Raw genomic sequence first — 142,709 nt, 5'->3', positions numbered from 1 at the left:
AGGAAAGATTTCTAGTTGTTTGTTAGATACTGTAATTGAGAGGCCAAAAATGAAGTGATTATAATAATCTAATATCTGTCCTGTGGTAGCACCTAGGGACCCCAGTCAGGGTTAATGCCCCATTGTGCTGGGCACTACGAACCAGCAATAAAGAGCTCAGACTCTGGAATTAGGAGCTGCAGCAGCTGGATGAAAGTGATGAGGAGGGAGTGAGATGACAGAGCAACCATCATCATCATCTTGGTGCTTTCCCTTCCCTTTGGAAGCACAAAGAGCCACTGGTGAGTTGTGGGAGAACTCAAAAGACGTTGTTTGTAGGCTTGTCATCCGAGTGTCCTTCCTGGTTTGGTTTAGATTTGTTTTGGTTTTTGGTCTCCTTCCTTTGTAAGTGTTTCGGGAGTCAGTTGTGGGATGAGGAGGGGCATATGTAAGTTGTACCCAATAACCAGAACAGATCGGTGCAGCGGTAATGGTCAGAATGGCCAAGTGCTTATCCTTCCTCATGCATCTGTCGGACTCTGTATCGAGTAGTCGGACCAAAAGCTAGGAAGTAAATGCTTCGCCTGCATTAATGTGTCCTGCTAGGTCCTATAGGTCCAGCGATCCACCTGCCTATGATGCAACAGAACCATCCCCATGAGCTAAAAAAATTAACCCCTAACTCTCTAGGCTCAGTCCAGTGTTTGCCAGCAGTGATATCTGCGATTCTGAGGGCGCTCTGGAATGGCAAATGCCTGGACTGAACAGCTTCTTCTGTCTCTGGCCCGAGACCCAAAATCTTCAGTAAGTCCAAATGGCACAAACTAGTCCCCAGTCTCTCTATGGGATGGGCTTCAACCTGCGACCATTTCTGTCCAGGGGTGAGTCAATCTGAGGAAGGAAGTGAAGTGAGTGAGGTGAGGCAGTAAGTCACAACAGCTCCCAGCTTCCATGGAAAGCTCCCCCAGAACGCAGGGCTGCAGGAGAACAGCACACAGCCTGGGCAGGGTGAAGATTTTTGGAGGCCTGCTTGGCAGAGAGAACTCTCCCTGGAGGAGCCAACAGCACTTCAGGAAACAAATTGTTATGCAGAGGAAGTTTCCCCAGAACTCCGGGATTTCAGCAGAGCCCTGGATCATGCTCTTTGGCAGTGCTGCCAGCTGACGGGGTCTGCGGCTTGTCAAGCACAGATCGTGTAAGCAGGAGGAGAGAGAGCACTGCTGTCAATCTAAGGAGGTTTGGATGCCAGGCGGTGACAGGGAGCTGCCCAGGAGCATGGCAGAGGAGCCTGTCAGTCAGGGAACTTGACACCATGACAAACGGGGAGGGGGAACATTTTGGAGTGTACATCTCCAGCATTTTTAAAAATGCTCTGGTCTGTTTGAGCCAAGGGGCATCTAAACGCCTGCCTGCCCTTGGTGCTTGCTAGTCATCCTCCTCCGATGGGAGACAATGACTCGGAACTCTCCCTCCCTGGTCTTTGTCCAGCTCCTTTAATACTACAGGGCAAGAGCCAGCCCCCCTGCTGGCTGGGATGTGGTGGCCAAACAGCACAGAATGTGGCAAGCGAAATCTCAAGGATGATGAAGAGCCACCCACCTGAGAAACTCAGGGGTAAGTTTTGTATAAAGCTGTCTGTTGCTATTCAGCCTCTCACCGCTGGGGCGGACACTCGGATCCCTCCCAATGCAGATTTCCCCAATGGGTGAGAGGCAGTTACAAGTTAGGGTCTCCAAGGGCTATATGCCTGGAAACAAGATTGGTTAAGAGTTCCACTCCCCTTTCCACCCACCCACCTCTGAGAGTAGGGTCCTGTTTGTGGCATTGCAGCTGTGGGTTGAGGATTGTATTGTTCTCACTTGAGCCCGTAGATGGCAGGCGCTCAGGGACAAAGACTGGAAGTGGTTTGGCAAAGATTACGCAGTCGGCAGGGCTCAGCACACACAGCACCCTATGAAAATCCCTTGGGCTCCAATCCGGCACTGTGCAGGATCAAGCACTGAACATCAAGCACATGTGCAATCCCACACTGTCCATGCCCGTGTGCTCTGCTGGGCCAGGGCCCCCCAAAGGGGCAATGAATAGTGACTTGCAAGAAGGTAGACACAGCTCTGGGCTGGAAGGGAATAATCCAGGGGATTGCCGTAGAATGCTAGGCAAATTCTCTTGTATTTTACCCCATTTCTCATTCTGTGTTTCTTTCCCAGTTCTTCCCAGCACTTTTGGGCTAGAGCGCCCTCATGCTGAGTTTATTTTAAGTTGCTGGAAACCTCAGTCCTTCTTTTATCATGTCATTATGAATTCATTACGGAAACAAAAGCCTGCTAGGAAGGTAATGCTTTATTAATACAAAGAGCCATCAACCCCAGCCATAGTTTCCTTGTGCAGGCCCCTCTAAATCAATTCCTTTCTCCCAGAATGCCAATCAATTACAAAACTGCTGAGCCAGGGGAAGGAAGGAACAAGGTTGGGTGACGGATAGAACACATTTTCCTGCATTACCAAAGCTGCACAAACTCCAATGCAGATACTCACAGATATGATTGTTTCTGTTAGCACTCCCTTGCAAAAATCCATGCAGTACCCCAAGGGGAAGAGACTAGGAAGAGAGACCTCTCCATTGCATGGGCTGCTTGGTAAATTGATATCTGTGCAATTCACCCTCCCTGATAGGGCCCAAGCATCTGCCAGGGTGTGTATTCTACCCCATGGTGCTATAAAACATTACGCACCTTGAAAACATACTAGATTTTGCACTGCCAGCAAAGGGCCTGAATCTGACCTCAGCTTGGGCCACACTTTACTCCCAGCAGCCTGAATCGGACTGTTTGTGGACTAAGGTATGATTCAGTAGGAGGGAGGCTCTCACTGGCCAGAATGTGGTATCAGAATATAGGGAGTGGTTATGGAAGGGATAGATAACAAGATGGTAGTGACATTTGTGATATTTATCTAAAGAAATGAATACTGCTGTGAATACTGCATGCATCTCTGTCTGTCCCATCCCAGCAAAGGTGTACAGGTTGCGCTTCCAAATGCTGGCGTTCTCTCGTCCGGCAACCTCTTTTGTCCATGTTCTGGACTAGAAGCCAGGGCAGGAGGGCAACCAGATGCAGCCCTGCAGGGGGACACTGAGGCCGATCTGGTGGCAGTGTCCCCTGGAACATGCCGCCCCCACCCCTGTCCCGTGGGTGACCAGGGCCAGAGTGCAGGAGTCCCCCAGCAGCACCCCCAGGGCTGGAGTACTGGGGATGAGGTCAGAGGGGCAGCTGCAAGGGCAAGCCACAGCCAGAGAGCCTGGGTGCTGCAGCCAGACTGCCAATGGGGGTGGCAAGGGACAGGGCATTAACCTCCCCTGTTATGGCAAAATCCCTCATTTGAGACCACTGACATCCGGAGGGTGCCGGACCAGGTACAATCTGCACTGGAATTGGAAGAAGTGCAGAAGAGGAGGACAAAAATGATTCTGTGTATGGAACAGCTTCCATCTGAGGAGAGATCCAAAAGACTGGGGCTGTTCGGCTGGAGAAAGAGATGGTTGCGGGGAGGATATGACAGAGGATGACCTGTGAGGAGAAAGGTGAAGGGATAAATAACACGTCCCTCTCCATTAACACAAGAACTGGGTTTACACAATGAAATGAACGGGCAGCAGGTTTAAAACTGCCAAAAAGGAAGTACTGCTTTGCACACTGCCCAGCCAGCCTGTGGAACTCCCTGCCAGGAGATTTTGGGAAGGCCAAACGTAGGAAGTGGGTCAAACAGAATGAGATATGTTCACATAGGATAAGTCCGTCAATGGCTATTAGTCAGGCTGGTTGAGATGCCACCCGGGCTCTGGGTGTACCTACCCTCTGAGCAGCGATGCTGGGATGGGGCATCCAGGGATAGATCGCTCAAAATTGTCTTGTTGTGTTCATTCCTTCTGCAGCAGCTGGCCCCAGCCCCTGCCAGAAGAGAGGCTGCTGGGCTGGGCACACTATTGATCTGGCCCAGTCCGGCCATTTGTATGACCTCAGCACGCATCTCCTTTTCAGCCGCCTTGTCATGCAATCTTCAGCCTGGGCTTGTGCATGGAGTGAGCTCGACCAAACTTGTCAGTTGTGCAGCCTGTCTGCTGCTGGTTGCATTGGCAACACCAGCCTCTTGTTCCTTCCCTGTGTCCTGCCTGCTGCTGTCCTGGCTGGGAGTTGGCAGGGTCAGCACAGTGCCAGGTACCCAGGTCTCTCTGGATAGATGCAGTGTACTCCTGGGCCTGTGTGAGTTGAAGCAGCACAAGCTAGAAGCCTGGTACCATACGAATGGATGCCCAGTGCCTGCGCCCTGTGTGCTCCTCTGGCACAGATGTGAGCTTAGGCCCTCCTGGGTCATAGGCAGCATCTCTCAGGTGAGCATTAAGGCGTCTGCGTGAGCAGATCCCAGCTGGCCGATGCTCTAACACAGCCACCTACATCATAATAACTAATGAATGCACTGGGAATTACGATGAAGTCGCCAAGAGACTGAGTTAATCATGTACAACCTTGTAGCAAGAACATCAATAAAATCAATCCCCTCCCCACCCCACCCAGCAGCTGGAACATGTGGGCGAGGCCCATTAACACAGGCAAGCCGTGGCTTCCTAAAGAGCTGCCAAAGCAGGGCTCACACGGCAAAGCAGCCAGCCATAAATATCCCCAGTGCATCGCACTGCCCCTCCAGGAGGGGATGGAGTCTGTTGGCACATGGATGAGGGCTGCCTGGCTAAGGGGTGCGGGATGCAGCTGAGCACGAAAGGGCTGCAGCAGAGACGTTCCTATGTTCGGAGAGGGAGTCGTCTGGCCTTTCTTTGCCCCTGCATGCAGGGAAGGCAGTTGCATGTGGCTAGTGACAACAAGCGGCTCACAGACTTCCGAAGCCACCCACCTCCTGAGGATGATGTTTGAATTCAGCAATGCTGAAGGGCCGAGTTGGCTGCCTGGAGGACAGAGCAGATACGGAACAGATCCAAGGAGCAGTCTCTTGACCACATGCTGCTCCCACAGCGAGGGGCAAGCTCAGGCTCGAAGGCTCGGTCAGGGCAGTGTCATCAGCAGAGCCAGCCAGCCACCACAAAGAGCGAAGGCAGGGGTTAAGACACAGGACTGAGACCCATCTGGCTCATTTCCACCAAGGGGCTGAACAGGCCGCAGATGGTCCCTACCTTGATCAGTGAATGCGTCTGGATTGTAGCCTGTGACCAAGACGGAGAGATCCACTGCCAGCTCCCTGGACCAGTCACTTAGCTGAGGCCCCTCTGCTCCCAGGCCTGGTGCTTCAGTCCCTGCCGCTCATCTGCCTGCCCTCAGCTCAAGCCATAGGCCTTACTGTCCTATGCCAAAATGGAGCAGATTCTGCCTGCCTGCTTCCACTCTGGCTTCTGCCTGACAGCTAATCTAGCTGCCGGGGAGTGTGGGGTGGGGGATAATACAGTGGCTGCAAACATTCTTTTGTCATCACTGTCTCACCACGGTGTAGCCAAGTGGCACTTTTCAGTGCCTCTGGGTGTCAGAGAATGAGGGAGTCTCATGTTCCCAATGGAGGGACTCAGAGTGCTGGGCATTCTTATGTCTCTGATGGGGCTGCGCCTCAAATCATAACCTCAGAAAACTACAACTGTAAGGGACCTCAAGAAGGCATCAAGTCCAGTCCCCTGGACCAAGCACCAGATCATCCCCGACATATGTCTAGCTAACCTTCTCTTAAATATCTCCAATAATGGAGAGTCCACAACCTCCCTGGGCAATTTATTCCAGTGTTTACTTACCCAGACTGGATATTTTTTCCTACTATCCAATCTAAACCTCCCTTGCTGCAGTTTAAGCCCATTGCTTCTTGCTCTGTCCTCAGAGGCCAAGGAGAATATCTTTTCTCCCTCCTGGAAATGCTCTCGCAGATGTTTAAAATCTGCTGTCAAGTCCCCTCTCACTCTTCTCTTTTCCAAACTAAACAAACCCAATTCTTTCAGTCTTCTCTTGTAGGTCATATTTTTCTGGACCTTTAATCATTTTTGTTGCTGTTCTCTAGATCCTCTCCAATTTCCCCACGTCTTTCCTGAAATGTGGTGCCCAGAACTGGACACAGTACTCCAACTGCGGCCTAATCCTAGAACTGGAAGGGACCTCGAGAGGTCCACAAGTCCAGTCCCCGTGTATTGTATCAAGTCGGCATCTGTCTCAATCTCAGCCAGGGTTGGAGGGAGGCTCACCTGCTTTCCTGCCAGCAAGCAGAGCAAGTTAATAGTCTGGCCCAGGCCCTACATCGTGGCAGGGTGACTACCCATCCACACTCTCAGGCCTAACAAGCAGGGAATATTCCCAGGCCCTAGTTCAGAGCAGGGCAACAAGTAGTCACAGTGCCCAGGTCTCTGCTCAGGCCGAGCAAGCAGTCTGTCAGCCCAGGCCCTTGCTCGGGGAGCAGCAAACACTTCAGGTAATCACCAGGTCTCCTGGCACTGGTAGAGAGCCAACAAACACAGGTATTTTGCCCAGAAACAGGGAGACTGCCACCCACAGATTGGGGCTGGCAGGGGGGACACAGGCCTCCACTCCGCTCCATCTCATCCCAGGGCCTTAATGTTGGAGATCCTGACCACAACACGCTGACCCAGCTCACATCCAGCTCCTCAGCTGGATCAGAGGTCCCTAGGTTACTTCCCATTTCCCCTGTGGGCATATCTGGCGTGGGACCAGCTCCTTTGGGCCTTCAGGGAATGGAGTCTCCGGCAGAGCTTCTAGCAGCTTGGGTCCTGCAATCAGAATTGGTCCTGTCCAGTCTTCCTCCTCTCGGTGGGGTGAGTCAGCCTCCCATCTGTCATTCCAATGTCACCCCGTCTCTGGCTCAGCATTGAAATGAGGCCATGTTTGAACAGATAGGGGCCAGCTGCTGGTCTTGTTTGTCCTGATGTAAAGACAGACGCTCTTCTGACTGCTGTACAATCATTCCAGCCTCACCCTGAGGCTTTGTCTTGAAGAGAAATAAGAAGCCGTGGTTAGGCGAGGCTTAGCCAACAGTGCTACTTAAGCCCAGACTAAACTTGTCTCTTTTGCTCAGGTATCTCAAGGATAACACCCCAGCTTGATGTTTAGCTGGTCATGTTTTTGCCTGGGCAGGAGTGGAACTTGACCACTCTACTTATGATACAGCCTGAGATCAGACTGAGGCTATGGCGTTTGGAGATGAAGTCCGGAAGAGGCATCTTTGTGCATACTGATCCTGCAGCATATATAGTCTCTTTCCATCTGTTAGCACAAAGCTACATCAATACTGCTTCAGGAGAATCCTAAATATCTGTTGGGAAGACAGGCACACAAACACTAGCATCCTAGACGAGTCAAACATGACCAGCACTGAAGCCATTATCATTCACCAACAACTTCACTGGACTGATCACGTGGTTCAGATGTCTGATGTCTGTTTTCTGAGTTGAAGGAAGGACAGAGGAGCGTTGGGGACCAGAGGAAGTGCTTTGAGGACGTGCTGAAGGCACACACGAAAAGGTGCAGCATCGCAGTTTACACTTGGGAGAACCTTGCCCAGGACTGTCCCTAGTGGAGAATGGTAATCTGTCAGGGGGTGGCGCAATGTGAGAGGTTCCACTGCAGTGCAGATGAGGAGAGGCGGAGAAGAAGAAAAGAGCATCAAAAACTGCCTGGTACCCCTCCAATAGCTACCACCACCTGCCCCTTCTGTGATAAGACCTGCGGCTTCAGAACTGTGCTGATCAGTCATCAACAGACTCACAAATAGGATGGTGACATGAAGATGTCCTACTCATTATTGAGTGATATCAAGATAATAAGGACCCTCCCAACCCCTACCAAGAACTTAGAAAGCTGAGTAACAACAGACAAAGCGGAGGTCAGTACATTTGTTCATGTTCTTTAGAAGCCAGTCTGGCTTCTCTGCCCGCAGCTTTGGTTCCCAGGACAGACTTGCAGGACCCCACTTGCTGCCAGTTCTGCCCCTCCCTTCATTGAAAAGCGAAGGAGCTGTGATAACATGAGGGATGCCCCTAGAGAAGGATACCCCTGGAAAGCAAGAGAAGGCAAGAAGGTATCTGGAGTAAGACTAACTTTGGAAAAGTTACCATGGAGCCAAAGCACACGCTGGCTTGGCTTTCCAAACAGTTAAAGTGCCATTGCTGCAGAATGCAATCTTATAATTTATAGGGCTCCATTTAGTTTCTCCCTCTCTCTCTCTCTCTCTCTCTCTGCGTCATGTAGCTAAAATGCTGGCATTCTTTTTTTCTTTTCTGTCCAACAGCAAGAGCTCATCAGGCTGCACAAACTCATGTGAGCTGAAGGAGAAAACGTAACCAGGAAGTTCGGGCCCAGCAGTAAACCTCACGATCACATCACGCGCTCCTCAGTATCTCTGCACCTCAGATGCTTAACCTCATGCTGGCTGTTCAGCCTACTTCCTCTACTCTAAGGGCTTAATGCAGAAGTGTTGCTACTAAGTGACTATTAAAATGGATCAGCTGCCTTAGCCCTCATGTTTTCTGTTCACCCTTCCCACTTGGTGTTTAGTCTCTGCCTTTCAGGCCCTCTTCAGATCACTTCTGGTCTGCAGCATCACACCAGCTTCTCTTTCTGATCACCAGGGAGCGGCTGTGGTTGGGTGGCAAACCCAGAGGGGAATTGTTATTTCTTTCTTTAGTTTCCATGGCAACATTTATTTGGGTGTTGGGTTTCTACAAAATCCTAAATCTGGGCATAGAGTGTCAGTATTACTCACTAATGCATTCTTCAGCTACAGCTGCCTGCCATTGTACCGTCTTTCACCCAGGGTCAGACTTTGTTTCTCCCTCTCGGTTCTTTTCTCCTCTGATCTCTCTTCCCACACACACGCACACACTACCCAAAACAATGCTCACCCAAAAGCTCTTGGTCCACACTCACCTTTTGCCTGCAGTGGAGGCTTATGCTTATAGTCGTGATAACGGAAGGGAAAGTTTACATCTATCCACCTCAGTGGGGCTTTAACTTTTGCTGTAAGAAGCCAGGCTTCCAAAGGTACCTCCATTTACCTATATTCAGATATGAGGCACTCTCATAATGTGATCTGCGGCTCTGAGAACCAGGCCCTAGAAGTGCAGTTGTACTCTGAAGAATGATTCTGCCCAAGTGACATTGTGGGAGTCTAGCCCTGCAGGTTCCGAACAAATCTGTGCAATGTAAAAGTAAACCATTTTTTTTCTCTCTGTCACGCCAACCCCACAGGCTCCCCAAGGAATTTGAGAGTCAAGCTAGGTACTTTTCTCAGGGCTCACTCTGGAACTCGAAGCTGCTCAGGCTACGAAAGTGTCAAGGAGGGGAGGGCAGACATAAGCCTACAATTGGGAGCTAGTTAGCAATTCTGCTGTTACACAAGCCAGAATAGAACACAGCTCCCTCTCCCAGAGCTGTGTTGGTTCTGCAAGGCCAACAGGAACAAAGGCTAGTGGTCAAAGCTGTCGATCAGATAGATTCCATCACTGTCCACTGTATCTTCAACTTAGATGCAGCACATTTTAGCACGACAGCAATGAAAAAGGAAATTATTTTGCAGCTGCCTTCAAAGCTGGCACAGTTCTCAGGCTGTTTGGATTCTGCCTCCAGAGCACATTGTCCAATCTGTGCCACACAGCCAGGAACAAGGAAAACATTATTCTGACAGGTTGTAATATTTTAAGACTGTTGATGAGCTCGGAGTTCAGTTTCAGATTGTTGGGTGCTTTTCTAGTTTCACTGCAAGAAGGAGGCAGAAAATTACTCAGATAATAGCCTTAATTTCCTGAAAATGGATTATGTTCCCTTGAAAGCTGTTCTCTCAGATAGTCTTTAAATGTATCTTAAGAGAATATCTTCTACAATCTAATATAGGATAATGAGAGAAGGCAGGTTTTCCAGATTAGTATTCGAGATCTGTGTCTGCTCCAGCTTCTGAACTCAATGCTTTCCTACGTGCACTTAGACGGTAGCTAGGAAAGTTTGAGGTAATTTGACCAGATAATTGCCCTTTCAGCACTCTCTTGGCAAGCTTAGGTTGAGTGAGTAAAACAAGAGGCAGATCTGGCCAGGAAGGCCGAGACGCAGGAGGAGGAACAGCCCAAGACCTGTTTCTCTTAAGGCAAGGTGGTGCCCAAGGAGGAATCTGGTGGAATTTTATTTAAGAAGAATTAAAGGTTTTTACTAATTACAACCATCAGTGTGGCAAAAGGACATATATGCCATGGGTTAGTCAAATGCTGTGTCAGAGTCTGTCTCAGTCTTACAGGTTTTACTCCAGAGCAAAGTTCCCTCTAATTTTTAATCCAGTGTTATGCAGAATAAATTTTGTTATGTGCACTGAAGTATATGCAGCTGTACGCCATCAATAGAAACATAGGCTGCCAGACTTGAGGGGTCCCAAAAGATGCTTTAAGCCAAACCCCAGAAGATTGACCACCAGCACGTCGATCTTCCCATAAGTATAGGTGTGTCCTCATTCTTAGGCGTAAGGTCTTTGAGGCAGAGATCATTTTCTGTTACAGGTTTGTACAGCTCCTAGCGTAATGGAGTGCTGGTCCATGACACTGGTTCTTTGGTGCTACCATAACACAAATAATAATCCTTTCATTTCTGATGCCATGTTGGATTCCATGCAGTCCCATTTGTGGCACAGACTGTCACTCAGTTCTCCTCCCACCTTTATCAACCACTTGCCTTCCCTTTGCCTGGGGCTGCAGGGAAATGCATAAGAGCAAACCTGAACTGAAGAGAGGGAGCCCTTTCCAGTTATAATCTCTGCTGTCTGCGTCTCCGGCTCATTCCAGCAAAACCACCATTTCCAAGTCCCTTCCTGCCCCTTTTACTGAAGTCTGTGCTTTGGATGCTGCAGTTGGGGTTGAGGGGGAGTTGACCATGAAGGAGAAGCTTGCAGGCTACTTCCACAGCATGCTGGAAGAGGGCTGTCCTGGGGTCTCAGTCCTAGGAGTGGGTGCCCTGGGGGAGAAGAGATAAGGTATCTTTGCTTTCTGAGGCATGTGTGAAAATGTTTACAGTGACATGGGCTCTTGTTAATGACCACAGCCAGCTCCAGGCACAATAAACTCAAATCGCTTTAAGGTCTTTCCAGGGAATTGGCTTACGAATAATAAACTGCTGGCTCTTTAAAGGCCACTGTGCACAGGAGGAGAGGGGTGAGAGAGAACTGCCCTCGGAATTCATTCAGCCAGTGGCCACCAGCCTATGGGGAGCACTGGCCTGAGCTACCACTATACTTCTGGAGAGGGGATACAGTCACAGGTATCAGATGAGGCTTTCTGGGGACACTCTGTGTTATTAAGACTGGCCCATGTGAGATGTTCTCTCCCAGCATGCCTTTCTGGCAACTGTCCCTTTAAATTTGGCACAGACAAGCCGCTGGTGCCCTAAAATGGCCCTTTTGCAAAAGGCTACTACTCCTATCATGGGCTCTTACAGCTGGTGAGTGTATCTTTGTGTCTTTACTTATTCTGTGGGAGAGGAGCTGTTCTCCAGTGTTGTGCTCCTGGCCCTAAAGCTTACAGCACCTCCTTTTCCTGGGCTCCCAAATGCCTGCTCTGGAAGTGCTGTGCGTGCCTTAGGAGTGTAACTATTGTGTGCTGCAGTTTTCCCCAGCTGAGGTGTCCGCTGCCATAGATTGTATGGAAATGTTCTGGGCTGACAGCTACCCAGTGCTGCTCACTGCCCCTCTTCTGAATTATTGCCAGCTCAGAGTCTTGTGGTTATGGCAGGTTTGCTTAAAGCCCCTGCTCCTTGAGTCATGCTATTCCACGAGCATCTTCCATTTCGTTTTTTTAAAAAGTCTTTCTAGCTCTGTATGGGCACGACGGAGAGCCTGACAAGACTCTATGCCCAATACAAAGAAGGCACATTTATTATTTCTGTAAACTCTCATGATTTTTAAGACAATCATGTGACATTTTGCAGCCTTGACTGATGTTTCTTAATTCTCTGAAGTTGATAGAGCTGGAAGCGTGATGGTCGCAAGGCCCCCTGGGGTGGTAAGTTAGTAGGGTGAGCTTGTTAACCAAACATAAAATCTAGTCTCCATGAATTGCTCGTTTCCTTTTGTCCCCTGGGGACCTGCATTGACACTGGGCCCACGAATGCAGTGAGCCTGGCCCAGGCATTATGTGCTTGCACTTTCTTTCTCAAGAAAGATATCCAGGGTGGACTGAGCCAAGGAACGAGATTTATTCTCTGCTCCTGAACAGACTGGTCCTTTCTGGCTGTGATAGCCCCTTCCTGACTAGCTATTCTCACCCTGGGCATGGCATCTGGAGGAGAAGCCTGTCAGTTGCATATGGAAAGTGCTGTCTGTTCTCATGGCCCGCTCTGCTTTACCAACCACTGACTGCCAGGGCTGCAGGCAATGCTCTTGGGGCCCAGCAGGCAGGAGGAGTTCTGTTCTGGGCTGGATTTGGACATCTTATAATTCTTTCCTGTCTCTCTAGTCTTCAGCTCTTTTTCTCCTGCAAATCTGAGCAATCTCTGTGCTTGGAGCATTAGCTCAGAGTGCCCCAAGCTCCTCCTGCTGCTTCCCCACTAGCTGCAGTCTCCAAATGGGGACCACCTGGCATCTCCCCCCTGGTGCTGGGAGCCATCTCTTCTCCATTAGCAAGTGGAACTTGTGAAAGGTTTGTAACGTTGACAAGGCTGAGCAGTGCCCCCCCACCTTGCTGGACAGATGGAAGGAGAGGAAAGGCTTGTGACAAAAGCTGCAGTGGGTTTTTGCTTTTCTGTCCCTATGCTCTGACCTAGGACAGCAGTCCCAGTGTGTAGAGGCTGGGCCTGGGGGTTTGCCATGCTTCTACCCACAGTGAAATAGCAAAGAAGCAGGCTGATAATGGGATGCTGCAACTTACAGATGGAACTATGAGGTTTCAGGTTTGCGTGTCATAAGGGAGCAGACAAAGGCAGGACAGATGAGCATGGACTGCGTCAATAAAAGTTTCTTTGGCAATTGGGTAATAGAGGGGATACTCCCTGCTAGAGGTGGCTGCTGTGCTGAGAGGCTCAGTGGGAGGTTGGCCAGGAGGCAAAGAATGCAAAAGGGTCATTTGCAGTGCAGCATAAAGACTGGTGTGATACGAAGCCGCATACATGGCTTGGAGAAACCAGAGCTGTTCCAGGTTAATCTACAAAGGGTCCTCTAGGCACACTGTGTATCGGGCTGTAACTTGGAACTCCTTGGGTTCATTTGCCTTTCCTGGCACATAGGAATGCCCGTTTCTCAGACGGCCTGCTGAGAGGTGGGGTGTGTGGATGGCTTAGCTCAGTGGTTCCCTGCTGGGGTCTGCGGACCCCTGGAGGTCCAAGCAGGTATAGCAGGGTGTTCCGGGGGGAAAAAAAGATGAATAAAAATGATCACAGAAAATAGGCTTTAAGTAAATGGCAGAGTTACCATCAATTATTATTTTAAAATTAAATAGCTTCCAATAATGTTATTAATTGCTGTCTGAAAATCTCTGCTGTGGTTTCCTTTTTCATACCATTAAATGTACATAGATGCTAGAATTGGCTTTGATGGGGAGCCGTGAATGGTTTGGGGGGCGATTGGGGGTCCGCACTAGTGAACAGGTTGGGAACCACTGGCTTAGCTGGTAGTTAGGCAGTGTTTTCTCTGCTAGCTATGCATGGAGCACTACCCTCACCCACCCGCAGCTCAGCTGGACGGCACTCAGGATTGCAAAATCGGGGGGGATGAAAGGAGCCAGCTACAGAGTTCGGAAGTTCAAGTAATTTTGTTGTTCATTTCTACTTGGCTGGAATAGGTCTGGATGCAGCACCAGGGCTTGGGCTTTTAAAGCTTGGGCTGCTGCTGCCGGCACAGAGCAAAGAGAACCCTTTGAAGTCTTGTTGGTTTAGACAGCTCTTCATTACGGCACACACTAATGATCGGCTGATTTTGTGAATATGAATTTCCTAGGGCAGCTTTTTAACCAGAACGGTGGCCTTCAAAAGGGACCTGTCAAGAGAATGTTCATTCCTGGGTAACATTCCCTCTTGCTGGCTTTTAATTACATTGGAAAATGATTTCTCCACCAAACTCTGCCTCTCCCTGGCACACAAACATGGGTTTGTTATTGTAGGGTTGCTGGCAACAGAGTGAGTGAGTGTGCGTGTGTATTTTGTCCTTCAGGGGAGGTGCAGCTGGAACTCTTTAAGTGCTAATACAAATATGGACTCTGTCTGACTTTTCTCCCCTCTGTCTGTCTGGCCTGCTGCAAACTGCTCTTGAGCAGTCTCTCTGCCTTTCAACTCACAACTCCAGTTAGGTGGCTAGGCTTGTGGTGGCGGGGAGGTCTGCACTACCCTCTCCAATGCTTTGTCCACCCCCAGTGCACGCCAGAGTTACAGCAATGGCACAGAAGTTCAGTGGTGTAGATGTGTCTTACGTTAATGGATGGGGTTTTTCTGTGAATTGTGGTGATCCACTCGCTATAGCAGTGGTAGCTAGGTCAACAGAAGAATTCTTCCATGTCTACCCCAGGGTTAGGTCAGCTTAATTAAGGTACTCAGGCTGCATTTTTCACACCCCTGAGCAACAGAATCAGCGTTCCCTCTAAGCTGAGTATTTGGGCAGTCGCCCAGGAGAGATTCAAGTGCTGCCCAGCTGATTAGCAGAGCACCCATAGATGGCAGTGTGTATTTCTACTGGTGGTGCACATCCTTATATGCCTTGGTGCACATAACAATGTTTATTCTGCCCCATATGGAAAAAATTACGGGGAACCCAGACTGTAACTTGGTTGAGCTAAGTTTTCAGTGCAGACCAGGCCTCAGGAAATCCCGTAAGCCAGGAAAGTTCTCGTTTGTGTCTTTTGTAGCCGCCCCCATGTTCACATTACCGGTACTCATTCTTTGTACAATGTGCATGTGCCTCTGCCAGCTGTCATCTCGGAACCACCCACTGCTGGGGACAAAAGGAGCTTCCCAAGGCAGATGCTAATGACCATTGCACAGCTTCCCTGGCACCACAAATAGGCCTTGTACCAGGTCCCTGCCCCGAGGAGCTTCTGTCTCCACTGCTGTCAGTTGGCACCTTGTAATGGCAAGCATCCTGCATGGCTTGACTAGAAACTCCCCTAGAAAGTGATGCTCCCTGGGCTCGGAAGGGGTCCACAAACCAGGCCAGAGAAGTGTTGTCAGGAGCTAATGGGCTGCAGTAGGGGCCTTGCACAGTAAAGAACACGCAGACCTGGCAGTTGTAGGGAACAAGCCCATTCCCACGGGCTGGGAACCTGAGCAAACAGCCAGGGCTGCTCCATTAGCCTCAGCACTTACATGTTCCTGGTGTTCCCTGGGTGCCGCACTAGAGTTGTCGTTTACAGTTACTAGCCATGGGCCAGACCTATCCCGCCTGCTCCTGCATGTAGATGGGCTCAGATGGGAGAGGGCAAATCAAAATCAAACCTGGATCTGGCTCCCCGATTCTCACGTGGGGCAGCAGAGGCGATCATGGGCTGTGCTACACTTGCCCCCACGCCCTCATTCCTGGGGCAGGAGGGAGTGGAACTTGTACCCAAAGTTTGTGGCGTGAGTCCAGGAACACTATTTACATTAGGGATGTAGAATCCTGTTTAATTAGTGAAGCAGTTAAACTTTAGCTGATTAAACGGGTGTGTGTGTGTGTGTGTGTGTGTGTGTGTGTGCGCACGCGCGCCAGGGGCTGGAGTGGCCCTCCCCTGTTGTAAATGGACCCGCTCCAGCCAGACTGGAGCATCCCCACTGTGCTCCTGGGGCTGCCACGCACCAGAGCAGCTCCAGCCAGGTTAGAGCAAGCATGGGAGGGCCTGTTGTGGACAGTGGCTTCTTTGGCTGGACTGCAGCACCCCCTCCCATGGCAGACCCCACAGGGCTGAGTTGCCTCCTGCTCCAGGGCTGCTCCATCCCACACCATTTAAACATAATTGGTAAACCTCCTCTGTTTAAACATCCCTAACTTGCACCCCTTTCTCACTCAACTGGAACCGTACGCATCGTAACATACACACACATACGGCAAACCAGGCCAGATTCCTTTCCTATCTTTCAGGTTCGTCCCAGTCTCTCATCTCTCTAGAGGGGCACAAACACCCTGTGTGAGATGCACCCTGGTGAGAAACGCTCCTTGCCAGAGACGGAACTGTGTCCCCAAATCCAGACGCCTCTTAGGCCAGGAAACGACTCAAATCCAGGCTGGACTGTGCCTTATGTCTACAGAGACGCTGGGGGTGGCATGTCTGCCACTCAGTGGGAGCTGAAGGCATTGCAAGGGCACAAGAATGAATGTTTCATCTTCCTTGACCGCTTCAGGTAGGACATATAGTCCAGTGGTTTGGGCATGGCTGCGATTCCAGCGTGCTGGAGTTTCTAGTCAAGTCCCGCTTCTGCTACAGACCAGCTATGCGACCTTGGTCAAGCTACTTAACCCAGCATCCTCAAAGGTATTTAGGGTCCAACATCCATTGAAACCACCTTTGGCCCTTGGCGTTAGGCTGTCCGCCCAGTGGGGTAACTAGCACTTTCTAAGCTTGACGCGGTGGTGTGAGGTCATCCGCCACAATAGGCCTGGGAAGGCTGTGTAAGTGTCAAGGAGAGATAGGGTGCAGCGTGTGTTTGTGGGAATCTGAGATGAGCCTGCCAAAAGCAGCAGCTAAGAAACCATCTGGGAGAGGGGTTGACAAGTCGGTTGTACAAAAGTTGTGTTTCGCTGCTCCCTGATGGAGAAAAGTGGTACTGGCAGTGAACCAACCATCTGACTGCACAGGTGGCACTTTCATGGAGGCACGGTAGGTAGGGTCTTGCTCATGACAAAGGATCCCCATTATAGTCGCCCCCCCCCCCTAAAAATTTAATGGCACAGACAAGTGTGGTGAGTGTATGCATAATGGTGACCTCATTAGCATGCTTAGGAAACACACTGCCCAAGATTTGTTAGTGCGCTCTGAACCCTTCTTGTCCAACCAAACCTACCAAAGGCCTCTTTGTAGGTGTCCAGGCACCATTACTCAGCCATGTGCAAAGGGCTTTCTCCTTAGTGTGACATAGTGACCTGCTACAACCTGGATCTTTCCTCTTCGCCATTGCCACAACATTGGCTTTAGACTGCATCTGAAGGCTACTTCAGCTGAAGTGCAGGGAAGGGATTGGGGTGTGTGTGTGTGTGTGTGTGTGTGTGTGTGTGTGTGTGTGTGTGTGTGTGTGTGTGTGTGTGTGTGTGTGTGTGTGTGTGCGCGCACGTATGCATTTAAAAGGGGTGTTTAAGCAGTCAGGTGCTGTTCTGACATGGACCTGAGGTTGTCATCACAAGCTTGGGCTGGGTTTTGTTTGCCACCCGAAGGTTCAGGGAATAAATTCATTTGCGTGCAGATTCTCCAGGCAATGGAGATTCCCTAAGGTCACTTGACTCGGGGGGGGGGGGGGGTGTCCAATGTGTGTGTGGAAAGAAGCCATACAGTTCTTGTTCCTCTCACAGGGTGGTGTGGAAGAGAATAGACTGCCCACCCTCCCCCAGGTTTGGGTTCAGGAGTCCCATCCAGGAACCTGATTCATCCATAATCTTTCTCCTCCCCCACAGATTGCTTGTGCCTTGTTAGCCCTGCTATGTCCCTGCAGAGCAGCAAGGCTCCTATGGTTGCCAACTCACCAAGACTGGCTTGGAATCTCCAGGCATTAAAGATTGTAATGTGATGCAATCTCCAGGAAAACATCCAGCCAAACCTGGCAATCCTGTGGAAGCTCTGTGGTAGTAACAAGAGGCCTCCTCTTTCTCCCTCCCAGTCTTCTGTGAGGAATCCTGACTGGCTTTATTTCAAGAACCAGACAAGGACCCACCCCAGCTCTGCTGGTCCCAGGCCAGGCTAACTCTTCGTATGGCAGGCTCAGAGAGGATACTACATATGGTGTGTGTATAGGTTAAGGCCCTTTCCAAACACATGCCCTATCCTCCCCTTTACGGCTCTGCAGGTCTCCTCCCTGCACCCTGATCCTTTGTCCTCTTCCCAAACTCTACTTTGCACTTTTGTTCATTTAGCCCTGCTGCTGGGAAATGAGCCTTCTTCTCACCACACCCCTCCCTTCCCTCTTAGCTGGAACTTCCAGCTTTGCTCTCCTCCCGGAACTGTTTGTTTGGACACATGCAAGCCACTTGTGGTGTGCAGCTGTGCGAGGCACTAGGTATTATACATCCAGTAGATCCTCAGCATTGCGAGCACCTCTGGAACAGTTGTATTACATCATATTCACATTGGGCTCTTTCAAAAGTTTATAACTGAATATTGACTCAATACAGCTTTGAAACATCACGCTGCAGAAGAAAAAGCTGCTTGTACCCCTCTTAGTTGAAATGCAGCAAGCACAGAAATAGTAACCTTGCCTTGTCAATGTATTAGAACTTTCCCTTTTTAGTAGTTTGTATTTAACACAGCACCATACAGCATTGTTTTTTTGTCTCTGTTGTTGCCTGAGTGCATACTTCTGGTTCCAAATGAGGCAGACAGTTGACAGGGTCATTCATAACCAAGGTACCACTGTACACAAATTCTCTCCCTTCCTACTGTTTTGGTTGTGAGACACCTTAATATTTTTTTCCACTCTGCAAACTATTAGTGTTCAAATTAAAAACCCTGAGATCAGTAAATGGCTGGTATGGACTTTTGGGTGGTAAAGCGGGATTCATCAAGTCTGCAAACATAAGCTGAAAATTTACCAAACAGCAGCCTTCCCATTTTTACCAAAACAGTAAAATGTAAGTGGAGACAAATTCCCCCATCCTCCTTTTTCTCCTTTCCATGGAGAAGAGATGAATAATTAACCACCACTCAGTAGTTTACTAAAATACAGCCCCTGAAGTAGCGTTGTCGAGTCACAGGAACCAACCATTTCCCAGACAACCTTCTTTTTTTTTTAAAATGATATTTTCACTTACGTCCAAAGTCTCAGTAGTGAGGAACTGTGCTCTTTGAGTGGCTGTTGGTTCTGAAGGCTAATGATGACCATTTCAATATCAGATGTTAATGGTCACTGCTATTTTAGCTATTATGGGATTGTTGCAGTACATGGTTACTCTGCATTCTGAGCTCTCGGTCATTCTCTGACTTTAGTGGTTTGTACAGTGAGCAATTAACCACAAAACAAGTTTCCAGATGTGATTAACAAAGAAGTGTTTCCTATGCTATACAGCTACCCAGAGATTCCTGCTTTTGGATTGATGAGGGATAGTCTGTTAGATAACACAGACTTCTATGAGAAGGCACTGTCCCATTTAATTAATTAGGAAGCTAACTAGTTTGGTGCCGTTTGATTTGATGTCAGGGATCACTTCCAGCCTTGAAACTTTGCAGGGACACTCATAAAGCTTGTTTTGTGAGACTGCTGGGTGGCCTAATTACTTCATGGCCCCTGCAGCATAATGCTAGAAGGCACATGTCCCTTGGTAATAGGAATTTAAGTTATTGCTTGTGGGTAAGGAGCATTTGAGGTGGCAGAATTAAAAGAAATCAATAGTAGTGGAACAGTTACATCTATTCACTACCACTAGCTAGAGATTAGCTCACTGAAATCCTGAGCATCAAGTAAACTACAACCTCTCACTGAGCTTACTTGTGAACAGCTGCTTGGGTAGAAAACCCTTTGTCAGCAAATGTGATATTTTCAGTAATGCCACCTTGCCCTCACCCTAGGTGATTACACCCTCCCCTTAAGAGGGAGAAAGTGAATTATCTCCAAGTTCTCAGATTGGGAAAAAGCCACTTTTCTAATCAAATTACCTTCCACCAAAACCACCATTGCATGTTAAATTTAGTGTCTGCCATGCTCAATCACATTGCTGTGCACTGCAGACTCAGTATTAACTGGCTACAATAGGACCTCTCACACTTGGCAAACCTGCTCTCAAGAGGGTCTAGCAGGTCATCAGTCCAAGGCCTGGCCCCAGAACAGACAGCACCAAGAACAGTTCAGTCTACTGCTTATTAGAGAACCAGAGGTTGAGTGGCATAGAGCTTTAGTGGATTTCATTGATTCTCCCTCTATAACCATGGCATACCATGCTGGTTTTGTCATGCTAGCTGAAACATCTGAAGCGGAGACTACATCACCACAACTGAAGCAGAGATAGCTGGACAGGGACCTTTAGTTTCCCCCTTTAACATTCTGCCCCTCCTACAGAAATCAGCTGCATTTTTTCCCCTACTTTGTACAGTGTAAGTGACACCCTGAGTAGCATAGTAGCAGAGGGGTAGCCTTGTTAGTCTGGATCTGTAGCAGCAGCAAAGGGTCCTGTAGCACTTTATAGAGTAACAAAAGTTTAGAGCAGGAGCTTTTGTGGGTTAACTCACTTCTTCAGATGCATCTTCAGGAGCACCTGAAGAAGTGAGTTAACTCACGAAAGCTCATGCTCTAAACTTTTCTGTTAGTCTATAAGGTGCCACAGGACCCTTCATTGCTGCTCCTGAATAGCACAGTGACTCAAGCTGCCACCACCACCTGGGCTGCTGGGAGGGAGAAAAGAGAATTAGTTCTGGGAGAAGGAGCTTTCTTGTAGATGTCATGGGGGTGTCTAGCTCAGCAGATCCTTTCTAGCACTTCTCAGTATCAGAGATAAACCAACAGCTACTAGACTATCCAAGGGGGTGGGGGGAGAGGAGTAGAGAGGAGCACTGGGGCACTTATTGATACCAGACTGGTCTTCTATTAAGCACTAACACAACACCACAGCTATTCATGCTGGTATAATGCTTGCCTTGTCACAGCAGAGATTTGTATCACTCAGCTACACTGAGTTTACTAGCCCCAAATACAGTAAAATTGCTAGGTGCTTACAGTTAGAGCCTCACCCCCTCATGAATTTAAACATGCTCCGAATGCCTAACTGAACCAACTGTTTTAACCAGCTCGTGGTTCTCATAACTCAGTCTGACGCAGAGAAGTCACATTCTGCTCAGCATCCATGTCCCTTTTTAGTTCTACAATCAGAAATAGCCAGGTTCGTTATAGCCATTAACTGAGAATGTTTTGAACACTTTAGGCAGAGGAGGCTGAAATTAAAAGGATAACAGCCCCTGCCCACCTTTTCAGGCTCTTCCTATAGCCTTTACCAGGAAGATTGTTACTGAAATATACAAACAATTGTTTTAAAAAGAACACCCCCCCAAGTATTCCAACTCAAGCAGTAAGAAATCAGGTCATTAGCTTTAAAAGGTCAAGTCTAATGTCAAAAGTTCCAGGGTATTGTAGAACAAGAAAGTTGTTGAAGCCTTGCTTATTGCCATTCTGCACTTTCTCTGCAGAAGATGATGTGTTTGCAAGTCTGTGTTAGAATGGTGTTTAGACCCCTGGCAGACTCCATGCTGCCACCACCTGTGAGCAGGTACCTGGCAGAACATGCAATGGAGGATGTTCTTTCAATTAGAAAGACTGCTACATTGTCGTCTTGATCTCTCCACTGAAGATACTACAGGCCCCCTTCTTGTCTCTTGCAGCATAATTATTCACCTGTGTGAAATCTTGACAGCAGGTGCAATTAAACAGCAGTTGCTAGGTGACTCATTCTTATCCAAGATATTAGCTAACAAATGACAAGCAAGAGTATACAAATTGCTTGAGCAGGCAAGGCAAACCCTGACTGCACAGCTCAGTTCTTGTACGGGATTCCAGTCTGGAGGAGGGGAATTTTTGCTGAGCCACCAACCCCAGCCCTCAGCTACTCTTCAGCCAGTCCTAAAAAATAAAGTGCTGCCTTACAGTTCAGGGCAAAAATCTTAACTGCATGACACAACAATGGGATAAAATTACAGCTCAGAGCCTTTTAATGGACATATTTACATATTTACAATATAAATTAATTTAAAGTGGGTCTTTTAAATGGGATGGGTCTTGTGTGGTCTAGCTGCTAATGAAAAACAATCTGGAATTGATTGATGAGGTACCCCCATGGACAGTTGTGAGCCTCAGTGGAGGAGGGAGCCTGCCAACACACTGCTAACCAAGTGGTTGGGTTAAATGAGGTACAGAGAAGTGAAGTCTTCTGCTGTTAGCATCCATGGTCCTTGCTGGTGCAGACTTAGACTCCATTGGCACTGGCCTTGCTGCTCTGAGATGCTTCCATTTTGGTCTGCGGTAAGAGAAAGTAAGAAGAGCCTTAGAAAAACCCAATACCACTTGAGTGTGGAAATTCACTAAGTACTAGGCATTTCAAAGCAGTTTTGGGTGACAAGACATTACAATGACTTAATATCCATTCATGATTATGGATGTGGGAAAGAGGGGTTTGCAGACAGCTTGTGTCTGCACATTCAAATACTGTATGTTTGAAAGAGACCAGCAGATTTTTCTTAAGAAAATGCAGGCAGCTAAACAGAATAAGTGTATGGCCTTCCCATTACAGAGAGAATGGGCAAGCTCTCTGCAGTTCTTCAGCTCTTTGAAAAGGCTCAGTTTAGAACATCTCTAGTTCAGCCAACCATCCTGTAAAACCTGGCCTAGAGCTGGTAGGCGCTCACCTCTCCTGCAGGAGGCTTGACAGATACTTCAGGGACTGGTAACTTTTCTGATGGCTGTGATATGAATTCTTCTCCCTTCAAGAGAAAAATATTAAGGTGTTTTAACTATCACAAAATAGGAAGAGGTCTATGCAGCATCCAGGCAGGCCTCTTCTCTACCAGAGCACAGTAGTTCCCTGTGATGCACTCCTAATTTTAATGGGTGATTCCACTACTTGGGTGGCTATTCCCCAGCCAATGTCTATTAGGAAATCTTCCTAGTTTTTAAAAAAAAAAAAAACAAACACACACTAACAAACTTAGTTTTCCCTTTTCTGGGCTTCAATTATTGCTGGTAATTTGACATGCCTTGATCGCACTATGTCACTCACCCCAGCTTTGTGGTCAGACCTTCCTGCAGCTGCACACAGAATTTCAGATGTTAATTCACCCCCAACCTCCTCCAATTCTTGTGGTTAACACCCCCAGGAAAAGTCAGAGAGATTATGTGATTCAGAATTTAACCACCCTCATGTAGTTGAAATGTGAGAAGGAACAGCACAGAACTTTCTACTTTAGGGAAAGGAGTTTGAACAGTGGCAGATCTCATGAGCACTCTCCTGCTGCTGAAGTTTTGGGGCAAGGTTGTTTTGAATGGTCAGCAAGGTTTTCAGCACTAGTGCGAGAAGTAATGCCACTACAGCTTCCTTGGCCTTTTCAACATCCTGTCCTTTCTTGGTCAAGGAAGCACAACTGTTGCTAGCATGGCAAACAGGAACACTTGCCTATCACAAGAGTCTCTTCCAGCACAGTAGTCAGACACTGCCTCATCAAGCCAGGCCAGCAATACTTTGATAAGGTATGGTCATTTGTAAAGGAGTTATTTTGTACCTTACTTCCTTGCACAGTGGGTGCAGGATCCACTAAGGTTTCTTTAGCTTCAAGCACAGATGTTTCTGCAGGAGATTGACTAAATCGAACCTAAAGAAAAGCATAAGCAGCTCACAGTTGCTATCTTAAGCAGGCTGAGGAGACTCCAGGCCAGTAAGTACCAGGCTGGAAGTTCTGTACTTTGACACCATGTTTCCTGCATTGCTTAGGTTCAGTCTTGAGCCAAGTCTGCTTTTGAGGAGTAATCAACTTTAAGAACACACAAGCAGAAGGACTTGCCAGTGCATTTGACACTGGCCCAAAGAAAGATCATGGGGTGGGGGGACAGACCAGTGAGAAGCAACCAAAAAACCCACAGACACTCAGGGTGCAGGGGTTCCCTTGTGTTACATGCTGTGGGGCTGGATCCAGTCCCCACTTTGCCTTCATCTGGCCTGGGGCAAGGCTCTGGGCTTTCCTTCCCTCCTGCAGTGGGACAAGCAGGTACTAGCACTCCAGCCCCTTGCCGGTGGGCACTGAGGTAAGGAGGCTTGCTGTAGAACTGGAGATCCAGAGCCAGCTCACCTCACTGTGGTGAACTCAAGCCCCTATCCTCAAGCAAGGGGCCCAGATCCAGCCCCCAGACAATAGGTTCTCCACCCCTGCATTTAGCCACTTCAAATACAAGAGACAGGTATTTTCACCACTATGATAAAAACCTCAGGTTTGGCAGCATGCAAGTTATATTAACCCAAAACCATCTGGATGAATGTAATGCCACTGGAGGAAGTGTTAGACCAACCACCACCACCACCAGACTACAGCTCTGAGACCACTGCCTATTGGGGCTCACTACAGTCAACTCTCTCATATCTGGCAGCCCTGGTACTGGGAGTTTGATAAATATCAAACTATTCCAAGAGGTAGAGAGGTATACCTAGCAATACATAACATCTAATCTTGTTTTTCTTTAGTGTTAAATATATGCAGAGTACTTTATTTACCAACAGTTGTATTGCACACTGTAAAGTTATCCTGTTTTTATTTTTAAGTATGGAAAAAACATGCTAGAACTCACTTGTTAAGAGGTTGATTGAGAGTTCTGGATAATAGAATGCTGGATATTAAAGTTTACTGTACTCTCTTGTTCCCTTGTACTAGCCCAATGGTCTGTCTGCATTCATCTATTGTCTTATGCTTAGACTAATCTTTGGGGTCAGGGACTGGTTTTGCTCTGGGTTGGTACAGCACTTAGCACCACTTGAGCTCAAGTGTTCTGGTAACATGTACTATTCAAATTTTTGTAAAGTGACTTTCTAATTACTGCTCTAATATCTAAGCTGATTCCCTAAGTCTTTCATGTGGGATGGGAGCTCTAAAAAATTAGATGTTTTGCTACAGAGTTGTTAGCATCCAGCATGGGGACTAGTTTACTAAGAACTATAAAAATTCACAAACAATACAGCTGGAAAACATCCCACTTGAGTTGAGAACACGAAATTGGCACAGGCCCCTATGCACCAATTAGTCAAGGTGAGCCTGCTGTTTTAGAATGGGAGGATCTAGACTGACAGGACAAGTGTTGCATGAGAGTGAGACTTGGCATGTAAATCCTTCTGCAAGATCTTGTTTTGGTCAATGGGACTAAGTCCACAGGCTAATTGCTTTTCAACCCACTCACCTCATCATGCGATACCAGAATAGGCTTTGGTTTCACATCTGTCAAGTACAGGGCACGAGACAGCAGCAGCAGCGAAGGAGGAACATTCTCCTTTAGATGTAGATCGAGCCACTGCAGAAGATGGGGAAGAAGGAGACTTAGAATTGTGTCAGGAATCAGCTGTGTAAACATCAGTTTGGCTGAGAATACTTCAGCACTGCACTGAACCAAGTCACCTCTTCCTCTGGAAGAGCTTCAGAGCAAGTGACAGATTAAGTTCAAGTCACCTACCTCCAGAAGTGAAAGGCAGCAGCTATTTACCAGCTTGCAGCAGCTATCAACAGTTCAAAGGGCAGTGAAAACTACTGTGTGCAGCTGAGGCTGGAGAAGTCTAGGAAGGCAGACTAGCTACTTGTGACTGCACAAGTGGTATTAACACCCTCATTGCCACACGAAAATAAAATGTAAAGAAGCTTCCAAGTTTAATCTGTGGCAACAGTGGTCTTGCCTCCATACAGAATAGACCTTAGAGTCCTGGTGGTGGTGGGAGGAGAGCAGTGCTAAGTGCAAAACTCAGACCAATATCTGATCTTGCTTTAAAAAACAGTATTGGTGGCAAACATCTACTCTAGGAAATATTTGAGGACATTCTGGCCTGTGTTCTGTAGGAGGTCAGACTAGCTGATCACAAATGGTCCCTTCACCATGGAATCTGTGAATCCCTCTACAGGCCAGTTACAATGTCTTAAGAGCGCAGTGCTGGAGCTGGAATGCTAAATCACTAGAACAAAGGTCTTGCATATTTAAGCAATCCCCTGGGTTACTATATCCTGCTCCTGACAGGTACATGCACTTGGTGCTCATCAGCCACTATTTGTCAACTGGGCAGTAGCATAGCGTTGTGTTGTTTAAAAAGTCCGCTACGCACACAACCATCAATTACAAAAACCATGGTCAATCTTCAGGGCAAGACCATCTATCAAAGCCAGTTTATTTGAAGACTGAACATCTGATGTGGTCCTTTGAAGTAAAGTAAGTTCTGGGTGCCACATTCCAAGACCTTAGCAGCAGGACAGGCTGTACTTGCCTGTTTGAGTTGTTCTTTCAGCTGTTCTTCTGCAAGACCCAGTGATCTCATTCCTCTAGCTCTGCATGCACTCTGCAGTTCAGACACACTTAGCCCATTAACACCTTCCTTAGCAATCATCTGAAAGGAAAAGGATCAGTCACATCCAGGCCTCCAGGAGCCCAACCCCTCATTTATTCATTAAGTCTGGTAGTGAAGATATGCCTGCTTGTACTTGAGGGGAGCCGAGAACAAACAAGTCAATACCTACCAAAACCAAAAAGTAAAACATTCAGAAGACATCCCATTCCTGACTGTCTGCATGACGACTACGGCTAAAGGCAAGGGACAATGTTGGGCCTAATCCTCCACATACTTACACAGGCATAACTGCACTCTTCTGTCTGTGATCTTACTGAACTGTAATGCAACCACTCACATGGTAAACTAACTCACATGCAGAAGGATTTTCAGGATTGGCATTAATTTGTAAAAATGGACCCACTGTCACACATGCTTAAGTCAGAGGTTGCCAGGAGCCACTTATACATTATGCTATGATATGGCTAACAAAAAGCCCTCAGATTTTTCATTTAGGCTTTATGGTAGTGCTAGATTTCCTCATTTACCATGCTGCCAAGCTCAGACAGCAACAGGAATCAGTTTGGCACAACCACACTGAATTCAGACTGCTTGTTACACAATACAAATGTTTATATAGAATTAGGTATGATAAAGTCAGTTGTATAAGATAGGGCTTTGCAAGCTCACACCTACAGATTACTGAGGTCCTAGAAGTCCAGTTTAAGTCTTAACAGTAAGTGTCTCATCCAAGAGATGCTTCTTGGCAGAGCTGCTAGAGACACTGGAAGGCTGAACTGCAGTTAAGAATGGAATTGTCCCATGAAAGGCTGTTATGAATTAAAGACCATCATCTTCCTCCTCTTGCTCTGGTAAGAGAGCCAGCAATACACCTGTATCAGAGAAGGGATAGGACTAGCAGAATCAGATCTAGAACACAGCTCTCCTGTACTAACCACCAGGTCACGCGATCTCTTACTTCATCATCCGCTTTTATAGACCGGAGCTGCATCAAAAGCTGGAAGCGGAGCAGGTTGTTGGTACCAATGGGCTGGAGTTCAAGCAGCTTGCAGAGGGCTACCAGCTGTGGCCGTTCTAAGTGTTCAAGTGTCAGCTCATCCTCAAAGAGCTTGGAGAAGCGCACGATCTCCTGGGTGCTAGGCTGGTGACCTGTATGACGAACCTGCACAAAGCACTGACATCAGATAAGATGTACCTCAAAAGTCAAAACAAACGATCTAGGGGTCCTGAATCCAGTCCTCACACTAACAGTCCCTCCCCTATCATTTCACTTTAGTACTTTTTGCTGGTGGCCACTAATTATTGTTCAATTCCAGGATCTGAAAATAGAAGCACAGGCTCCCAGGAGAGCAGGGGTCACAGGCTCTCCTGAGGCAGTGACCACAAAGGTGGTCAGTTTACCAACAGCCCCCAGTGTTTCCATGCCTGGTAGTAAGGCACTGCCAGCTCAAGTTTCAGTGGGCACAACAGCTGCAGCTCTCACCAATCGATGGACAGGAATAACTTTCTTCCTCTGTTTGGCTTTAACTAAAAAGATCATAGCCATCCACTGTAACTTGCAATCAGGGAATTGCAGCCCCTCTAATCCTGGGCTTGTCAGATAAATTTGCCAGTGCAGTTTGTTTCTGCACATGTTGCAGACCACCACTTCATACATGCAGGAAGCTGGGTGAGAATTTAAACTCAATTTTGCAAAGCTACTTTGCAGATTGTCTGTAGACTTGTCACACTGTTTTTTACTACAATGTTGTACCTGTTGCACATAGGAAGAGAACTGTTTGGTGGCCTCTCCTGTATCTGCTTTGTTTCTTCTTGCCATCTCAGCAATAGTCTCCTGCAGGAATTTTGCAAGCTCTAACTTCGCACTTAGTTTCTTTTTCTGTTTTTCTTCCTTAATTGGGTGAGGGAAAAAGACAGGATCAGTGAACTCCAGGAGAAAGAAGTTTGGGGAATATTTCTCTTTGTTACCAAAAGCCTTTGGTAAATTACTCCAACACCTCTCAAAACCTTCCTTACACCAGTGCTGATGACTATATTCTTAATATTTTGGCTTGGGCACTAAAGTGCATGTCACTTTCAATCCTACTTACTGACAGTGTAAAGGCAAGTTTACTGAATATTCTTAGAAATAAGTTTTATTATCCCATGTGAAAAGAGTAAGACTAGATGTTGAGCTAGAATTATCTGATAATGACCCCCCAATATTGCTATTAACATGATCAGCTGTAACAGAGGCTGCATCACTGGTAATAAAACTTCCTTCTGCATCCAAAGAGCACTTTAATCCATGTGGTTAGAGGTCAGAAGAGTATCTCTATTAGCTTGATCATAGTTGTAAGCAGCCCACTGCACTGGGCCACATGGACAAGAGACAATTTATGCGTAAACCAGCAGTACTGAAATTTCAGCAAAACCTGAAAATGTGAACCCTATAATTTTGCTAAAAAGGTATCAAACATGTTATCAGTGAAGGGAGAAAGATGATATTCAGAAGGTAAGCCTCTCATTTAAGGTTTGCCTTATTCTGCTTGGGGATACTAAATATCAAGAATGAACTAAGTTCCTCTGCATACCATGAGGCATCCCTCACTCCATGTTTTATGTAAATTTGGTCATGAATATGCATAATTCAGAACCTTTATGCAAAATGCATCATGTAACAAATGTTAAGGTATAATTTGTTCAATGCGTATCTCCTTTTTGTGCATTTAGGATTCTTGTGAGGTGAGAAGTACAAGGCATGGATCTGTTTATAATTCTAAACCAATGCTAGTGAGGGCCATTATTTATGCCCCAGAATGCAAATGGCTCAGTGATAGTTAGCCTGTGAACAGCCTTGTTTGTCCTGTAAGCCTAAACTGTGGCTGGTCTGAGACATGTGGCTGGACAGCTGAGGCTGAAAGACATTGATCTTTTCTGCTCATGATACAAGTTTGAGCCAAGCACAAGATTCCCACCTATGCCAAAAGCAAAGAAACCAAGCAATAGGGGTAGTTGCCAGATGCCAGGAGACCACACACTTACCACTTATGTTGCTTGCTGGAAACATTAAGCTTGAACAAGGGGGAAGGACTGCACTCAAGCTAGAAAGCTAGCTGGCTTGTGAAAGATGTTTACAACTACTTAGGGTACAAATTCATACATGTGTGGATTAGGGTTAGCTGGCATATTTTGTTTATTCTAACTTCCTTTGATACAACTTACATAATAAAGTGGTTACAGGTTAACAAAAGTAGGATTAAAGACTCATGTATTATCAAGCCCCATATAAATAATGGATACCTGGGGGCAGAGGGGATCAGTCACTATGCACATCACTCTTACATCATAAAAAGAGTGAACTTAAGTTCTGTGTAAAGCTTTTACCAAAGACAGACTCATTTGGGGTTTTGGTCCCTTGTGGGATTTAGTTTGCTGGGTGCTGAACCCTTACACTGTATTCAATGTCCATGTTGCTCAGCGGGGGCAGTAATCCCAACTCTGACTTACCTGTGGAGACCAGACCTTCTGACTCAGGACAGGGTATTACAGAGCTCCAGAGGGCAGGAAGGAAGATGTTGGTAGGACACAGGGTGGGGAGGGGAAGTGAAAGGGGTCTCAGCTCAGGGGGACTTGTCTTACATAGTGTGATGGGATGAATTGCACAAATAGGAGTGCAGTCTTCAGATTCTGCTGTAGCTCTGCATACATCAATATACTTTAAGAATGCTTAACCCAGTTGCAGAGGCAAGGCAGAACAGATTTACAGGAAGCAAGCAGTTCTGTACCACCTTAAAGAGTTAAATTAGCTTTTGTCACTAAGACCTACTTTCTCAGATTTTATAAGTGTGGTGCTAATCAGTTGCTCACATGGTAGCAAAAATATTGATTAATGTCAAGCACAGCAGTAAGAAAGTTATTCTGATTTCAGCTATCATCCAAGATTGGATTAGGAGCTGGCAGAGAATACCCCAGCTGTATGATATTGACAAGGGCAAGGAAGTTGATAGAGCTAGTGCACCACTCAGAGAACTTTATGCTTTTAGGTTGTTTTGGATCAAGCGTAAAGGACAAGTTTTGCCCTTGGAAATAAGAAATCCCAGTGAAAGTTGTCCACACATGACACTAGCATTTAGGCCTACATTAATCTCATCTTATCAAGGATTTAAGAAAATTTGTTAAATGAAAACTTAACAGTATTTAACTCATGCCTTCACTCAACTTGCTATGTCTGCTCTACCAGCTCTGCCTCCCAGTGACAAGGAGCACCTGATTAAAGTGAGTCAAGCATATTTTGCATTTGCAGTGGCTATTTACCAATCACAGGAAGAGGTCTATTTCAGGGCAGATCCTTTAGTTTGAAGTGTTACTATAAACAGGAAAAACAAACCTAAACATCCTCCTCAAACTAGTAAGGAGGAAAGAAAGAAAGAGGAGGGAGAGCACACTGACCATGATACTTTTAAAACCCTTTAGTTCTCTTGCAAATTCTGTTTTCAATCTGTTACTAAGTAACCTTGCTGTAGACCCTTTCTAGCTATCACTATAATAGCTGAATCCCTCACAATCAGTCACAGATTTTAGCCACCCAGTATTAGCCTCTTAAAGAAAAAACTTGTCAGAGGGTAGATTAGTGATGGCCAAAGTCAAAAGAAAAGTGAGCAAGGGCTGACCATGCCTTCCCCTGAACTAGGCCAATCTTCCTATATATGCTTAGCCTCACTATTCCCCGATGAGTACTGAAGGACAACTCATTGTGGCATGATATTAAGTCAGCTTCTAGCAGTATGGCTCAGGTTATTTGCTACTGTAATGTACTATCCAAGTTAATGGAGTCTGCTTTCTCAATAGCCTGGCACACAAACCTTTTTTGATTCTGTTTCAAAAGTTGAGGGCAGCATTTCAGGAAAGAGTTTTAGAAATACAGGTAACAGGAACTCCATGAAGGGCACAATGATGAACACCAAGAAGGGAACCAGCCGGAAAAGATCAGCACAGGTCCTCAGTAGCTACAGAAACATACAGCAAGGGTTATTTTTTATTTGGACAGACAAAAGAAAATCATTTATGGGCCCAATTAAGGTTTTTTGTTTACAGCCAAGCTTAGTTTAAGACAACTTGTTTTAGGTAGCCAAGGTGCTTACTGGAATGTTATCCAAACTTATCACACAGCCTATGCATCAAAGGAACAGTTTTATGACTGCATCTGTGTCCTTAGAACAATCATTCCATCCACCTCTAAAGCATCACTGCACTTGTCCAGAATCTTGCAAAAACAAATGGACCAGAGACTGAATGCTCCTCTCATTTCAGGGGGGTCTCTCCCCAGGATGGGGATGAGGTCCCTTGGCAGAACCCATGGGACCTGTGTTGCCACTGGTTGTGCTATACTAGTTAATGAAGTGAGCACCAAAGATTTCAGTCTCCAGGGCTGTTGAACTGTTACCCTTTCATACACATTAAATTTGCATGAAGGGTTTAAAGAGATGTCCACATGTCTGAAAACTGACCAGACTGCTTTCTTTGATTGATTACCTTAATATTCAACACATCAGCTAAGCAAATTAGCATGTGTCCATATAAGAATTCACACTCACCCTTCGCCTCTCCCTCCTAGTGAGAATCTGACCATGTAGCAACCTCCATACCATCCTGGCAGCAACCTTTGTGTCAATCCAAAGCAAGTGGAATCCATTGTAATAGTGTTTCAGTTCATCCACAATTCTTTGGCGTAAAGACTTTTTCCCCACACCAGTCTCTGTGCCTTGGGCTGATAGAGTTTTAGCAGGCTCAGTGACCTGGTTTGTTGTACTTTGGTGCAACTGAGATTCATCTTGGAGCTCTTGATGCCAGTGAGCAGATGTGTGCAGGGCTCGCACTGCTTTAGTTTGAAGGTGAGGTAGTCCAAGGGCCAGTGGTGTGCAGTACAGCAGCTTTTGGTTTTCAGAGTCTTTCATGTAAGTTTTGTTTAAATGAGAATCTGCTAGTTGGACAAATGAGACTGATGGGGAATATGGAGAGCAGCTGGAGTGCACAAGAAGGTGAGGGCCTCTGAAACTGAACAGAAGCTAATTAGGCATGTAATTCTGATGTAGACCATTAAAGAGTTAATTTAATTTGCATTAACATTCTTGGCACCAAATTCACCACACACTTTCTTAAAGGCTTACCCAGTATGTGGGAGCAGATTTTGGCTGGCAGGTGAAACTCAGGCTAGCACAGTATTTCATTCCTGCTACCCCTTGTAATTAAAAGGGTTATGGGAAGTTCAAAATAGGCACTTATTTTGAACTTTGTTATGTGGCTGGCTGAGTTAGAAATATGTTACATCGAAGTAACATGCTATTTGCATTGTGCAAATTGCTTAAGTTATTTCAAGATAGGGACACAGTGCAGCACTAACCCCAGTTTTTGCATTATTCTAGCTCATGAGTAGCCCTCTTGAAATCACAGTTCAGTCCTTCCAAGGAGCCCCTAGTCTAATGATTAGAGAAGAATGTTACCTAATCACAGCCCAAACAAAATAAACTGTCTGCATCACATCACCACAGCCAGGCAACTCCTTGGAATGTAGCTGGTACTCTTATTTTAGTTATGCTCCTAATGTAATACCAGAAGGATTACAAAGAGGTGGGCCATGTTTGACACCAGGGAAGGTGCGCTTACATTATATTTCATCTCATCTTGTATAACAGGAATAAGTTTACATTATTATATACTACCACTACCAGAGCCTTTCTAAATCAGATACCTCCATTTCATTCTGACATTTAACCACCCACAAAGATCAATTTAGTAGCTGGAGTATAAAGAGGCAGAACTCCCTCAAAATAAAATTAAACATTTTGTTTCAGCTCTCATAGCCTCATTTACAACAGCAAGCCTCTTTTGAATGAAAAATTAATTGCTGCACACACTTTTTACAGTACCCCAGCACTGAAAGCATTGGTCACCTGAAGACATTAGCCAGCACTCTGGCAACAGCTGTATCACACCATTACCAGACAAAGCTTTATAGAGATGTTTTACACATGAGAAGCTGCCATTTAAAATCATACTTCAAAGAATTAAAAATGCAAGAGTATCAAGACAAAACAAGAACCTTTAATAAAATAAAATTAAAAACCACCTTTTGTTTTCTTACCTTGATCTGGCTATTGCAAGGAGTATGTTATAGCTGTAGACTGCCATGTTGCCCTGGAATTATCTGCTGTCTGTTCCAATATAAAAGGATAGATTAACAACATTTACAAGGAAAGAGAGATTCACTCAGTTAGTGTAGGATTAAGATTGATGACAATTGCCATCTAATTCATACCACTTATACCCCACACCTCCTTACTATTTCAAAAGGTGTGCAAAAGATACTAGTCCTCACAAATCTTCAGCTTGCCCTAGAGAAGGCATAGCAGATTTTTCACTGAATTAGACAGCTTGCATGTCTGTCACCATAAGAAGCTGCAGAGTGTGGAAAAGTAACCCAATAGCACCTAACATGCACACCACTGGACAGCTTACTCACTACTTTCCCCAGCAATACAGGAGTGAGGGAGTTTCCTCTGGCAAAGACATAGCTCAGACGGCAGTCAGCATAGCCAACTTCACCATTCTTCAGCCCTGGATTGTACCTTGCACGGGAGGATCCCAAAGCACTTTGGGCCTGTTGACCAAGTATTAGACCCATCTTATACTCCAAGCAAGAACTTCTGTAGACTGCCTCACGGACGGAGCTAGAGTAAAGAACCCAGGAGTCCTGTTTTTGTCCTCCCACCCCACCCCACATCCCTTTGCTCTAACCCACGCCTCCCACCCGGGCCCAGCAACTTTCACTGGGCTGAGCCCAGAAATCCTGGTCCTTGCCCCTTCCTAGAATGGCCTCAGCCGGACGGGCCCGGCTTCACCCCCACCACCCAGGCGGGGAACTGAACCCAGGTACCCCGGGCCTGCCTGACTCCTCTACAGCGCGGCGAGGGCCACCGGACCCACTCACCTCTTTCTCCGTCGGGACTCCACTTTGCTCCTCCCTTAGTCCGCCCAGGCCCCATCGCCCCTCGCGGCCGGAAGGCAGGAGAACGCTCCACTCTTTAAGTCGATGGCCCCATTCCGCTCATCCAATGGCAGCAGGACACCGCCCCTTGGGAGGTAGCCAATGGGAGCTCCGGACTCAGAAAGAAGGGACCTGTGGCGAACCAGCCAATGGGAGAGTACAGTTCGGAGTAGAAGGCGGTGCCTGACTTGACGTTCCTTCCCTGTTCCATTGAACATGGGCCTGCTGCTGCTGCTGCTGCTGCTGCTGGGGGCCAGATTCTGCCTGTCCCACGGAGAAGGGGGAGCTGTGTGAGGTCAGCATGACGCCATTGTTTGTTGACATGGCTACAGGGGTGACGCCACTCACAGGGCTGTGACTGAGAGGCATGGTTAGGGAGCCTCTCCCACCCCACATTCTCCCAAGTGGGAGCTATTGACCTTTTTGGGGGGTGGGAAGCAATTTTCCCCCCAGGTTGAAAGGGGGAGGGTTAGCTCAGTGGTTAGCGCATTGGCCTTGTGAGTTGAGCCCTTGAGGGGGTCTGGGGCAGGATAGGTTTAAAAAAAAATCTGTCAGGGATGGTGATAGGTCCTACTGTGAGTGCAGGGGACTGGACTCAATAACCTCTCAAGATCCCTTCCAAGTCTATGATATGGTGATGGGCCAATTTCCTTCATCTCCGTGGGCTGCAAGATTGCCCTAAACAAGCAGTATCCCAGGAGAGGGTAGTTTTGCTAACTGCACTTGTGGGGTGTGCTGATTGAACCATAAAAGCACTTTGATTGGCTGCAGAGGGAGCACACAGTTGTTACAGTCAGCGTTGTGTGCCAACAGCATGCACGTCACTTCACATGCCCTTGTTTTACGTGTGTTACTTTAGTAATACCGGTAGGGGAAAAATGACACAGAAAGCAGCAGTATCTGCTAGGCCTGTGCCTGAACAATGGTAAACAAAATGTCTCACAGGTTACACCAGTGGTACCTGATGTGGCATGTGGCCCTGGGGTTGCAGGTTGCTCACTTCTGGGTTAGGATCAAATACAGGAGTGGGTGAAGTCTATGAGTCTATGCCAATCTTGAACTCTAGTGGACCTGTTCACTGCAGCCTCCTCGCTGCTGCATCTCTCTTTGTTGCCTGCCCTACAAGGCCTTTTGCTATACCACTCTGTTTCCCTGAAGCTGTTCTCCATTTATAAGAATGATATGGTAACTATTAGAAAATAATCTGAAATGCAAACTGCTATTAAGCCACTAGGCAGATTTACCAGCTAGTGTTCAAAGCAGATAAATTGTTTAAAAAATAGAGGTTAAGAAGAACGTACCTTAGTTTAGCCACTAGAGGTCTCTTTGTGTCTGTATTTATTCTCTCAAATGATAAAGGCATGCTTGTTGAAGGCTAGTTCTCCAGACATCTTAGATTAAAAAATGTTGATCCATGTATTACTCCTCTAGCTCCCAAATTTTTTGAAGCATCATGTAGTATAGGCCTTTTAATACTAAAGATTTACAGTAAAAACCATCTTTAATAGAGCAAATCTTGATGCAATCAAGAAGTGACTAAGCATTCTTCTTGTTTCACATAGAGAATGGTGCTTTTATGGGGAGAGATTCTCAACTTAATTAATGTACAATAATTTTTGTGCTATATACAACAATATGAAGCAGACACTGATTGAGCAGCCAAACAGAAAGAATCCTGCACTCTAAAGTGATCAAGTAGGAGTCCCTTGTTTGCTACGCCTCTGGAATAGAAAGAATCCTGCACTAGCTCTGAAGATTCAGAGAAGTGAAAACACCCATGGTGCCTTTCATTGTGCAAGGTTTTTAATATGGAGTTGTGGGTGGATATGTGGATTAACTCCTTCCTAATTTCACTACTCCTATATAGGGACAAATTCGGTCCTTGGACTTGTGTATGTATGGCTGAAATCAGTGGAAACTGCACATAAAAATTTGAGAGCCTGAACTGTAGCCCATTTAAATCAATATGATTTTCCATTTACTTAATGAGATTTCAGCTCAAGCCCTGAAGGCAGAAATTCATTTTACTCTGTATGTTGAGATGCAGATGTCATTAGTTACAATTATCAAGTCATTTTAAAAATCCAAATACAGCCTTTGATTGCAGGAGCTCTTCTGTTTCAACAAACCAAGCAGTATGACTTTGTGTGCTCGGTAGCCCAGAAGGTGAGCACTAATGTGTAAGTCCCTGCAGTACAGTATTGACGTGAAAGAAAAGCCCCTAAGGCTGTTAGTTCAATATGTTGAGCCACAACAAGAACAGAGAAGAATGCACAAGTCTAGAAGACTTACATTCGGGTTGATTGTGTCCATTTAAGGACTGATTAGTCCATAAACGTTTAGAGTTTCCAGACTGTGGTTCACAGTCTCTGGAGCACTGAAATATTCACAGCACTCCTTCCTGGAAGCACTAAAAGGTAACAAGAATAGGACTGTCGCTTGCTGTAAATCTGGACGAAGTGACTAGCACTACTTTATACAGTACACATTAAATAATCCTTACAAGTCACTGTACTTGTATGAAGACTAAAAGTGAGATGCTATTGCACCTTCATCAGTGGAGTTCAAGTATGTTATGCTATTAAGTCCCACAGTTTCCCTGTGAGTTAGACCTATAAAATATCTATGCTGATAGAGAGGCAAAGTGACTTGCCTAAGGAACAATACAAAATCATTTTCAGAGATATTTACAGACACTGGGAATTCTACCTGTTAGTCCTCTAGTCTAACCTTGAGACGATATTCCCTCACAATACAAAATACTCGGTAACCAGTGTTCAAGTACTCGTGCTTCCCTCATCTGAATTCATAGTGCCCGCTGTCCCTTGCTCTGTAAGCATTTTTGTGACCAACAAACGATGTTAAAGGCCTATGTGGGATTAATGCAAGCATATCAACAACAGTGCAAGATGAATGGGGAAAGAAAACACTGTAGAGAAGATATACAGAGGAAAACAGGATTTCCTGTAAGCGTGATGGTTAGTTATCTAAAAAGCAATTAGTAATAAATTAAAAAAAAATTCTCCTCTCTTTCACTGATTCATTCAGCAGTGAGTCCAACAACCTACTGCTGCAGAATTTACAGAAGGGAAAGGGAAGGAGGAAGCCTTTTCTAGGTCAATGCCATTTTTGATGGCTTATCAGGTAGGGGGAGACTCATTTGTAAACGTGCCTTATTACAGTGTATTTTTTTCCCAAAGCCTCAAGATGGTAAATGTCTCACTCTTGTGGGCTGCCACCTTTGGGGCAATAGGAAATGCAGTAAATTTTGAGACCATTAGTCAGCCTTTGTTCAGTGACTGGTAAAACCCACATCTCTTCAGTTTCCTTTTTCATGTTAGATCATGTGTCTTTTTTTCCAGCTAGTTCATCTTCACTATCTGATTTTTCTGGTAACAGCCATTGCATTATCTTTCCATCTTGAATCTTTCTCATTCTAGCATATGTTTTTTCCCACTTTCCAATCCCCTGCCCACCTTTTTAGGCTTTGGGAGGCGAAATTTAATTTTTTTTTTTAGTTGCAGAAGAGAGATTTATTATGAGTAGTGCAGTTTTTGATTTTCTTTGAACTGGAATCTCTTTGGATTGTGGAGGAGGGGAATTAATTGCAAACATTTTAATGCTTATATTTTCAGCCTAACTCAGATTAGAAGCAACTGAGTATGACAGCATTCTTGTGCTCTATTACCCAGATGCTAAACCTCAGCAACTGCAACTAGAATTTGAGAGAGAGACCCTATAATCTCCCCAGCAGAATTTTCTTTTTTTCCCAGCCTTTATACAATACATCAGTAATTAAATGCAACCAGCATATCTCAGCCAATGCTACGCTGCTTGCATAACAAGTATGCAAATGAATGGCACAGCTCAGCCAATCTGAGCACTTATCAGTTTCCCTCCCCTCACAGGGTTGCACGTTCAAGATTGGCAACAGAAAGCATCAATACAGCCTATCAGTGTTAGCATGTATGTATGCCTTTTGGATTGCATTGAAATCTTTTTGCACTGAAAAATGGCATTTTCTTCAGTATCTAGCAGTGGATCATATCCTAAATACATAACCACCAGCATACATTTCTGCTGCTTGGTAAATATGAGACTAATCTGGACCATTAGTACACACCATCTCTCTTCATGGTATTTGTGTAGTTTAAAGCCTGATACATTGTATTTTGATTTTTTTTTTATTAAAAATGCACCTAAGACATCTCACTTGATATCAGTCTGATTAGGTCTTTATACTACGCTGAAAACAATAGTTTCAGAGCATACCACATTCCTAGACCTATGAATTAAATGTGAATTCTTCCTATATGCAAAGCATTTAATTCCAGTTGGGTTAAATGTGTTAGCATGTCTCATTATTTGCATGCCATGAGATCGTGTGCATTTAATTTAAACCCATGATCTTTGTTTTTGAGGCATTTCTATAATGCACATTACTGTAGTATCAAAACAAAAAGCAGTCAAATAGCACTTTAAAGACTAGCAAAATAGTATGGAACTGCTCTCTTTGGAATCATGGTTTGATGCACAGATAAACCATGAATTCATCAGCTAAGTGGCAGTGATGTCGGACCTTGAGTAGCACATCTACATTTTGTTACAAGTATGTATTCTACACCTTGCAGCGTTTGCATGTTCTAAGATTTTGTGAATGCCACTTAAAACCCCGTCTGTAACATGTACCTCATTGAAAACCCTATTAACAGGTCTTCAGTGAAGAGCTTGGGCATCAAATATATCTCAGGTTTTGTATGTTCCCAAGACACAGAAAGATTTAAATGCAATGCCTAGTTAGGTATTTTTATAGCACCCATCACTACTGTATGCAAACATCATGCTATTAAAATGCTGGTTAAACATGTCCTGCATCCTCTGTGCATGTTACCCGGCCCTGTACAGTGGATATAAAACCTAGTGCATTAAAATTCTATCCTGGCTTTTCTGGGAACGTGCCTGGTCCTAGCCTTGTGCAATGCATCTAAATCCCTGCCTCCGGCACGCCTGGCTCTTTGCATTAAACGTGCCCCAGTATCAGCTCCCTCGAAGTCTGGGCGGGTTTGGGACTACATTCCCCAGCAAACCTCGCGCCTGGCGCAGAGCCGGCAGCCAATGGAAGCGCGTCTCTTTTGGCGGTGGCTGCCGAGGCCTGGGGAGCTTTGTGTGCGTGGGGAGGAGGGGGAGGGAGCGCAAGCGGGGCCGGCCCGAGAGCGGGACACAGTGAGACCCAGCGACCCCCTCCCCCGCCGCCAGTGGCTGTCCTCACCGCCCCCCAGCGCCTCTTCCTGGCCTCCCTGCGGCGCTGCGGCTCCCCCACCGCCCGGGGTACGGGCGGCTCCTGGGGCGGGGCCCGTGGAACTGGGGCCCGGTGGCGCGGAAATCGAGGCCGGGGATCCAGTGCGGCCTGCTGCGGGGGTCCTGTTCCCCTCCCCCCGCCCCCGGCCCGGCTCCTGCTCTTGCTCTTTGTGTCTCTGCTGGGATCGGTCGGAGGCGGCGGGGGGAGTTAGAATGGAACAGACTGACGGTGAGCGGGGCGGGGGCGATGGGAGAGGGGGCATGGGCTGGGGAGCTGAGGGGGGGGGTATGAGATGGGGAGAGGGTGGGGTGGGGGGGAGGGGAGAGGGGGTATGAGATGGGAAGGGGAAAGGCTGAGGAGATGAGAGGGTGGGGGCGAAGGGGGGAGGGGCATGGGAAGAGATGGAGGGGGAGGGTATAGGGTGGGTGGATGAGAGTGGGGGAGGAGGAGGGCTGTGGGTATAAGAGGGTGGGGGGATGAAAGTGGGAGAGGGATGGGGTGGGGGTGTAAGAAGGTGGGGGAGGGAGAGGGAGATGGGCTGGGGGGGATGAGAGTGTAGGGGTTAGGCATGGGATTGGAGGTGTGAGAGGTTAAGCGGGGGCTAGGGATTAGTGAAAGGTAATGGGCTTTTCCTAGGAAGGTGGCCCCGGGTGGCATTTCTGCATGGTGAGTAATGGACTGGGGGCATTGCATTGGGATGTGTGTGAGAAGCGGGAGGTTTGGGTTGTGGATGTTGCTTGGGGATTTGTGTGGTTCTTGAATATGGGAAATGGAGATGATAAACAAGCCTTCAGAGACATATTTGCAGTGGGGAAGGGGCTGGTGTTGGATTGAGGCGTGGGAGGGAGAATGGTGAGAGGAAATCTATTGTTTTATGTATGTATTCTATGCATTAGGACTGAATGCTCCCTATTGCAGCAATACTCTGTTCTTGTTGGAGGGGGAGGCTGTCCTTGTTTTGTGTATGTGGGAAATGGAGGCCATAAAGATAGATGAGGGTATAATTTGTTGTTTTGGTGGTGGTAGAAATTGAGGAGGTCTGCTTGGATTTAAAGGGGCAGAGGCAGCCATGTTTGCAGCTAGATACTGCAGTGTAAATAAATTCCCCCTTCAAAACCTGCTTCGGATTCTATTCCTTGTGGCGAATCCCCCTTCCTGGCTTTATACTCCTTTTCGTATGCTCTCTGTTTATCTTTTTGAAATCTACCACAGCCTACAAAGTGGGGAAAGCAACATTTTTCTCCCCCCTGCCCCCAGTTGCAAACAGGACATGCTGGGGGACTGCGGTGCAGAAATTAACCCTTTTCAATTCAAATCTGCATCAAGATTACACTGACATTTCTTCTAATGTTCTAGAAGAATTAAAAAGCAGAAATATATGGAAAGTTGCATTTATCTTATAAATGGCAGATGTAACTGGAATATCTTTTGCAATTTCTTCACATAAACAAGAAAATTGCATTGCCATTTTATTTGATCTAGGGCAACTGGCAGAAGGCATTGGTGAAAACGTTGGAAGGTATTTCATACAGCATCCATTGCATTTTAAAACTAGCAAATAGGGTGTAGTTTTTGCTATTTTTCTGAAAAATGTGGCTTTCAGGAACATGTTCTTAGACAAATAAGTAGGCCTCCCTCTTTTATCCACTGAAAATGCTTTTAGGTATAGCAGACTACTCAGGTCATCCAGCTGTGAGCCCGGCAATCAAATGAGTGAGAAGCAGGCAGGTTTTGTGTTTCTAATCTTATCAAAGCACCAAATATTTTTTCAATGTGAAGAGACTTTAGGTCATTGTTGCTGTTAGTGGCTCCATCACACTAATCTCAAATTAAGTAATCCTTTTTTATTCTTAAAAAAAATTGTAGGTTGAGCTCCATACTTGCCAATTTATTTTAGACAGCAAGAGATGTTTACGAGGAGTTTCTAGGTACTGCACATTAGTAAACAGCCATTTTATTTAGACTTTTACCTTCTAAATTAAGAAATAACAGCATACACCTTTTCTCATTCTGTAACTAGATGTGAATTCATTGTAACATCAGTCTCTTTCATGGCGTTTTTGTCCATTTGAGTGGTGCACATGTTTAGGATCTTAAATTGTGTGTTAGAGTTGTATTATTGTTGTGTTTTTAGAATTGGATCATTCCAGTGGAATTACAATCTGGATCTTGGACCGAACAATGACATAGCTAGTGATACCACTTTCTAGTTATTGTTTACATCTTCAAAGGCTCATAGTATAGATGTGCAAAAAATGTTTCAACAATTAAACTTGGGTGTCCTTTGGACCACTTCAAAAGATGATGCTGGCTCCAAAGGAGAGCAGCTGCCAAATGCAAATATGGAGTGAGAGGAAGGATTGTGATCAAAATGAAAAAGTGCTTTTCGTTAATATAGTATGGAGTAATTTTGCACTTTTTAATATGTGGTATTACTTTTGGGCTCAGGTGCAGTGTATGCTTGTAAAGTTCAAAGCAGTACTCTGTATACTTTGTATACATTAATGTTATCCAAGCATTGCCAACTCTGGCAGCTTTATTGTGAATCTTATGCTCTTTGGTGTTTTCTTAAAGCCCTTGTCCTTGGATTCACACGATTATGTAAAAAGCTTACTTTAAAAAAAAAAATCAAAGCCTGGATTTTTACTCTTGTGGTTTCAGAGGGAAAGCTTGAAAATATGATTCAGTTAAACCCAGGGCTCCAAAACTAAATAGCACTCCTCTTTAGACTGATCTCTTGATTTTGCAAAAAATCACTATTTTGATTTGTGGGGTCTTGCTCATGAATTTTGAATGCTTGGGATTTTCAGTAGTGTTATTCTCGAGATGAGTTGTGTAACATTGGGAAATGTCTTTCCCTGTGAGAAAATCGGAGAACCCTCAACTGCCCTTGAAAGGTGCGTGGGGAGGATAATCAAACTCACTAGGTACTTTAATGGATGACAAAGATGAAAAGGAATCAAGTCATTAAGGCCCCATCCTACATCAGTTTCGTGCTACCACAGACCCTTGTATTTGTGCATAGTCCCACAGAAGTCTTTGAGGGAGTCCTCATGGAGCTGAGGTCTTCTCGTGTATCAAGGGCAGGGTTGAAGACTTTTATCATTTTATTTACAAAGTGTGCACCTTTGTTTGGTTTTGATTACTTTGTTTACTTGCTTTATAGTCTTTTAAAACATGTTTTGTTATGGACATTGGCTTTATTCTTTCTTACAAAATGTTCAAATGGCATTGAACATTTGTTGAAGTTAAATGAATTATTCATAGATAAAACTGAGTAGATGCATATGATATTTACACTTCAGTGAAAACTCAGTGTTTTTCTGAAAAAAAAGAAAACTGTAGTCCATGGAGGTATGTTAGGAACCAATTTATAAAAGTAATCTTACAGAATTTAGTGTTGTCTTATGGGGTTAACTTGATCTGCAGTTCAGATAGAGACACCACCATTAATTTTTGTTCTTGGATTCAGTATTCATAGTTAAAACACTCAACTTTACGTTGTCCTATTCTGCACACCCTGGCAATTTTTTTATACATGTTAATTATTATTTTATGTAAGTTATTAAACATTGACCAGTTACTGTTGAATTGCTTTACATTGATCCTGACACAGTTCACCTAGAAGTCTCTTCATAGCTATAAAAAATTCCTCTTGCACAAAAACAGTATCTGTTTTGCTATGGTAAGGTTTTTTTTTTGTTGTTTTTTTTTTTGAGCTTCAAGGATAACTGCATCAGTTTCCTATTCACAGTACCCAAGTTGTGCATTTTAAAACAGCAGTCTCATAGTTAGACTGTTTGGATGCCTTAATGTTTCTCTATGTTGCAACAGATATGCAAAGTAGCCTGCTACAGCAACACATTTTGTGTTCATGAAACACACATAACAGGCAGGAATTGAGATTGGTTGTTTAATGGGTTAATTTTTTTATATGACTAGGACTGTCTAGATAACGTGAATAAGTATGCTAGGAAAACCCAGATCTTTCCATTTTGTAGAAATATTTTGGAGTGGGTGATGGGATCAATCACTTGATGATTCCCTCTTATCCCCTCTGGGACAGCTTGTATTGCCCACTGTTTGGAAGACAGGATGCTGGACTCAAGGGACCTTTGGTCTGCCCCTTATGGCTGTTCTTATAGGAACAAATATTCACAAAAGATAAAAGTACATAATGAAGTCTTTGTTTATAATTTTGGCAGCCTTTTCAAGGTTTAGAAAATAAACAGAACCTTGAATCTCTATGGGTTAGCTCTGCAACTCCTGCTTATGTTAATAGGACCTGCCTAGTTAATGTGTCACCATTATGTTGAGGCTATATCACAGAATTTAGGTTTTCCAGGCAATTGCTATAATTAGTAAGTCCAGCTCAGCCTTACCAAGCAGTGGCACTGTTTACTGAACTGATGTTTAACTTCAGTTAATGTCAAAAATTGGTCCCGGTTTGTTGCTCTCTTTATATGTACCGATGAGCCAGTATCTGTTCTTAAAGTAAATCCTTTATATTTTTGTGGAATTCCCTACATCCAACAATGTGTGAACCTCCACAAACTGTATTATGTGCAATTTTAGATGGTTCTACAGTATGTGGCAACAATGCACAATAAAAATAGAGTCAAATGTATTATGGAAATTAATTTTAAACTTTCTGCCCCTAACATTACCAATAAAAGGATGTCAGAGGATGTTGTGGAGACCAGGACTTCAACAGGGTTTAGAAAAGAATGAGATGAATTCGTGGAGCATAGGTTCATCAAAACTTATTAGCCAGTATGGGTAGGAATGACGTCCTTAGCCTCTGTTTGTCATAATCTGGAAATGTGTGATCACTTATACTATACTAGAGAGTTTTGCCTGCAAAACCTGCAGAGTGTCTACATACAAAATGCTTTTTGTCAACAAAAAAGCTTTGTAAGGTGGTTCATTTGTCGACAGCAGATCCATAGATCAATCCACTTTTGTGTGTAGATGCAATCTGTCAACAGAAGTTTTGTCAGAACATCTCTTCTGACAGACAGTTCTGTTGACATGCTTTTAATGTGGACACAGCCTTAACAATTACCTTTTCTGTTCACTCCCTCTGGGGAACCTGGCATTGGCCACTGTCAGAAGACAGGGTAGTGGGTTAGATGGATCTTTGGTCTGACCCAGTATGATGGTTCTTATCTTCTAAAAGTGCTGGTATTGTCAAATCAGACTGTGCCTGTTTATAAAATGTCAGATACAAATGAATGGGCTTCTGCTTCATTCTCGGTCTGGAGCGCATCTGTTCATTATTGCGGTGGAAATGCATTCAGTGTGTCTGTCATATTTTTAATCTTCTGAATTTGTATTTGAATGAATATTAGATGTAACCGTTTTGTTTTGAATGCTGTGTTGGCTTTTGCAGTTTGCGTGTGGTTCAGTAAATTCAATTTTCTCATAATACCTGTAGCTATATAATGGTGGTTTCATCATATTATGTTGATTGGCCCTTTCTGCTCAGATTTTGGGGCCTTTGTCCTGTACTCCTGTGACACGGTAAATATGTGATTGTGAGGGAGAGAGGAGGGCACTGTTGATGTTTGGAGCTCTTGTCTAGAAAATGACATCTTGTTTTCTGTAATGGTGCTGAGCCTTTCCTGACTGCTTTGTAACTATAATCTTCCAAGGTCATTCTTGGAGAGCTGTAAATGTTTGTATTTGTGAATATATGGATATATATTTGTAAATATTCTATTGGCATATTTTTCTGTTCTGCTCCAATTTAGAGAAGATCATCAAGTTGTATTGCAGATTCCTGACTTGGTTGTGGTTGCACTATACTCTATTTTTGTATAGCTTAATATTGTCAGACAGCATTTATGATTATATGGATCATAATTGTACACAATCAGATTAAAAGTTTGTTAACATGTTTTCTTGTTACTAGCAGGTAATGTACTAAAAGTAATATTTAAAAAAATCTGATTTACCTTTAATCAGTAAAGCATATATTTATCTTGTGCATTTCACTTTGTAGTTCAGTTTCTAAAAAATTTCGTTTTTGGCTGACTTTTCTCAGCAGATGCTGGAGTTGTATTTTGTCACAGGGGAATGTTGTTGCTTTTCCCCTCTCCGTAAGTTAGTGTCAATAGAAAAATTGAACATTTAAACCTACAGATTGAACCTTTCTAGTGAGGCACCTGCGGGACCTGACTGGTGCTGAACAAGAGAATTTGCCGGACCACGAGAGGTCAGTATTGTCTAGCAGCATTACCAACACTTCCACTGCTTACTGGGCTCTTAGAAGACATTTAGGGGTAAATTAGAGCTAAATAACACAGAACGCTGAGAGCCAGAACTAGTGGCTGTAAACAAACTTTATAGGACCATGGGAAACCTGGCCATACCCGTGATAAGTGGTCGTCTGCCTGACTACACTGATGCCAGATTATGGATGTTGCTGGAGGACAGAGTGCCAGATTAGAGAGGTTCAACCAGTACATGTTAGTTTATATTGTTAATATTCAGCCCTTTGATAACTAGGCCACTTACTCTAATGCAGCCTGTATTTGTAGTGTTCAAAAGTGAAACTGGAATATAACAAAAAGTCTCAAGGCTTCAAGGAAACCATATTTTACAATCATCTAACAAAGATAGGGTTAATGATTTGTGGTGTAGTGGAAGTAAAAAGAGAATTGAACTTGGCGGGGGGCAGGGGTGGCAAGATGTGTCCCACTGGCTGGATCTGGCCTGCCAAGCCTTTTAATTTGGTCCACCCCAGTGCATTGAACAGTGCCACTCCAAGCCACTAGCTGGTCTCTGTGGCTTTCTGCACTGTGGAGGAGGGAGGAAGAGAGACTTTGTGTGCTGTCCCTACCCCCAGCACAATCTCTCGGCTTCCACTGGCCAGGTGGTAGGGGCAGCATGCGAAGACTTCCCGACAGCACAAAGAGCCGCATGTAGTGGTCTAGGGCTACTAGCAAGCCTGAAACCTTGCCTGAGAGTGCTGCTGGCTAGAAGATGTTTAAGTAAGGCTCTCCTGGCCAGAGCCTGGCTCTTGTCCTCTCCCCCCCCTGCCCAAATTCCCTCCCGGACTTGGAATCTCCTTCCGTGCCCCTCTCTCAGAAATACTTTAAAAGAGTTTGGAGAGCAAGTTAAGCGTATTTGCCCTTAAATTAGGATAACATTTGTCTTGAGATCTACACCTAATCCACTTTAGATTACATTATTTTCCTAATACACAGTTTTCATTTTCCAAGGGGTGGGGGGAATTTATTTAATTTATTTAAATACTGTTTCTGTTTGAACATTTTTGTCGATTGAAAATTTTGTCTCTAGTTCATGTCTGAAAAGTAGTGCAGGGGAAAGAAAGGTGTAGAAAATGTACATAATTCTGGAGAAACATCTTTTATTTTCTTCTCCTACGTGTTCAAAAACTATTCCTCTTACCGTTTTACAGGTGTCACACTGTTTGTTCAAACTATTTTTCAGTAGTGCTACAAAGTCTTTCCTATAAAGAAGCCTTAAATAATTTAGATACATTCTTCTTGATGCCTTGGGTGAGATCCATGAGTCTATGAACTTTGCCAGAGACAACCTCCTTTTTTTTGCTATTTGGGTGGTGCCCTGAAGGATGCTTATAGACGGAGTATTAAAAACCCACCCATCTTCATACAGGGCAAGGAGTTTTACACTTACTGCTTTTAATGTGTCATGATTTCCTGTTTACTCTTAATCCACGCTTGATCCCCAGATTAACTTTTCCTTTGTTGTTAACTTGCACATGCAGTAACTTTCTTTGAAACATTCACTTAATAAAACTTCAGTTTATTATTTGTTACATTCTCTATCTGGATATTGAATACTGTACTTGCAGGAGGTGGACTCTGAGTTCATATAACAGCAGCAGTAAGAGAAGCACAAGGCCTATTTTGCATAAAATAAATATTTCTAAGCTTTACGCAAACTGGTGAACACATCCTCACTTCCAGCTCTTTTAGAGATTGTTCTTTTACTTGAGTGAGTTACATCCAAACCCCTTTTTACCCATTAATGCTACTTCTGTGGCAACTGAAGGGCTGCTGCGAAGAAAGAAATAAGGCACTCTTTGCATCGGAGTGGAACATAATCTTTCAAGAGTAATCCTATTTTAGGGTTAAGTTTTGAGATGGAGTTCTCAATTTATGGTATCACATTATTTTAGAATTTGACTAACCCCAGGGGGATTCTTTCAGTGTAATATAGTCCAGAGGCTACTTTATATTACTGCATTCGTTTTGAAAGCACTCACTAAAGTTTTGCAAAGGAGGGGATGGGAAAGTGTGTGGGTAGTAACTAATGTGATGATGAATTCAGAGACTCTGGAGGAGGGAGCTACTGATGTATAAGCTCTGTAGGAGGATAACAGTTGTTGGGCATAGAAGACCGTTATGTGTCCTCTTTCTGTTAAGCAAAAGTCCCTGCTGCTGCACTATATACTGATGAACAGGTTGTCTTAAATAGCTACAGTGCATAATAAAATCAAGGTCCATCGTGTGTAGGTGAACCCACAAAAAGGGATTATTTCAAAGCTTTTGAAAAACTAAAGACTTATAAGAGTAACTTCTAAATCTGTAGATGTAATTGTAGGTTAGTGTAGCCAACCAAAAAACCCGACAACATTCCACATCCTTATGTTGTCTTTAAAAACACTTTTGTGGAAAGTTGATTGTGAAATCTGCTTTGTTGGCTGTTCTGGAGACTGAATCTGTGTCTACATTAGCAATTGGACAAAACTTGTCGTTCAGAGTTGCTAGCTCCCCTTCCCCCCGACAAAAGAACGAAAAAGTTTTTCCATTGCAAGTGTATGTGGTGTTGGCAAGAGCACTCATTCTCTTGCCCACAACATGAAAACCAGTTGTTGGGGTACAACTAGTTGGTTGGGTAAGGAGCCAAGAAACAGAGGCTACACTGTCCACCTTTGAGTGACACAGTTGTTTTGCTAGAAACAGTGTACTGTAGGCAAAGCCTGAATCCTGTTTAACCATGGAATTGTTACAGTAAACAAGTGCCAATGTAAGGTTTCCACTGCCAGTGTTTAGAATCTCTCATCTGAAGGGGACGTGTAGGATTTAGTATCTGTTGTCCATGCTGTTCTTGGATTCTGCTGAGAGTGGAAACAGGATTCTAACTAAAGCTAGCTGTTTTCTAAATGATTTCATTTGAATCACTTAACAGTCATCAATTTGTAATTTTCAAAAGACGCTAATACTTGTATAGACCTGATAAGAATTGGTGACCTCATGGTCAAAGGGTCTGTTGTGCAATCTCATTGCTTAATGAAATGTGTATGTTTAATTAGACATGATTTGATTGGCATAATCTTAGAGTGTTTCCATTAGTTTCTCTTATTTCTGGTAAAAATACTATTAAAATACTACGTAGAACACAGAAGTTTTTAAATCCCAATTTCTGAATGTCAAATATCCTTGTTAGAGAGAGGTGAAAAATTAACTGCCTTAGATTCTTAACTCATAAAGGTATGTTGCAGTCTGTAATGTAACCCTCTGTCCAGTGTTTTATGTGCCTGTTTCTGTTCCGATTTCCTAGTTTTAAAGGTAGTATAATGCTTTTTAAAGCAGAATGAACAAAAGGTTTTATGCAGTATTTAGTGACTCCTGATCCAAGTGAGTTGGCTGGTTGTGAATTATGTGTAGTTGTTTAGTGATATGTCGTATACACAGGTCAAGATGGTGCTGTAGCTTAATTTTACAGGGAGATTCAAAATTCCTGTTAGATACTCCACATAAAGTAGATTCTTAGATCACTGCCTAGGGAATACTATGACTAACCAGTCCCATATTTTATAAGATGTTGTGGTATCTCTGTGATGAGTCTCCCTGATTGAACTTTGTCCAGAAATCCTTGGTTTTTATTACTAACAAGGGTGATTGAAGAAAAATCTTTAAGAAGTCCTTTGCTTCACCAGAGGAAAACAAGAAATGAACAGAAGCAAGATAGTCTTCTAAATATCAAACCTTTTAATAAGGTTATTGTGGATTTAAAGAGCAGAATTAATAGTCTTTGAGGGCTATAAATCAAAATCTGGTGGCATTAGCTGGATATATTTTCACTGTTTTGGTAGAAGTTTTATGTATTTCGCCTTTTTCCCCGTTCAGTATGAGGCACTTACTTGTTACAGAAATTTAGTATGGTGAAAAAAATGGGTAGCTGGCCTCATTGCTTGGCAGTGTGAAACATAATGATGTTTAGCTGTTGGGATTGAGCCAGCATTGCACAGCTGAACTTTTTTCTTTGGCATAGAAACTTAAAAGAATATTTTGCACCTTTATGCATTCAAGCTAAAGATCTCAAAACACCTTATAAACATCAGTAAATTACTGCAAGTCTTGCATTTGTTTCCCCTCCCCCCCACCCCGCACCAGCTGGTGCTAAAGGGTATCAGAGCTTGTCAGGTGTGTGATGTCTGGTGATAGGTAGCCACATCCACCACCCCTGCTGGCCACTGCTGCCTTGATGTGCTGTGCAGCTGCACAGTGCCAGCAGTGGGAGTCATCAGCACACTTATTCTGTGTCAAAGACAGCAGAGTGAAGTGGCAATGGCTGACGGGAGAGGGAGTTGTAGTTGCTGTGCTGACCCCATGGGCAGGAGGTGGGAGCTGACCTGACCCTGAGGGGATAGAATTGCGTTCAGACCTGAGCCAAACAAGACACTTGTAGCTGGATCCCGCTGGGTTTGGTTTTGGTTTCCAGGTTCCATATCAGGCCCCTGTGTGACTCGTTAACAGAGATGAGCTCAGTGTGGGTTACAGCATGCAGTTTGGGAACCACTGAGCTAGAGTGTCTTTTAGAAAGACTGCCAAATTTACAGTATGGATATATTTTCCTGTTGCCAGTACTGTCCTGGGAAAATACTCAGTGTTCAGTCTTGTGCCGGGTGTGCAGTTTGTGTGTCTCAAGGAAGATCTGTTATAACTGTTTTAGGGTCTTAATTAAAAATAGTGACTCTTGCTGCATAGCATTCTGGCATTAAGTTGTTCCTCTGTGTTGTATAATTACAGTAATAACATTAAACATGACTGATAACACTGGGAAGTGAAACTGAGCATAGGAAAATTCAATATAATCTCTGAATATGGAGTTGACTAGTACACTTTTGCTATGTAATCAGATAAGTTAATTTTTCTTTGAGTTGCTTTGCTGGTACATCTCTCTAATAGTTCCTGAAGAGGAAGGGTTCTTTATTTCTTTGTCATGCAAAATATTTAATCAGATATTTGGATATGGGCTTTGGGACGATGAGAATGAAAGTTGGGCAAGAAAATGTGGAATGTGTGTCATGGAATGTCTAATATAATTGTAGACCAGAAAAAAATCTTGTCTGAAAGGCCATCGTCACAACACACTTGTGCATATTGTGGTACACCATTTATTTACCTTGAAAAGACTAAAATGACATTATTGGGTAGTAAGCCAGCATTTCAAACCATTCCTTCCAACTATGCATTTTAAAATGGTTTAAATTTAAACCTGTTTTTTTAGAAAAGAAGGTTAATTTGTAAGCATGTAAAGTTTCATTCATTTTTCCCCTCTGTTTGAAGTAGCTGCAAACCTGTCTCATGTCTTACGAGATTTTTTTTCCTACACTTAAAGGTTGCCAGTAAAAATAATTTTTCAGGACTTCAGATACTATGGAGGTAAAGGTAGTATTATTACAACCATATGACAGATGTTGGAAGCTGATGATTCACTTTTTCTATATGAATTTGGCTGACATGATGGGTGAATTTCCTTCCTGTATCTTTGGAGAGGAACTTCTCTTAAACTGTGTGATTCAGAGGACTTGGAGGGCAGCAGTCATCTGGGAGACGAATATGACCAATACTGGGTGGTGCTAGGTAACTTATTTTCTGTTATGCCCTTAAAATGTTTATCTTGGTTTAACCACCTCAGCCTTGGAATCAGTGTTACCATGTCGTGTTTAATGGCTGATGGCACAGAAAAGTACTTCTTCTATTGGCTATAGCTCTTTAGGTTTCTTACCAGCTAGAGTGAAATTACTAGCATCTGTTTCTGTGTTTGTACCCTTTTTTAAAAAAAATAAAAAAGAAAAACCAGCAGCCCGGGTGTGGTAACTTCTAGGGCATGTACTGGTGTTCATCTGTTCTCCCAGGCTTTTCTGGGGTGGGGGAAAATTTGAATAAGATTTTTAATGAGAAGGAAGATAAGAAACTTACGTTGGTAGATGGTGGAGGTCTTTGTGTGATCGTTCTAGCCCCATGGTGTCCAACCAGCAAACTAGCCACATTCCGAAAATACATTTATTGTTCAAACCAACCAGCCAGAAGGCCACATATGGCTAGTGGCTATCCCGTTGGATACCATCGTTCTAGCCTATTTAATTTGTAATGGTTGTATCATACTTTGAGATCTAGATATGCACTTCTGCCAGGTTGAATGAGCATCACAGTTTCAGCCAGCTACTTATTTGTTAGTTCTTTTCTGACATGATGTTTAGAACCATTATTCTAACACTGAAATAGTTTGACTTGTGTTTAAAACTCCTGCAGCTGACAATTTCCTCTGTTTCAAATATCTTGAGACATAACCATTACTGAGAAATAAATGCAACTCTTGAAAAAAATTAGTTATTCCCCTCTGCTCACTGAAGGGAAGCAGTTAAGTCAAAAAGCCTGTGCACAGAAATGTGTGGATAGTGTCTTCAAGCTGAAATACAAAGGGCTGATCTTATTTTAGTTCTACTACAAATGCGTGGTGAGAGAGAATTTCCATTTTCAAAGTGCTTGGTGGACATTACTAATAATGGGATTAAATTGTTTAGCTATTGTGTTAGTGAAAATAGGTGTCTGAGGCTTGTTTGCAAAGTCACTTCTGATTTTTGGAACCCTATCAGGGTATTTATACATTATTGATCACCCTCATCTGTGTATGTGAGTTTTGAACTTGATTACGGTTTGGATGTAAATACATGGGACAACCCCATACAAATCCCAGTTACATTATTAACAACTTCCAAAAACTACAGATAATTGGCACACTTTATTTTTGGTTTTCTCATTCAGAACAGAACTGTCAGGATATTTGTACATGTGGTGAAAGCTTGGGTGTATTGGGAGTACTCTGTGTGCAGGGTAATCTTAATTGCATAAGAAAGTGATGAATGAAACTGGAGGTACAGAAGTTGTTCATATTCTTATCAGCTCTATATCTTAACTGTTCCAATTGCTTGTTTGTTCCCTATGATTTGCACTGATTACTTATATGTTTTCTCCCTTTCCTTTTAGGCCCTATGAGAGAAAGGGAAAGCTAAGGATGCTGGAGCAGAACAATGGATTTCTCTTTCTCTTTCATGCAAGGGATCATGGGAAACACAATTCAGCAACCACCTCAGCTCATTGACTCAGCTAACATCCGCCAGGAGGATGCTTTTGATGCCAGCAGTGACATCGCTGAAGATGGTAGTCAGACACCATATGAAACTGCCCTGCAGCAAGGCTTTCAGTATACTACTCCAACAACGGAGGATCTTCCACCCATCACTAATGGCTATCCACCAACAATCAATATGTATGAACCTCAAGCCAAATACCAGACATACAGCCAGTATCCCAATGGTTCAGCCAATGGCTTTGGAGCAGTTAGAAACTTTAGTCCCACAGAGTATTATCAATTGGAAAACTCTAATGTGAGGTCACATGAAGTTCTAGAAAAACCTTCTCCTCCACAACCACCACCGCCACCACCTCCTTCAGTACCACAAACGGTGATTCCAAAGAAGACTGGCTCACCAGAAATTAAATTAAAAATAACCAAAACTATCCAGAATGGCAGGGAATTGTTTGAGTCTTCTCTGTGTGGGGACCTTTTGAATGAAGTACAGGCAAGTGAGTATGCTAAGATGAAACATGAAGGGAGAAAGGAGAAAAGGAAAAAAAGTAGCAAGCATGATTCTTCCCGATCAGAAGAGCGCAAGTCACACAAAATTCCAAAATTAGAACCAGAGGAACAAAATGTAAGTGGAATAACAATTTCATCTTTGTGATTCTCTATAGGGAATTCCTCTTTTGCAGATTTATATTTCTTGTTAATTGTATATACCCAAAAAGGGGTTGTGAGGCTGCAGTTTGCTATTGAACACTGTACAGTGATCAGATCAGAAATGTTTAGCAGTTGTCCACCACCGCTCAGTTGAAAAGCTTCTCTATCGGAGGAATAGTGGCAAAAATTGAGTATTAGATTGCAGTAGTGCCCACCACTGGGTGCTTTCCAGACAGGAGGATACGCTCCCTGCCCAGAAAACTGTACTATCAAAATACTCTTGAATTCTCATTTCTCAAAATGTGATTTACTGGGGTTCTGTGATATATGAAATATTAATCATTCATACTCATAGAAACTTAGTGAAAATGTTACTTATCTCTAAGAGGCAACTGAAAACGTCATAATTACCTAAGTACAGTAAATCCTCAGGTTATGTGGGGATTATGTTTCTGCAACCCCTGCATAACTCAAATTTTCGTGCTAGTCAAGTGGAGATGAGCACCAGTCTGCTGCCTGGTTCCAGGCTCTCCTGGACTTGCAAGAGCTGGGAAACTGACCAGCCCTGGGTCTGTTTCCTGGCTCCCAGAGTGGAAGGGAGCCAAAAACCAGGGGGCAGCCTGGTTCCCATCTCCTTGTTGCTTGCAGGAACCAGGAAACTGACTAGCTGGTCAGTTTCCTGGGTGCTGCAAGCAGCAGGGAGCTGGGAACCAGGCAGCTGGCTCCTGGTTCCCCTCCACTCCTTGAAGCCAGAACTAACCAGGGCTGCAAGCAGAGGGGAGCCACTTGTGGGACTGGGAAATCACTCCGGTCAGGGGTGGCAAGAGTCAGGCTGCTGCCCCGACAGGAGCAGTTTCTTGCTCCTGTCGGGGGGGCACGTGCATTAACCCAGGACACACTCAACTTGAGTGCACGTATCTCGAGGGTTTGCTGTATACTGCTTTCTATACAACATCTAAATGTTCTTAAAACATGTTAGCTAATAATTGCCATTGAAATAAATTTTAATAAGTATGGTGGATTGTATGTTATTAGACAAGTGAAGAGGTGGCAGTATCTTGTGCATATGCCTGCAAAAATTCATGTACTATTGTGGCATGCAAATTAGAAATGTCAGTTGACTCATTCAGCCTACACTGATTGAGAATTCTGTATTACTGTCCACATTCATTTTTGCTAAGTGCAAGAGATGCCCAGATTTAATTTTTCAATATATACATACACACTGTACAAAAATACTATTGTAAGCTAACCCTTGGTATTCTGAGGACAAGTGTGCTTGTTTTCAGTACCTGCAGCCTTTGTCTGCCCCACAGTCAATAAATGAGCCTACTTGTGCACACTTGGAGCACACAGCATGCATGACAGCATGATCCTTTCCAGCTAATTGCTTCTGCCAGCCACTTGCTGCTTTTCTTGTCTCTTAGTTTAAGAGGGACTGTTAGAAGACAAGAGTAAGATGTGAGGAATATGGGAATTGTCAAACTGCAGGGTTTTTGCACCTTCCTATGAAGTTACTGGCAGCTGTTGAGGACTTGGAAACTACCATACCAGACCAAAGCACTGACCATACAGCATAGTATTCTGTCTTCAACATGTCCCCACCTCTCTTTGCTTCATCGTAAACAGGCTGGTTTTATAATAGTGTTTATAGCTGCAGGTTGCCTAGGATGGAAACTTCGGAAGAAGTGGAGTCAGAGGCAGTAAGGCCCCAAGCAGGAGTCTGGCAGAATTGTGCCTTTCCACAAGTAGAAAGCATTCTTTTTCAATGCAGTCCCCTTAATAAAACTCCAGTCCTTGACTAACTCCTGTATCTAATCTAAAGAGCATTGTTCAACACTTGGTTGTTACCGTAGTGCATTTGGCAATGACTTTCCTTTCTGCTGCAGAAAAGGTGGCTCCAAACACTGAAACGTGGGCTTTGCTCAAATACAGATCTCCTGTGCAGTCGTTCATAGGGTTAACCATCACTCTGCAGCTTTCTGAGTGTTACCTTTGTTTGCACTTCTGAATAAATGAGAACTGCAGCAGGTCCATTTTCACTAAATTTAAAGACAGCGTGTTGTCCAATAAAATGTTGTTGTTTTGAAATTGTGTAGCTACCATATAAATTATATTTCAAAGCTTATATTTATTGTTTCTTGACTTTGTTGTTTATCACATCATCTGGACGTGACTTATCAATTAAGATCTTGAACTTCTGCGAGATTTGATCAAAGTGGTGTCCTTAACGAAGCTCAATATGACTGTAGTAAATGACCAGTGCTAGTACAAATTAGGGACAAATTGTCTAACCAAATACTTACTTTTAGTGTGTGTTTCTCTTGCTTTTGGAGATCTGTTATTTTTAAGTCAGTTTTGGTACAGGTGGAAAATGTCTGTCTGACAAACAATTACCCAGGTATATGACATGGGCAGCATAAATGCAAGTTCTCCCTACATAGCATCCCTTGCCATTGTGCCTCGCACCTTCCCTTGTGGGTGTGCCTGCATGGGTGAAAAGGAAAGGTAGTGTCATGTCATGATGGCGGTTTATTTGCTATTTGGTGCCTTTGTGGAGACTTCAAGTCTAGGTGTTTTCACACAATCGCTCTGCCTCTGCATTGTGCTGTGCCTCAGTTTCCCTTCTTAGATCAAATGCTGCATGATTGTGTTTCAAATGGAATCAAACCTTTGAGTTTGCTTCGTTAATATAAATCAGCCAGGTATTCACCCTTGTGTCTGGGCTCACTGGCACTTTCCCTAGTCGTGACAATCACCCACATTAGGCCTTAATCAGTGTTGTATCATAGCTTTATTGTGCTTCCAAAACACGACCTCTCTCTTGAATCTTGCTTCTGCTCTAGTTCTCTCTCTGTTGGGAGATTTGTTGATCCAGGCTTGCTGTCTAGCAACCATGATAGGTATCCCAGTCATAGTTCCCAGTCACTTGATCCTCTTTCAGTCATGTGCTTTGGCAGCTAACATTCCCCAAATGTTTACAATATGGTTTTAAAGGGACTGTGTCCCTATATTAGGTATTAGGGGTTGCACCTGCTCTCAAAACATTATTGCCCTGGAAGAGACAATACTGGTGGTGCAGTATAGAACTTTGTTAGGAACTAGACTTATTTTATGTTTGCTCCTTTTTTATTTTACGCTTCTCTTTAAATGGATGCTGTCAAGCTGAAGTTTTAAAAAACTTAATACCCATATTACAAATAACACCTCCAAATGATGAAAACTAAATTAACTTTTAAAACTTACATTTTGCTTTTTATTTAATACGTGCAGTGAAACAAAAATAATTCATAGTCATTTATTTCTTGCTTCCCATGTAGAAATCCAGTGCCAACAAAACTTTTCGGGGGAATACAGTAAACCCTTTCATATTCAGCATTCTATCATCTTTAACTCTCAAATAACTGGCATTTTAACCATGTGTAAATTTTAGTTACATTTTCTGTATGTACAGTATAGTGAAAGTAAATACAAATACAGTATAAGTTTGCAGTGTACATTACTACTGTCGTTGGTAAATAAAGTACTCTGCATACATTTTTGTCTTCCTTCATATCTAATCTGTTTTTCTGGAGTGTTATACTTTGCTAAGTATACCTATTATCCAGAATATGACTATCTGGCTGTTTCCCAGTCCCGGGGCTGCCAGATATGAAAGAGTTTATTGTATTTACATTTTATTAAAAAGTTTAAATTCCACATTCATTTTGTCAGAATTAAAACATTGAACTTTATAGTTTGATCTTTTGTTTAAAAACAAAAATACTGAGTGTAAAATCAAACAGGTTTGCTTCTAGGAAACTGAGAAGTATTCAGTTTTTTGTTCAGACTTCTTTTTGTGTGATTAACTCAGCTGTTTTGGCAGAAATAAAGTCTGCCAGCTCCTTGTAATATAAACACAGTCAGAGGATGTTGGTATATCTACCATTATCAAGTAGGTTTGTAAACAGTTGGTTGAAGTTAGGCTAACTGTAGAGATTAAATCCTGTGTGCCACTTTGAAACTAAGTGCAGGAAGTCTCAACTTACTGACAGGTTGTGTTCCAAAAGTTTTGTAGGTTGGTTGTCTGGAACCTGAACACATTTCTTCTTGGAAACAATGTTATTAAATGGTAGTTATCTTACCAGGATAGCCCACAAAAGCCTATTTAATCCATAATGTAACTGAAATACTATATATTTGCAATGAAAAAGTAGTGTTAAATAGTTTTGGTTTTTTGCTCGAGGACAGGCGGGTTTAATTAGAGGAGGATGAGGAGGTAGGTGGAAATTGAGACAGAGACTTTTGGGCATCCCCTTGTCAGCAAACCCTCTGCCCCACTTCCTGTGGCCAGACCCAATCCCTGACCACACCCCCTCAAACCACACCAACTGCATCCAATCTTTGCTCACCAGGAGGGGGTGAGTGTGGACCAAAGGACTTCAGAGGAGCAGGGGGTGGCTGTGCAGCGGGCAGCTGGAGAGAAGCAGCGGTTATCCCTTCAAAGCACCACTTGTCTTCAGCTGTTGCTTGTGCAGCTGCCCACCTCTTCTTGCATTGCTTTCCATCACCTGTGCCTCTTGCCCGCTTCCTGGGGCTGCAGGTGAGCTTTTGTTTTACGTGCAGATTCATAAGCCAGACGTTGGTAGCTCGGGGAGTGCCTGTACGGACATTTCTGTATATCTAAAGCATCATATGTTGGTTGCTCTAATTGGCATGTACCAGAGTGTGTTTAAAGTTAACATTGTTTAGATGTTTCAGCATGAAGCATGCATTTACAGTTATCATGTAATTTCATGGGAAAAGAGCTTCACTTTAAGTGGACTAATTATAACCTTGCTGAATGGTATAGTAGAGTTTCTGATCAAATGCTTTGTCCCCAGCACCTGTCCCATGTACATCCACTGCCTTCCCCTTTGAATGTCTCCGTTGACCACCCTTTTTCCATCGTATTAAATACAAGCTCCTGGTCATTTTATCTTTTCACAGCCTAGCTCCTATTTACTTACCTGTTTATATAGTGTCATCTGTCTGATTATAGCTACTCTTCCAGCCATGCTAGTTCCTGCTGAACTTTACATCCTCCCACAAGCGCATAATGCCTTTCTCCATTGCTATCCCTGAAGCATGGAATGCTTGCCCCTGTCCTATTTACCTTGAAAAGCACTACCCTGTTCTATTTCAGATCCTTCCTTTAAACCTGCCTGAAGGGCTCACTCATGTAACTGGTTTCTTGGTTTTATAGCTATAATCAGGCATGTGACACAATGTAACCAATAAAAAACTCCAATACTGCTGTTGCATGTTGAATAGTAACAGAGAGTAAGCCGTGCTAGTCTATACACTGTCAAAACAAAAAGCAGTCAAGTAGCACTTTAAAGACTAGCAAAATAGTTTATTAGGTGAGCTTTCGTGGGACAGACCCACTATGGTCTGAAGAAGTGGGTCTTGACTGCTTTTTGTTCCAGTACTGCTGTCTATTCATATAATCAACCTACAGCATGTAACTGTATGTTTGTTTCCTTTCCTCCCTCCCTCCCCTATTTCCTGTCAATTGTATTCATTTAGATTATAGGTTCTGTTGGACAATGGCCTCTTTATTCTATATTGTACAGCACCTACTAGAATGAGACCCTTATCTGATTGGGTGCTACGATAATGAAAGTATATTAATCAATGTGGGAGAAATGAGTATTTCAAAACTGATTAGCATTGTGAACAGAAATGTCCTACGGAGCTTGTTTCCTTATTTTATGCTTGTCTTTTTCTCTCTGTTAATTATTTTCTCCTGTCCCTATTCTCTTTGGTGTGATCTTGTGTTTTACCATCCCCTTATCCTGTTTATTTTTATTTTCTTGTTCTCTCATTACCCTTTTCTTAGAGACCAAATGAGCGGCTTAGTGTGCTATCAGAAAGACCAAAAGAAGATACGCTGTTGGAGGAAACTCCGGTTAGTGCTTATATAAATTAACACGTCTTGGACTCAGTGTTCCTACTAATTTTTTATGTTGATGTGTGGAATGACTTTTGTTATGACACATCACCTCCCTATTAGTGCACATAACAAAATTCTTCTGCATGTGGACAATCTGTGGGAGGGGTGGAACTGAAAGATTTCAGAGTGAAGGTGGGGGCTCAAGGCTGGGAGTGGGAGCATGACAGACATTTGGGATGCAGGAAGGGGTGGCAGGGTGGAACCAAGCTATTTAGAGTGCAGGGGTATGCTCAGGGCAGGAGGCTGGAGTGGGAATGTGGGATCTGGGCAGGGAGCTAGGGTGGTGGAGTGAGCTCAGGACTGAGGCTCTGGGTTGGGGTTCAGGCTCTGGGAGGGTCTGAGGGTGCAGGAGGAGGGTCAGGGCTGGGATGTGAGGTCTGGGACTGAGTGCGAGACTTGGTACAGGAGGGGGCTCAGACCTAGGGCTGGGGGCTGGGGCACAGGGCACTTACCCGGGGCAGCTGGTGATGTTGGGGGAACAAGCCTGTGCTGCCCTGTGCTCACCTGCAAGACTTGCCCCCCACAGCTCCCGTTGGATGTGATTCCTGGCCAGTGGGAGCTGTGGGGATGGAGCCTCTAGGTGAGAGCAGCACAGGAACAGATCTTCTTGGTGCTTGTGGGGGCTCCAGCCAGTGGACAAACGAATGGCAGTACATGGAGCCACTTCTGGTTCCCCTCCCCACCCCTGCCTCTCATCCAGGGAGGTTTGACCCAGATCGTAAGGGCTTTACAGTCTGCAGACCCTAAAGTCTCTTTCTTAATCCATTCCTGCTGCTGGGGGGAAAGGAGCGCACCTATCCCTCAGCCAAGGCAACTCCCTGTTGCGGCTGGAAGAGTGCGCCATTCCTCTGATCCCAGCTGCGAATAGTTGTTGACAGAAGTGATTTGTGCTCTTCTGCAGCAGCCCTGAGCTGAGCCTATTAGGCAGCTGTGTGTGCACACAGCTTAGAGGGATTCTTAGAAATTGTCTTGCTGGCTCTTTATAGTAAAAGCTTACTATCAGCTAAATCAGTCACTATTCTTGGAAACACCTATGTCTTTGTTATTGTGGCCAGTGGTCAGCTTATTTGTATTTAATGACAGAAGAAAGCAACGCCAAAATGACACTTCTAATTGGCTCATCAAGGCAATTTTTTTCTATGGTGATACCTCCTTTCTAGAATGTCTCAATTGTTAACCATCACTTAGGCTACGTCTACACTTGCACAAATCTTTGAAATGGCCATTTTGAAGATTACTAATGAGGCGCTAATAGGATTACTAATGAGGCTGCTGATAGGAATAAGGGTATTTCAAATTTCCCAGGGTCCTTTTGAAAAGGACCCCTGTCTGGACAAGATGTGCGGCAGCGAAAAGCGGCAGTTTCAAAGAGCTGCGGCCGGCAGCATGCTAATGAGGCATTGAATATGCATTTCAGTGCCTCATTAGTAGTCTTTGAAATGGCCATTTGCATGGCCATTTCGAAGAATTGTGCAAGTGTAGACACGGCCTTAGTGAACCATGCATTTGGAGTCTGAGTGTTGTACTTGTTGTACTTGACCATCAGTTCCAGCTGAAAAAAAAAAAGGGGAAAACTAAATTGTTGAAGAAATTAAAGAACAATCCAGACCCAAACACTTCATGAATTAGTAACAGAGAGAAAGCCGTGCTAGTCTATATACTATCAAAACAAAAAAGCAGACAAGTAGCACTTTAAAGACTAACAAAATAACTTATTAGGTGATGAGCTTTCATGGGACAGACCCACTTCTTCAGACCATAGCCCTACCAGAACAGACACAATATTTAAGGCATAGAGAACCAAAAATAGTAATCGAGGTTGACAAATCAGAAAACAAATTATCAAGGTGAGCAAATCAGAGAGTGTGGGGGGAGGGAGTCAAGAATTAGATTAAGCCAAGTATGCAAATGAGCCCCTATAATGACCCAGAAAATTCACATCCTGGTTCAAACCGTGTGTTAATGGTCGAATTTGAATATAAAAGAGAGTTCAGCAGCCTCTCTTTCCAAAGTAGTGTGAAAATTCCTCTTTAGTAAGTTGCAGACTCTTAAGTTGTTAACAGAATTACTGTGCGTTAGTGACTATTATTAAATTGTTTTCTTCTGCGGCTGATATATCCGTTATTTTCTTTATAGGTCCAGCAGTTGTCGCCGTCTCTTCCAACACAAGTTACAACCGACATCAAGTTTCAGGTTGGCGATCTAGTCTGGTCCAAGGTGGGAACTTACCCTTGGTGGCCTTGCATGGTTTCAAGTGATCCACAGCTAGAGGTTCATACCAAAATTAACACAAGAGGTAAAGAAGAACTGTTGAGTGCACACGTTAGATGCTGTATCAGTAATTGCTCCTTAATTAAAAACCTTGCTCTAAGATATAACTGAAAACTTATGACAATTGGGAGAGGGCTTCCAGAGTGAAATTGGCAAGGATGAGCCAAAATCTAACTTTGTTTGGCTCTCTGACACAAACAAATTCTCTTCTATTGTTTTTGAACAGGGAAATTAAGAAATACAGAACGGTATCTTTTTGGTTATAAATATATTCAACTGTTCATTTAAAACAGGGGAAAGTAAATGGCTGAGTAATTTTTGTCTTCCCAACAAGAGTAATTTTTCTAATATTGAGAATAAATATACATGTGCCCATATAAAAAGAATAACTGAAGTTATTTTGGAGTGAATTTAAAGAAGAATTGTCCACTGAGTTTCATTTTTGGGGTAACTGATATCTGAATATATTGAAAAAATTAAATTTTTAATGTTTTAAAAAAACCCTAAGATTGCCATAGCTACTGCTGGCTTATCTTTCCCTGGCCCCATCTGGAAGGTATGGCCTTTATGGACTCCAAAGTGGGGATAAGTGTTCATCTCTTAAATAGGAAATTTTCACTTGCACAAGTAGTCCTACTGATTTCATTGATACTGCTCAGGTGAGGTCCAGGTGCTACCACTCTGAGATTGTAATGTGGAAGTATGCACAATGCCTCTTTACTTTTTAAAGTACTGTGCAATGTTGTGACAATACGTAATTTGCTATTTCAGTTTCTCATTGGAAGTTGTGTTGAACTTTTCTATTTAATACAGATAACACGAGTTTCCAGCAAACTAAAAAATAGATGATTGGTATGTCATAGCCAGTCCTCTCCTCTAAATTAACTTAGTAGCTATTGTTTGTTTCCTAGTCTGACTGCATAATCTTGGTATTTTGGCACTTTTATAAAACAATATCAGGTGCGTAAGAAATAGAACTGTCTCTTCTGTAGAGCTAAGGAGAACTTCTTTCTGCGAGAATTGAATGAGTGAAGAAAGAATGTTGTGGCTAATATAGCCAAGTAAACCCACGAACTGACTTCTTTTGATAGCGCTACTTAGTACAGTGTTTCTCATTTCAGGTGCCCGTGAATACCATGTTCAGTTTTTTAGCAACCAACCTGAGAGGGCATGGGTGCATGAGAAGAGGGTTCGAGAATACAAAGGACATAAACAGTATGAACAGTTATTGGCTGAGGCTACTAAGCAAGCCAGCAACCACTCTGAAAAACAGAAGGTACATGCAGCACTTAATTCTGTGTATGTTATCCACAATGTACAACCTAAACTTATAAAGGAGAGACCCATTCTGAAACCTTATTGTCAACTGGTCCATATTTGAATGTTGGAAAAGTAAAGTATTATGTCCACTGCACCTGTGACTTGATCAGTCATTCTTTACAGGGGTAGTAAACATTTCCATATACCCTTACATCCTTATGGAGAGGCTTTATCTGAGCTTGTTTTATCTCCATTGCAAAACTGAGATGCAAATATTTGTGATTATCTCTCCCCTTTCCTCCTCCCATTAAACTTTGGTGCCTGTAGGACTTTCCTGTACACTTTGTTGGTGTGTGTAACTTTAGTATAAATATTAGATCTCTAGTTTTCTGTGTTTCCAATATTAATGTAGTCTGTAGAAAGCAGTGCACATTTTAAGTAGAAATGTTTATCTGTCTCCAGCATCCCATACATTTCTGATATTATAGCTTCTGTTTGCTAGCAGTCTTCCCCTGCAGACGGTGCTCAACTCAGCCCAACACTGTGAGAGAGAGAGAGAGAGAGAGAGGGAGCTGTTGCTAATATCCAAATCCTGTCAATATTGATGTTAATGAGATGGGGTTGGTTCCCTGCAATATGTTGGAATTAACTGTAAATTGATAATATCAGAGTTGCTCTTAAGTGAAATCTGTTGTATTTGTTTAATTGAGAAAGGTGTTAGCAAGACCTCCAGGCTTACTATATTTTGGTAGGCTTCTTAAGTATTTAAATTAATTAAATGTCATAATGAGTGGGGATTGGGAGATTTAGAGGAAGAAGCAGGACTAAATCAAATGGATGAATTGGATTATTTTCTGATTCATGTATCTATGAAATTGTAGATTAGATTAGATTAAATTTTGCTCAATATTGTCTTCAGTTGGGTTACTCAGAGCAGAATCTGATTCAGCTTGTATTGATGATAGTGATGTAAGGGCCAGTGAGAATCTAGTTCGACTGTTGGTTCCAATCTGAGTTTACAGGTATTTTTGGTGGTAGCCAAAAATATTTTGTAAACTGAACAAACATTGATCAACTTTGGGATGACTTCTGTAGGGTCACTGGGCAGAACAGATGCACATTTTAAGCTAGTTTATTTTAATGTAGCCAGGAACCTAAATGAATATATGTAACAGAGTTCATTTTTTTGTCTTTGTTTTAAAGATTCGTAAGCCAAGGCCACAGAGAGAGCGTGCTCAGTGGGATATTGGTATTGCCCATGCTGAGAAAGCATTGAAAATGACTCGGGAAGAAAGGATAGAACAGTACACCTTCATTTATGTAGACAAGGAGCCAGAGGAGGCTTTGTCCAAAACCAAAAAGACTCCTCCCCCTAAAACAGACCCTAAAAAGAATCGTCGGCCCAAACCAGCATTGAACACTCAGTCAGAACCGACCAGTGTGATATCGGCATCACCCTCGTCAAATATTGAGGTGCGAAGGCACAGTCAACGGAGGCAGTCAAGCATAGAAGAAGAGGAGCCCCCACCAGTGAAAATAGCATGGAAAACAGCTGCAGCCAGAAAATCCTTACCAGCTTCAATAACCATGCATAAGGGGAGTTTGGATCTTCAGAAATGTAACATGTCTCCAGTTGTTAAAATTGAACAAGTTTTTGCCCTACAGAATGCCACTGGTGATGGAAAATTCATCGATCAGTTTGTTTATTCTACCAAGGTACACACTTATTTGTTATTAACTCCTGTCTGTAAGTTACAGTAACCCACAGTATTTAGGATGGGGATCAAATTTGAGCATCCTCCCACTCTTCAGATGTGGTGGTCTGTGCAAGCTGCTGTTATTGAATACTACATTAACTCTCTCAGGCCCTGCTTTTTATCCGTAGCGCCTATAAATGGAAACCTCTTTAAACTGTTCACTACAAAGGCTAGTACAGCAATCAGTGTCTGTTTTTTGTTTTGTTTTTTAAGAAGGGGAGGGGATGGAGAATTGCTCTTTGAAGTTTCTATAAAAGCCATCAAGCTATCACTGAGAACTTGGGTAATCAATAGCTACGCTTGTTTAATTCTAGTTTCCCTCTTAAAATCAGATTTGAGCTGCTCAGCTCTTCAGGGTTGAGTTGGATCTACCATTTGGTGCCCATTTGCAACAGATGAGGTTACAAGAGGGTGCCTAAATAGTGAGTTAAAAGCAAAATATTAATAATCCTGGGTGGTAAAGACATTTTACAGACAGCTTTTACCTCTTAGTGTCATGCAGATTATCAGCAATCCCTCAGTCAGGGTAAGGAGCAGCAATTGGCGCTAATTGATGGCTTTAGTGTTCTGCCCTGTGTTCCTTGAGGACATTTATGTACTTATAAATTTCTGTAATTAGCCCTTATGTGGATGAGCACATGCAGAATACTTATAACTAACAAAACATTAGTGCTTTTCAGTGAGAGACTGGTGCAGGTAGTATGTTTAATTGAGGGGGAGACTGTCTTCAAGGGGTTTGCTTCACTGTTTCCAGATTGTTCTCCCTCACAGTAATGATCAGCCTTGTGGGGTTCAGTCTTGAATTCCCATTTATATTTTCCTTGTAGATTTCATGGTTATTGAATGGATTTGCGTGATAGTCTGATCAAATAATCACTAACTTCGTTTGTGTTCTTTAAAAGGGAGTTGGTAACAAAACTGAAATAAGTGTCAAGGGACAAGACAAGCTTACTTCTGCATCAAACCAGAAAAACGAGAGAGCCACTGCGCAAAATACATCCTCACCTGAAACAGCTTCTGGGTCAACAGGTAGGCAAAGGTTGGGACTCCTTGACTAAATCTTAACAAATAAGCATGTAAAAGGGGACTGAGGGCAGGGTATCTTCAGGAATTAGAAAATCTTTGAATGTGTTTCTCCTTACCGCAAGTGTGTCACTTGCAATCCACAAAGGATTGTAGTTGCTAAGAGGTGTGATCTTTGCCTGCAAGAGTTTAAGTGAGGGGTGAGCTGCCCTTAGATAAACTGGATAGAATCTTGGACTTGATGCTTAGCCAGTCTGAAACAACTCAGTATATCCGTTGGGTGATTATGCTGTTGGAGGCAAAATAGGGAGCAGTGGGTAGTGAAATAATTCACTGATTTGGGAGTCAGTAAAATGGTTGTGTTAGCGAAGCAATAGCTTTTGGCATTCAATTTCAAAAGTTGCAATTAGTACCAAAGCAAACAAGGTCAGAATCAGCTTAGTCCTGTAGTTAGAGAGAGGAGTAAATTCTATTCGCAACTTTACATTTGTTTTCTAGTGTAACCGTGTACAAGATAATTAATGTATCTTGCTTACCTTTCTGGAGCACTTTGAGCACTCTGCTTTTAGGCACTTTGATGATTAGAGTATGGTATAGTTAAGAGATAAGAGTGTGAAGTACTCAACAGTATATAGGGGCTTAAAAAAAAAAGGCCTAAGGCAAATTCTCCTAAGAAACTGAACTTAGTAACATGCTGGGAGAGAAGAAAGAGAATTTAAATTAAATGAGTACCCTTGCCTGGGAGCAGAAATGTGAGGATTATTGGTGCTCTAAGTTAGGAAATGGCTACAGGCTTGGCTATTTTTTCCATGGGGATAGGTTAACCCCAGCACAGAGTCTCTGGCAATAAACTGATAAAGACATAGTGTAGAAAGAGATGGGATTGAATGCGATGTGCGTGAGAAACATAACTTAAGTCATTCTAAACTGAACTTTCAAAACAAAAAAGCAGTTAAGTAGCACTTTAAAGACTAACAAAATAGTTTATTAGGTGATGAGCTTTCATGGGACAGACCCACTTCTTCAGACCAGAGCCAGACCAGAACAGACTCAATATTTAAGGCACAGAGAACCAAAACCAGTAATCAAGGTGGGCACATCAGGAAAAAAAATTATCAAGGTGAGCAAATTGGAGAGTAGAGGCACAGAAGGAGGTGGGGGGAGTCAAATATTCAAATGAGCCCCATAATGACCCAGAAAATTAAATGTTTCAAGTCTGTCCTCCTAGTGTAGTGGTTTTAGTATTTCAGCCAAATATCCTTGAAGTGTAACACACATCAGAGACATTATGTGTTGAGCCATATGTTTGGAATCATGTTCTAGGGAGTAGAGAACAGTTAGTTTAATAAGGAATGTGTAAAGTAAGCGTGGGGTCGTATCGGCACATTAATTTAATACTGAGCAGCAGGATAAATAGCCATGTTCAATCAGGGCCCAGAAAAGAGGGTATTTGAGGCAACTAAGGTGTTATAAAACTAACTACTTTTTCCAAGCTTTTTTTTTTTTTTAAATCTTTATTATATTATTCAGAGTTACCCTTGCTTGAGTTTTATAGCTATGCAAAGGACCTGGTCCTAGTGTAGTTAGTTCTTTTTTTGAAACAAAAAATAAAACCAAACAAAAGACACCAAAACAAAAACCTTCACAGCATTCTGCATATATTGGAGTACTCTTCCCAGGCCACACAGGTCAGCTCCTCGGCATATCTAATTCTTGTTATGTAGTATTACTTTAAATTTGCTATCCCCTGGATTTTCGCCGCAGGCTGTGCCTGAGGACTTTCCAGTGCAAGGTGAGCACTCTGGATTTTTTTGACCCTGGTGCGAGCAAGATGGGGTTTCATCTGCTGTTGACTGCACAGTCATTGTGTCTCCAGCTGCTTTTTGCAAATGATTGCTACTTTAATAGCCCAGCAGAGGAGGTGCCCTCTGTTTTGTTTTCCTCCCTTGGAAACCAAAGGCATCACCTCCACAATTCGCAGTGGCTCGTAGGGCAAAGGAAGGGTAAGAATTCTGAGCCTCTTTTTTTTCATTTTCTCAGGTTTTTTGGATACGTAAAACATCACCTGATAACACCCCATACAGTGCATGAGCATTACTTCAGTATACACTCCAAACAGTCACTTTCAGAGCCATTTCCAAAGTCCAGACAGTTATTGGTCCCCTCTCATGGAACATAACTGGAAGTCCTTTTTTCAAATTTAAGGTCACCGGAACTTCAGAATACCTTTACGGTAAAGTATTTTACAGAATGACTCTGGGATCCCTGATGCATAAGCCACAGTGAGATGTACAGAATTCCATAATATTGGGGAAAATCTGTTTCTGAAAATGGCAGTCTTCTCAGAGAACTATCTTGAGAATTTAAAGGGGAGACTTGGAGTATAAATGAAAACTGAATTGACCCAGTGACTTGGTAGCTAGTGAGATGCACTGCTGGTTATAAACCAGCCTGAACCTAGCTCATAAATTTTGCAGAAATGGGATAGGAGTATTGTGGAGGTGATGCATTGAACCTTTGGGGACTGGGGAAAAAGGAGTGTGTACTGTACCACTTGAGCATACCAGTCGCATCGAATACAAAGTGGCAGTGGTCTCCAAGGGTATGATCTTCTCTAATACAGGTCTTGCATCACAGCATAGAGAAGATATAGGTTCACTGATTAGTTGAATTTCCTAGTCAGCTTTGTCCAATATTAGTAAACTACTTCCATGCATCGTACACCTTATGCCTGCTGCACACAGAGCTGACCCAGGAGGGGCTGCAGCTCAGGTACCTTGGGCCACTCACAGCAACTTTTAAAACACAGTAAAACTTTTGCCTTCTGAGTCACAATATGGAAACAGCCGTTTAGGACCTTAAAGTTAAATTAATCCAGATCTGAAGAGCACTAAGATTCTTCCCCAAAAAGAGTAACATTTTAAAATTGTTCCTTTAAAAATAAAATGTTTAAAACCACTTGTATTTGCCACAAATACAGTTCTTGTCAGTTTCATTGGCAATCCATAATTTTCTAAATAAAGAGAAAGCAAGATAATGCTGAGTAATTGCACACCACCTGAAACCTCACTAAATAAATATTAATCTATGCTTCTAGAGTCCTCAAACAATTTCCAGCCTTAGTTACAGCTTACTACTTTTTCTAGATATATACCATAGTATCACTGGAAGCTACACAGACACTCATGGCCTCCAATAACAAATCCTCCTAACAGAATGTAAAAATTCTAGATCCGTATTTTCATTCTTATAAATAATTAAAAAATAAAAAGAAATCCTGTCCTGTTAGGTCAAAGAAGTCTGATGCTGAAGAACCAGACCAAGTCATTGTCAACCTTGGGGCTGTTCTGTCAGTCTTACACCTGTTTGTGTTTTATTTCAAGAGCTGCACATTGCATACTTGGTGTGTAGATGTTCCTCAACAGGAGCAGTATTTTAGTACAGAATATTGCTTTGGCCTTTCCAGTTTTTTTTTTAAGTTGCCTGTGTTGTGGTATCTTCAAGTATCCTAATAAGCCTTATTAATTTGAGCCAGCTTGCCAGGGCATAAGTTTAAGAAAGCTACTCTTTAGTTTTTCTCTGCTGGAATAGCATCCTGTCCACTAACCACTGTCTGTCTAAAGCTATCGTGCTGATTTTGTTTGTTTGTTTTTTAATTCATGCCAACTATCATAGCCTGTCTTTTGACTAAACTTATATTAATATCTGGAATTCTGATATTTGATGCATCAGTTTGTCTATCTCACCATAAAGTCAAAGGCCCAGGGAACCATGTTTTGGAGAGTGAAAGTTTGGAATCTAAGTTTTAAATCTTCAGAATACCAAGACATTGCAGGTAATACAGGGATAGTTTTTTTTCCCTAAATTATGGATACCTTCCAGAAAACAGTCAAGCTAGTTAATTAGGCAATTATCAGGGTGAAGGCTCTGAAAGTGACATGCCATATCAGACTGTCACCCTATTCCAAATGCGGATTCCAGCCTTTCCCTTCACCCTTTTATTGGTGTATTTTCTGAATGCAGGCTCCTATCTTTTAGACATACAGTTCACAATGAGGGCTCCAGCTGTCAAAATAACCTTTTGAATGGACTGCTTTTTAAAAGTCTGAAATAAATACCATAAGAGCACAAAAAAAATTGCTGTAATTTCTACACTATTAACTTGGTACTGAACATACCGCACTCAGCTGAAGTAGAAGGAATCATCTTAATAGAGTCTTCCTTCCTCAGGTTCTGTGGAAAAGAAGCAACAGAGAAGATCGATTCGAACCCGCTCAGAGTCTGAGAAATCCACTGAAGTTGTGCCAAAGAAGAAGATCAAAAAGGAGCAGGTTGGCTTCCTCCATGTAGAGAGTTAAAATATATTTTGTATTCATAAATGTTGTGGCTTATATTGGTGCCTTTTTATTTTTTCTCCATTTTGCCCATCAAGTTTCCTTTTTGGACTATCCTTCATGAAATCCCCCTGTCAGTACCATTATTGCTGTGACTCTGCTACTGGCATCTTCACAGTATCAGTTCAGGCTTTGGATAATGGGAACTCAATGATGCAAGACTTCTAATGAACCTGAGATGTTATCTTTGAGATTTCTGTTGTGAGAAAAATGATTTTATGTTTCAATAATACCTATTTGATGGAATTGCTGCCAGGTTCCTTCCTCTTCTTACTCTTGGTTTAGCTGCTGGTTTGTATTGAGGTTTTGTTTTGCAAAGATTCTCATTTATTTGATCACTTTTGAAAATGGACTCTAAGAATTATCTATTTTAAAGATGAAAAATCTGACTTTTATGTTGGCAGACATCAAAAATACAGATCTTACAATTTCTTTACCCTCTCCCTTAAGTAGAACTAACATGTACAGAGCACTCTTATAATATGAATGCCAGATAGACAAATGTTGTTGCTTTATTTTTTAAAAACAAAACAAAAAATTCTGAGTGGAGAGGAGTAGACAAGTTGAGCGGGTGACCTACTTATATATTTAACTCAATACATTTATTTAACAAGTTTGTCAGAGTTGTTGGTTCTTTTCCTTACTATCAGTTTTTCCCTGTTTAAACCTTAAGGGTATCTGCCTTTGAAACCTGACACTTTATATAACAAATGTTTCTTGATAACGGTTTTTTCCCCCGGAAGATTTTTAAATTGAAGGGAGAAAAGTTAATTTAAAAAAAAAAAATCATTAAAGTGGATATTTAGAAAAAAAAACCCAATAATTTATTCTTTGCCCATTACACTTTTTTATTGCAATTCAGTTATCTTAATGGCTGAAAATGGTTTAATATTTTGGTTCCAATGAACTAGTATACCACGTTTGTGTTCTGGGTTACCAAGGCAACAGACGAAATTTTAACTCTTTAAAAAAAGCTTGTCACTGAAACTTTTTTTTGTAAAGGCAATTTAAATGTTGGGTGTAAAATAGCTGACCTATAGACCCTTTAACTTCTTTGTGGGAAAAAGAAATTGTGATTTCCCTATTTTTAAATAAATCTTTTTGCTTTTACAAGTTCTCCATATTTAATGAAGGTGTAAGAACCAACAATAGGAACGTTGTGGTTCCAGGTTCGCTTTGCTTGCTTACACTATGTAGCTAACAAAGGCAACATAGTACATAAAATTGCTTTTGTCAGGCAAAGTATGTGACTAAAATATAATAAAATAATCAACGATGCACTGTAATGCACATAACTTTGAATGTATTAAATTATATTCAAAATAAGTCTTACTAACTTACAATTATGCAACAATATTTGTTACCCAAAGTCCAGTTTTCTTGCAACCGATTCCCAAAATTCAGTCTGCGACCACTTGGTTTAAATTTATGACTGGAATGAATACAAATAATGGGAAAAACAAAATGTTAATGCTACTGTTACAGTGAGAAATAGAGAAATACAAGTGATTGTTTAGATTTTATATTTGTATTACAAACTGTATCCTACACAAATCCTTTTATTGTATGTTTCTACCTATTGTACAACAAAATAAAATATTTTTTAAAAAATTATAGAATAATCCTTAAATATTTACTAAATGTGTTTCTATATGCTTTGTTAACTACATTGCAAGGAAAATAAAAGCCTGCAATTCTTAGCCCAAAGCCAGGACCTTAGGAAACCATTTTCTTCCTTTAATTATGCTTTTTATCACCAAATTCTCATATTACTTGTATATTGGCAGAGAAATTTCTAATTTCATCTTTCTGATGTAGCATCAAGAACATGAAGTACTTTTGGAAGATCACAAACTTATCTACTTAAGTTTTGTATTGACATGAGTTTCCAGCTGTATAGACCTCTGCAATGCTCTATATGGAGTCCTCATCCCCAGCTTGATGGGCCTTGCAGCACTCTATACAGAGAGAAGGTCCATATCCCCAAAAGCTTGAGTGCCTGCTTGATGGAAGTGCCTTAAACCGGCAATACATTAAGTGTTTCACTAACCTGAGTGTCATACCTGTATAAGTACAAGTGTACCTTGGCAGGTGTGGGGTTTTACAACAGCATCAGGGTTGGCTGCAGAAATGAACCCCTCTCCTGCCTGCTGGACATGGATAAAGTTTTCCTGTTGTCTTCAAGCACAAAGGGAGTGATTGGAAAGGACCTTGCTATTGAACATATGGCTGCCTTGTCACCTGGTATTCAGCCTAGGCACCTAGGATTAAATCCCAACAGGACAGAAGGCTTACACTGAGAAGGGGACTGCCAGACTCACCTGAGTTCAGATATGCTAATCACTTAAAATTGATTGTTCTTTCTTTTTTATACTAGGGGGAAAAAATTCCTCTGTTAACTATAGATTTTCCTGTCCAAACAGGTAGAAATGATTCCACAGACAGCAGTGAAGACTGGATTACAAAAAGGTGAGTTTGGCTGAATAAAAACAACAATTATTAGTACCCCATTTACATGCCATTAATTACATTTCATTGATGTTTTGGGTCTGTGGGTATGACTATAGAGCAACCTTATTTTGAAATAAGCTATTTCTGAAGAGCTGGTCTGAAATAGCTTATTTCAAAATAACACAAACGATTTTGAAATAGCACTCAGTGATTTCAAAATGCAGCATCTACACATGGTGGCCGTGTCTACACTAGCCCCAAACTTCGAAATGGCCACGCAAATGGCCTTTTCGAAGTTTACTAATGAAGCACTGAAATGCCTATTCGGCGCTTCATTAGCATGCGGGCGGCCGCGGCACTTCAAAATTGGCGCAGCTCGTCCCGACGGGGCTCCTTTTCGAAAGGACCCCGGCTACTTCGAAGTCCCCTTATTCCCATGAGCTCATGGGAATAAGGGGACTTCGAAGCAGCTGGGGTCCTTTCGAAAAGGAGCCCCGTCGGGACGAGCCACGCGGTGGCGAGGCGTGTCAATTTCGAAGTGCCGCAGCCGCCCGCACGCTAATGAAGCGCTGAATAGGCATTTCAGCGCTTCATTAGTAAACTTCGAAATGGCCATTTGCGTGGCCATTTTGAAGTTTGGGGCTAGTGTAGACATAGCCACAGGCTATTTTGGAATAGAGCTATTGGCTGCACAATGGCTTCTTTTGAAATAAACTCTATTCCCTGTCTTAACAGGAGCTGTTCCTCATAGACTGGCTTTTACCTGTTTCAAAACAGCAGTTGCATTGTGTAGATGCTAGGATAGTTATTTTGAGATAACAGCTATTATTTCAAAATGCCTTTGTTTTGTAGATCTTCCCTGTGCGAACCAAAAGTAATTCCCAGATATTTCTTAGTGACTCCATTGTATTGATTTACTGTCGTCCCTGTGAATTATAGCCCTCTTTTGGTAATGATGGGAGAATAAAGGGTATGCTTGGTCTTCTTTAAAGTTTTCACTGAGGGTATCAGAACATAGGCATATTAATGAGATAAATGATGTGATGTTATTTGTTGGGGTTTTTTTCCCTATCTGAAATGGCATTGCCTCTGATAAAGTGGGTCTTTGCCCATGAAAGCTTATGCTCCAAAATATCTGTTAGTCTAGAAGGTGCCACAGGACTTCTCATTTTTGTGGATGCAGACTAACACGGCTACCCCTCAGATACCTAAAATGGTGAGAGTTCAGTAGGTTGTGCCTCCTGCTATCCTGCAGTTTGACTAAAACTAACATGTTTAGTGGCAAAGTTGTGAGCTTAAGTCTTAGAGTAGGATGCTTGTAAAATCCCTGCCTAGTGGCTTCATCTTTCATTTTCCCCACGTGATTTAAAAAGACAAATGAAAAATAGTATTTTAGGATTAATTTCAGTATGTTGTGTTAAGGTGCCAGCGAGATTTCAGATTCTTGTAAACCTCTAAAGAAAAGGAGTCGTGCCTCAACTGATGTAGAACTGACTAGTTCAGCATACAGAGACACATCTGACTCTGATTCAAGAGGACTTAATGATCTGCAGGTAAATGTGTGGTATTTGCACACAGATACATTTCAGTATGTGTGACACGAAAATGGCATTATTGATGGCTTCAGTTTTGAATGAGCAAGTAACTCACTAGTCAAACTCAACTAACTGAATTGTTTTGGTCTTTAAAAAGTTTGACAAAGTTATGGAAATGATAAGGGTAAAAATATTTTAACGGAAGCGTGTAGCATGAGGGGGACATAAGCTTTTCAGTGTGTATTTTCCTGTGCTGAAAAAGGGTGTTTATTAAATGGGCAGTATGTTGTCACTATATATTGAGATCCATAATTTTTCAGATGGTCTTTTCATGTATGTTGACTGCATTTTTCTTTTAATCGGTGCCTGCTTCTTATTTTTCTATGCCATAGTTAACCTTTTAAAGTGGCATATATAAAATGGTTGTGGATTGATTTCTTTATAGGGTAGCTTTGGAAAGCATTCAGACAGCCCATCAGCGACTGCAGATGCAGATGCTTCTGATGTACAGTCAGTGGACTCTAGCTTATCAAGAAGGGGCACTGGAACAAACAAGAAGGATACTGTTTGTCAGGTAGGTGGAAAGTGTGTAAACAAATATGTTAAAATTGCGCTGTCTGCTTCTATATTTTAATTTAGTCTAGTAGAAGACTCTTGCACTATTATAGTTTGACCAAATCTTATACTTTGACACTGAGCACCCTGTAACATGATGGAATGACCAGGTCTTGTAGGTTTAATGCTTTGGAGATGATTTGCATTTTGCAGGTTAATAAGACCGAGTCCTTTGAAAATACAGTACAGCCTCTACTGGCTAATATCACCAAGCAAGCAAGTTGCTGTATTCTGCTCTGTTTGAGGATTCCAGATAGTCTTCCAGAGTGAAACAAAATGAGAGCAAAACAATATGCTAGTCTTTTTATGACTTAGGCCTGGCTAACTGGCAGGGTCTGCATCTGAGGGAAAATGTTGTGATTGTCTCGACAATTACTTGAGACTGTATATATGGCTAGGAGGGGAAGCACAAGTGGTAGCCACTATTTTGGCCATGTGCAGGAAAAGAAGCCTGAAAGCAAAAAGTTAGGGTTCACCTTGTTATAAGGGGCACATTCCATGAGTGCTGGAGGCTTCCAGTGGCCATGACTATTGCTGGTTCTGTCAGTGGCTTCAGTCAACTGTTGCCTGGGTTAAAAGCCAGGAGGCAGTAGTGTGATGCTATAAAGAGGTTTCAACTAGTTCATTTCTATTGCATCATTTGTTTGTCACTTGAATGTAAACATCTCCCAGCTGTCTTGTTCTCTGATTAGCTGTTTGCTTGCTTAAGATTTGTGAAAGCTCTGGTGAGTCTCTGGTGTCATGTGAAGGAGAGTGCTGTAGAGTCTTCCACACAGAATGCCTTGGACTGAGATCAATACCCGATGGGAAGTTCATCTGCGTGGAATGTAAAAATGGTAAGTGTGTTACTGTGTTTGAGCGATGGGGAAAGGTCTTGGGTCAGATCTTCCCATGCTGGTCCAGTGCTGAAAAAAAGATCTTTGTTAAATGGTATGTTGGTGGTGGATTACAGTGATTGGAAGATACTTCACTAATTATCTTCAGGGCTGAGCAGAGATGTTATACAGTAAATAAAGTCACTGCTAACTTTTTCCCCCTCCAACTTAGCAAGTACTGTTTAAAGGTATATTGGTAAGCTGTTTAGTGTGGGGCTATGTCTTCCTATTTGTACTGTACCTAGTGCAGTGGGGCCCTCTGCGGTAGTAATAGTGAGGGGGGATATTTTTCTTACACTGGTGCAACTGCATTAACTTCAGAGATTTTCTGCTTCTGCCAAATTTGCAAACTTGCCTCACAGAAGATAACTGATAGCTTTCATGCTGAGATTGGTTTTATTCCTTTTCTTAAAAGGACAGCACACGTGCTTTTCCTGCAAGCTTCCTGGTAAAGATGTGAAGCGCTGTTCAGTCAATGCTTGTGGTAAATTTTATCATGAAGCCTGTGTTCGTAAGTTTGCCACTGCTGTCTTTGAGTCACGAGGATTTCGTTGCCCCCAGCATTGCTGTACGGCCTGTTCAGTGGATAAGGATATCCACAAAGCAAGTAAAGGTGAGAGCACAACTGCATGTGGATAATAGGATGCTGTAAAAGAGCTAACAGTGAATCAAGTAGCAGAAAATGAAGATAATTGTGGTACCTTACACTCATAATGTGATACAGTATGAAAGGATGACTGTACAGGGATTCATTATCAGTTTAGTTATCAATAGGGCCCTACCAAATTCACAGCCATGAAAAATGCATTGTGAACCATGAAATCTGCTGTCCTCCTTGTTCTGTCTTTTGTGTGCCATGCTTGTGTCCTGAACTACACAGATTTCACTGGGGAAGACAAGTGTTTCTCAAATTGGGGGTCCTGGCTCAATAAACAGTTGAAGGGGAGTTGCAAGGTTATTATAGGAGGATTGCGGTATTGTCACCCTTCTGCGCTGTCTGCTGAATTGTTTGAGCATTGAGCAGCAGCTGCTGGCTCGGTGCCCAGCTCTGAAGGCAATGCCATACCACAGAAGTAAAGGTTTCAATGCTATATCATACCATGCTTACTTCTGCACTGCTGCCTGCAGAGCTGTGTGGCCAGAGAGTGGCAGCTGATGACTGAGGGCTGAATTCTACAGGCAGCAGCACAGAAGTAAGTGTGGCTGTATCCTACTATGATGTCTTTCTGAGCTGCTGCTGACAGTGGCTGTGCCTTCAGAGCTGGGCTCCCCGGCAGCATCCACTGTTCTTCATCTGCCCTGCTCTAAAGGCAGTACCGCTGCCCCTGCAACATTGCAGAAGTAAGGGTAGTGTTACTGTACCCCTCTTCCCCCCACAATATCCTTGGGACCCTCCCCACTATTCCTTTTTTGGGCCAGGACTCCTACAGTTACATCACTAGGAAATTTGTGATTTAAACAGCTGAAATCATAAAACTTACATTTTTAAAACCTAATGACCATGAAACTGACCAAAGTGGACAGTGAATTTGATAGGGTCTTGTCATTAATACAGTGTGTTCACTGTGAAACAGGTCAGACATGGGAAGCAGGGGGGTACTGTGAAACAGCCAGCATAATGAAAGTAGCGCAAAGGAGAGCTGGAGCATCTTCTGTGCCCTACTTCTGGAGACGATTGTAAGTTAAAGGTCAGATGTACAAAGATGAAGTATAGCAATGGACTGTAGAACAGTGGTTCTGTTCAGAAGAGGTCCTTTCCTTTAGAAGTGAACTCGTATTGTCAAGCAAGCCAAGTATTTTGAGCCAAATGGGTCTTGGAAATTATGCATCAGACATTAAAGTAAACAGTGTGAAACTTGTTGCTTTTTTGAAGACGTTAGTGTCTAATACCCTGGCTAAGACACTGTCTAATGACTAAGACACATTTGTATAGCAGTCTATGATGTCTTGTACCTGGTCCTAATTCCACTGTGACATGGTGCATTCTTCTGCATTTCTGTTAAACAGGACGCATGGTGAGATGTTTGAGGTGCCCAGTTGCCTATCACTCAGGAGATGGCTGTATTGCTGCAGGAAGCTTGTTTGTGTCATCCTACATTCTCATCTGTAGCAACCATTCCAAAAGGAATCATGCTTCATCAGCTGTAAATGTAGGCTTTTGTTTCGTTTGTGCAAGAGGTGAGAACTACTTTTTTCCCCCCTTCAGTTTATAACAGTGGTCATTACTACAGTTATGTGATAACACTGGGATAGTTTACAAAACTCTTTTTTTTCTTTTGGGGCTTTCTCTTGGCTTCTGAGCTTCTTCTCTGAGTGCTGGGATAGCACACATGATACTCATTTCTCATGCTAGAGTTTTTGTATACATTGTTGCTTGGTGTGTTTGTTGTTCAAACTCAGTTTTGAAACATGGAGATGTATCTATGCTGTCATTTGGGAAGAAAGTAGAGGTTGAGCCCACAGTTCCAGGAGTTGCAAGTCTAATCAGCGAACACTGATTCTCCATCTCTTCAGCAAGAGGGGTTTCTTTGATCCTGTGTACATTGAAAATAATGAAGTATCTTTTAGGTGGGTGGTGGGGGTTTGCTCATAAGCGAGAGAATTCCCATTATGACAGCCAGATCCCCTTAGAGAAATATTTTTTTTTTTTAGAAAAATATAACAGGAATTACCACCTAAATCAGATGAAATCTAATTAAAAATACTGTTTTCCTTATGCTGCCACTGTTACGTTTTTCCCCCCCTTTTTTTTTTTTTGAAACCCCAGCTGCTTGTCTGTCACTTTTTATTTTATATTCTGCCAGAAGGTGTAGGACTAAATATTCCAGTACTTTATTTTATGTTGGTCCAAAAGCCCAGTAGCAAAGAGATTTCTACCATGTTCTCTTTGGGGTGTGAAATTTAAATACATGGAGCTTATATGTAATTTTTATATATAAAAACCTCCATGACACACAACACTTGAGGAAGTTCACACTGAATGCATTGTGTTTTTCAGCTGTTTTGCAGTCAGTAGTAAAGGAGTGGAAATACATGATGAATCCTAACTCCGCTTGCTTGTATTCACTTTATGCAGTTAGAAGACTACTTTGTATGGCAAAGATGGTTTTGTATATACAGATCGAACCTCTCTAGTCTGGCACCTCAGGACCTGACCGGTGCTAGACGAGAGAATTTGCCAGAACACAGGAGGTCGATATGGTCTACCACGTTATCAACACTTCCACTGCTTACTGCTCTGTTAGAAGACATTTAGGGGTAAAATTACAGGTAAATAACAGCCCAGAACACTGAGAGCCAGGACTGGTGGCTGTAAACAAACTTTATGGGACCATAGGAAACTTGGCCACATCCAAGTTGGTCATTGAGCTAACTAAAATCATGCTAGATTGTGGATGTTGTCGGGTGAGAGTGTTACGGATTAGAGAGGTTCCACCTGTGTGAGCAAGAGCTGATTACTAGATACAGGATCTAGAGAAGAGGAGAGAAAAGGGAGTTCCAGAGTTGGGTTCCCCCCCAGTTCTGATTTGAGTGCAGCAGCTGTTAGAGGTTCCAAGGTGTAACAAAGTTCTTTCCTTTTTAAATAAATCTAATTTTTTCCAGAGAAATGGCGTCCGGAGGTTCAGAGGTAAACAGTAAGTCTTAGAATGCAGAGCCTGGGTGGGGCTCTCGAGGCGTGTGAAACAGCGTTTGCAACATGGTTCAGTGCTTTTCCTTTCATGAGCCTATTTCAGTGCTTTGGGGTACTTCTAAACAGGAAGTTTGCCAAGTGAATCATGCTTGTGTTGTGTAAGCATACACACATGCCGACAAACTTATGGGTGTTGCATGCATCAGTGTTCTTTTTATTGCTCAGTTGTAGATTTCTGTACAGGTGTTTAGCCTACTTTGTTTCATTTTGATTCTGAATTCATTAGCATGTGTACAAGTACGTAGTTTACAAACAAAAATCCTGTTTTCAACTCTCTCCGAATTGCAGCTAGCAATACCCTTTGGTATTTGTAAGCATAACTTCTCATATAGGTACTCAGGTTTCAAACTAAAGTTAAAACTATGCCAAACAAATCTCACTCATTTCATATTAATATTTTAGCTAACAATGTATGTCCAGGTGTCCAAGAAAAAAAATGGGGAGGAGATTGTTTGTTTGTTTTCTCTCTATCTTTTCAGTATAGAGTTAGTAAAGCTCTTCTACTGTAAACAGAGAAGAAATACGTAGAACTAAAGTATCCAGAGCTTCAGGGTTGTATGCTAGTTATGTGGAAACACTCTGACTTTGGTCTCAAATGCAGGAGCATATGTCCTACTCATGAAGAATCAGCTGAGAATTGGTGACTGAATCCTTGTTGGCTGATGAGAGATCAGATTAGAAATCCCTATTTAAAAGGGCCAGCAGTAGCCCCAGCCTGACACCATAAAGACTTACACGAGGGATCTCTTACTCTGGAACACTGCCTCTTCACCTACTGTTGTTGTTGCTTTTTCCATGATGGGGTAGGTCCTAGCGGGGGCGACATCCGTTGCTTAGAATAAGTTTACTTACATGAGTGAGTTTTTAGACATTGACAGAGTCTGTTCATGAAAGGCTGTGCCTGGTAATGAGATCTGAATGTATTTAACTCCATGATAGATTTGCAGAGTGGAGGAACTCTAGTCATTTCTAGAGCAGCTGTAAATGTGTTGTAATATTATAATGTACCATACAGCCTTTTTACACTACAATGTCAGGATAAGTAATTGTCCAATAGCACGCAGTATTTGTTTCTGTGAAGAACAATTGTGTTAGTTCCTCTAACCAGCCAAACCATCTGTGGAACTGGCTCCCGAAAGCTGTTTCTCTCTGCTCTTGTGTTCAGCAAACAAGCACCCACTCACTAAAAACGTTTATAGACCTGTAAAACTTGTCGGAAGTGTATTCCTCTTTGTTTATGAGAATGAAGCTCTTAGGGATTGTTCTTTAAGGTGCTTGGTATATGCTTGACTAGTCAACTGCAAAATAAAGGCAGTGACTGGATCTGTTAGGCAAGTCCTGTTTCCCTACAGGTGGGAAGTTTCTTCCATGAACTTGGCATCCATCCCGAGTCAGTCTGAGACATGAACAACTGAAAGCAGAATTTGATGCTAGGCTTCCAAATCTGACTGTTGATTGCCTAGTACCATGAAAAGGGCTTTCTTATTGTGATGACACCAGAGAACAGAGTTGCAGATTTGGCATTTCTGCCACTTTTTAAAGTAGAAATGTAAGATACAGGACAAAATGGGGTTTTCTGTCACCAGCTTGTTTAGACAGTAACAATTTTTATATGTTTCATATCTAGCTTATGTATCTGAATTGGACTGCTTACAAGCCCTGTGGCTGACACTTCCTGTACTATAGAAGGAATCTTTTGGCACCATGCATATGGAAATTAAAATACATTGTCACTCCTGTGTACTCAACTACATCTATTCAAAGTTTAAAAATAATTGGCCACTAACTGAAACTGCTTTGTGCTATGGTAGGAATATAGCCACTCCCAGAGAACATTTGATTATAGATTTGTTTGTGTCTGGGATAGCTCACATTGGAAGGCATTGTGCTCCACCAGCGGAAAGATTGATGTGCAAGGTGCATCTTCATTAACCTGTTCAGCAGTATTGGTAGGCTCAAAATGAAGTTCTCTCTAATCACTTTTCCTCTGGATGGTGGCATGGAGTGAGGAAGTGGTAAAATTATCTGAGAGGTGGCAAGAGTACTGAGAGTCCCTTGAAAGGAAGAAAAAAGGAATTAAATGTCCTACAATTACTGTTTGCATATGCAATAAGTAATAACTATCACTTACCATTCTCAGTAGTATTAGGAGGAGAAGTGCATGTTCAGACAAAATGCAGTCTTGGAAAGCAAGAAAATGTAGGTATCAAAACACTAGCAGTACAGTTTGAAAACTTACCTAGTAGCTGGAGGTAGCCAGGGCCTGGTTTACTCCTTAACAGTAAGACACCAAATTACATAGTGGGTTTGTTCACACTACTACCTCCCTTCAAAGGAAGGATGGTAATTAGGGTGTAAATTTTGAGGAGTTAAGGGGACTTTGAAGTTGCCTCGGCACTTCGAAGTACCAGCGGGTGAGCCGCAGCTAGACACGTGCAGGTACTTCGAAGTTTAAAACTTCGAAGTTGCTGCGGGGGGGAATTTGCTTAACGAAGTGCTGCCTATGCACGGCAGCACTTCATTAGTAAACTCCCAACACCCTAATTACCATCCTTCCTTCGAAGGAAGGTAGTAGTGTAAACAAGCTCAGTGGTATTACTTACCTTGTTTTATCACATGGGAAGTACCTTTTGTTCCCAGTCCTTTCTGCTCCACACAAGCACTTGAATGGCTGATAGCAGAAATATTCATTTATCTTGATATTTGTTGATGGTATTTGAGGGTTTTTCCCACGGCTGTCCTGATGGCTCCTATCCCCTTTTATCAACTCCTGCAGTGTTGTCTGTGAAGCCCATTTCATAATCTTCTTCACATGTGTAGATGTGCATATACAATCTTTAATTCTTCAGTTTAAAGCCCTACTGCCACTACTGCTTCTGATACAGTCATGCTATATAATTTGGCTGGCTGTTTTCTTTTGGGGGCAGGATGATTCATGGGGAATTAGCAGCAGGTACTTTTTTGGTGCTTTTTTCCTAAGTGTGCAAGTTAAAATTATTGCACAAATAAAATTTCATTTAGAAACTGTTTTTATTTACTCTTCAGTTTTCCTCCACTTTCACTTAGATTCGGTCTGTCTGACACATAACCTCATCCTTCAGTAGTTGTAGAAACCTTTTCTGTCAGACGTTTCTTTTTCTTCATATTATCTTATTTTCAAACTTATAACATATATATATATATACACACACACACACATAGTAGGTATGGTTTTGATTTATTTTATTTTCACCTTTATGGAATCATGGGTAGTTTCATTGCAACTCATCTCTTTCTGTTTGTTTCATATAGGGCTGGTAGTGCAGGATCATTCAGACCCCCTGTTCAGTTCATATGCCTATAAGTCCCACTACCTACTGAATGAATCAAATCGTGCTGAGTTGATGAAATTACCTATGATTCCTCCTCCTCCGTCAGCTTCCAAAAAGAAATGTGAGAAAGGTAACCAAATAGTTTCTTTCTCTTCAGTTTACTTTCGCTTTTCCTGTTTTCTTTCTCTTTTTTTAAACCAAATAAAAAAGTTTGCTTGCCAAGCACCACCTGTTGCTTTTAGTAAATTTCACTCATTGATTATTGTGAGTGCGTGTTCATGTTGTTAGCAAATAATTTACTATAATAAAAGGGCTTAAAATAATTAACATCACTAAATTTTCCCTCTCCACAAAAGGCCAAATAGTGTATCTGTCACTGGGTAGTCTTCATCAAATTGGAATAATCCACATAATTAAAACACTAAGAGATGGTGAATAGAGTTTAATATTGCTGTAGTTCAGTGCCAGCTCATTGATTGATTATTAAAACTTCTTAAATTGCCTTTTTCGGAGGAAGTCTGTTACAGGGACTGCTTAGCACCTGCAACAGTCAGAGTAGGAAATTTGTTTGAATGTTTATTGTTATATTGGCATTCCAGATGACCTAAGGTTTAGGAAGACAGATGGCTTTTTGCCTGTGTGTTTGTAACAATCCAGGGGCATTGTATTTCATTTCTGTTAGTGCAGGCTGAGTGATGCTCCTTTCCCTCTTCATGTGATTGACTGCTCACTTCCTAGAACAAAGCTTTTTACTGGAGTGGCAGAAGGTGCTGCATTTTGAGCAAACAGGGATTCTGTCCTGCCAAGAAAGGCAGGTGGGCAGTTCACAATAGTCTTAGGACAGAAGCTTTTTCAGGAATAAAACTAGATTGCTTTATGCTGGTAATGCTATTGCTGTCAAAGGAGTTATGGAAAGAGATCCAACTGTGTGTGTCTGTAAGATTCAGAGGTGATACTCTAACCCCACAAAAAATTGATTTCCCAAAGGGTGCTCAGAAATCGTGCCCCATCAGTCATTTTAAAATTTGATCATTTCAAATGTTGCTAGATGTAGACAGCTTTTATTTTTTTGTAACTTCTGACCACAAAAATTATTTTGAGCCCTCTGGTTGCTTAGCTTGAGCAATATCTTACTAATGCATCCTAAGAGTGAAGTTCTCTTGCTTAGCTCTGAGTTTTATTTTGATTTTTGTTTGGTTTTGACATCTCTTGGCATTTTACCATGTTGGATATTGTTTCAGTAATTTATGCTGGGTCTGTATTTCCTCTGAAATAACACTTACAAAAATTCTTTAAAAAACACTTGATCATGGGGTGGGGACACTCAGAAAAGTCCAAATGCTTGGATTGTATAATGTTTTTAGCAGAGGAAATATAGTAAGTGATTTTGTCACTGTTTAAGGAATGCTTTTTACAATATATTATAATCAAATCAATGACAGTTTTGAAAGTCTATAGGTGGACAAGATTTTCTGATAAACATTTGAAAGTAAAAAATTCAAACTGATATTGTAATTGCTAAAATACTGGTTTTAAATCTCTCCCAGTCTTTTTACTTTGGGACTAAAAAGTGAATTAAATTTCTATCTAGATTGTAGCAAATGTGTTTATTGTAATGAGCTTTTTTGTGTATTGACAATGGTATTTATAGATGTGCTGTGAGTGCCTACGATAAACATATCTGCTAGAAAGCAAGCCAACCAAAACATTTTTTGTCTAATTTTTTTGCAAGTAATGTTTACTATATTGTTAGATCAGATTCCCATTGTGTTCAAAGGGAACTCTGGGCCCAGGTGAATATTTCTGTAATATCTCATTCTGCATTATACAAGTAAATTCAGAGTGCACACACTGGTAAATCTTCATTTTGAAGAGTATGCACTGACTTTCGTTTCAATTTTCACATTTTTTTCTCTCCTGACTTTGTGAAAGCAGAAAAACATTGATCAACCTATAGGCTGGTTTTTGTGCACACTAACTGATTGCTAAGGGATTTAGTCATGACAATGTTGGTTTAATAAGCATTCCTAAAAAGCTCTTCATTTGTCTGATAGTCCAGAAGAGGTGTTGGCCATTGCCAGACTGCCTGGCTTTAATAAAAAGCCATACAGTTCTCAAGATTGTTTCTCTTAGGTAGATCTGATGTAATGCCAGCTTGCCTGATTGAACCTAAATTTTTGAAATTCATTGGCTTTCTTTTCCCAATTTGTGATGCAGTGAGGAATTGAGATTTTGCTTATTAGAGTGGAGAAATGTATAATACAAAAGAGACTTATTTTTAATCCAGCATTGTAGCTTTGACTTGATCCCTTCCTTTTCCCATATGTTTGGTGTGAGGCAAATGCAAATCTAATGCATTTAATTAAATATTTACAAAAAACACACACAAAAGCCCCAAACTGCTATTTCTGTACAATGAGTGAGTTTGTTTGTTTAAAGGTGGGAAGTTGTTGTGCTGCGAGTCTTGTCCAGCTTCCTTCCACCCCGAATGTCTCAACATAGATATGCCAGAAGGATGTTGGAATTGCAATGACTGTAAAGCTGGCAAGAAACTACATTACAAGCAGATTGTTTGGGTCAAGCTTGGAAATTACAGGCAAGTTTGCTAAATACAACTGGAAACTATTGTATGTGCCCTGAGCGCCTAAGTTTAAATTTAAAGGTGTGAGTGAGGTTTAAGTTTTTAGTATGTCCTGCAGCTATACAACCAATGTTAGTAAACAAGAAATACACTTTGTCTCTAACATGGTGTCGGATGTTGTATGGCTTCATAATTAAATTCTGCTCCTGTATTTTTATGGATTAAGGTGAGTACTCTATGGATTCCCTAAGAGTGCCCTGCTGATGCAGAGGATCAGGAAGTACCTAGGGCATCTAAACTTCCTTTTTTGCATTTATTTTTAGAGATCATAAAAGGCTTCTGCAGGAATGCAGAAGGCAGTTGATCCTCTTGCAAGTCCCTACCTGTGCCTTCAAATAAATGCAGTCAGTAAATTGGTGCATGTCTAACAGACATTGGTGAAGGTGGTAAATAGTCCTCTGTTTCCCAAGACGAGGAAGGCAAGTGGGTTTTCAGGGATTTTCATCTCAAACATACTTCTTGCTGTCTCTTTGGCTTTCTGCCTTTTGTGTAGAGCCTGGCTGTAGAACACATCCAAAGAACGGGTATGTCAGACAGCCTTTGGCACTTCAGTTTTAAGTTGTCCATGGAAGATGCTTTTATCATCCCCATTTTTTATTGTAAGAAGTAATCTTGCTTTTAATTTTGATTTCCAGACTTCCACAAGTACAACAAAACTGCCAGGAAATTGTTACAAATCAGTGAAATATGACCAAGACTGACTGCTGTACACTCAATTAAAGGCCTGCCTCTTGCGACAGTTGCTCAGAGCATGAGCCCTTCTTCCCAATAGTAGTTGAATTTAAAAAAACCTCTCCCCTGTCTGTGATCACATAGACGTATTGTATTCTGACAATTGTCAGCTCTGACTTTCCCTAGAATTAAATCAAGAGGTGTCAGAGTTCCTCGAGAGCTGAAAATGTTGGAATATCTGTTTCAGGTTGCCGAAGCACATAACTTAATATGTTTTATTAACAATGTGGAGTTTTATCCCTCTTAGTTACTGACGTGTTAAACTTAAAGGTATTTTTATCTAGGCTCACTACACATGTTCAGCCATAACTTAAACCTAGAAATGCATCCATGTCATTGGTTATTTAATTATGGTCTTGTGATTAAATCTTAGCTTTGGTGGGCAAATGGCACATAAGAAAATGAAACTAAAAGTAGTTTTTTGAGGGTTTTTTATCGTGTATAAATTCTTTCAGGTTGAATTGCTGTGTGAAAATATTCAGAATTTGTCCCATTATTCGCTTTATCTTTGGCTTCTAAATCCATTTACTTGAAATTGTCAAATCACACTACTTGTAGTTTTTTGATTCAATGTGTATGTACAAAATGTTGCAGTCTAAATTAGCTTTTACCATTCCAAAGAAAGATCTTGGAGTTAACTGTGGATAGTTCTCTGAAAACATCCACACACTGTGCAGCAGCAGTCAAAAAAGCAAACAATGTTAGGAACCATTAGGACAGGAGTAGATAGAGAAAATATTGTAATGTCACTGTATCAGTCCATCATGGTATGTCTACATGTTGAATAATTTGTGGAGCTTTGGTCACTCCATCTTTAAAAATATTTATTAGAAGTGGAAAAAAGGGATCTAGAAGGACAGTAAAAATCATAAGGCATATGGAACAGCTTCTGTATGAAGACAGTAAAAGACTGGGACTGTTCAGTTTAGAAAAGAGATTGAGGTTGATAAATTCACGAATGGTGTGCAGAATATGAATAAGGAAATATTTACCCCTTTCTTTTACACCTACTCCCTTATTTTTTTCATGTAAAATGAGAGCAAAGGTTAACCCAACAGTATTAATAGACAGTGAGTTAAAAAACAGATATTAAAGCAGTACTTCTTCGTTTAACGCACTGTCAGCCTGTGGAGCTCATTGCGGGGGGTTGATGTGAAGTAGTATAACTGGGTTCAGAAAGAATTAGGTAAGTTCATGAAGGTCAATTAAGGCTATTAGCCAGGGTGGTCAGGGATGCAGCCCCCTGCTCTGGGTGTTCCTAAACCTCTGAACTGCCAGAAGCTCGGAGTGGATGATGGAATGGATCAATAAATTGTCCTCTTCTCTATGGTCCTTCCGAAGCAGATGTAGAAAACAGTGGGCAGTGAAATGATGGGCTGGCCAGTTTATTTTCTGGTTATTTCGCATTAGCAGAATGCTGCTATTTGGATTTCTAGTGCTGTAAGGGGATCAACTCTTCCCACACACCAGATAACCTGCCCCTTTAAAAACAATAAAATAAAATTCATGGGAAGAAGTAAGTGACCCTCAGGAGTTGTAAAACCACATTTTTTTAAAAAGTGAAATTCTATAAAATCATTAAACAGTAGATCTAAACAAATTTTGGTTTGATTGTAACTGTCCAAATTACATCTATAAATAAAATAGCCTTTAATTTAAGTCACTGGTTTGTTTTTAGTAAAAATACTGTAAAGTATAACTGGGCAGGTCTGTTAAATATTTTCTTTTTTTGTTAATTAGTCCCAAAATTCATACACTGCACAAGGCCCAGTGCCACAGCCTGGGTTGAAATATGAGAGCTTTCAAGATGTATGTCTTTTTGTGAAGCTCCCCAAGTAATTTCAAGGATAATGTTGCTTGTGTAAGGAGAATGGGATACATGGCAGTCATATTTCTTAGGAATTAAATGTAGCTTCTACTATTGCAGGTGAAATTCCCCAAGTGAGAAGCCAGGTAATTGGCCTTTCTTTTAAAGGGTTTGAGCTTTTGCTGTTTTCTAATTTGCAGGTGGTGGCCAGCTGAGATCTGCAATCCCAGGTCTGTGCCTCTCAACATACAGGGCCTCAAACATGATATCGGGGACTTCCCAGTATTTTTCTTTGGTTCACATGACTACTATTGGGTACACCAGGGCAGAGTTTTCCCTTATGTTGAAGGAGATAAAAGCTTTGCAGAGGGGCAGACTAGTATTAACAAGACCTTCAAGAAAGGTAAAATTAAACAAAGTTTATAGTGGTTTATAACAAAACTTCCACTTGTTTGTTTCTCCATCGTCACTTAACTTGCATGGGAATTGTGCGACTAGTGTTCTATGTCTGTCTTAAACTCTGTATAGTGCCGTTGAATAGAGGTAAAAGTTTGTTAGCATCTAACTTCATCCCTCTCTGTGCTGTTTATAAACAGCCCTAATTCTTTCCCACTTACATTAGAAGTTATAAGGCGGAACCTGGGCTCTGATGCAGAGGACCACCTTGTAGTGTTTAAATATCTACTGTAAACTATGTGATTTAGAAGTCGTTCATACCATAGTGTAACACTTCATTGTTAGCTTGTTCTTTGTAGATTTCTAATTCCTAGCTTTTCACAAATGTCTCTCAGCAGCAGCAGCCAATACTAATACCTCCCCATTTTGGACTCCCTTGCACAGCACTTGAAGAAGCTGCAAAACGTTTCCAGGAATTGAAAGCACAAAGAGAAAGCAAAGAAGCACTAGAGATCGAAAGAAATTCAAGAAAACCCCCACCTTACAAACATATTAAAGTGAGTCCTCTTGTTTGTGTGACTTCCCTTATTGTTAGAGGGGAGGTAGGAAGCATCAGTAAAAGGAACTTTGAGTTTAAGGTCAGTCTTACTGAACACAAAGGACTTTGAGATCTCCAAGTGGGTCCCATCCATTCAAATGAATCTTGGGCCTTACTTACCAGTAGGAAATTATATGAACATTGAGTAGTAACAGACTGTTAGTGTGAGAAATTAATCTCCAAATGTGGACTCTGAAAAGACAGTCTAGGGTTTTGTTTTTTTTTGTTTTTTGTTTTTTTTTGCAACCATGGGGAGCACAGTATCTCAGGCCATGTACTTCTCTATTTTGTTGTCCTTTTATAATAATTTACATTCTTGGGACTTTTTTGTCCCATTTTTTTGTATGCCTCAAAAGAGTTGTGATACTAATACATATACTTTACGGTTTGAAACAGACTTGTCCCACTTTCTATCCTACATATCTCATTGCTGGTTTCTCTGAATACCTGAGGTGCTTGATTGTTAGTGGTGAAGCAGTGTCACGTGCAACCTCTGAAAGTCCTAGATTGCAGAGAAGTATTTTGCCTTGTTTCCTTTTCTTAGTTGACATACTTCCTTTTAGAAAGGAATAGAAAAAAAAAATTACAGCTGCTTCTGATGTTAGTAGCTGTGTGTGTAATAGGTTGTTATTTTTGTCTGTCTTTTGAAATAGTTTGCCTGTTGTGGGCCTTAATTTAAATGGTTCTGATCTGAATTCTGTGTGTATGGTCAGAAATCCAAATGCTTTGCTTACATCTTTTTTTTTCCCCCCACAGTCCAACAAGGTAATAGGGAAAGTTCAAATTCAAGTTGCTGATTTGTCAGAAATCCCTCGCTGTAACTGCAAACCATCTGACGAGAACCCCTGTGGCCTAGAGTCAGAGTGTCTGAACAGGATGCTACAATATGAGTGTCATCCCCAAGTCTGCCCAGCAGGAGAGCGCTGTCAGAACCAGTGCTTCACCAAAAGACTTTATCCAGATGCTGAAATCATAAAAACCGATCGACGTGGTTGGGGTCTCAGGACAAAAAGGAACATTAAAAAGGTAGAATTTAGGACAAATGCTGAGCTTAGCCATTAAACAGAGTATTTGAGGAGAGTACTGCTACTCTTTTACTGTTTGTACCTTGAAAGAAAATGTATAAAAAAGTTAGTACTTTCAAGTGAATTCATCCTACACAGAGTTGTTCCTTTAAATTTAAATGGCATGAAACTTCCTCAAATGGAGGGAGAGGGGGAAAAATAGTTTCTTAATGGTTTCAGATGCTCTCTTGACCAAGCTTGGCTATTGAAGATGCTAGAGTTTTAGAGGGATGGGAATAAAAAATTTAAATGCACCGCCACTATTTTCTCTTTCCCTCAACCCCAGAGTTAACACAGCAAATGAAATTAATCACACTTCATGATATGAAGTAACTCAAAGGATGGGAGATGGGGCAACCTCAGGTGGTGAGCCTCTTTCCAAGGGGTTCCTTCAAGGTAGCTTTCTGGACTTTCTTTTGCCTTTCTTTTGAGCTCTGACGTGGTAACATGATCATTCTGCAGTTCCCAGTAGCACGTTGTCTGGATTGGGAGAGGGAGGGAATTCAGCATTGCTCTTACAAACCACTGATCACCAGGGAGCTGACATAGCCTCCTTGACACTCAACTCTTCAGACTGGATTTATTTCAGAAGAACTCAGAGGGGATTAATAAAAGGCTTTTGGTGATCAGGCTACATTGGACAACACACTTAAGTTCTTGTTTAAAGTTCAAGAAGGCAGAGAAGAATAATGAAGACACAGAGATTTCTGTTGATGGACGTGGTGCACTTGTTATAGCAGAAAGCACCAAGAACTGATTAGCTTCAGGAAATATTGAGGACTTAACATAAATGTTAGAGTGATTGGAGTCTTTAGGAGGGTGTAAGCAGATGGGATAGCTGTGCTTTTGGGGGTGGGGAATGAAAGTACTTTCCCAACTATGTAATAAAGATCCTGGAAATGGATCATTTTGGTTTTCCTTTACACTGTATCGCTGCACACTGTGTTCCGGGGGACACCAGCCTGGGATTAGCCACTGGGATTCAGGTGGGATGTGCAACAGTTGATATGGAAAAACAAAATCTTGCACTGGATTGCAGTCTTGCTCTACTTCGAGGCAAGCATGAGGATGATGGGCCTGGATTTCACGGCTGCTTTAACTTGCCAGGCAGAGGATTGGATTTGATGGACAGATGTATGTTTTGCTCTTACTCATGCAGGCTTCGTTGTTTCTGAACAAGGAGGAGGCTGAGCGCACCTGAAGAACAGAAGATCCAGCAATGGCTGCAGATGGAATGGACAATTAAGACTTCAGGACAAGTTGTTTTTATCATTTGACCTGCATCTTCAGAGTTCACTCCAGGGCACCCTTTTGCTCTCAATTGGCTTCATATTTTCTTCACTTTGAATTTGCACACATCTTGCTAAAGAAGGTATTCTGGAACTTCTCATGGTGAAGGCACATTCTGCAGTTCTGGTGGACTTAAAACGCTGTGTAAGGTCTTCACTGCAATTCTCTGTTAAATGACACTGACTGCTGCCCAGACTGGGAATCCCGATGTGACATTTTTGGATTGTAGCTGGACGTGATTTGTGCGCTGTTGGATGATGATGTGTTTAGCTCCAAAGTGTGACTTCAGCAGTTAGACAAAAGCAAAGAGATTCTGAATGGTCTCTCATCCTTGTTACATACCGCTTAAATGTTACACCTAGATAGTATAGGATAATATACTAGTCTGAAGTGACCCAGCAATACCCAGGCAAATGGCCTTGAGCAAAGGCATAGTATCAACTCTTTAACTGTGAATTCTTTGCTTTTGTCAGTTCTAGTTAGGCTATCCATTTTGTTTTGTTTGGTAACTTAGTTTACTGTATATAGTAATTTGGCATAGAGAAATGTTGTGTGGAGCCTAAGTGGATGTGTCAGGTGTTCATTTGCCAGTGGCAGTATCACAGGTGTTTGTACAGACCAATTTTAAGTAAGTTTCTGTGTTGGTAATCACTTCAACTGAAACTATAAACCTTTGATTAGACTTGGGACAGTACTACTTGTAGGTACTTAAATCACATACTAGCAAGTAACTAGAGGAAACCATAGTAAATTGACAAAGAACACATTTTAACTCTTCAGTTGCTTTGTGCACCAAGTATGTGGTAAATGTTCATAACATTTCTATGGTGGATTTTCTGTGAACTTCTGCACATACTAAGTATATAAAACAATGTATTTGTCCCATGGGAGTTCCACTAAAAATTCTTTATCAATGGCACCTTTAATAGGGGAAAAGAAGAGAGGTACTTCTGAAAACTTCACCCTAGAGATGACCAATTTACCCAAGTAACTTAGGAGCCAGTGTCCATTGGAACCTGAATCCCATTTCCATTGGGACTTAAATGTTTTTGAAAAAGTCATCCGCATAATCTTCTCCTTCAGTACAGTCTTTTGCCTTTCAAAGCTCCAAAATGTGATAGCCATGTTTCTGGATGGATCTTTCTGGAGCCATTCCCAGAACCAGCTGAAAGAGCTCTTGGCTTTCATAAACTTTGTCAGACGGTTGACACCACGTAGTCTGTAATGTGTTGGTACTATTATTTTATTTAAACAAACACTTGAAACTACTCAAGACACTTGCTTGACGCTTAAATTTGAGCATCTCAAAGAACTACTTCTAGAAATTTTTGAGCATTAGAATTGTTGACTTGCAATAAAATTACCCTCAATGTGCTGAGTGTTAACTCCCTTGTATCAAGGTATCTTCATTTCCTGGCCATTTCCAAGTCCATCACATGAAAGCTGGGAATACACAGTCAGCCTGAAGGCTCATTTTTAACTTTTGTTTTTAGTGGTTTAATTATTTAAGCCAGTTTTGTAATATCTGTTCTACATTAAAACTTCATTATCACAAACTTTCCTTGTTCATTATTGGCTGTTAAAACTCCCATTAAAGGTGAACAGTTCAAATATTATGCGGTGAAATTGTTTAGCAGAACAGTAGGCTGTGTTGTCTTATGAGGTTGAAATTCTGTGAGCATCTGTGTGTTATCCTGGAATTTATTTTAAAAAAAAAGCATGTGATTTAAAATATTGCCAGTGAAACTCCAAATAATGTAGAATATTTGTAGATGTGCTGCTGTTTCTTGGACAAATGCATGGAGAAGCAGTCTTAACTCTGGTTTTCTTTGTCTTTATATTTAATATTACGTAATGCCTAGGTGGTATTTTCTCATTGGTGTTTGAATATATTGTTATAAAAAATGTGCTAATTTTCTATAGTTTGGCCATACACACCTTAATAGGACAGAAATACAAGTGGAGCCTTGGATAGGCTGTATGCAATTGACCAAGGAAGCTACAACTCATCAAATATGTCCTTGAGAACAGAATAACCATTTTTAAATTGCCACTTCATTAAAAGTTCTACTTAGGATCCTTCCATTTTGAAGCATGATTCTGTAACTTTTATACTTGAGCCCATATATATATTTCTATACAGGTCACTGTTATACAGTAATTTGTTTTAACCAGTTCTCACTACATTGATTATCCTTAGAAGCCACTCTACTCAGGCCTTGCAGTAGACAAAACTGATCTCTGAGGGCCTTCCCATCCCATTTGCGATGTTTCCTCCATTGTTTAAGTGTACAGAGACCAAGCAATAAGCATGGGTTTCTTTGGTTGATTTTGCAGGGTGAATTTGTAAATGAGTATGTTGGTGAGCTAATTGATGAAGAAGAATGCAGATTGCGGATCAAACGTGCCCATGAGAACAGCATAACCAATTTTTATATGTTAACTGTCACAAAGGTAAAGCATCAGATCTCTACAATATAAAATGTACTGCTGCTTAAGGGACTAGGCCTCAAGACCTGGGAGAATCAGAGTTCTTGTTTAAAGCACATGAATTACATTTTCTTTCACTTCTAACTGAAATATAATGAATTTAGTGCAGGTGATAATTCACAGAGTGAAGTCTTCCTTTCAGGCAGGAGGTAGGGAGGTTAATTCCCATGATGCATTCAGTGTGTAGTATTCCTGCTGATATTACCAACAGGACTATCATAGTGGAATGTGGATAGCTCTCTGATAGAGCCAACGTACTTCTGATCAGTCACCAGACATTTGTTTTTAGAGGGTAACCATTTAGGTCTGTATTGCCCAGGACTGGTGTTGAATCTGAGATGGAAGGATCCAGAGCTCATTAGCAATGCTGGGAGCCATTTATTTCTCCCTGCGTAAGCATTGAAGAGCTTTAGGAAAAAGTGTGTCCTGTGTCCGTCGTCTCCCCACGACCACCCAGGAAAAGTCACTGTCCGTTAACTCATTTATCAAGTGCCTGTCTAAATATAATAATAACTCCTATGGCACCTTATAGACTAACAGATATATTGGAGCATAAGCTTTTGTGGGGAAAGACCCACTTCGTTTGTCTATAAGGTGCCGTAGTACTTCTCGTTGTTTTTGTGGATACAGACTAACACTGCTACCCCTCTGATACTTGTCTAAATATATTATCTACCGTTGTAGTTTCTTAACGTGTCAAAAGAAGACTTTTGTTTAATCTGATCCTCAACTGGTGTTTTTGTCTCTCTCTTTATAAGGACCGGATAATAGACGCTGGTCCAAAAGGAAATTATTCTCGTTTTATGAACCACAGTTGTAATCCGAACTGTGAAACACAGAAATGGACAGTGAACGGGGATGTGAGAGTTGGACTCTTTGCCCTTTGTGATATTCCTGCAGGTAAACAGTCTCCTGCCTGCACGTGTCCTCTTCTTCTTAAGTGGGAATCTGTTGCCACTTCCATTTTTTTCCCGTCTGGAAGTTGTTTGGTTGCATTGGTATTTACAATGACTTTAAATTATCCTTTGAGACAAAGAAAATGCACAATCAAGAAGTTCTTGTCTTTTAATATGTACTGCCTCATTAGGAGCAGCTTGATGGCTGTGTCTAGACTAGCCCCCAACTTCGAAGGGGGCATGGTAATTAGGGTGTTAGGAGATTACTAATGATGTGCCGCGGTGCATATGCAGTACTGTGTTAGGCTAAATCTCCCCGTGGCAACTTCGAAGTGTGAAAAAAAAATTGAGGGGTAAAGGGACTTCGAAGGAACGCAGGCACCTCAAAGTACCCATGGCTACATGCAAGTTGGCACTTCAAAGTTGCCAAAGGGGAGGTTTAGCCTAATGAAGAGCTGCTTATGCACCACAGCACTTCATTACTAATCTCCCAACACCCTAATAACCACTCTCCCTTCGAAGCTGGGGGCTAGTCTAGACACAGCTGATATAAAATGCAGAATATTAAATATGGAACTTTTTACCACAAACAAAAACAAGCAGAGGTTTCCTCTACTACTTGGAAACCCAGGAAATTCAATGTTAACTTTTATTGCCATGTCTGCATAGACCTTGTCAACTAGCACAGACATTCAGTTTCAGATCTTTTCCTTAACATCAGATCTAGAACAGCTTCCTGATACTAAACACTTGGCAATTAATCTGCCACTTTAAACCAAGATTAAAGTGATAAAATAAGTCAGGTTTCTCTGTGATCGGTAGGAAAAGCTATATGTAGTGCTCCAGTCTTGTCCAAAGCCATCTTGACACTGTACGATAGATTCCCCCCACCCCCACCCCCGGCATAAGTCAAATTTCCTGTGCATCTCAGAAGCGCCAGGAACTGATGAGGGCACAAGCCCTGGTCAGTTTCATGGCTCCAGCAAGTGTAGGGGATCTGGGGACTAGGCGGCAGCCTGGCTTTTGGCTTCCAGCTCCCCTGGGCTTGCCGGGCCTGGGAAACTGACGAGTGCACCAGCTCTGGTCAGTTTCTTGGCTCCCAGAGCAGCATGTTAAGCGCAAGTTGAAATTGCGCATATAGGGGGTTTACTGTATACACAAAGTTGAAGGAGGATGTTTTGTCCCTGTTCACAAAAACTATGAAGGAGGATATTCAGTGTTTATCCAAATGGGAAAATGTCCCCTAGCAGTATTGGAAAAATATTTTGTGGCTTCTCTGAGAGAAAAATAAATTATTTCCATGCTAGGGCTGCAACCAGGCTCAGAAGCTTGTAGTTCTACAACCACAGAGTTCTTGGTTCTTAAATCATCATTTGATTTTAGAATAAAACTGATTTGTCATCCTCAGAAGGTGGGTTCTGAGCTTTTTCCTCTGCCTTGTTGTTCACAACTTTTCTAGCTGTTGCTTCATCAGTACATTTCACCTCAATATTTTTTATGCAGTTATAAATATTGTGATCTTATAACTGCCCTTTGAAAAACAGTGATTTTAATACAATAAGAGAAAATGCTGACGTTGAATTGACATGTGTATATCTCCCCGCACATCTTGTATGTTAATAGTTTCTCTTTAAATTTCAGGGATGGAATTAACATTTAATTATAATTTGGACTGTTTGGGCAATGGGAGGACTGAATGCCATTGTGGAGCAGAAAACTGCAGTGGCTTCCTAGGAGTACGGCCAAAGGTTAGTTGTACAGGAATAAAAATTGAGCTCAAGGCATTTTTACTGAAAGCTTTTTGAGGGAGGAGAGTGAATAGAGGTGTGTTTCATTTAATGGAATGTCTTATACCTCTTTGGTACTTTGAAGGTTCCCTAAAAACTTTACAAGTTTGTACTATTGTGCATGTATCCACCTTTAAGATGAAGGGAAGTACCAGCCAGCAAGCTACCCAGACATGGCATGGAATAGTCCTGTCATATTTAGGTGCTTGACTTAAAACAACCACCAGCCTTTTTGTCATGCTGTTCTCCTGATTTTAATCTTATATGAAAAGCATTTTGGAATTCCTCTGCATGTTTGAGGATCTGGAAACTTGTCTTGCCATTGTGCTTCATTCTTGTCCTAGCCCAGAGTGCTGTCCTCAGTCAGCTTGTGAAATACCATCTCTGTAGAGGCAGAGATGTCTCTGCTTGCATACCAATTATGTATAAGGTCTCTGAGGAAGAGATTGTATCTGTGTGAATATAGATCCTATTTCAATAGGGACCAATCCTCCTTGGGCCTTTGAATATTAGCGTAATACTACAGCTCACTAAAGTAATCTGGCAGCATTCTAACTGTTTCAGACCTGTGCATGGTGTGGGAGGTGGCAGTGGGAGTTATGAGGTAGACTTGATTTCGTTGATCATGATTTGCAGAAATAATAACCCACAGCTGACTATTTGGGAGCCATGTGGCTATTTAAAATGACTGTTGCTTCTTAACTAAAACTATTATTGTTGTGACCTTTCCCTCTAACTGCCAGACGGCATTTGCAACAGCGAATGAAGAGAAGGCCAAGAATGCTAAGCTGAAGCAGAAGAAACGGAAAATAAAAACAGAGCAGAAGCAGATGCATGAGGACAACTGTTTCCAGTGTGGAGATGGAGGAGAGCTAGTTATGTGTGACAAAAAGGACTGCCCCAAAGCATACCACCTCCTATGCCTTAACCTGACTCAACCACCATTTGGTAAGTGTTTTGCCATGGCCACTAGAGTATTTGCCTGCTTCAGGGATTCATGCTTGATAAAGTTTTAGCTTAATCCAAGCTGTGATGTCCACATGTGGCACAGTTGGTTTGACAATGCTCTTCTGCGGTGAGAAATCTCCTTAGGCAACAATATTTCTAAAGAAGAATCACAGCAGAGATACAAATGGCCAGCAAACAGTTAATCAGGCTCTGTAATGAAGTCATAGCTTGCTTGCTTCTCTTTTGATCTCATTTGCTCATTTTATTTTCATTGACATAGTCAGTCAGTCAGTCTTGGTCTCATATGGCTTCCAAGTTCATATCACATGGCAGTGCTTATGACATCAGCTGTGCACAGCACGTGGCAGAGCTTAAATTTGTAATGGTCTCTCTCTATCTCTTACATTTTAATCATGTGGGTTTTCTGGGTCTCTTTCATAGTTTCTCTCTTTTGCCTTATTTATTAAAAGGGCAGCTCTTTGTAGTTCAGTTGCAAATTATCCAGTAATAAATGATATTTAAAAACAAAACAGGAATACTTTATCCCTCTTTTTAAACTGTGTTTCTAGAGACCTTGACCAAATTGAACTGAAGGCTCACATTAATCCATGAGTGAACTAAATGGAAGATTTTGTGCTATGAATGGAGCTCAGTCTGAGACGTGCCTGTTCAGGACAGCAATATATGGAAGTACAGAAAGCTTCCTTCCAAATTGTCTTTACTAGGGACACAACTAATTAAATATGGTCAGCAAGAAAACACTGGTGAATGATTTCAAGAAGTAAATTTTGGTTTTTACCTGTCCTGGTGGTGGCAAGCACAACCACACTAAAGATCTGGAGTCTTGTCTTGGTGCTGTTTTTACTCTCTCGGCATGCTACAGATGCAGTGCAGAAGAAGAGGGTGCTTCCTGTTTTCTCCACAGCAAACCGTTTTAAAGGACTATAACATGGTTTCTGTGTGAGGGAAATGAGAAACTGTAACCTTCCTTTTTGACATGCTCAGTCTGATTTTACAGCCTGACTGTTGGACATATGGTTATGCTAATGCCTGCCTGCATACTTTTTGTCGTTATCCCTGCTTGCTTGCTTGTGCTTAAATATGTCGTTTCCCCAGCCCATTCTTGTCTGAGCCACCTTCTCATTTATTTTTCAGGATTCAGGCATTCAGTGTTTTTGACAATGTAGTATGTTGTGATTCTGTTATAAAGATTGATTTAGGCCATCTGTTTCAGTCAGTGTATTCTCCAAATGATTACTGTATTCTCATGCATAAGACAGTGAATTTCATGAATCAGATGTGCATAGAAGCCAGCTCTCCATCTTGCAAGGACACAATGTATTCTGATGCCAAGGCAGGTCGTTCCGCTTATATTTGGCACTACAGTACAGTAGTGTTTTGCTTACAGACAACCTGAGGCTCAAAAATGTAAATTTATCAATAAATGCTTCCAGTTCAGTCCTTGTGAAAGACAGAGGCAGGAACTTTAGTAAAATCTGGCTTTTGGGAAGCATTTTTTCTGCATAGAGTTGAATGGCTCTATACTGCACAGAGTGACAAAGATGAATTCCAGTGTCTATCCCAGGTGTAAACTAACTTCAACTTCCTGTCTCCCTCCTTTCTCTCCCTCTCTTCTTCCGTATTCAGGAAAGTGGGAATGTCCATGGCACCAGTGTGACATCTGTAACAATCCTGCGGTTTCATTCTGTGAGTTTTGCCCTCACTCATTCTGTAAAGGTCATGAGAAGGGAGCTCTAGTGGCATCAGCATTGGATGGTCGTCTCTGCTGCTCTGAACACAACCCTAAATCTCCCATGGCACCAGAATATTGGAGCAAGATAAAATGCAAATTGCAACCACAGAATCCTGGAGAGGAAACAAAGGAATAAAATTTGTTACAAAACAAACAACAAATGGCAAATAGGTGAAGAGTTTGAAGAGACTGCTACGACATACTCAGTCTTCATCATCAGCGCCGCCTTGCTGGAACTGGGAAAGGGACCAGATTAAATAATCTTGGCAGGCAGAAGCAGTCAATGGTGTCTTGTCTCCCCCACAACTCCCACTCCTGGTCTTTTTCTTACCTAACCCTTGAATGTGCTTCAGCACTTCTTACTGTTGGAAAACAGAAATGTCTTGGCTTTCTTAAGAAACAAACAAACAAACAAAAAAACCAAACCTTTTGATGTTGAAAAGAATATTGTGTTAAAATATATTCTTTGAGAGTGTAGAAAGGAAAACATAGCATATTTATTTATTTAATTTTACAGGATGTTGAGGATTCTGGTCTTGATCAGTCAGTGCATCTTTAAAAAAAAAAAAAAGAAGAAAGAAAATTGAGTAGCAAGAGCAATCTGGTGTGTTGCATATGTCTCGTTATTAAGCAAAAAGAAAAGGTACCAGTTGTGCCCCCCTGCATCTACAAATACCTATCATTTAACCCCATCAGGAATGACATGAGTTTCAGACCAGTGGACAATGAATGCAACTGGGATAGAAGCATTTCATCTTCAAAAGTCTTTTGAGATGATGGATTTCATGTCATTATGCTTAACTTCCCGATAAATAATGTAAAGATTTTCACATAAGAAATCGGGTACGATATCCAGTTTTGTTCTCTTGAAGTGCTTTTTATTTCATGAGGTATTTTTAACAAGAAAGGAAGGGGAAAGAATTATGGGCCCTCATTGCTAAAATGCATTGTGTTAGCTGACGAAGCATAGAAAGAGCTTAATTGCACAGTGGTCACTTGTCTGCCTCGCTTAATTTGGAGACCAGTGGAGAGGATTCATGGGCAATTTAGTCATCTGAACATTGCACTACATTCATTGTAGCTAAAGCATTGATTTTGCTTTTGTTGGAGTTATTGCAGGCTTTGTCATTGACTTTGGTAGGTGCAAGATTGAATCCTTTTCTCGGTGTTATCATCAGATGTCGAATCTGCACTTGTTTCAGGATCAGTCTCTTAGAGCCTGATGCTTGTTACCTCCCTCCCCAACTTATACTGGTTTCAAAGGGAGTTTCTGCATGTTAAAGGTATGCGTGATCAGCTTAGTGTTTTGAAGAGCAGGGCTGTGTGGGTTTGCAGGGGGGAAGGGAATAAATTGTCCAATTAAATATATCTTGGTTGGTTTTTATGCAGTAGCAAAAACTCGGTTCTTAAAAGCACTTCCTGAATTAGCAGGGTATATTGAGTTTATACTAAGGCACTCAATCTTTTAAAGTATGGGTATATTCCTATAGTTCATGTGGTCAACTGTAATCCTTTACTTTTGTAGGCAATGGGTGATGTATTTATGTTACTTGCTATCTTTACACTAACCTTCTGTGACTCGGTGTCCCAGAGCACCCGTTACATGAAAGGAATTAATACCCAGGAACGGTTGGCACATGGCTGAGATATAGAACTTTTCATTCAGTCTGAAAAACACTCAGCATTTTCTCTGGGAAAAATAGCTGCAGGTACATGGTAACATCTCAGTTCCAGAAAGTAGTAATAAAAGGGTAGCAAAAACACCATGGAATTTGTGAATATGGCTTGCCTTCAGCCCAGATTTCCTTCTGCATTTTTAAATTATTTCTATTCCAAGAGGGGTGGAGTGTCAGATTTTATACTTTTTTTCTTTTTTGTGCAATTGCAAAATTAACATGGTACACTACAGTCTTTGAAGCACCAGAAATGCCATTTTAACTGACCTGGTGGCAATTCCTCTTGGAACAATTTGCAGATTCCTTTTGAGTAAACTCGGTTTGTTTGGAGTTTTTTGTTTGTTTTGTTATGTAGTATAGATTTCACATGTGATCTTTCCCTTTAGAGTGCTGATGGAAAATACAGATCACTTACCCTGTTATGGCAAGTACTAAAGTGAATGTCTAAAACACTAATTTTGCTTGTAAGCAGTGCTATATTTTGGTATTTTTGCAAAAAAACAAATATTTAAACAAAATAGTATTTTATTTTTCTTAGCCTTTTTGTTTTTCTTTTTATTAAAAAAAAAAATAAAGCTCTTAATGGAAAGGGTTTCCACCCTTTTCTAAAATTCCCAACAAGGTCTTTCGTTGCTAGTGTCCAAAAGACCTGATCAGTTTACATTGTATAATAAAATATTAGGTTTTCTATTTTTCATATGAGTTTTGGATATGGGTAAGCCAGAAAGTACTGAACTTTGCAAATACTGTATGGTGACCCATCTGCTTTCTTTCATAATATGTTGACGCTGTCTTTTCATTGAATGGGGGGAATGCCTTTCTTAAGCATTCGAGATGTCAGTGAGCTGACAGCAGTTTCAAAATATTGTCATGTGAAATGTTCGGAAGTTGTTCTATGCCATATCAGCATGTTAGGTGTAACTAAGTATATGAAGGTATTCTGAAAATTTAGCAAATCATATGCTGCAAGGATCATGGAGTCAGTTGTCACTCCTCTGCCATGTCACTTTGTCTTTTGTTTCAAAATTCTTCCTGGTTATCCTTGTGTAATCCTTTAGATAAGAAAACTATCTGAAAACAACCAACAGCTGGGCTGAAAAATTAGTTATCTGAGGACAAGGATAGCTTTTCAATGTGTATAATTATGAGTATAAAATGAATTGCTTTTCTAATTGCTGGACAGAGGGGGAATTTCCAGTGCACCAGAAAGGTTTTTAGTAACATAAGAGAGGAACATGTGGTTGAAGTCGGTTGATAACTGGGGATTCTCTTTATTTTGGTGATGGTTTGTATGTAGAACACAGAATGCTGAAAACAAATTTTAATCATGTTCTGTAACATTATTTAAAATTAATGGAAGGATAAAATAACTGTGTAATAAAGAGAATTGTTACTGTAAATACTAACATTTTAATTTATCAATTTTTCCTGCATATTTTGTGCTCTTGATTTCAACTTTCTGTGTCTCTGAACTGAATTCTAGGAAGAATGCTAGCCTTTTTGGTTTGGAAGTTTTAGCCCAAAGTTATAAAATTTTCTGCAAAGCAAAGAATGCTGCTGTTTTACTTACATTCTGGCTGGAAAATGAAGCACTCTAATCTATTGCATATAATAACCTGGTAGCCCATTCTTAGGTAAAGGAGGTGCCAATTGCATTTTTCTTCATTTGGATTTTTGTCTATAAACTTTAAAATAGGGTCAAATTTTCAACAGACAACTGACTCTAGAGCTGCTTATTGTGCTGTCTACATCGTAATGCAATGAATAGGTGGGCTTCCCTGTACAGACATTGCTGGTTTATTGGAGTGCTTTTGTTACAGAATATGCATCTTTGTTCAGGTCACAGGTTCTTCAGCCCATGCCCTAATGGTATAAGAATTAATTGCTACTGTTTTTGAGTAATCTTGGCTTGTTATCCTGTCAGTAGGACGTAAGGGTGGAACGTATTTGCGGTTCAGGACATCTAACAGTAAGAGCAGCTTTTTCTGGCTGAATTTACCTGCATTACTTTTACCACCAGAGATTTTGAGAATCTGACATGGAGTGAGAGGGTTAAGAATGCTTTGTTTGGCCTTTCCACTAAAAACTTGTTATATCTTTGTGTCTTTCTGATTCCACCAGGAAACTATGACTAGACATAATTGAAAGTGAACCTCTAGACGTAAACTATGTATATACTGAACTTTACGAAGAAAAAAAATCTGGGTGGGGGTAGGGGAGGGGAATGAGAATGTCTGCCTCTGGTACGAAGTTGTCACTTTAACATTGAAACCTCTGCCTCATCGAATTCAGGGTTTAATGTACTTGAAGCTCTCTGCAGTTCATTATTTTTACAGCTATTTTATTTATACATAGATAACACTTTTTTGTATATGACATCAAAAGTCTCTTTACTTTCCCCTTGAGTTAAAAATTACTTTCCACTCCCAGTGTATAGTGTATTCAAAGCAAAATGGAGAGATTTATCGAAGCAGATATGTCACACTTATGTATGCACTTAATGAGAAGTGTATGTCATGAGAAAACATAAAAAAATTTTGATGTCCTTTATTTTATAATATTGTATGAACTCCCTCACCCCACGCCACTTATTTTTGTATAGCAAAAGACATTTGCACTTATTATACACTCCTGAAATTCTGGGTGTATTGAAGATGTTTTTCAGAAAAAGGAAAAAAAAAAACCCAACCAAAAACGCTTGTTTCCTATTATAATCCCCTCCTGAGACACAAACTCAGGTTCTTTTTACCCTAGTGAAGGGATATCTCTCTGCCTTTTTTTTTTTTGGGGGGGTGGTGTCATAAAACCTAAACTCTGTATTTCATCTAGGATGATACAAAAAGGGATAATGGATGTGAATTTGCCAAAGCCATTCATTCATTCATTGTTTATCATGTGGTACTGATTGCATTTGTGCACAAGAGAGAGAGAGCTGCCATTTTTAATGGTGTCTCTTCTAGCTTGAAAAGCAGCTATGTTTGACCCTCTCCCAAACATATGTCCCATAGCCTAGCACTGGATGTTTTAAGGAATTCTTCAGTTTTGGTTTACAGAGAGACTGGATGAAATACATTTACTTCCTATTCATTAATGTTGATCAGTATCTCATTTCTAGTGTTTTTTTTTTTTTTTCATTTATAAGCAAACTAATCATGTTGCCACTGAAAACCAAGATGATAAATAACTATTACAGCTGGCTAGTAATAACATTGTCTTTTTTTTGTATAAGGGTATGCATATTTTGGGTTGCTATTAAAAATTTTAATCCATTTGTACCTACACAAGTGATATTGCACAACACACACAGATACCTACAGATTCTGTTTTCATTTCCATGTAATCTTTATCTGTAACAATGACCTTTGTAGAGTTGTTATTTCTGTAGATTTTGTTTATCTGTAACTATCTTTGTAGATTCTGTGAATTGTTCTTTTAACTAAATCACTTGAGTCTTTAATAATGAAGCATCAATATTCACTGAAGTCAATATCTTAGGAGTTTCTAAAACTTGTCTGGAAGCTCTTGACACTAACAAAGTAGTGTTAATTTTCCCTGGGGATGTTCCACTGGGACATTACTGTATTATGACTTGATGTTGCCGCATAGATTTTGAGATATACAATTTGGGGGTGGGGGTGGGGTTGTTGTTTGGCCTATGTTCTCTTGCATAGTGTGAAACCTGTAAAGCTTGGTTAACCTGTATATAGATGGCTTAATGTCAACAAGTAGAGTATATTTAGAATTGCCTGTAATATTTTAGCTTCTTACTGAATGTTGTGATGGTAGGATCATATAATTTTTGTACATTATATTTACTGAGATGTTGCCTTTTTTATTTTACAAATACTTTGGAATTCAGATGTGTTTTGCTTCTGTGAGGATTAATTTGGAAAGGTTTTTAATGACATTCCACTGATTTAAAATTTTGCTTGAGGTTGACTTCAATAAATTGTTCTGAATGTTCCAATTAATGTGAATTTTTTCATATTGTAACTGAATTTTTGGACAGAGGGCCACTGAATTATCGAGCTGCAACAAAAACACATAACAAGCAGATATAATGTAAAATATTTATTGACGCCAGTGTATGAAATTCAACAGAATAAAAACCTTACAAATGTGAAGTGGTCTTTTTGAAACTCTCCTCTAGAGAGAGCCCCTGTATATTTATTATAAAACCTCTTTTTTACTTGGATGATCACATAGCGAAGGCCTGGACTCTATGGAAAACATTGTACGGTTCTGTTTTATAAAGCACGCCTGAAGGAACAGTTCTTACATTTATATTTCAAAGTCTTTAGAGTCAACAGAGCAAGTTGCTTTGAAAAATAGGTCAAGGCATGATTCTTTCATTTTTGTTCTCTGCTGCTGTCATCCTGGAGAACTGGGACATTAGTCTTAGCATCTGTTTCTTAGATCTTCACTGTATATAGAACATTTGTGTTTTAAATTTGTGTGGTTGGGTTGTGATCTTACCTATTGACTTTTTCTTACAAAATATTGCCAGTTGCAACTTATGCTGATAACTGTGCATTATTGTGGGATAGTGACAGAGAGGTAGGTGTGTTAGTCTGTATTCTAACAAAACACAGTTGTGTAGCACTTTTTATATGAGATTATAGTAGTGGTGAACCAAGATTCTAATGCAATACCCTGGTGAATTCTACTGTAGTTCCTATTTATAGCAGGTACTTTTCTGTATGTCTAAGGGAAGGGTTGGTTCGGTAGCAAAGAGCTTCTCTTTAGTAATCTTGACAATTTCAAATTTTAACTGATTTATGGATATTCTGGCAAGCGGCTTAGAACGTTTCCTGCTGGTCTTACTGATACGGTCCCCAAAGTCTCCTGAGCATTATGCAGACACCTAAAAGGAGGCAGCATCAGCTCAGCAATGGCAGCAAAGAAGGCAACCAACAGCCCGGAGGCTGAAATGCAGAATCGGCTTGTTCAGCCTTTTATTGTTAAGCTCTCGGCTTAGCGCTTGCGCTGTGATCTATTCTTCGCTGCAGTTGCGAAGGGGATTGTTGGCTAAATCCCCTCTCCTTCCCCCTGTTTGAAATACACGTTCTCCCCGCCCCCTTGTGATTTTATTTTTAAAGCCCTTCCAACTAAATCTCTGGGAAAACGCCAGCTCCGACGGGAGCTGCAGTTCCCTGCGTTGCATCAGGGGCTGGGTTTCCGGATGGGGCGGAGCAGGCTGCCCCGGTAGCCACGTCTGTTCTACCGGCGCGGCAGGAGCGAGCGGGGCTCGGGGGCCTCCGGCTGCAGGGGAGCGCCCGGCCCGGATCATGGGGGCGCCGCGGTTGGCAGCGGAAGTGTGCGTGCGGGGCCTGCTCGTCGGGGCCTTCCTGTGAGTGGGGGAAGGCCCCCCGGAAGCCGTCCTACGTAGTGGAGACGGGGGGTGTCCCCCGGGAGCAGCCCCCAAGTAGCAGGGCAGGGATCCCCCGGGGCAGGCTTCCCATGGAACTCAGGCGGGGACCTTAGAGGCACAGCCCCTCCCAGCCGCAGCGCCGGTGGGAGATGCCAGGGCAGGCCCTTCCTCACATATGGTACAGGTAGGGATCCCCCTGGGAAATACCCCTGCCCTGCTAGGTGCAGGGACATGACTGGGAAACCCCCCCAGCTGTAGTCCAGATAAGTATCCCCAGGTGCAGACCCATCCCACCTGTAGTGGAGGTGGGGATCCACCCAGGATAGCTCACACCCTTTCGGGTTTTGTTGATGTGCTCTTTTTGTGCTCGCTCGTTGCATTTGGGCAACCCATGGCTAGATGGTACCTACTGTCACCAGTGGCCTGGGCTACCCCTGAGTTAATGATTTTCATGATGGCTCCAGAGTCAGACAGCCTTAGTGATATTTATGACATCCTAGAACCAGGCAACTGGCTGGCAGGCTGTAAGGCTACAGAGAACCCGCCTTTGTTGGAAGTTAGATTAAACCTCTTCTGATACAGAACACCCCGTTTTGTCCCCTTCGTGTAGTGAGAGATTTAGCACAGAGGTACGTGGCTGGCTAGATTTTGATTTTTCCCTTTACAGGTTACTTTCAAAACAAAGGAGTTTCCCTCCTTAAAGTAGGGGCCTTGAATCTGTAGGAAAGTTGCCCATTTAATTTACATTGGTTCTTAAACTGTAACAGAGGAAGCCGTGCTAGTCTATACACTATCAAAACAAAAAGCAGTCAAGTAGCACTTTAAAGACTAGCAAAATAGTTTTAGGTGAGCTTTCGTGGGAGAGACCCACTGTCTGTCCCATGAAAGCTCACCTAATAAACTATTTTGCTAGTCTTTAAAGTGCTACTTGACTGCTTTTTGTTTTGGTTCTTAAACTGATACAGTTAAACTGGTGCATGACGTTTTAGTTCAAACCTGTTGCCGAAAAACTTGTCAAAACAAAAAAGCAGTCATGTAGCACTTTAAAGTGTAACAAAGTAATTTATTAGGTGCTGAACTTTGGTGGCACAGACCCACTTCTTCAAGCTCGTCATCTAATAAATTATTTTGTTCGTCTTTAAAGTGCTACTTGACTGCTTTTTTGTTTTGATAGAATACAGACTAACACAGCTACCACTCTGTCACTATTTAACTTCAGTCAAGTAGATTTTGGAAGGTAACCACTTGTGGCTTTATTTAAGAAAGGCTTTGGGTCCAGGGGATGGCACACAAGTATGCCTTACATCTATGCCTGACTGAAATTATAATTGAACTGTGGGGACTCACTGCTACAGAATGTCACTGAGATTAAAAACTTCACAAGAGTCAAAAAGGGGCTGGATAGTTATACAAATTAAAAGAATATCAGAGTGATAATTTAATGCTAAACCTCACGCCTCTGGGTTTAGGCCAGTCTCTGACTATGAGAAATCTAAAGGAGCCTTAATGGTGATAGTGAACTATCCCATGTTGACCTCCTTCAGAGTTCTTGGACCTTCCTCTGAGGCGTAGACGTGATACAGCACTAGAGGGCCCTTGCACTTGTGTCTAAGCTATTCTGGCAATTCCTGTATGATAAACCACCATTAAACCAGAATCAGTGTCCACACAGCTTTTTGCACTGGTTTAAATTTGCACCTTAAACCAGTGCAGCTGTCTCACGTGGACAAGCCCAGGGTGCAACCTTACTACTCAGTGTGCTGTTGGGAAGGCTACAGATATGTCCAGTCCTATGACCCATCTATTTCAGTACCTCACCTACTACTGTATCCTGTAATTGATATTTCATGGCAATAATGCTATAATCTGCTCATCAGGAAAATTTTCTCATTGCCCCAAGCAGTCAGTTGTGTCCTGAGCTTATGGTTTTATTTCATATATATTTTTGTCCTAGATATGGTATATAAAAATGGAGTTCACATTAGTTGTGTGAATGGCTTATCCCTTTTTGAATCTGACCAACTTCTTGGAGCCTCTCATATTGGAACAGAATCACTGTGCTTGGTGTGAAGTATTTTATTAGTTTCTGTTGCCTTTTAGTTTCATGGTGTTTCCTTTTTTTCATCTAACACGAGAGAGTAAGGAGGACTCATTCAACTGACCCCTTACCCAAATTCAACTGGTGTGCATCTTTCCAAACTCCATTTTTCTTTCTCTAGGATCATGGAACTTGTGCCTCCATTTCAACGTGTCATTCAGCCCGAAGAAATGTGGCTTTATAAAAACCCTTACATAGAGGCCGACCATGTCCCTACCAAGCTCATGTTTGTAAGTATTCATCAATTCCCTATACGCCCTAGGTATTTTTGTTAATAGCTATTATTTTTAAGGGAAACTATCAGCCTAAAAATCATGGAAACAAACATACCTACCTTAGTGATGATACTATAGATTATTAGAAGTGAAAGAATTTTTACAATCTGATGTACCTGGGCATGTAAAGAGGAATATGATAGAGGCCTATCAAATCATGACTGGTGGGGAGAAAGTAAAACTTACTTACTTAGACTTAGGTCCGCCTGTGCATCTGGGTACATTGGGCAACAAGTGCTCTCCAGAGATTTTGGTCTGATGCCACTGTTTCCGTTCCTTCCCACGTTATACCAATGTTCTTGAAGGAACTGTTATTTACTCTTCATAACAAGAACTAGGAGGGCACCAAATGAAATGAATAGGTAACAGGTTTCTAACAAACAGAAGGAAGTATTTCTTCACGTAACACAGTGTCAACCTGTGAAAGTCCTTTCTGTTATGTTGTTTTGATGTTGTGGAGGCAAAGAACAACAAAAAAAACCTAGATAAATTCTTGGAGGATAGGTCCATCAATAGGTGCTAGCCAGGATGAGCAGGGATGGGGTCCCTCGCCTCTGTTTGTCAGAAGACAGGAATGGGGAGCAGGGGAGGGATCACTTGATAATTGCCTGTTCTGCTCATTTCTGCCCCGCCCCCAGCACACCTGGCATTGGCCACTGTCCAAAGACAGGACATTGCGCAGGATGAACCTCTCGTCTGACTGAGGATGGCCATTCGCCATTCCTAAATAACTGAACAAGCAAGCCAAAGAAAAAGGAATGTAGCTCGCTAGAGAAAGAGGAGGACTGGGGGAAAGATGATGAGAAGTGAGGATTGATTGGCTGAGTGGTTTCTTGGTATCAGTGAGGTGAGGTGCTGGTCTAGCTTTTGATTAAAGTTAAGCACAGCTGGACCTCAATAAAACTCAAGAAGAAGGGAAGTGTGACACAGGATTGTGTACTGTGTATCTAGTACACCCACAGGAACGCTTCAGATCATTACAACTGGAAGAGTGCGTTTTAATTCTGTGTTAGTGCCTATAGTGAAGCTGACTGCACACACACTGCTGCCTGGATGCAGCTTCCCCCACTGTTTGTGTGGGGCTTCACATACCAGCAGTGGAGAAGAAACATGTAAAACAGGAAAATGATTGTTAAAACCACAAAAACTGGACTCCAGCCTGGTCTAGGACATGAGATTTAAAATATGTTAGATGTAAACTGACCAGCTTTCAGGTGGATGGTGTCTCAGTGACGGGCTGCTTCCCTTGATTAGTTCGCGAGATGCTGCAGTTCTTGGACTGGTCAGGGCTTTGTGGGAATAGGAGGACAATTTCCTTTTGTTTAAGAGGCAGGTGTAGCATGCAGGAAAAGCCAAAGGAGAATACTCCTGCATCCATTCGGATTTGGTGACTTGCCCTTCAAGTACCCTGTTAAATTCCCAAAAGGACAGCAAAGGTCATCTGGGCATGTCCCATAGCAAGAAGCGTTCCATGGAGCACTGGGTATTGTGATGCAACCCCCAAGGGTACGTGGTACCGAGATCTCTGTAAGAACAGCTGCTGTCTCTCGACAGCTGCTCTTGCTTTTTGACTTAGCAACCAGTTTGGATGCTCCAGCTGATGGGATTAATTTGTTGGTATTTGCTAAGTGCCTAGAAAATGAAACAGGCTCCACTGGAGCATTCCGGTTCTAGGGAAGCAGTGTCCGAACGAACATCAGTGAGGGCGTGTCACAGCACGGGGGGCCCCTATGTCAGTGTGATTATTCATACAGCTCCTAAGATGTGCTTGGCCTTTTATAGCTCTGTCTGAACATAAGCCACCTTAGGAGCTCACTTGGACAGAGGTAAAAGCAGGGCAAGGCTGTTACACAGACTGGACGTTTTTACCAGTCAGAATGTTTGGCTACCGTTCTTTACCTTTGCTGTCCTGGGATGTGGAAAGCTCCCTATAGAAGGATCTTGCCATCTGCAGGTGGGCTGAATGGTGAGGAGGAAACCATGCTGCTGGTACCTGCACTCAGCATTAGCTACATCTGCAAATGGTTAGGATCAGTGCTCAGCTTGTAAAGAGCCAAGGTGGGGGACCGGGCTGTGTGGGTCGGGGGTGATGGTTTGTAGCCTCCTTTAACAACTCAAGTGTTGATTTTTGGTCGGGAAGCTGAGGCAGCTTCAGTAACAACCGTGCAGTGGAGTGACTGTACCGTCCTGTGTCATTGCAGCTAATTTCGGTTCTGTTTCCTGTGACGTTCATCCTTCTGGCAAAATGCTTCATGAAAGTCAACCACAGAGACACGCAGGAGGCCTGTTTGGGTGAGTGCCACCTGATCCTGACAGTGACACTGAGAGCACTACACTGAGCTGAGGGCATCCTTGGGGCACACGAGCGCCTCCTCCTAGCTACAGTAATGCCCAACAGATCAGCACCCAGCATGTGGGATCCTACCAAAAGCATCATTGTGTCTGCACCAGGGTTCTTTATTGCTGTAGCTAGCATTGCAGCCTAGCGCCCGTGCATCTCCTTGTTATGGCTCAGGACCTCGCTCTGTGTGATGGAGACTGGATCAGAGAAAAGGAGGGGCCTTGAATTCATTCCTGGTCATGCACAGCATGTTGGCCAGGGACTTCCTGCTTGGGTCCCATTCACTGAATTGTTTCCCACTGCCTTTCATGTACTGGGCAACACCCTTGCTCCACTGATGTCAGCCGCAAAATGTTAGTTTCTGTGGGACCAAAATTTCACTCATTGTTCTTAAAAAAGTCTCTGTGGGCTGGAACCTGTGGGCTTAACTCCTCCCAGACCATCTTCCCTCTTGTCTGACCCAGAGTCCAGCTCTGTTACCCACTTTTTTCTGGCAGCGCCATTCCCTTCACGCCCAGGATAAATGCCAGCAAGGACCACTCAGTGCGATGGGCTGAGGCATGATCTTTACGAGTGCCTGTGTACCAACTGTCACATAAGGGGAAAGTGCCACCTCTCAGGTCAGCTCAGAGACACAGACCAATGCAGCACCAGCATTAGCATCCCTGTAATACAGGGTACTGACCAGGCACATGGTCGGCTCCAGCTGCTGCCTGCCAAGAGTGGAATAGGCTGACTATTGGCATGTGTTTATTGAGGGGGCTGATGTGAGCTCTTGGCTCTCTTCCAGCTGCCAGCCTTGCTCTTGCCTTGAACGGGGTCTTCACAAACGCAGTGAAAATAGTCGTGGGCAGGTAAGAAAGTCCACTGATCAAGACCCTGGGAAGTTAGGAGGCAGTGAGTGGTGCATTCTCTGGGATGGCTGTGTTTTCCCAGACCCAGCTGGGGGGAAGTGCTGGGACGGACTGGAGACAGCAGAATATCGGTTAGCGTGTACCTGCACACAGCCACCCACCAGGGTTAAATGTGTCAAATTTGTAAATGAATTCCAATTCCGATGTCTCTGCTGTAATCTTGTGGTAGAATTCTTTTGTAGCAGAATGGCTACTTTTAAATGCAAGATTGAATGTCCAGGGACGTTAAAGGGTTCCCCTGGGTTTATGTGCATGACAGTTCCTGATGTCGGATTTATGTCCATTCATCCTTTGGCCAATGTATACAGCAGAAAGGCATTGCTGGCACATGATGGCATATTTCACATTAGTGGATGTGCAGGTGTATGAGCCCCTGATGGTGTGGCTGATGTGGTTAGGTCCTGTGATGGTGTTGCTTGTCTAGATATGTGGACAGAGTTGGCAGTGGGGGTTTGTTGCTGGGACAGGTTCCTGGGTTAGTGTTTCTGTCGTATGATGTGTGGCTGCTGGCGGGCATTTTCTTGAGGCTGGGCAGCTGTCTGTAGGAGAGGGCTGGCCTGTCACCCACTGTTCTTGTATTTGTAAGGAAATCTGACACTCATACACAGCCAGTGAATTTAATGTGGGGACAGGCCCAGCCCTATGGCCTTGTGGCAGGATGAGCTTTCCTTGCATGCATGCGCTTAGCAGTGCACTAGGCCAGTGGTTCCCAACCTGGGGTCCACGAGGGTATTGCAGAGGGGCCATGAAAGGGGAAAAAAAAAAAAAAAAAAAACCTCACGGAAAACAAGTTTTCAATAAATAGCAAAGTTGCAATCAGTTATTTTTAAATTAAATCTTCCAACCCTGTTGTTCATGGCTGTCTGAAAATTTATGCTATGGTTTTCTTTTTCATTTAATGAAGTGTACCTAACAGCTAGAATTGGCTTTGATGGGGGACTGCAAATGGTTTGCAGAGAGGGGGCAATTAGGGGTCCATGAATGGTTTCTGGGTTTGACTGAGGATCTCCACTAATGAAAAGGTTGGGAACCACTGCATTAGGCCATGCTCGGAGGGGAATTTAGTCATCGTAGTGCATTCATGCTCTGCCAGTTGGTATTTAACCACTGGGCAATCACAGGGCCTAAGCCTAGAACCTCCCATAGACTGATGAGTAGCTGTTGTATGGCAGTGGCTGTTCTAGTCGGGCTCTCTCCCTCCAGAGGTGCCCGCCACTTGAGGGTGAAGGTCTCAAGCACCCCTGGTGGGACTGTGCTGGGAGGGTTCCAGAGCAGGTGAGCTTCTGATCAAACCGTGTCAGCGGCTACCATCTCCTCTGCAAGTCACACATTTTGCTTCTCTGCCCTTTAGGCCACGGCCAGATTTCTTCTACCGCTGCTTCCCAGATGGAGAGGCGAACTCCAAGCTGGTGTGCACTGGTGAGCCGGCTGTGGTGACTGAAGGACGCAAGAGCTTCCCAAGTGGGCATTCCTCCTGTGAGTGTTTGCTCCTATCCATAGTGGTGCACTGCAGAACCAGACAAGGGAGAGCAGATGCCTCGGAGGAGGGACCAGCTTTGCCACTCGCTTGCCATATAGCCTGGGCATGTTCTTTGACTTCCCGCCAGGCCTCACTTTTTCCTGTGGAGCATGGCACTTCCCCAAGCTCACTGCTGTTTGCAGGCTTGCTATCCAGGCCTTTTGCCTGCTGTCCTTTCAGGACAAGCTCCTAGAGGCCCATTATGTTTTTTAAATCCCTCTTGGTTATATATAGCCCCTGGCTGGGGTTTGTGCATCTGCTGGGGCTCTTGGAATGGGTCCCTCAATGATGTGAATTTCCCCCTTTTGTCCAGTTGCTTTTGCTGGCCTGGCCTTCTCCGCCTTCTACCTGGCAGGAAAGCTGCACTGCTTCGCCCCTGGCGGGCACGGAAGCTCCTGGCGCCTCTGTGCAGCCTTATCCCCCCTGCTCTGCGCACTCCTGATTGCTCTGTCCCGCACCTGTGACTACAAGCACCACTGGCAAGGTGAGCATGCTGGCCTGGTGGGGCAGGAGAGCAGGGGCAGGGGGGTCATGTCCTGCAGGAGCAGGAGCAGTATTTTGGGCATGCTCCAACCCCATGGTGATGGGCACTGATGTTCAGGACTCTAAGTGGGACCAGGGAATGCTTATGAAAGGAAAAAAGTCATTTCCAGGCTCATGGTCTCCTGTGCTTGCTGGGCCGTAAGGACCGGAGCAGAAGGTGTACTGCTCAGCGCTAGGGCCCAGGCTTAAGTGGCAGCCCCAAGCACCATGAGCAGGATTGAAGCAGGTGGGGGGGATACTCACGGGGGTATTCAGTTCTTCTGCATGTAGGATCTGGAGCCGTACCATGGGACAGGTACTTCGAATGGAAGAGTGCCTGGGGTCACCGCCTGCAAGTGACCTTGGCTGGTGCAGGTTTTGCATGGCCAATTTAGAGCTCTGAACAGTGATGGCTTTGCCAGGGCCTCCCGTTGCCTCTCTCTGTGTATCTGAGCACAGGCCCTTGGGGTTCGGTGAGACAGTGCTGCAGCCTGGGGGTGAATAACCCATCTGTTTCTGCCCCACAGATGTGCTGGTTGGCTCGGCGCTTGGTTTCACATTGGCGTACCTGTGCTACAGGCAGCACTACCCACCCCTGAGTGACCCAGAGTGCCACACACCATTGCAGTGTAAATCCAAACCAGTGCCAGCTCAGGAGCAAAAGTGGGCCAGCTCCAGCTTCCGCCTGGAAGTATAATGATGGGAGCCATTTTGCTGGGGGTGGCCCCCGGGGGTAACTCCTTCCACTCCTCGGCCCATAGCCCAGGGAAGGGATAAAGGCTCTGCCTGCCAGGCAGCGAGCCTTGGTCTCAGTGTGGATGAGTAAACCCAAGAGCATGCAGCCAATAGCTGGACAAGACTTGCTGCCCCTGCAAATGTAGTAAGGGGGCCTGCTCAGCAAGGCTGCATTGCACACCCTCTGCAGGAACTGCACAGTGACTAGACTCCTGCCTGTAGGAGAGAGGGGAGCAAGCTGGCAATAACAACTTCCTGTGAGTGGGGGTGTGGTGGAAACCCTGTAGTTATGCCCAGGGAAGTCCCTTCACTCCTCCAGGAAAGGACAGCGTGCACACAGCAAGAGCTGCTGGCTTGCGACAGTCCCTGCCTCTCCATGCTGTGTTGCAGGCACACAGCATTTACCCTAGGCCTTTACCACTACCACCTGCTTGGCTCATGCTGCAGCGTGGGCCCAGTAAACATGGCTTTGCTGAAGCAGCTGTCCTCCAGTGGGGTCCAGCTGAGTGGGAGCTGGGCTGGGTTTGGAATCTCCCCCGTTTGTAAATACATTCCCTTCCAGAACCCTGTCCTCAGTCACTCAGAGGAAGCTGGGCTGGACCCTCATCACTCTGGTCAGTCTTAACCAGCTCCTGTGTTCCCACATCCTCCTCGGAAAGGCCAACGTCAGCACTGTTGTGCCAGGGAGTTGGTGCTCATAGTCCCAATGTTGTTGATTTTGAATTGGGTTCGGGGGGAGGGAGGTGCTGTGGTGTTTTGCATGCAGTTCCTGGAAGCAGCAGGGAAGAGATGATGTCTGTCTGTATAGCACCATCCAGGAGCTCCCTGCTTTGTAGGGGGGATGTGTTGCTCCATCTGTAACTGTAAAAGGACACTACATCTTTCTATGAAGGATGTTTCCTTGTGGACCAATGGAGTGATTTGCATTCCTGTTTCCTAGGAAAAACTGTAAGGATTGGAACTGTTGATTGTGCCCAGCTGAGGCCTGTGAAGAACAGAGCACTCAGAGGCCAGGGCTCAGTCTTAGTGAGGTTGTCATAGGAGCAGGGGGGAAGGAAAAGCAGCATTTGTACCTGGGTCATGTTGTCAGTTACTGAGGTTTTTAATGTCCAATAAAAAGCTGGTTTTAATTTGCTGAAATGAGTTGTATTACTACTGGCACTAAAGAACATCATCAGTCTTTCTGCATGTCATATAAAGTAGGTCAGTTTTGTCAGTCCATTATTGGCAATTCTAGGCATGGGTGTTTTTTCATCCCTCCGCAGTGGCAGTGTACACAAGTAACAAGGAGAGACAACAGTCAGTAGCAAATGCCGTTTGTGTCTTCAGAACTGTTGAAAGAGTGAGTGGTAAAGCGAGCGTATTCTGACACAGGGCATGTTCTACCACTTAGGGCTCCAGTGGTCTGCAATTTAGCCATAAAAGAGAAGCAGCAGTAATTTCTTTAAGGTAGCCTTCAAAAGCCCCAGCTTTGGCCTGAGTGGAGGTGAGCAGGCAGCATGGAGGCTATTAGTGACTGTTTCATACATAGCTGTTGGACATAAGGTGAGCTAGAACACTTTTAGACCTGGGCCTCTTTGTTTCATGTTCTCTGCTCTCAATGACTGAGGCAATATGAGAACAGGAGGCTGAATCATAGGTGGTGTTGAAACTCTTCTCCAAGCAGTAAATGTCCTTATTTTAGCAGCAGCTCTCCCTGCACAAGGAGGTGCTACTGCTTACCTCTGTACTCTTCTGTAATGCCTGTCTACTAGAGTAGCCTCAAGGGCAGCTGCTGGGAATTATGACAACTGCTTCTCTCTGGCAGGAGGGTAGATCCCAAAACAACAGGTTCTCTCACTCCTATGCCCCTCAAAAACACAACCACTGCAGCCATAGATTTACTTTTGTATTGACTGGAAAGACATTAAACAATAATCTTAAACTTATTTAAATATTTTACACAAAGTGCATAACTTGAAGATCTGCTCATGACTGTGCATCTTGTTAAATGCAGTTCCTTCTTACATACCTCCAGGAGCTTCTATAGTAATCCAGGAATCTAGCTGCGCAGAACATCCCTGCCCAGAGTCAGGTGTGAGTACAGCTTCTCTTAGTTATTTTGGAGGGGGGGGAGGGAATACAAAATGCATTTAAATAGTGCAAATAATACACAGAAGGAAGGAAACAAGCCGATTGCACTGTACAGAGCAACATCAACAGGAGGAGGAACATGGTTGTGATCACTCCCAGATCCCAGCCCAGTGACACTACTCCCTCACTGCTGTCCCTTGCTCATGGGAACACACCTACACTGACAGGTTGATCAAGTCAGTTGTTTACCCTGTACATCTTTGGCTGAAGGGATTTATCACTTTAGTGCCTGCCCCACAGGTTAATGCAGCATAAGCCAAGGCTCTTTGCAAAAGGGTGCTAGTTTCCCCAGTTGGGTCAGCGACCTTTTGTGAACTTGGGTCTCATGTCATAGCACCTGTTTGGTTGATAGTGCCCTTAGTGGTAAGAAATGGGAGTGGGGAACGAGTGTTTTGTTCGCTATTGCACAGAAAGCATACACCACCGGAGCTATGCATCCATGCTTGAGTGCAGGTCTTTGGTCTCCTAATGAGGTCTCAACTGAATCCAGATTTAGTGCTCGCTAAGGAACTGGACTTGTAGTTGGTCTGGCCTCAGCCCCTTGCTGCAGTTCCTGCACAGCTTTTCATGCTGCAATTAGAGGAGTAAGCCCATCTTCCTTGGACAGATCCCACTCCTAGTGCAGAGGGGGTTTGCCTGTGAAAGGAGAATGGAATTAGAGCCAGAATCCAGGGTTCACCCCCGCCCCCCTTGATGTGCCAGTCTCACATAGCACAGGGCTCTGGGTTTGTTAGAAATATACTGCAGTGGGCTAGGCAGCTTGAAGTCAGCCAAAGCCATACTCAGGTTTACTCCTATGCATTGGGCTGGTTCTCTTAATAAGCAGCAAACAGACATCTCCATGATCCAATGGAAACACCCATCATGACTTCAGCTGGGGAAAAGCGAGGAGACCAATTCACACCAGCTTCCGTCACACCTTCCCCACTCCCACGCTGAGAGCACAGCAATGTGAGGGGACACCAACAGGAAATACGAGTCTTAATGACTGCCCTTGGCAACATAATTCTGCACATGTGGTTGAGCTGGTGAATCTTAGGGGAGCTTTAGCATATAGGACCGTGCAGGTGGGGCTGTGACACTATTACTAACATGCCCTCTTTGTAAAGCAGCAGACAGGCAGTTAGGTATATAATGCCTTCAGGCTGAGGGTAGGATGCTGTCTAGCAGCACTGAGCATGCAGCATAGAGACAGTCGTTTAAGAAAATCAAAATGGCTTGGCTTAGTAGGCCTCCTCCCCCTCTTTGCTCACTCAGGGTCCTGGAGGCATTGTTCACAAGCAACACCTTTGCTCACTGACCAGCAGGCAGGAGGAGGCTCTAAAATCTCCAGTAGCAGATCACAACCCCCTCTCTTCTGTCGTTATATGTGGGAGAGCTAGTATTGGAACTTACGAGACAGTCGGACTTGTCTGATGAATGGTGTTGGAGTGAACAATCCCCTGGGCATCACAATGGGCATGGGCAAATCCATAGTGGGTACTTTAACAGAAGTGTGTTTTGCCTTGATTCCCACCTTCCCCCCACCCCACCAAATAAGAAAAGTCTCCCAGTGCTCCAGGCAGCAGCAGGTACGTGGGAAGCAACATGCAGGATACAGTAGCGCAGAGGACAGGAAGGCAAAGAGAAAATTCCAGGTTTTCCAGGTGAGCAGTCAATAGGTGTGCATCTAGGAAAGCAACAGGAAAGAGCACACAGCTTACAAGGCAGCAGGGCTTATGCAGCATTACACCCTGGAAGCACAAGGGGTTTACTATAAGACAAGGGATTTCTCATCAAGGTGAGACCAATCCCACATAAGCTATTAGCATCTGGCAGATTTTGGGTCATTTCTTAATGTGCAGGAGTCCACATCACAAAGCTGCCAGCACCCCAAGTGCCATTAGACTGCCAAGGAGCAGCACATTTAGTCAGGGGACAGTTGTTTCATAGCAAACAAGGAATTTCAGTCTGCGGTAGTGGTCATCCAGTACTAAGTTTGTCCTGTGTAAATTATGGAATTAGAGGAAGGAAAGCAAGCCCAGGGACATTCTCTAACTCTTTGGTATCTGTTCCTAGGGAGGTAGTTCTCTCTCTGCAGCATGGATGAGACCCATACTGGATATTCGTGCTAGCTGTGGTGTGCACACTTTAAAAAGGAGGCTGAAAAACTGGGAGTGTTCAGAGAAGCATCTTAAGAGTGACTTAAGGGGAAAGCATCTTATACTGAGTGCAGTCCATGTAGCTTAATCACAGACACGGTGAAGAGGCAGACTGATCAAGTCACAAGCACCTGCCTCGGGAGATGACAGTTTTCACTAGTGGGTAGTGTAAAATAGATTATAGCATAACAAGATCTGCTAGCTGAGACTAGGCCCATTCAAAACAGAAGGTCCATTTAAAAAATCAACGCAGCAAGAGTTCATTGATGGGAACAGCTTCTCCAAGAAGGTGATGCAGCCTCTTTCCTTGGGTGTCTTTAAACCAAGGTTGTATCTTTCGAATGACATCCTTTAGCTCAACCACATGTTGTGGGCTGGCCTTGAGGCAACACTCACTTCACAGGAGAGGCTGATGGAATGAAATGCTCTGAGCTGTGGCTTGGAGGAGTCAGAGCTTTAACCTATAAGACTGAATTTGACTAGACACAGTGAAATTGGCCATGTGGGAGAGTAAAGCGCAAGCTGATCACTGTCAGAGCAGAGTGATGAGCATGAAGGCTAAGGGGTCAGATTATAAAAGTTCCTTCAGTTTCAGTTACATCCCTTGGGAACATTCATAACCTGGCAGTAGCTTTGCATCTTGTCTAAGGCCCAGTGCTGTAAAACGGGATGGTCCTAGCAAAGATAGCTATATCCTTAATATCCCATTCCCAAATGAAGCAAGAAGTTGTTTTATAGTAATCAGGTCAGTGGCTCTCAGTTTCACCATGAGGGGTCCCACAGAGACAAGGTAACTTACATCAAGTCATCAGAACAGGAAAGCTGCTCCACCTGACTTCATTGGAGAGGCTGATCTAGCGTAATGCCCTCTGTTTGGTAGATCTCTTTCAGAATCAAGAGAACAGTATCTTCCGACTCCCTAGAAGAGAGGCATGTTAGAATTCTGGGCACCCACACCCCAGTTAACATTCTTAGAGAGAGTGCATGGTAACCCCTTCCTTGCTGAGACATGGGCTACTCCAGGCTTTGTAAGTGCCTGGGATTTACTCGCTTACGCACCATGCCAACTTCAAAAGGTGCAAATTACAAGAGTAAGACAGCACCTAATGGAGAGTTAGGAAACAGTAGGTTTAGGAGATCCTCACCAGTAGCAGAGGTGGCCTTGTAGTGCAAATAAATATTCATTAAAACTCTCTATAGGCTTCTCTTGCAAGACATAGTCAATCCGATGGCCTCCATTCAGCATTCCCACATTAATTGGGGAAGTGTCTTCCTTCCCCATAGCAGAAGGTTCTTCGGGCTTCTCATCTGAATGGACTTAAGCAAAACAGGATTCAGCAGCAGCACGAACAGCACTCAAATCCAGGGCGTCAGTTCTACTTTAAGAGCAGTGAACAGGACTTAGGGGTAAGGCAGTTGTGTGAGAAGCAGACCTCACAGTGCTGCACACTTTTAATACACAATCTCTGTTCCTCGGGAAGCGTAACCCAAGCTGCACATTGCAAAAGGACACTCCAGGGAGGAGATTGCTGGCATAAAAAGGCAGCCTCCTCACACAGTGGGATTCTGTGCCCCAGGCACCAGACCTTCCCCCTCCTGCAGGTAGTATTCTCCATCCCTAGAGGTTTTTAAGTCCCATCTTGACACAGTCCTTCCAGGGATGATTTAGTTGGGGTTGATCCTGCTTTGGGCAGGGGGCTGGATTCAATGACCTCCTGAGGTCCCTTCCAGCCCTAGGATTCTATGAAAAAAAGGGAGTGCATGCTCCTTGCATAAAGGGCGTCTATCATTAGGCACAATGGGTGGCTAAGATTTGAGAATGGCAAGACCAAGGCAACAAGGAGAACCCAGGAGTAGGTATCCAGGTTGCTCTGGACCAATTCATTCATATCCTGGTTTCCTTCCCCCACTAGGAGAACTATCAGTGTTGAACTAGGGCTCGTTCCCTGCCTGGAGTCAGAAAACAGTTCTTCCCTTCTCATTTCTGCACCCACCTATCTGTTTCTCCACACTGGTTTCAGCTTCACTTTGAGTATCTGCTGTGGCTGCTGCCTCCACAGCCAGCGGTGGCGCTCTGGTGAAAGACTGCCAGGCTATCCTCAGGGAGCCCAGGAGATTGTTCTTGAGATCCATCCCCATGCGCGTCAGGCCCTCCTTCAGTTCTGAAACACACAGGTGCCTGAGATGAGGCTGCAGAGCAGAAACATCTTGCATGAAGCAACAGTGTCACGGAATGGCCTGGAGACAGGGAAGGTGACCCTGGCAGAAAGCCTGCTCTGTGCTTTACCTAAGTGCATCCTCTTTCTGCCCTTGTGATGAGGGAGCAGCATGGGCTCGAACTCCAGGTCTGGAACAATCATGGGTTCAATCCTGTATGCCACCGGGTCAAACTGCACAAAAGGAGACCAGCAGCAGTGATTGGCTGTACACGCACATGAGCCCTGTCCCAGCCTGGGTGCCACCCACCATGAGGCAGAAATTGCGGACACGCTATTAAAGCGGCTTGTTCTAACGCAGAATGGAGACGCTCATCTCTTAGCCCCTGTGCATTGAACTGACATCTCAAGTCCTCATTAGTTGCTCTTCCGCAGTACAGGAGAGCAGAGAGGACACGGGTATGTCATTTGAGCTGGTCAGAGTTTGACAGCCCGCTATAAGCTCTTGCCTGTGAGCATTAGAGAATTACATGTCTTGATCATACATACAGGATGGAAGATATTGAAGAAGCCTTTGCAGGTCGGAAGGCTGTAGTTTGGATCAATCCTTTTCACACCTCGCACAGTGAGAAACATCCCAATGGGAGACCCGAAAGCAAAGAAGATACGGGGTTTATAGATCAGCTGAGGGTAATTTGCTGAGACCTACCAGAGATAAGACAACAAAAGCATTTAGAAGTGACTCCATGCTGATGTTCCTGGCATGGTCAGGCAAAACGATAGATATCCATGTGGTAAGGACATTGCATGCAGCAAAGTAGCACCTAGGGGTTCCACCAGAGATTGGGGCCCCACTGTGCTGTCCACACCCTGAAGTGTCAGGGCACCAGGAAGGACTTGGCCAAGGTCATCCAACAGCCCCACGGCAGAGCCAGAAACAGCCCAGCTCTCCTGCGTCCTGGTCAGTGTGTTAGCCCACCCTTCCTCAGCCAGTCAGTTGAGGAGATCACACATGAGCCTGGAGTGAGTGCAAAGTCTCAGCTGTATCCATCCTTAAAGCAAACGTGTGCACAGAGGTGTGAATAGGGCAGAGTTCTAAACAAGGGCCAGGAGAGGGCTGCACTCTAGTCAGTGCCAAGCCTAGACACCACTCAAGAGGCACCAGGCTAATGACACCCTGCACGGGGTGCATCTCAACCGGGACCCAGTATTGAGCTACTTACTAGAGTCTCCAGATGAGATCGTCTACAGGCAGCTGAGGCCAATACGCTGCCTGTGAGGCTCAGGAAGAGAAGGGGACAGTGGTCTGGGATGTGGTAATCACCCTGGCACTAGCTCAGCTCTCAGAATCACACACCTGGGCTAGAGCCACACTGCAGTGCAAGATCGAGCTGCTAAGGTTTGAGCTTCAGGGTTTCATTTTGCACGTGCAAAATGATGTTCCCAGGGGTCAATGTTGACCCCGTACTCCTCCCGAGAGGCGAGGAATAAGGAAGGTTGACAGGAAAAATGCTCCCATCGACCTTCTGCCCTGTGGGCAGACGTGGAAACTGACCACAGATAAATGGATTTTTAGCTACGCAATTGGCACAGCTAAAATTGTGTATCAGCAGTCAACTTCTATGTCTAGCACAGTAAAGTGATCCCCAGTTGACAACCCTGCTCCCTGCCCACCCTGAGCTCTGCTGGTCTGGAGTCCATTAGTCTGAGTAACACATTTCTTGACTACCAGGCCCCGAGTTGTTACCTGTCCGAGCCCGACATCCAAATACTGGTATTTGCTCCCACTGTTTGCGTTGCTGCTGGAGCCTGGCTCTGGGGTTGATCTTAATGCAGCTTGGGGAGCAACTCTGGTCTCGTCTTCCTTCCCAGCAGGGACTGGGGCCTGCAGCAGAGCATCCTGCACCAACACAAATGGGAGAGACTGCACTGGTTGCCCCACAGCAGCCGGGGCACTAACCCAGCCACGCAGCAGTATATTCATGTGGCCCCCTGTGCACTGGGGAGCCAAGGAGGTCTCATTTTGCAAGCCAGCCAGCCCCTGATCTCATTCCCTGGCTGACCCCCAATTCCCAGCATTGACATGCTGAGGGTGTTGGGAATGGCTCTGTTCATACAACACAGGAGGGCTGGGAGGTTCTAGGCTCAGACAGGACATGTCCACTCCACCCAGCTCACGGCCATAAAATAAATGGCAAAGCCTGGAACAGCCACCACCCTGGCATAAACACTCCAGAGAGAGACCAGCCTGGTTGCAGCTGGGGGTGCACCCAGCTCCTGCCCGGGCAGAAACAACTGCAGAGCACTTCACACCTAAACCTCACGCCCTAGCCCCTGCAGTGGTTAGACTGGGCTTGGAGACATGCTGCTGCAGGTTTCTGCTTGCCATGCCAGGTGCACCTCGGAGGCCACAATACAACCGATGCTGCAATGACATTCAGTGAACACGAGCATTCTCCAAGCTGTGACCTCAGATCGGCTGGAGCAACAATGCATGCAGCTGCATCCACCATGCCCTATGCACTGCAACATACGTAGGAAGCTGCTCTGGCAGCAATGGGTAGACAACAGCTTCACAGTGACACCAACAAGCAGTCATGGGGGACTGGAACACAAAAAAACATACCTGTGATTCCTCTTTGGGTCTTACGTAATGAAGGATCTTCATTCTTGGGCCCAAGGGAATTCCCATGTCTTTAAGCTCCTTCTCTGAACACAGAGTCTGGACAGTAAGTTACAGCACATTATTACTACAGTACAAGAAACTGAACAGTCATAGAGATGTGTCGCTCTCAGCATTATCCCATGGATCTAACTGCTCCTGTTTCAGTGAGCCCCTCTGAGCAGGAGGGAACAAGGATTGCATGGGAATCTTTCTGCTCTTGAGAGAGAGGCAGCAATTTCTGAAGTGCAAAAACACCTCCTGCAAATGCGCACATGCTTCTCGCTCCCAATCTCCAGTGTAAGTTCAACATTCACCAGCCTATCAGCCACACATGGGCAGCCAGGGCTGCTGCTAGCACAGGCATGGTCAAAAACTTGCAGCGTTATTAGCCAGCCAGCCTTACTACAAAACCCAGGGTGCATTAGGCCAAGTGGACTTTACTCTAGCCAGAGGGCATGACATATGCAAGAAATACCTCTGTGAATGTGCCCCCGTACCATGGTGATGGGCACAGAGAAGAAAAATGAGGCTCTAGTAAATCTGAAGGCAAGTGGTGAAACATACAAGAATAACGACCATTACCAATGCTTGCATGTCCACCTTCTCCTTCTTAAAGACACTGTAGTACTCTGACAGCTCAAGCTTCTTCAGGATTTCTTTCACGCCCCCGCTGTCTCCCTGTTCATAGGCACCCATCTGGCACCCCTGAAAGTATAGTCACATGGGTCATGTTTACAGAGCTGGTTTGCTTCTTCCTTTATGTGCTGGCTACAATATTGATAGTTGGTGGGAAGGGGGCGTTGATTTGTTTGAAAGGGCTACACCTGGCAGAACAGCACAAAGAATTCAAAGTGATTCTGCTACAGAAACGTGAGACAGCAGCAGTGTTCGGCATTGCAGTTGTCACAGATGAACTCATCTATGGAAATATTGGAATGCGGATGAAGCCCACAGATTTGATCCTGAATCAAAGACACACACACAAGCTGTGGGAAATTTACCTCTTTCTGGCAGTCTTCATCCGCAGTGGGATCTTTCTGATTTGTTAGCAGGTCAAACAATATGAGTGACCCTAAAAAACAGCCACACAGCAGAGAATCACATTTTAGGCTGGAATAGCTATAGTTATAGACCATGGCACATCCTTCTGTTTGCTAAAGCTCCCTCCTCCTTTCCCATATGCCGGCATCCCATGGTATGAAAAAAGGACTTCAGCACCCAACTGCAGTTCAGAGCTCCATATCCCATACAGCCTAAGTTGTTACACACCAGAGTGACCCTTTACCTAAGCTATGGCCTGCGATGGAAACACCCCCTTTGAAGTCAGGGTTCCTCTGCACGAAGAGCCGGTACAGACGGTTCATTTCCGAAGCAACGGTATCCACAATGGTCTGGCAGTAAGTGGCGCTGTTGTAGAAGAACACATCCAGTATGGTGTCGTTTATGAAGTGACGCAGGCGGTTGATGCTTGGCAGGGTAATTCGCTCCAGATCGCTAACAGCAGAACAGAAAAGGGTCATTAAGAGGGACAGAGATTCTACCCATGGCTCCTCTAGCTATCTCCTATTAGGCTTCCATAGCGAAATCCTGCCTCTCTTGACGTCCATGGCAGTTACGCTGTTGAGGATCTCACCCGAGTCCCTGTAACAGAACCTCGTAACGGTGGAGCTATAAAAGCACCTTTACTCAGAAACAGACCAGGGTTCTGCAAGACGTGGATGCAAAGAGCCAAATTTCCTTGCTCCACGAATATTTAATACAGGTTGAACCTCTCGTCTGGCACCCTCAGGACCTGACCAGTGCTAGATGAGAGAATTTGTCAGACAATGGGAGATCAATATTGTCTAGCTTATTACCAGCACTTCCCCTGCTTTCTGGATTCTTAGAAGGCATTTAGGCTAAATAAATTACAGCTAAATAAGAGCCCAGAACACTGAGAGCCAGGACTGGTGGCTGGAAACAAACTTCATGGGATAGTGGGAAACTTGGCCACACCCATGATAAGGGGTCATCCAAGCGAACTAAAATCATGCTGGATTATGGAGTTTGTTGGAGGAGAGTGTTCCAGATTAGAGAGGTTCAACCTGTATAGCTCCCCACTTGTGCAGCTGACACAGTGTTCCCCTATCCATCATGGCTTTTCAGAAGGGGGTCTCTCTCACTAAAGACTCTTGGGAACATTAAAAAAAACTCTGTCTCAGGTAGGAATTAGGCATCAACACTCACTGACTTCCAGTGCGGGTTGGCTATCTAAGCCTCCTGCTCTGAGTTCTTACATGGACTGGAAACACCAGTTTAGCCTTCTGATTTTACACGCCAATAGCTCACTTAGGGTGTAGTTTAAACTGGCCAGTAGGGCTGAGATCCTCATTGCAGAGGCTACAAATAATTCCTGGTTCCCTTTTTTATGTTTGCCTGTTTCACTTCTGATCTAACGCTTCTTCTTTCACCTTTCACCCACTGCAGTAAAGGTGAGGCATTTTAAAAAGAGCAGTATAAGCCTGGATTTCACCAACTTAGTCACTGTAGTTCACTCACTTCCACAGTGGCATCATGTACTTACACATCGACTCCTGTGGAATGCAAAGGGCTGTGCCAGTTCACAGGCAAGAACTCTACCCGGCCAATTTGCTGCTGCTCCTGGGCTTTCTTGAAGTGTGCTTGCAGCATGCTCAAGGAAACATTACGGAAGTCGTTCACTGGAAAGAGAGTGTCAGCTCTGCATCAAGGCCTAGAAAAACCAGTCTTCTAGGGAGAAGCCTATATTACACTGAACAAGCGGAGATAAGGGGGCACTGTCAGCTTAAGACTGGACAGCCCATCTCATTCTGAAGTTTTTTAACCTGCAAATAACCCCTCAGATCATTCATTGAGGGGTCAGCCAAAACACACTCTACTGAAGCGTAAACTGGATTTCACCATTTTCTCTGTAGCAAGTCAATTTCCACTGTTTGTGTGAAGCCTTCAGATTACAACACTTTTCTCTCAGTTCCTAAGACCTCTGAAACCTACCATAAAAGTCTCGTGCATCAGTGGGAAGACGCAGCAGCAGAAACTGGATTTGAAACTACTACTCACTGGCTTTTGTTCACTGACAGTAACTTTTATAAAAGGTGGCCTCATTAGACATGTATTAGAAGACAGACTGCAGTATCACAAGGCTTGACTGCAAGAAAACAAATGGGATGCCTGACTAGAATTAAAGACATCTGGCACAATAAATTATTGAAATATACAAGAGCTTTGGGTTTATAAATATACACAAATTTACCTCATTTTAGCTTTCCAGTTTGTAAACAGATCTCCTCTCCAAGACTCAGGTATTTACTATGACAACAGAAGCGCTCCTTAGATTTGTCATAACATTTCTAAAGACTCTGGCATGGGACTTCAAATTTGTTAGACTTTACTGGACAAGAATAATTGGCTTTCATTGCTCTTGGCTACAAAGTCAATATTCAGACCACTCTTCTTCATTGCAGTCAGCAAGTCTGTCTTACAGCTTGCCAAGATTACCGTCAAATTATTTAAGTGAAAGACGACAGCACTTCACATATTTTGGCATCAGACCCATGTTTACTTGCTCTCTGAGAGGCGATGCCCGGCATCCCGTCCCGCGCACACCTACCACACTGGATGATGGACCGGAACCGGATATCACATGCTGGCCCAATTCCATGAACTACAAAAACCAAGTGGTCTATTTGCAGAGGCTCTGCTGAGAAGAAGAGAGAGAGACCAATTAGCACAGCATGCCCAGCAGCTAACCATTCACCCAACGGACACAACCGTCCTTTGAAACCTGCACCTCAGACGCAGCTGCGAGGAACTCGGTGGGTCAGATAAGGGACAATGCTAAGACAGTTCTAGGTGCTAGGAGATCACTCCGTCCCGTCTCTGGTTCGTGGTTCATAAGCAGTAGCAGCGCTCAGGACAGCGTGTCATTTTTCAGTGCTACGTACCTCAAGTAATTTCCACACATCGCCACCAACGTGCATGCACATGGGGGTAGTAAGCGGTTTTATCCCCATTTTACAGCTGAGTGCAGTTAAGTGATTTGGGCATGTGGCCAGCATGAGAACTCCCAGTGCTGCACTCATTCCTCCACACCAGGCTGCCTCCCACGAGAGGTGACGCTTCTGCAGTCAAACCCAAAGCCTCAGCATTCTCCCCTGCAGCTGCCCCTAACGCTGTAGTGAGACAGGTTGGGTGCGAGGATAACGTCCTGTCTTAGAGATGCATACGTGTGGTTGTGCAGAGGCAGAGATTTTACACGTACGCACAGTAAGGCTACGATGACATAGCAAGATTATTTTTCAAATAATTTACGCAATTTGCGTAAATTGTTTCGAAAGACCTTATTCCAAACTTGGTGCTGTTTGAATTTCAAAATAAGGAAGTATTCCGAATGTTCCCTTACTCCTCATATGACATAGGGCACCAGTAGCAGTACTGGAACCGGAACAGCCACGCTATTTTGGGCACTGTGAAAAGCTGCAGCGTTGCTATTTCAGGATCTCTTTGTATCCCAAAATAGCACCTGCTGTGTAGACGCACTATAAGAGCGTTACTGTAGCCCTTGCCCATTAGAGTATGAGGTTATCCCAATAGCATCATGGTAGGAAGGCATGGTCCAGTCACTCAACCGCACTCCATGTTGCTCCACTGAGCTAACACTATAGTGCGCCTTTAAAGGGTTCCAGCTCAGCAGCTTGGAGGAGCAGGCATTTCCACAGAGGCCTTTCTGACTAATGCAGGCCTCAGGCAATGTTTGATTTTCAGTCTCTTTTCTCCTGCCACCTATGGTTTCCAGGTGATCTTTTTAGAAGAGCCTGTAGGTGGATAATGGAGGGTTTTGAGAGAAGCAAAAGCTAGTCCTGGCAAATGGTTTGCTTAGTGGCAACGCTTAATTGCTACTGAATGAAAACCATCCACGGTTATGATGTATGTTCTGGGACGTGTACATGAGAGAGCACATGGTTGTCTGTGTGATACATAGGTACACATGTATCAGGAGGTGGCATTTCCTTTGAATAACTAAACTACGCCAACAATGATTTTCAGAAGCCACTCGTGATTTGAAGGGCTTAATCAATGATCCCCGATTATCAGCTCTTCCTCTCCCCATTTTCCTATTTGTTCATGCAGAGAGCTCTTTGGGACAGGGACTCTCTCACGAGGTCTGTGCCGGAGCCAGCACAGTGGGGCCCTGCTCTCAGTTACAGGCTAGAGGAACTACTGCAATATTAGAATTGGTACACGAGGAAATTTGCCAATAAGCTGAGATGTCCCAGCCATAAGCTGCATATTTAAGTCTACAGCAACATCATCTTTTTAAATTCTTGGAAGCCATATTCTGGGCAAGACAGAGAGAGGAGCTGGGAGACTCTTCCCTCAACCTTGATAGATGTGAAGAAAGAAAGGTAACTTACCGCAGGGGATATCAGCAGAGATGTTTTCCACTCCTCTCTTAACAGTTCTTGGTCGGCCTTGTTCTGCAGGAGTTGAGCCCCAGTCATCAGAGGTTGCCACTGGCTGATAGTGAACCATCAGCTGAAGAACACAAGGAGAAGTATGTTAGGACTTACTTGGTTGTGTGCGTGATACATTCGAGTTTCTCCCATAAAGGGTGTTAAGCAGTGTGTCGAACAGAGGGAACACACCTGTAACACTGCACGGAGCAAAGAGCCAGCCTGTCCAGACACTATGTTAGTGAGGACACGGGTGGACACTGCACAGATGGCACTCACTTTACACTTGAAAACGTACTTTGTATGTTCTGCTCCTCGGCAGTCGGGCTACTCTGTGCACAGTTCTGTGCACAATTCTGCACTGCTTTTTCCCTTGTGAGAATGAGTAATGTCTGAGAAAGGCAGGTGTCTCCACTTTGCATCTGTTAGAAAGCAGCAGTATAATGATGTCTTCAGCCTCTAAGCCCATTTCATTGTTTAATTAGTGGTGTAATTTTATCCCCGAGGAAAGAGGGGTCAAGGGTTAGAGTGCTAGGCTAGGAAATGGGAAACGTATCTTAAATTTCTTGCTTCACCACAGACTGGCCTGCATGACCTTGGCCCCAAGCTCTGCACCCCATCCACAGGCAGGAGTGACTCTCACTCAGCAGGAGAACCGTGGGTTTATTAGCCAACAGGGACACAGCGTTGTACAGAGGAGTCAGTACAGCAGGCAGAGACAGCCAGCCCCATCCATTTTGGGGAGAGGAGGCCCCAAGGGGGCCCCCAAGATGGGGACTTCCCCCCTCCTTTGTCTGTCTCTCTGCCCCCCACCCCTTGCCACTCCCTGCTTTTTAACTCCCAGTTCCAGTTCAAAACCCTCAGGCTCCGCACCTCCCCCTTTGTCTGCAGTAGAGAGGTGTCACCTGGTTGCCTCGGTTACCCTCAGCAGGAGCCCCACACCCTCTGTGAGCCACACACACACATCCCCCACTACATCACAGGCTGTCACTCAGATATGATGCTAAGGGTGCAACACAAGTACTAAAGACAGATTCCGATGTAGTTCAAGTGGCATAATATTACTAATGTAGTGATATTAGTATAAAGGTGCCTTACACCAGAATATTTTTTCCCCTTACATTTAGTGCAGTAAGGACCCTTATGCCCGTATAACTGCATCCACAGTAAGGGAGTATAAATACATGACTGACGCAGAAGAAAAATCAGCGTAGATTAGCAGTGTGAAGGCAGAACTAAAAAGGAAGGACGCATCCATTAGGCTGTGTCTGTGCTACACACAGGAACTCTTCGGGTTTTCACCTTTGGGTTGTGCAGTATAATGATTTCCCTGGTAGGGGACTCAAGTTTTTTCTTCCACTCATCCAGAGTTACAGCAATCATGTAAGCTTCCTGGGGAGAAGAGAAACCTCTGCCAGTCAAATAAACATTTCCACAGAACTCCACCTGTTAAGAGGCTTTTCCCCCCACCCCAAGCTCTTAAAAATGTCACTGATCAAATGCAGGTAAATCAGACAAGTCTGGATCAGTAACAGTCCATCTTATCCCTGGACTAAACATTGGCTTATGCAGTGGTAGTTGTGGGAAACCCTTAAACCACCAATTTTAATAGTGAAAACAGCTTCCATTTTAGATTGTTGAAGTAACATCAGATTAAAATTTTATAGAAAACCATTTCCCATAGGAAGAGTCACTGGCCATTAATACTAAAGGTTTATAGGGAACCAGAAATATGCCTATCACTTTTCAGTTCATAATGCAGCTTTCTTTCTGTAGTCTGCTACCTCTGGGCACGATCAGTGTTCCCTATAATCCGAGTGCTTCGGCGGCTGCCCAGGAGAGATTCAGGTGCTGCCCAGCTGATTAGCAGAGTGCACACTGCTGCCAGTATGTTTCTGCCAGTGGTTCACATCTGCACGTCTTAATGCATAAAGTAAATTTAATCCACACGTGAATGAATAAAGTTAGAGGGAACACTGGGCATGATCCTGTGCAAGTTTATACACACAAGTAGTTTTAGACACACGGTTAGTTCCATTGGCTTCAGGGGCACTACTGATTTGCACTAGTGAAATCATCAAGTGGGAGCACTTATGGGCTCGGACATTACAGCAGACAAGGACAGGGAAAAGTAAGTATGGCTGCAGCGTGAAAGCATGGACTCGAGCCTGTGATAATGAGGTCAGGCAGAAGAAGAGCTGTGGGTAGCAGTGAAGCAGAGAGAGGTTGTGGAAAGCAAGCCATGAGAAGTGGGCTTTAAAGAAGGGCTTAAAGACAGAGAGCCAATACGCATTAGGAAGAGGGAGGGGGCCAGGCAGGAAAGCAGTGTACATGAGGCAGGAGGAGAGAATGAGCGAGTAGCAAGGCCAGGAGACCTGGGAAAATGTACGTCGCAAGGGGTGAAGCAAGGGAGGCTACGGCTGGACTGCAGGCAGTGTCCTGAAAACGAGCATAGGGATTTTAAATGTCTAGCACAGGCCCGCAATTGGGGCGAGGTGGGGACCCAGTGCCACAGTCCAAGCTGCACTGAAGGCTGACTACCCCCAGTCCTGCCCCTTCCATGGAAACAGCCCTTTTTCCACACACATCCTGTGCTACGGGGCCAGCGGTGACTGTCAGCTCCACTGGTCTAGCAGGATCCAGGATATGAGGAAGGGAAGATTGCTTTAGCTGCAGCATGTTGCAGAGAGAGAAATAACGGGCAAGTGGGCAGAGGAGACAGGAGCAAGCATTTACAATGATGCTCGTCAAACGTGAAGCGTCAACCAAACGTCTCCTGGAAGTTCATGTCCTTGGACACAACCTGCTGCCCATATCCCTCATGGAATTGGGAACGACACCCACACAGAAGGGCTCATCAGCAGCCTGTACAGACTAGGCATTCTTAGGTGAGATGCTTTACCTCCAACTCTTTGCTGAAGCTCTCTGAATAGGGAATATACTTGTTGTCCTTGTCTCCCTTGTAAAACCAGGTGCAGCGTCTCACTTCAGACACCTCTTCCTCCCAATACATGGCAAAGCGCAGCCTCTTCTTCAAATGCACGTCATATCGGCCCCCTTCCGTCGGGACTACCTGGTGCTCATCATCTCTCTCTGCCAAATGCAAGAGCCGCAGTGAAGTGCAAACTCACTAGAAGGGGACTTTACCAACAAGTTTTAGACCTTGCAAATTATGGGGGCCACAGCACCTTCTGCAAGGAGCTTACTTAGAAAATATACACATTACTAGCAAAGCCAATGATCTGTATAAACAAATGCAGCCACTGTTTAACAGGGCCTCTTAAGATAATCATACCTGCAAGTCAAAACCTTCCACACAGGGATGGAAGAGCTCAGAGAGGCCCTAGGCTGCGAACAGTTGGTTCATTAATGTCTGTATTGCGGTAGCCCCTTGAGGCCCTTGGCCCCCCTGTTCTAGGCACTGGCCAGCCACATAACAAAAGAGAGTCCCTGGCCCAGAGAGCTTATGCTGTCAGGTAGCTAAGTGGTTCGTATCTATCCCACTGCGATCGAAAGAAGCAAGACCTTAAATGTGTATGTTAATTCATGTCTCCCTAGCCCCATGATCCCAGAGCTCTTAAAACTGTATACTGGCCGTGTCACTGAGACACAGCCCTTTTGGGAAAGGAAATGGCAGCTCATCAGTGCACAGCATGTCCCAGAACAGCAAGAAATACAGGATGGGCCCCTGCCCGAACCTCTGCTCTTCAGTGAGATGCTGGGGGATCTCTAAGCTCCAGGCAGAGAGGCAAAACATCAGATTTTTAGTCTCATTCATGCATGTGTGGAACCTGAGCTCCCTACATTGGAATGGTCAAAGCCTCAGTCTGAACTCCTGGCCCAGGAAATCTTCCCATTGCAGAGTGGAAGCAGAGGGCTCTCAGCAATCCTCACCAATACAGATGGAGAACTTCCAAGAAGTTTCACAGTTGACTCTGAGCAAAAATGTCACTTACGTGCCCTAGGTCTAATAGCTACATGGTGATCCTATCAGTTGGATTACAGGTACTGTGCATAACCTGCCAAACCATGACAGCTCAAATCAGGATCACGCACTTCAGTCTAGCCACTGGAGCCCTCGGGGGTGGGGATAGGGGAGCTAGAGAACAGAAAACTCCAGACACCTTATTCTTCTCCCCCACTACAGAGCTGATTGCAGAAGCAGAGCCTTAGACTGTCTGCCAGTCAGGGCAAGAGCTGGGGGAAGGTCACTTTATATATACAGACAGCACCTAGCACACTGTGGACACTAATATAAATAAGCTTTGCCCACACTCCAATCTGCACCACTGCCCTACTACTACTAATAAATCCACAAAACAGTGAAATCTGCTGCGGTGGAATTTAACCAGCCTTGCTTCCTAACCAGTTGTTACTTTAACACTCTCTCATGCAAATACACTGAGCTCTAGATTTTTTTTAAGGGTCAAATTAATGAGGCCTGAACGTTACAGCCTTTTGAGTGGCAACTTTTTTGTTAAGCAACATGAACAGACCCCCTTCCAAGGAAAAGATATTTCCAAAAAAAAAAAATGTGGACAAAGTTAAAATTCCAAAGCGGGAACAGGTTCCATCTGCACTTGGTTAGGCCTCATTTGGATTACTGCGTCCAGTTCTGGGCACCACATTTCAAGACAGATGTGGAGAAGGTCCAGAGAAGAGCAAGAATGATTAAAGGTCTAGAGAACATGAGCTACGAGGGAAGACTGAAAGAACTGGGCTTGTTTATTTTAGAAAAGATGACAGAGGACATGATAGCAGTTTTCAAGTACATAAAAGAGTGTCACAAGGAGGTGGGAGAGAAATTGTTCTCCTTGTCTTCTGAGGATAGGACAAGAAGCAGTGGGCTTAAACTGCCGCAAGGAAGGTTCAGGTTGGACATTAGGAAAAGCTTCCTAATTATCAGGGTGGTTAAACAATGGAATAAATTGCCTGGGGAGGTTGTAGAATCTCCATCACTGGAGATATTTAAGAGCAGGTTAGACAGACACCTGTCAGGGATGGTCTAAGCCACTGCTTGATGCTGCTGCAAGGGCAGGGGACTGGACTCGGTGACTTCTCAAGGTCCCTTCCAGTTCTAGTGTTCTGTGATTCTGTGCTTTCAAATCCCACAGCGGGAAGTTCACAAGATACTTAGAACACTTCCCTTAGTTGCAGCTTCTAGCCCAAGACATCATCAGTACAGTGCACTCAAATCCTTAGCCTGCTCAAGACTGTTGCAGCAGATTTTCTCATCTTGTAAACCCCATAATTCACTCTTGCTAATTCACCTCACTTCAGGAGGTGATAGGGTAAATACATTATTACATTTAAAATGAAGGGTTATTTAGACTAGAGAATTAGAGATGTTGGCGCTGGAACAGTGCCATGAGGTGAACTGACCTCGTTCACGGTACAGTAAACCCTCGAGTTATGCAGGGGTTGCATTCCTGCAACCCTCGCATAACTCAAATTTTCGCACATGTGGAGGGAAGATCAGAACCAGACTGGTGCCTGGTTCCTGGCTCCCAGCGTGTCAGGGAGACAGGAACCAGGCTGCTGCTTGGTTCCCAGCTCCCAGATGCTTAGGGGACCCAGGAAACTGATCAGCCATGAGCTGGTCAGTTTCCTGGGTCCTGCAAATGGTGGGAAGCTGGGAACCAGGCAGCAGCCTGACTCCTGACTCCCCTCCCCTTACAGAGCTGGGAAACTGACCAGGGTAGCAGCCTTGGTCAATTTCCTGGCTCCAGCTATTGGAGGGGAGCTGGGAACCAAGGGCAGCCTGGCTGCAGCTCCCTCCACTCCTTGGAGCCAGGAAACTGACTAGGGCAGGAGTGGTTTCCTGGTCTCTAGGGCCAGGGAGCTGGGATCTAGGCAACAGAGATCAGGAAACTCACAGAGCCAGGAAACTCCTGCCCTGGTCAGTTTCCTGGCTCTGTGAGTGGAAGAGAGCCTGGAGCCAGGCTGTTGCTTGGATCCCAGCAACCTGCCACGCCAGAGACCAGGAAACCACTCCTATTAGGGGTGGCGGTTGCATTACCCCAAGACATGCTTGTATCTCGAGGGTTTACTGTAGTTTAAAACCATGTGTGCTGCGGCCACTTCATCCACTCTAGTCTAAACATGTGGACATCCTTCTAGCTTTCTTTGCATCTAGCCCACAACCTAGTGTACCTAGCACTGGAGAAGTTTCTGACCCAAAGAAGTCATTTTCAACTTACTTGAGCTGTGGGCCTCTTCTAACTTCTCCGAGTCTTGTCGACTGAAGGGAATCCACCTCTCTCTAGAGTCTATTACCTTGCAGTAAAACCAGTGAGGAGTGACTACCTCATACTTATTTGCAGTGTCTGCCTCCAGTACTTCAAAGGAACTGGAGGAATTGGATGATGGCAATGGTTCCACCCGTTGTTGTTCCACAGCTGACATTGCACTGCCTAAATGAACAAACAAAGGGAGACAGAACAAACAGAAAAATTCAGTGTCTGCCTCATTATTTTTAAATGCCTTCAGTTAGTTACTAACACTGGACTGACACATACACATAAACGTGGCCCTTACAAGAACTACATATTTCTGTGACAATAAAAAGCAGATTAAATGGTAAACTGCTACAAATGAGAGACTGCCAGTTGCAGAAATAACTTACTTGTTACAAAAATATTATTGTTCTACTCCAAATTGTATCCCTCAGACAGAGATAACAAGACTTAGAACAGGTAAAGCTGATACAGTTTTGGCTCAACTGAATCCACCATAGAGTCTGAACGATGAGGTTTCTGCAGTGGCTTTGCAATAATAAAGCTGAAGAAACAATAAGAAAAACAGTTAGAAAATAGCAAATGCAATCAAGAGACCAAAGGAAAAAAACTAGGCAGTACACCTAGCTCAGGAGTCATCGCCAGAGGAAGATACTTTACTATCAACTGGAGTTAATGCTTTAAGATTTGTTGCTCCAGTTCAGTTGTGCTTTACACATCCCTGATTTCTGATACTTCTGCTTTAGAAAATTGGTGAGTTTTCTCCACCAAACATTTCAGGATTTGACAGCATGTGAAATCCAAAGGGAAAAAATTGCCTGTTGCTATAACAAAAGTCTTACATACCTGAAAATCTACTTATCCTTCCCAATTTTATTCTACCTGCACTTCTAAACACAGGGACGCTTATTATGACTTCACAAAAAGCACAACTACAAAATGATGACTGAAGCAGAAGGAAATTAGTTAGGAAACTACGACATGGAAAATAATTGGAGGGGACCAGAACAAATATTTGATGGTACCCTAAAATTAATTGTTCTCATCTGTTTGTTTGTTTTTTTTACTTCCTAAGCATAACTTTGAGATGGAACTGTCTGTAATCTCTTCCACCTGGTAATACCAAAGGCATTTTATAAACAGCTGGCTAGTTCTTGCAGCATCCCAGCAGCTAGTTAATGTTAGTCACATTTTAGACATGTGGCACCAGGGAGACTGAGGCAACAGAGTTGGGGATAGTTCTCTGGATTCCCAGCCCTGTGCTTCAAAGCAATCTTATCACAGAAAATAATCTCTATTCCTATTTATTTAATTTGAAAAGACACCACTGGGTTGAGTTTGGGTCAAAATGCAGGCTCCAGGTTTACAACTTATTCCCCTCTTATCTAAATTCACCACTCACATCAGCTCACAAATATACACGTTTACAAACGCTCCAATTGTATTTGTTTTTATATATAATAAATCAACAAATGTTTTTCTTTAACAAAAAATGCACGCTTCTGCAATGCCTGCAAACAAGATACTGCAACACTGCTGACTTTAAATACAGGAGAAGTTGACCGCTCCATTTGTAAACCTCTCCTTCTGTGGCAGAAAAAGTCGAAACAAACAGCATAAATAACAAAAAGACAAACAAATTTTTAAAGTGCCTTCTCAAACCTGACCTCCCATTTAAATGTTAACCAAACAAACCCTTCTAAGAAAGGATCCCCTCTAACCCTCAAAGCCTGCGGCAGTGAAACTGACAAGATATAGACATCTACTTCATGGATTTCACCATCCAGGCTGAAAGAGACCCAAAGACAAAGCCATCCAGTCCTTGGATGGTTCAGGGCAGCTGTCTGAGCCCTGTGCATTGGGAGTCCGGCAGCAGCTGCCCCAGCTCTCCTATGGGTAGGACGGTCCCCCATAGTGAAGGGAGGCCACAGGGCCCAGGGTGGCGGGGAGATTACTTGGGAAGGCCTCACGCTGGGCGACAGCAGGGGTCACAAACACCCACCCTGTGCTTCCTGCAGCAGTGGGAGCCCAAGAAGCAGAGCGATGCACACAGCAGCCAGGTCACCCCACTTCTCTGCATTGGCGGGAAGCAGAGTGACCCATTCTGATCCCAGCATGCTGTGCTCCCCTAAGCTTACATCACTCAGGGAAGCAGAGCTCAGCAGGCTAGGGCCAAGCTAGGGTGCTCTGCTTCCCACCATGGCAGTGAGTGTGTGTGTACGTGGGGGACTTCTGCTGTACCCCCACATCAGGCCACCTGGGTACCCCCCGGCTTGCCTAGCTCAAGGGAGGGGCAGGGAGAGGTGGAGCTCGGGGAAAGAAATGGAGTGAAGGTGGGACAGGGGCAGGAAGAGATGGGGCCTGGGGGTTGCCCTGGCCCCCTAGAGTGGCCCTGCCCACAGATGAACTATCAAAGGGGTGGCTGTGGTAGTATGTATCCTCAAAAATCAACCAGGAGGCCTGTGGTCAGATGCATGCGACAAAGTGGGTCTTTGCCCATGAAAGCTTATGCCAAAATAAATCTGTTTGTCTTTAAGGTGCCACTGGCCTCCTCACTGATTTTACAGATAGACACCGAACCTCAACAGCAACAAGTGAATTACACTGGTAGAATGTAGAAGGGAAATCATTTCTAATAAGCTATTCATGACACTCTTCCAAACAAGTGACCTTTAAGCTGGGGTTGGAATGTCACAGCGCCCCATTAAATAAAGGGTGTTCTAGATTTTAAGGCCAGAAGAGCCCATTTGCGATCATTTGACCTCACACGCTAAAGGCCACCGAATTTCACCCTGCAGTCAGGCCGTAATCTTTGGCTGAGCTACTGAAGTCCTTGAATCACGACTGAAGACTTCCAGTTAAAGAGAATCCATTATTTACTGCAGCTGAAACAAACAAGTGACCCCTGGTCCACACTGCAGAAGGCGGCATATGACCCCCAGGTGCCTGCCAACGTGACCCCAAACATGGTGATCAGTTAGACCCACCAGCCGAACTCCCTGGCGCTTAAGGCAACCATCTCACTCACCCCAAGCCCGAGCACTAGACCTCAGCCACTCCCACGTACACTCCAATTTCAGCATCTCCCACAGTGCCCCGCAGAAAAGAGGGGCCCTGGCACAGCGCCGTTTCCGTCCCACTCACCCAGGGAGACGGGCAGTACAAAGCCCCCCAGTGCCTCGTCAGGCCCGCAGTCATCTGGGCAACTGCTGCCCCCGTCAACGCCCCCACGTGGGCAACTGCTGCCCCCTTGTTTTCAAATCACTCTCCAGTGATCCCATCCACAGCCAGCTGCCGTCCCCCCGCCCGGCTCCCCCCATCACGCCCCTCCCGCCCGCTTTCCCCTTCCCTCCCAGCCCTGCCCCCCTCCACCTCCCCCCCGCGGGCAGGGCCCTGCCCCCACGGCCCCGCTCCCCGCACTGACCCCGCGGCCGGGCGGCTCCGTCTGTCGGTGCGCAGCGAGCCCGGCGCGGGCCCAGAGCCCCGGTGTTGCGGTGGCGGCCTGACCCCGCCCTCCCGGGGCGGGGCCCGGCCGGATCCTCCTCCTCGAGCGCGGGCGGGGCAGGCCCGACGGGGGCGATCCCCAGCGGGGGCGGCGGAGCCCCACTTGGCGGAGACAGACCCCCCAGTGAGGTCCGCTCCGGGGGGCTTTGCAGGGAAGGCCAAGGGGGTGGGCAGGTCCCCCCCAGCGAGGTCTGCTCTGGGAGGCAGACCCCCAAGTGGGGAGGCTTTGCAGGGAAGGCCAAGGGGAGATGCCTTGTGGGGACAGGCCCTCGAAAGGAGGAGGCAGCTGGCCCAATGAGGAGCCTGTGGGGCAGGTCTTGGAAGAGCGTGCTAGGAAGCCCTCAAATCAGGGGAGACCTGGGGATTAGAAGGGACACAGGGCAGGGTGGTTTCTAGCCCTACCCCCCAACTACTGCACAGTGCCCCCAAAGCCTCCCTGGGGCTGTATCTGTGCCCTCTGGCTGCACTTGGGTTTGGCCCGACGGATGAATTTGTTCTGGGTGAGGCCCTCCCCTCTCGTGGCCAGCTGGGCCCTCCAGTCCCCACTATGTCTTCAAGCTCAACAGGGCAATGGCGAGAGGGGAACAGGAGGACAGCTAGATGAGAAGAAATTGGGGAAGGGGACTAGAGAGAAGAGATGGGTACAAGGTAGGTGCAGGCAGGAGCTGTTCTGTTGTCTCATAATCCACTGCTTTGGTGACATCAGGCTGCTGTTTACAGAACTCCTGGAGAGGAGTCCATGGGAAGTTTGAGGATGCAGAGGAGCAGCACTGGAAGATGGATACACACACCCCCTCCAGTTTCATGTAAGTATCGCTCTTGATTAAACACAGGTGACAGAGACACAAGGACAAGAGGATGTGTGTGTGCACACAGCACAGGCGGATACGACAGTGACATTTAATACATCTGATGTTGGGGGGGATGGTGTTTACTCTAGGAATGCCTTGATTTCATTCGATGAAATATGTATTTAAATTTATAAACAGTTTTTTAAATGCCGTTCCGATCTCTATGCACCCATCCCATAAATTCAATATAGACTATAAAGCAGGCCAGTCTCAGAATGCAAAAAGGTCGTTTGTATATTGCTTGGCTGTACCCATAGATCACATACTCAAATCAAGACTCTTGAGGCCCTTGGATAATCAACCCAATTGGGATGCAATGCAAAGGAAACAAAACAGGTTTGTCTTGGAGGCTGCCAAGTCTGTTGCAAATGAGGCTGGGCTGCTGAAGTTGAGCTGGAACAGTTAATCCCTCCTGTATCACAGTACCTGGCTTGCTCGGCTGATTGTATTTCTCATTCCACTAATCCATTTTGTGGGGAGCATTCTGCTCTTTCTGACTTAAGGTGGGATCTCCTGTCCCCATCTCCTGCCTCTGTCTGTATTCGCTCACTGTAACAATGGGAGAAAAGAGAGGCCATTCAGTGCATACTAGCAGCTGTATTAAAGAGTAGCTGTTATGAAGAGGGCCGTACGTACAAGCGTTGTAGCCTGGTGGGACGTGTTAGGCAGTCACCAGAACCCTGTGTGGCCCACAGATGTGTAGTGGACAGATAGGCTTTTTAGCATTTTGCTTTTTAAATTTTTGAGGAACCTTAGTGCTTCATCTGGTTAGAGTCGTGAACAGCACAAGAAGGTGCAAGGTAAGGCTCTAGCACACAACTTGACCAGAGCATATTAATCCTAATCCTCACCACCTCATTGTGTTCCAGTCTGGGAATATGCACTCATCCACATGGCTTTAGTGAGTACATGTTTCAGGGGCCATCCCCAGCTTTTGAAGCCAAAGCAATTTAGATCATAGGAAGTGTCCATTTAAGGGTTTCATCTGGTCACTGTACTCATGACATGGATTCTGTGTGTTCATACAACCTGCATGGCAGCCTTAAAGGGTAATGTGCTCTATGTGCCCATTGCCTGATGCTCACAAGGCAAATGAGCACTTCAGTCAGTGATCTCCAATCAGCGATACGGGACACTTCTTTATCATTTGTTTTTCAAAGTCTCTTGCATGCATTGTGGCTTATCAATACAACCTTACCTCATATGAGATCATGCTTGTTTCTAAATAGATGGTGCTTTTTGCAAAAGAACATAAATCAGAAACATTTGGCTTTGTAGAGTGAATGCAAGTGCTTTTAATCAAGCTCCTGTTTTGTGAGATAAGGTGGTTGTATGCGTGGCAAAGGCACCATCATTATAGAGATTCATGTAGAATGTTAGCCCATTCGTGGCCTCACTGGCTTGTTTTAACAGCAGTATTCAATTCAGCATTGCAGTGTTTGGATTCCATGTGATGATTATAAACTTCCACACTCTCTAGGATCACAAAGTGCCTTACAAACACATGCACAGAGCTCACTTACCTTTCTTCTGTCATGCAACATGGTGCAACGCACCCTAATAGTTTAAGACAAGCCGTGAAGAATACAGTCTGGTTGAATTGACATAGGAATTTAAGCCAGTAAAATGTAACTAGCAGAGTCAGACTAGGACACCAGGATTAATTCTTTTGCAAAGAGCAAAGGAAGGATCAGAGTTTTCCATTTTGTCTGAAGGAGGGATAGCTACCTTGAATGGCGCAGTACTCCTTTTTTGCTGTGGGCCACTACTTCAGTATCAAAAAAGCACCTTCTCGTCTACCTCATTGCCAATTTTATGTATTCCTTACACGGCTCACATCCAAATGCTGACCCAGTTTGACCCAACTTCTCTTATGAGAGTAGATGGAGGTTCAAATCTACAGTAGGGATTGAGGAAGGCAGAATATCATTCTATCAGTTGGAATCTTCTACAGGCCAGAAAACAGCAGGGTGTGCCTTAATCTGCATCAGAGCTATGAGTTGTCCACCTTCTACGATAACAAATGAAAGATGCCATCTGCTCTTTGGCTAAGAATGTAATCTACTAATAATGCCTTTCCACAGAGCTGTTCACTAAGCTTGCTGAAAGGATAAACTAGCATTTCAGTCCTCTTTTTAAACAGGACTTTTAATTCCCCTTGCTTGTATTTTAGTATGAATACTACACCCCTCCTCCTCCAAACCTCTCCACTGCACTTTTAAAAGTCACACACAGGGGGTTAAAAACCCATAGAATAGAGCGTCCTCTTCTGAAAGGATAGTCAGTATCTATTCCGCCACATTCACACAGCCAATTACAACCACATTCTTGGACTATTCCCTCTAAATATACAAACTGATGTCATTCTTGCCTCGTGTCAGCAGTAGTAAACCTTTGTCCCATTCCATAGAACGCTGCAGATTATAAAGCAGTTGAATGGGCGTTATTCTTCAGTTCTGGCTCACTGCATTGCTCTTTTATCTGTTCACTACTGAGGTAGTCCAGGATTCCTCTATGATCCTCTTTGGATCATCATTCTTCAGTTAAAGCCAACTGGTCCCTTTTCATTGGTGACTAACAGTTGCATACCACATGAAATAGGATGATATTCAATAAAGACAATGCAAAGTACTCCATTTCAGAAGCTACAATCAGTTTCACACATACAAAATGGGAAATGACTGTCTAAGTAGTAGTACTGTGGAAAGGGATCGTAATGGACCACAACAAGCTAGGTATGACAGCTGGGGAAAAAAATCATCTTTCTGAGAATGTATTAACAGGAGTTTTGTACACAAGAAACGAGAAGTAATTCTTCTGCTCTACTCTGTGCTGATTAGGTCTCAACTGCAGTACTATGTACAATTCTGGGTGTCACATTTTAGGAAAAATGAGGACAAACTGGAGAAAGTCCAGAGAAGAGCACAAAAATTATTAAAGGTCTAGAAACCACGACCTGTGAAGGAAGGTTGAAAGAATTGGGTTTGTTTCATCTGGAAAAGAGAAGGCTGAGAGTGGACACA

The 142,709-nt window shown here is 43.6% G+C and overlaps 4 protein-coding genes across 15 annotated transcripts; 2 read left to right on the top strand and 2 right to left on the bottom strand.

Annotated features, from left to right (window-relative positions):
• Positions 1-21,776: 21,776 nt before the first annotated feature.
• LETM2 (leucine zipper and EF-hand containing transmembrane protein 2) lies at positions 21,777-34,183 on the bottom strand. 6 transcript variants are annotated; one of them, XM_074981688.1, is made up of 12 exons: positions 34,139-34,167; positions 33,671-33,808; positions 33,293-33,362; positions 31,746-32,205; positions 31,014-31,157; positions 27,923-28,060; positions 27,128-27,331; positions 26,089-26,208; positions 25,023-25,133; positions 23,363-23,452; positions 22,493-22,567; positions 21,777-22,104 (listed from the first exon to the last, which is right to left on the bottom strand). In XM_074981688.1, exons 3-12 carry the CDS (start codon positions 33,337-33,339, stop codon positions 22,054-22,056), a joined length of 1,440 nt encoding a protein of 479 aa, XP_074837789.1. In that variant the 5' UTR covers positions 33,340-33,362; positions 33,671-33,808; positions 34,139-34,167; the 3' UTR covers positions 21,777-22,053. The 6 variants fall into 6 exon arrangements, with proteins under 6 accessions (XP_074837789.1, XP_074837792.1, XP_074837793.1 ...); XM_074981691.1 differs by having other exon boundaries at positions 33,293-33,358; XM_074981692.1 differs by having other exon boundaries at positions 33,293-33,355.
• A 5,150-nt stretch (positions 34,184-39,333) lies between these two features.
• On the top strand, positions 39,334-104,870 carry NSD3 (nuclear receptor binding SET domain protein 3). Its single transcript, XM_074981877.1, has 24 exons — positions 39,334-39,722; positions 52,766-53,493; positions 59,380-59,448; positions 61,630-61,789; positions 62,886-63,040; positions 64,228-64,740; positions 65,684-65,810; positions 70,035-70,135; positions 72,622-72,667; positions 74,072-74,202; positions 74,630-74,758; positions 75,509-75,635; positions 76,090-76,287; positions 77,682-77,852; positions 82,657-82,806; positions 85,116-85,272; positions 88,057-88,259; positions 88,697-88,809; positions 89,607-89,876; positions 93,542-93,658; positions 94,453-94,594; positions 96,232-96,338; positions 97,121-97,325; positions 98,973-104,870. The coding sequence occupies exons 2-24, from the start codon at positions 52,810-52,812 to the stop codon at positions 99,212-99,214; spliced, it is 4,317 nt and encodes a 1,438-aa protein (XP_074837978.1). The 5' UTR covers positions 39,334-39,722; positions 52,766-52,809; the 3' UTR covers positions 99,215-104,870.
• On the top strand, positions 97,203-115,659 carry PLPP5 (phospholipid phosphatase 5). Of its 3 annotated transcripts, none has more exons than XM_074981885.1 (7): positions 97,203-97,325; positions 108,345-108,453; positions 110,700-110,790; positions 111,630-111,693; positions 113,105-113,229; positions 113,586-113,756; positions 114,322-115,659. In XM_074981885.1, the coding sequence occupies exons 2-7, from the start codon at positions 108,349-108,351 to the stop codon at positions 114,489-114,491; spliced, it is 726 nt and encodes a 241-aa protein (XP_074837986.1). In that variant the 5' UTR covers positions 97,203-97,325; positions 108,345-108,348; the 3' UTR covers positions 114,492-115,659. The 3 variants fall into 3 exon arrangements, with proteins under 3 accessions (XP_074837986.1, XP_074837984.1, XP_074837985.1); XM_074981883.1 differs by lacking the exon at positions 97,203-97,325 and adding an exon at positions 105,960-106,104; XM_074981884.1 differs by lacking the exon at positions 97,203-97,325 and adding an exon at positions 106,205-106,309.
• DDHD2 (DDHD domain containing 2) lies at positions 115,660-138,833 on the bottom strand. Of its 5 annotated transcripts, XR_012642973.1 has the most exons (20): positions 138,756-138,833; positions 135,721-135,875; positions 135,296-135,508; positions 131,998-132,188; positions 130,398-130,487; positions 129,057-129,177; positions 127,253-127,342; positions 126,188-126,323; positions 124,910-125,118; positions 124,626-124,696; positions 124,207-124,329; positions 123,586-123,681; positions 122,707-122,859; positions 121,509-121,664; positions 121,091-121,193; positions 120,798-120,965; positions 119,949-120,120; positions 119,603-119,722; positions 118,058-118,331; positions 115,660-117,298 (listed from the first exon to the last, which is right to left on the bottom strand). XR_012642973.1 is itself a non-coding variant. In XM_074981880.1 (19 exons), exons 3-18 carry the CDS (start codon positions 135,498-135,500, stop codon positions 119,641-119,643), a joined length of 2,166 nt encoding a protein of 721 aa, XP_074837981.1. In that variant the 5' UTR covers positions 135,501-135,508; positions 135,721-135,875; positions 138,756-138,833; the 3' UTR covers positions 115,660-118,331; positions 119,603-119,640. The 5 variants fall into 5 exon arrangements, 4 of the variants coding, with proteins under 4 accessions (XP_074837981.1, XP_074837980.1, XP_074837983.1 ...); XM_074981880.1 differs by having other exon boundaries at positions 115,660-118,331; XM_074981879.1 differs by lacking the exon at positions 118,058-118,331.
• Between the last annotated feature and the right edge of the window lie 3,876 nt (positions 138,834-142,709).

This window comes from Carettochelys insculpta, chromosome 31 (assembly GCF_033958435.1).
Source record: "Carettochelys insculpta isolate YL-2023 chromosome 31, ASM3395843v1, whole genome shotgun sequence".
NCBI lineage: Eukaryota > Metazoa > Chordata > Testudines > Carettochelyidae > Carettochelys > Carettochelys insculpta.
This window is presented reverse-complemented; position numbering and strand designations above follow the sequence as displayed.

Bases quoted from the DNA above. Each gene is read 5' to 3' on its own strand.
- DDHD2 (XM_074981880.1), bottom strand. From the start codon at position 135,500: ATGTCAGCTGTGGAACAACAACGGGTGGAACCATTGCCATCATCCAAT. The intron at 124,330-124,625 runs GTAAATTTCCCA...CTATACTTTCAG, and splicing joins ATGAAGACTGCCAGAAAGAG to GGGTGCCAGATGGGTGCCTA. The intron at 122,860-123,585 runs GTATGTTTTTTT...GTGTTGGTGCAG, and splicing joins GACCCAAAGAGGAATCACAG to GATGCTCTGCTGCAGGCCCC.
- PLPP5 (XM_074981883.1), top strand. From the start codon at position 106,043: ATGGGGGCGCCGCGGTTGGCAGCGGAAGTGTGCGTGCGGGGCCTGCTC. The intron at 113,230-113,585 runs GTGAGTGTTTGC...CCTTTTGTCCAG, and splicing joins CCCAAGTGGGCATTCCTCCT to TTGCTTTTGCTGGCCTGGCC. The intron at 113,757-114,321 runs GTGAGCATGCTG...TCTGCCCCACAG, and splicing joins CTACAAGCACCACTGGCAAG to ATGTGCTGGTTGGCTCGGCG.
- NSD3 (XM_074981877.1), top strand. From the start codon at position 52,810: ATGGATTTCTCTTTCTCTTTCATGCAAGGGATCATGGGAAACACAATT. The intron at 72,668-74,071 runs GTGAGTTTGGCT...TGTTGTGTTAAG, and splicing joins GAAGACTGGATTACAAAAAG to GTGCCAGCGAGATTTCAGAT. The intron at 77,853-82,656 runs GTGAGAACTACT...TGTTTCATATAG, and splicing joins TTGTTTCGTTTGTGCAAGAG to GGCTGGTAGTGCAGGATCAT.
- LETM2 (XM_074981689.1), bottom strand. From the start codon at position 33,339: ATGGCAGTCTACAGCTATAACATACTCCTTGCAATAGCCAGATCAAG. The intron at 32,206-33,292 runs GTAAGAAAACAA...GCTTCTGTTCAG, and splicing joins CTTGCAATAGCCAGATCAAG to TTTCAGAGGCCCTCACCTTC. The intron at 26,209-27,127 runs GTAAGAGATCGC...TTTTCCTTTCAG, and splicing joins CTATAAAAGCGGATGATGAA to ATGATTGCTAAGGAAGGTGT.